We start from the raw sequence: 144,179 nt of genomic DNA, 5'->3' as shown, positions 1-144,179 counted from the left end.
CTACATCCATGTCCTCTTAGCGTTTCTTCTACTTCTTCCTTCCATTACAATGATCTTCTCCCATTTCAGCATAAGGAGGACATCACAACTATAACACACAGTAATTACTTTCTTAATTAACTTCTCAGTGTTGCAAACCACATGGCAAAAAATCATAAGGCAGATTCCACCAAACTTATACTAATTTGGGGTTCTTATTTGTAGCCTTGTTTGTGTTTCCTTTCTTCAAGGGGTCACATTGTCAATTGCTATGTCCAAAAGTTAAATAAGAAAAAAAGCACACAAGATTATTAAGCATTTATGCACCTCGACCTAAAACGTCACAATCGCTGCCCAGATATTTTGAAAAAAGCAACTCTAAGATTTATGTGACTTCCTATCATTTATGGCACATACATAGATACCAAGGTGACTTTTGGATTGTATCTGTCATGAACAATAGGATCTAAAAATCAAAACTTTGGCTTCCCATAGCTCTGGTTTCCCCTTGCAACTTTTTTTTCACTGTTCATCTTCAAACAGCACTTTCTTCCACTCTTTCCATAGTTTACCAATTAATGAATTTGGGTTATTAAGTGTGTTCCTTCAAATAAGGGAGTAAACAGATCCAGAGGTAATAGTAACCATTTCATGCACTCTCATGGCTGTTTCCTTTACCTGCTCAGGTCTTTTGGTGGGGGCTGGAGTGCGAGCAGTGTTTGCAATTCTTGTTTTCCCTTGTTCTGCTGCATTTATTTACACCCTAAAACCTCAGGGCACTTCACTCACCATGCCATGGCTCTGCAACACCCAGAGGATGGTTCTTGAAAAGCAGGGTGAGGGATCAAATTTTAAATCCCTCTAAGTCACATTCTGGAAGTGATGATAAACCCACTGCTCCAAGATGGACAGGCAAGTATGAGCTCTCTGTTTAAAGCAGCTGGTCTGTCACTCTCAAAAGAGGTCAAGTAAGGACATGGGTTAAAAAAAACCCAAACAACCCAGCAGTAAATGTCATGGTGTTATTTCCTGAAAGAGTCATGAAAATGTTATTTGTTGTGCCAAATACATCCCCAAAGCAGATGTCTTCCACAGCCTATTTTACTCAGCCACACCAAAACAAAACAGTTGCCGTTCCAGCCTTCTGGGCAGTATGACCATCCCAGTTCATCCCACCACAAAGAGGGCAAATCAGCTCATTCCTCTGTGCTGTCCCCCAGCCTTCTCTCAGCTGTACAATACACTTGGTCTATTGCAAAGCACGAACACCCAGCTCTTACATGAGACAACCCATCCTATCTGTAGAGTGTTTGTCACCCTAGATTCTCCTCTCAGCGGCACTCAGCCTAGTTCTGCCTTTCCCTTGGGTGTTGCAATCTCTGTGGCTCACAGGTCAGCTTTAGAGAATTCAGGGTTTGAGTTCAGGCCCAAAAGCTTCAGCATCAGGCATAGAAGTTCGTCAAAACAATGAGATCCTTCAAGTAAGTGTGATTTGTTTATCTGCCAAAGACATGACATCTAGCTATCAGGTTCATTTCGTTGAAAGTGGTTTCTTGCATCCCCCTGCCCCTCTGTAGATCTTAGGACAGAGATTTACACAATGTGAACATTTCTCGAGAGATGCCAGATTTGAGTGACAGAGCAGGCTGAAAAAGTTTTCAGTGAAATACCCCAGTTCCTTCAGGGGAATGTTCTGAGAGAACATTTTGAAAGGCATATAGATCTACAACTTCCCTTCAGTAAAGCTTAAAGAAAAAAAAAATTCTGAGCCAAGATGATACAAAACAAAACCACTCCGTGTTGGTTTTGTTTTAGGCAGAATCAGCTATTCAGTGTGGAATGAGGTCAACATCAGTCAGCATCTATTTGAACACACTGCTGCAGCGACAAACAACCTCAGCCCTGCTTCTCCTCTGCTGCCCAGACAGTTTGCACATTTCCTGTTCCCCCTCCTGAGCAAGTACAGGACAGAAGGGAGATGGTCACATCTATGGGGGACCTCCTGGGAGCTGAGGTCTAACTACTGAGACCAGCCTTTAGAGCTCAGATGAATATCGAATCCCTAATATTTTACATTTCAAGGTTGGCCAAAAGTTAGAAAATTAAAATAAAGCCCCTAAACTAGTCCATACCCAGGAAAGCAAGTCAACTTACAAATAGCTCTATTTAATAATAGTAACAATTAGTTATTTGAGAGAGGACCTCACTTACCAGAGCACACTACTGCCACATTGACCATTAATACTTTACAGTCTCTCAGATGCTAAAGTCTGCCTTCTTGACTGAAATCTGGCTGCTGCATACATCTACCACTGATTAACCTTTAAAATTAAAATCAGACCACACCACCAATAATAGGAAGAAGTTCATTCGTCCACACCTAAGAAGCTTCAATCTCGGTTGCACTCTCAGTACCCTGAGCTGAAATGTGCACCACTCGAGAACTCTTTACTCTGACTGAAGATCCTCCCAGCTAGTGATGTGCATCACTAGGAACAAAGTCCCTTTCAATCTGATCAGACTGCTTTACATTCTTTGCTCTACAAATGTCATCTCCTCCTCTCAATCTTGGTATTACTCCCTTCAGTTTTGCTTTAGCCCATTAGTTTATACTACAATTTCCAAAACAAAATACATCCTGGAGTTAGCTCCAAGGAAAGATCAATGCCTCCAGAGATGCTTTGAACCATACAAATGCACAGCATCAAGAAATGGAGCTTCTCACGTGGCTGTTGGCACTGCTGTTGTGGAGTGCAAATGGAGAGGAGACAGGAACAAAAGTTTCCCAGCTTTTTATCTACCAGCACCTCCAAGTCCTTCCCCACAGGGCTGCTCTCCATCCTTCATCCCCCAGCCTGTATTCATGCCAGGCATTGCTCTGACTCAGGTGCAGGACCTTCTTGGCCTTGTTGAACTTAATGAGTTTCACATGGGTCCACTTCTTGATCTAATCCAGGTTCCTCTGGATGGATCTTATGCCACAGGCATGCCAGCTGCATCACTCAGCTTGGTGTCCTCTGAAACTTGCTGAGGGTGTGCTTAATCCCATTGTTCATGTCACTGATGAAGATATTAAATAGCAATGGTCCCAGTACAGACTCCTCTATCCACACCTCATTTGCCTGCTGCAGCAACACTCCTTTACTATGCCCCTAATTCATCCCTACATCAGACAACTGCTGTGCACAGGCTGACGTGGCACTGTGCAGGGGAAAACGTCATGAGACAGGCAAGTAAGGGTTGTATTGTGAAGGACATAGGCTTGTAATAAATAAAAATGTAATTATTTGTTAATCATATGTGAGGACCCTGACTGTTCTCTGCTCACCCTTTCCTAGACAATCTGTTCAAGCCAAAATGTGAAATAGCCCCCTTATCACGTTTCCAAATCCCAGAGGGCTTCTCCCCACGCCAGTAAATACCTGTGGGGCCAGGGACAATAGGTGGTTATTACTGTCATCAGAGCAGGGGAAGAGCGCGTCACACCTTGTCTCCTCTATTCAGACCTCTGCTGATAGACAATGCCCAGGGCAGAGCTGTGGGGGAGCTGTAAACCTGACCCACAGCAGCAGAAACTGATGGCCCTGGGAGGTTGATATGGGCTGTGAATACAGCTGGGGAGACTCCAGATTGGGCAGATTGGATTTGTAAAGTCTGTTAGTGCTCTGACAAAGAGTTCCTCATCCTATCTGCTAAATCCAGCAGCCAGTGTTAAGGAGCAGGAAATCTGGGGCAATGAGTGTTTAACTGTGGGGTTCAGACATCAGGTCTCTGAATTTGGGTTGTTCGGCACTTCAACTAGTTCCTGTATCAGACAGACAAAAAGCTCAAGTTCAAATCACAGCAATAATGAAAGCAGCTGAGCTGGGATGTCTAAAAAGCCACTGAAACATGAAAAACAAGATTTAAGGAGTGGATACTAAATATGTAGCTGTTACATAATGTCTATCATATACATTGCTTCTCTCCTCATGGCAAGGAGAAGAGTTCCACTTCACCATTACCCTTGTACCAGGCCAGGAAAAATCTGCTGTGCCATAGCTAGTGGAGAGTTTCAAATTCCTTGACTTTAAAATGTAATGAACCACCTACTCTTTCACAACAATAATTGTTTTCCACATATTTCTTACCCATAAAATATGTATCTAATCCGAACTCTTTGTAATAAATAGAAATGGAATTATCTGTTAATCATATGATGTTAAGTTTAAATGATGTTAGATTAATAATTATCTTTTATAAAAGCTTAATAGTGGAATGTAGGTTGCTTTGCTTATTTGACCAAGACCTTGTACCTAAACTACAACAGACAGCTTTGTGTATCATAGGCAGCTTTGTGTATCTGTCAAAGTCCTGTATTCTAACATTCCTAAGCCGGATCCACGACTCCTTGCTGGATATCTACGCATATGCAGAATGATAAACTGGCTCCGAGTATGCAGAACAAGAGATAAGGAACTGAAACAATGCAAAGAGACTGAGCTGATGCTGAACTCCTACCCTATAAAAGGAGTCTATACGATATTGTCAGTTGCGAGCCGTTGAGGAACAGGAGATTCCCCCGGCTGCCCAGCGCTGGTTTTGCTCACTTACCAAATAAAACTTTAAATTTAACCACATAAAATTGGAGTGGTCATTTTTGTCAATTACAGGCTCACAGGTGAATTAAAGCAGCACCGCCATGCTTCCTTCTGGAAATACTTGCAGCAGGTTTGGCCATCAAAGCTGAACAGTACTGCTGTGGCTGCACACTTCAGGCACTGTCAACATGCAGCCACTTCACTGTTCCTGCTCTTCTCTGACTTGACTGTTTCTAGCTCTGGCAGAAATTCATCAGCTTCCCAACTCCAGAGTTCTTTTTTGCTCAAAGGGTAATCTGGGCTCTCTCATGACCTGCTCTTTACTGAGGAGCACAGATGATACCCAGAGAATTGTCTTGGCAGCACTCTGTTGCTTACAGGATTTTGCAAGATTATATGCAGTCATTTCTTGCCTCCCTCCCTATAAAGGTATTGATTTCTCCTCCCTCTCTTTCTCCGTAGGATCTGAGAGGACAATTTCTGAAAGGGCTAAGGCTAAGCTTCTCCATTTTTGTGAACACAGTTTACTTGAGAAAGAGATGAAACATCTGCCTGAGAAACCAGATGCAAATGAAAACAACAGTGTTTACACCCCTGACAAAAAAAGGAAAAGCTGGGACCACAGATTTTTCTGATAAAGAAGCGATCTAACTGAGCATTCACTCTGTGAAGCACAGCAAACATCAGGGGTAGGGTGATAGGGGAGAAAGACAGAATGAGGCCAGGATCAAGGAAAGGTTAAGTTGTGCATGAAGGGAGGAGTTGGCTACAGTAGACAGCCCTGGCAGGAGCTGAAAACAGGCTGAGGGTTAAACCAAGAAGCCAGTGCTGAGCTACACCTGAACAGAAGCAACGCCAGCCATAGCAAGGAAGAGCTCAAGACACATTGCTGCCCCAGAAGCAGCCCTACACCACCACAGTTCTACTAGGAAATGTCTTTTGTTTCCTCTTGGATGGGCACCCTATAGTAACCAAAACACAGGAAATGATATGTTTAGTTTCTGTTAGACTGCTCCCTCTAAACAAAGCAGGCTTTAACTACAATTGCCCAAGCCCTTATAACTGTAGGTTTTGGGGCAGTGAGGTGGGGATTACAGGCAAGGACAACAAACAGCAGCACACTCAACTATTTGAGCTCGTATTTGTTGGTCATTAAAAGCTGCAAATCAGCAGCTTCTAATGGCTGGAGCAGCCACTGTGCCCATGTCCCAGCTTGTGGCATGCAGAGCCTGTCCCCAGACACAGGGCAGGGAGGGAACTTCCTCTGGCCATAACAACACAGAAGGGAGATGTAACCAGCTCAAGAGCTATCACAGAGAGCCAAAAGCACCCATGGATATCCGTTCCTGAAGTGAGGGATGACCATCTTCATCATGGCCCCAACCACCATAGCAACCTAAGGACAGGTGACACAATGCCATTTTAAACAGCTTTAGAACTTTTTGCAAGCTTAATTCAGCCCTTGCAATAACTTGAAATACAACTAAAGCTTCTGTTCATGCCTTAAAAAACAAACAAACAAAAAAATCTAATCACACTACAGCAGTTCTCTCACACTGCTCTGATGATACATAATTCCCATCTCTTCAAACTGCATGCACTCATTTGATCCACTGAGTTTACAGTGATCTGTTTGGAAAGCTGATCTGAACTGACAGCAATTCCACTGCACAAATTGACAATGCTGTACTCCAACCTGTAACACACACACCTCTGAAAAGCATACACAATAAATACACACAGGGTCCTTCAGTTCAGCAGTCAATAAATACACAATATAAATGAAGAGTTGCAGTTCTGTTCCATTTACTGGACAAATACACAGAAAGATGAGGAGTGCATGATTATTGGGGGATGTGGTAAAGAACTGCTGGGTTTGCAGATCCTGCAGCCCTGTTTAGCCATAATGGAGGTAGTGAAGGGCTGATTGGAGCTCAGGCATTGCTAGATTGTCCATATGGCACTTCCCATTCTTCACTTTGGGAGAAACGTATGGATGGCCACATTAGCAGCAGCAGTGATTACACTGCTCTTTGGCACACCTTGTTTTAATGCATCACATTATCCTGAAATGCAGGCACTGCCACTTGCTTTTGTCCCAAACAGTCAAAGATCTGCCAGTAAGAAAACCAAACCAACCAACCAACCAAAAAAACAACCCCAAAAAAAGCAAGCCTCCCCAAAACCCATACCAAAAAAACCCCACACCCAAAAAAAAAAAAACCCCACGACAAAAAAAAAAAAAACAACCCACGACAAAAAAAAAAAAAAAAAAAAAAAAAAAAAAAAAAAAAAAAAAAAACCCACAACCAAAAAAAAAAAAACAAAAACACCACCAAAAACCCACAACCAAAAAAAAAAAACCAAAAAAAAACCCCACGACCAAAAAAAAGTGTAATAGCCTTTTAATCTCTGGGCACATTTAGGGGTAACACTGGTCAGTGTAGCAGTTTGTATTTGGCTGCATACATCAGCTATAAAAACCAAAAAGGATCAAAATCTACAGAGTGCAAAAGTTATGTTTACTCTAGAATTTAAATATGGCACTGATTCTACACTGCCTTTTTTTCCCAGATCAACGATTGTCACCATTTATTATAAAATAATATTAATATGAATTAAATTAAGGGAACTAGAAACATGAACATCAGAAAACAAACACTGCAAGAGCAGAAATCTCTCTCAAGGGACACCATGAAATCTTAATTCCTTTAATAGTGGGTTGGACAAGCCCTGGGAAGCCATTATGGGGACAGTAGGAGAATCCTGTAAGGGACCATGGGGAGGGATTGACATCATCTGTCTACACCTATCTTCACATCTTTAATTGAGGCAATTCTGTGGTGACCCTGTGGGCACCATTCCAGGTGTAAGTATATTGTTGGTACAGCTATAACTACAGAAACACTCTGCTCTGACATTTCTGGTCAGCTAGGTCTAAGTTCCTGCTGGGCTGCTTCCCTGCAACACTTGGCCAGATGATAACTGATCAGAAGTTAATTTATTGCCCACTGGAGTTCAGTGGGTGTGATCATCACTGAAAACGGCAGATGGACAATCAAGTCTTTGGGAAACAATAGAAACAGCAACATGTTTACACACACAGAGGGAGCTGACATCTTTTATAACTATGCAGATCACAAGGGCTGATGAGCTCAGGGCCCAGGACTGTCAACAAGTGGAATACAGAGACAGGCACCCCCCCAGTCCCACAGGCAGCTTGTTCCTCCTGTACACAATGAGCAAACCTGCTCCTGCTGAGAGAGGCTTAGACTGTCTACAATGCAGCCCAGTGTGGATTTAAACTACCCCTAACCCAACGAGCCAGTTATGCAGTCATCACATCATTGACTGCAAAACTTACACAGGCAGCTGAATAAATCCATCAGGAACTGGCCCAGGTGGCTGCAGCTCATTTACCACCAGCTCTAACTGAAGCATAAACCTATCTAAGCCTAGCTTTTGAGATGCACTTGTAAACTAAGAACTTCAGTCTGGGCTGATCTTCACAGTACCACATCAACTAGAGGAACCTGCAGTGGGCAAGAGATACCAAATGGCTTTGAAAATGGCTGCCAAGAGATGAAAGTCCTGGGGGTGCCAGCAATTTCTTCTCCTACCTTTGAGTCATTTGGGTTTTTCTGTACTTGGAGTTCTGAGTAAAACACATTCCCACTCCTGCTTTCAGAGGCTAATTTTGCTCAGTGAGCACTCTGTGGGTGAAGAGTGCTGTGTTGCTATTAAGTACGCAGTAGTAGTTGATTCAAACTTACCTGCCATAAGGAAAAATAAACTTGCATAAAAACTGCTATAGAGCTTTACAGTTCTCAAATGAACACAAGCTTTGAAGACAGAATCACTTACGAAACTACCTGGAAGACAGCAGACTGTTCAAGCCATGGTCTTCAGGTAATGCAACTAACTGGTGCTGTGGCCTCATCAAAAATTTACCAGGAGACAAACCCACTTCCTACTGACCCTTACTAAATCTTTAAACAAACATCTTTGCAATCTTTTCCAGCCATCTTCAGAGAAATTCATTCTTTTTGCTATTGCACCAGCTAAAATGAGTATAACCAAAGGCAAAATGTGTTCAACAAGACCCAAGCAATAACAGTGCAGCATACAGACAAGCCCAGAGCATGGCCCAGAAGCTATTAGCTAGCTTACAGGTTCCGTAAGAACAGTCTTGGTCTATATGAACACCCTAGAATTTAATAAAGGTAAGGCAAGCAACAGCACTTTCAGGTTTTTAAATATCTCAACAAAAAGTAGGCTCCAAAGACCACTTAAAGGTTTCTCCCCACTTGCTTCTGTTATAGAAAAAACCAAGCAGTAAAACAATTGAGATTCCTTAAGATACTAGGACAGCAAACCACCAAAAACGTCTTTAGACACTGAGAACCCTGCAGAGAGCTCTCACCAGCAGTATCTTATTTGATAGGAGCCTACACAAGACATAAGTCTCTCACAAACTGCAGCCCAGATCCAACAGGTATTCAAGCCAAAAGAGCATGGGCTGTTTTTTTAATACCAGTAAAACTAGCCTTGACTGTCCACAAGCAGAGGTGCTCTGACTATTCGCAGCAACATAAGTACCACTAGGGGAGGGGAAGACAGGGCCAGGCTACCACCAGAGCAGGCAGGACAAAACTAGGATCAAAAGCAGAGCTAAACATTTGAGGAGACCAACTTTTTGTCCATTGATTTTCAATTACCTTGTTTTTCTCACCCAACTTCTGCTACCAGCCTGTGTCTTCCTACACCTCTGTCAGCAGCAGCTGCTCTCACCAGGCCCCACACTGCCAAGTAGGCAGCACCCTCCATTTTGCCTACACCTACAAACAGGGGAAGGCACAAACAGAAGCACAGAGAGACTGCTGTTGGAAGGAAATAAACTGAATAAAGGAGTCAGAAGAATTAAGGACAGCAAGGAGAAAATGGAATGGAAACTCTAAGCTCTACCCCCTTTGGGCAATTAGGCAGCAGGCCACTTATTCTCAGGCCTCAGCAACTAAAAAGCCACATTAGCAAACTCTTAGCATCTGAGAGAGAAGAACTCAAGAGACAGCACTCCTTCTGCTCCAGTAACATCACTATGCAATTGCCTGTCCCAGGAGACAGAGCACCTCACAGCACTCACAAGATCAAGAAAAAGGGAATTTTGATTACAAGAACAAACTGACATGCAACAGCAGCTATCTCCAAAGCATAGAAACAGCAAAGAAACACAAACGCTGCCCAGCACTTTCCTCAGTTCAAGTTGCAGCAGTTGAACAGTCCTTCCAGCTTTCTAAGAGAGCTCACCAGCATCCACCCCTGAGCTTATAGGAGACCTGCAATGAGCTGAGCATGAGAAACAGGTGTGGACAATATGACACCCCAATCAGAGAAGGCAGGTTCTTGTTTTCACTGCTCTATGGGTAGCTGGTCACTTTTATTCATTGCAGCTGAGGGCTGAAGATAACCCTTCTCTGCCCCCCACCCCAGCTTGTACTCTGTCCTCCCTGTCTCCACAGGAGATGTGATGTGTTATTTGCCTGAGTTTTTCTTTTCCTGATACTGATCTGAGAGTACTTTTGCATTTGTCTCTCCAGAGCCCTGAGAGGAGATTTTCTTGCAATTTAAATATATATTGCTTTTGCTTTTAATGATTTTTTGGGAGATACAGGTTTTCTTCTGCAGCCTCTAAGTTATTCTGCTCTACTTTCTAACTAAGATTTTTAACAGGGTATGAGATGGTTTTTACTTGCCTTATGCAAATTGCACATTCCAACTTGAGCAGCAGACATCACTTGGCAGGCAAAGCAGGGCCACAAGGTCAGTGTTCTGACAGAGCACTGTAAAGAAGACAGATAAAACAAACTCAAAAGAAAAACCACAGAACTGATGGTTAATCTTGGCAGGAGAACTTAAAATGCTGACCAAACACAGCAGAATAAAATTGGGATCACATAGTCAAGACTTGGTTTAGATCCTCAAGTCCCCACAGGAATTGTACAAATGCTTTTGGGGTCAATAAGTGTTACCCATTTCAACAAAAGCTGTGAAAAGGGGCCAAGATACAGATTTTATGGACCAAATCTCCATGGTTTTACACTGCTTTCAAGGAGAAAGTTCCCATACTTGCAGGCAGTTAAGTCACAGTTTTATTTCATGTGAATGTAGTGAAGCCAGTGAGTTCAAAGGATAGAACAGGATCTCTGCATGGTGACTCACTTGCTCCTTTTCTGGATGAAGCTGCAGAAGAACTGAGATTGAGAGGTATATTCAGATCCTTCACAGTTTTGTCTTCTAGGGAAACATTTACATCTCTGCAAAGAGGCTTCAAAGATCCTGCTGGAGCAGTGCAACTGTTTTATACAAACTTCATGCACAGGCATCTGAACATCTGTCACACTCAGAAATAAGAAATGGGGCTATTGCACATCTCAGCCAGGCACAACGCTCAGAGGGCTGGAACCCCTCTGCTGTGAGGACAGGCTGAGAGCTGGGGTTGTTCATCCCAGAGAAGAGAAGGCTCCAGGGAGACTTTTTTTGTGGCCGTTCACTGCCTAAAGGAGGCCTACAAGAAAAACAGGGAGGGACTTTATCAGACAGGGCAAGGGGGAACAGTTTTAAACTGAAAGAGGGTAGATGTAGATTAGATGTAAGGCAGAAATTCTTCACTGTGAGGGTGGTGAGGCACCAGAACACCTTGTGCAGAGAGGTTGTGAATGCCACATCTCTGGAAGTGCTGAAGGCCAGCAAGCAGATAGGCTAATCCTGCTGAATCATTTGCATCACACTACTGCTGCCCCCAGAGCAGAAGGTTCTCAAGGACACTGAGATGTGTGCACAATGACCATGATGTGATGCAAAGCAAAAATCCTTTCACTGGCCATTAAAAATTCTCAACATTCAGGCATTTTTCCTCACATGTAGTAAGTATATCTACTAATGCATAGGGATTTCACACTTATTTAAGTCTTTCAGTATTTGATTACTGTCTTTATGCAAATAAAACCTGAGATAACCCATTTTGATCAGGTCCAGTTGGCAGCACTGGAGAAGACAATTGTACTTACAAAAGAGTAAGTAGGCTACAATGCTGCCACACCTGCCTCCAAGCCCGGTTCATGCGTGCTCACAAAGGCTGCACTAGAGATGGTGTTCACTGTTGAGCTGAACTTGCTGTAAAAGGCACCCCACAAGCTGCCTCCAAAACGAGTCCTCTCTCAGAACTGCAGCACCTACACTCACACTAGCTGTTCTTCCCATGCAGACAAATGTAGAAATCTCCATCCAGTCTTTAACCCTTAACTGCACATCTAGAGCCCATTATCGTGGGGCCGATGGAAAACTCCTGCACATCACTTCCCATGTGTCTGAATTCTGACATTTCCCATGATGGCAGGAACAACTGCACATTTCTAGTACCAGGACACATTGTTAAGACAACCTCATTGAGTATCAGATAGACTTTTTATTTATGAATAGCTCCTGAATCCCTCACTTTGCTTTGATGTGAAGAGCCCATAAATTATGCTAAAGTCACCCCACCTGTAAGAAACACTCAGATTCATCAGCCTCAGTCTCTGTGCTTGGTGAATCAGGATATGTTCACAAGGCACTGGAGCTGGTAAGGTGAAGCTTTATGTTAGGTACCTTAGGTGCTCAGAGCAGGCTGTAAAATGCTCCTGAGAAGCAAAGCAATCCCAGGTAGAACTCCTTGCAGCCACTGTCAGATTTCTTGGTTCTCTCTGTGGGATGGCATTTTGCAGTGTAGAGGTTCCTGCAGTTTCACAAAGAATGCTCCCATGTGCTGGCCCCAGGCTTTGTCTGTGTTCTGCTAGCTGCAGACTCCTCTGTGAACACTCTTCTCCTCTATAAAACCCAGCACTGCCCTGGCTGGATGCTCCTCAGCTCTCATATCAACTCCTCACCTCTTTACCTGCCCCTCCTCTGCACACTGCCAAGAGCTTTAATCACAGTGTGCTTCTCTCTTTGCAGGTGGCATTGCCATGATAAATTGGCTACATGCAGAAAGCCACAACTCCACGTGTTAATATCTCATCCGTAGCTCCTTAACTGAGGTAAGATTTTTGGTTTCCCATATAATGAATGGGAAGAGGCACAAGCTGAAATCTGTAACACAGGAAATCATGATCTAGTCTGAAAATGTGCTTCTGCCTGTACTTCACCATGTAGAACAAAGAAGAGTTTACTGTCTGTCCACGCTCTTTTGATGAGATTTTCACACACCACCTCCTAAGTCTGAACCTCTGTACAAAGATCTGGGACATCTAGACATACTATGCTAACCATGGTTGCCCATCCTGACCTGAGCAGAACTTCCTTGACATGGAGCAGAGCTGACTGCTGTTGTCAGTCACACACCCATTACAGCAGAGCTGCCCTGCTCCATCCCTCTGTACCCTGGAAGCGTCATCCCTGTGAGCAGCCTCATCTGCAGGGAATACCTCCTCACTATTCAAAGTCACAGGTGTAATGGTTCCTGCCTGTGGATGCCACGAACTAGGGAAGCAGAGGATCTTTTGTGGTCTTTAATAGCCCTGTTTTCACTAGCTACTCTGAGCTTTGAATTATTTATGTACAACCCAAAATAATTTAAGGAACACGCAGTTATAATTGAACTGCTTTTATCACCTTGGGGGAATAACACAAAGAACCTCCACATAAATGCATTGTTTGTTTCAGGGGCCACCATTCAGCACAGGTAAAATTTTAAAGCCAGCTATGAACCTTTAGAAAGGTATTATTCTTAAGAGATTATATTCTCTGCTTGTATTTATCAACATTGAAAAATAAGACATCAACGTGAGGTTACTTCCTGTCTACCCACAAAATCTCCCATTGTAGAAAAACTGTTAATTTACTTTCATTCAAGACATTCCTCCCCCCTTTCAGTTATCCCCAGAACTCCCCAGGAGGGAAATAATGCTTCAGTTCTATCTTTTTAACTTGCCTGATTTACATAACTCTAATGATATTTAAGTGCCTTTGGCTGCACTTTCCCTTCTCTGTTTCTTTACTCCCAAACTCTCAAGGCAGATGAAGTAACAGTTGGCAGTGTCTTGCTCATTGCAGCGTTGCCTGTGCTGCTCTCAAATCACAACCCTGTGGCTGCAGCTGGCTGAGAGGATCTCCATTCCTCCCATGAATTCCAGGAATTCGGGAAGCCCTAAGTATCCTCCCCAAATGGGGAAAAAGAGCTCTTTCTTGGAGTCACACTGCTCTCTCTCAGGATCAAGGACTGGAGATGAGCTGAGAAGTGCAACAGATCAGGCCAGCTGTGGTTCAAGTCCAATCTCTCCTCTTAAACAAGTGATGGGGACATGTCCTGTGAGCCTTTCTGCACCATCCATGCCAGGTATGAGAAAACACTGACATCATCCTGCTCAACAAGGCCAAGGAAGAGGAAAATTAGAACAAAGCCTGATAAAAACTAACAGGACTAAAGAGATGTGGAACAGGACAGATTTGGATCTGCGGATTGGATTTGTAAGTTAGGGATGGGCAGAAGTAGAAATGAAGAATCGATGAAAGGAATCTCAGTAAATCTGTCTGACCCTCAGCTATGCTCATCTCCCTCATTCCCCAGGGCAAAGAGTGGGGCAGCGACCCCAGAATCACGGACACATACTTCACAGTCATCAGCTGATACCTGACCTTGCTCACTGTTCAGCTCTGCTTTCTGTTCCTGTTTGGCACAGGGTAACTTTCCATTTTCTTTTCTCTCTGTACACAAATGAAATTGAAGGATGAGAAACAGCAGTGACTGTTTTTCTTCACTGCTTCCCTGACAGCCCATGTAGGGAAGGAAGAAGCAGAAAGCTGTTTTGTCAGTCCCAGTATGCTGTGCCAGCAGCCACACAGCTAGACAGTTTCTGCTCTTTCTGAGAAGGGACTGCAGCCCTCACCACACAGGCAGGAGATGAGCCCCACCAGCCCTTGTGATGTCTCCAAAGTGATGCTTTCCAAACGAGCATGCGGACCACTACTGATTTTGAAACTGCTTAGAGTGCCATGCAAAACACCCTTAACAGTGCCTAAAAATCTCTTTCAATCCATGCTGCCTTCTCTTCCTTTTGGCTACAACCGCCACATGCCACCTTCTGCACTGATGCCTGGCACAGTGCTGAGAGCTTCTGCTGTCACCACGATATAGCGCAATTCTTCCCATGATGAGAATCCAAGAACGTTGCATCCAGAAACATCAGTACTATTCAACTTCTTTTGCTTCACACAGAACAGGTGTAAGAGGCTCAAACTCGCAGCAGCTCTCAACCAGGGTTTTGTTAAACAACAATGCCATTGAAACAGAAAGCCACCAGGAACAGTGACATTCCCGTGATGATGTCCTATCACAGATATTCCATCTATTGCTTTTAACAGCTCCTCCCCCTTTTGTTTAACCTGGACTCACCAAGAAACATTTAGCATTTTGCCAAAAGCATACAAAATTTCCCAGTTCCACTGCTTTCAAACGGGTCATAAAAATGCCACCTTCTAGCAGAGGGTGACAGTCTTTCATGAAAGAGAAAAAAAAAAGACACAGACTAATATATTCCTTTTACAGATCACAATAGCATCTCCTAAACATCTGTGGGGACTGGACTACTTTGCGTAATTACATTTAGCCACTACAACCATTTGAAAGAGACATCCATCTCTTCTCTCTCAGAAGTTTAGCTGCAGCAGGACACTGCAGAGTATTCTCCACATTACCTGTTTGGCCAGTGTGAATTTACAGTTTAGTTTTGAACAGACTGCTGTGGACACACTGGAGACTCTTCTTTTTCCATGTTAGAGGAAAGAAGTCAGGCACCAGTGTCCACTTGGCACTAATAAAGACAGAATGATCATGTAACCAGCCCCATATATTAGGGTGTGACCTTGAAGCCACAACAAAGGTACCACCAGAGCCATCAGTCACACCATGTGCTATGGCATGGCCTACTGATCATCTCTTCCCATGGTGAAAAGATGCAGCCCTTTGGTTGAACAATCTTTGCACTGCTGCATGTTCCCAGACCAAGAGGAACCTGAAATCGAGGCCTGAGGTACAAAAACTGTCTTGTTTTGCTCTGGTGTGCTTGGTTGTTGTAAAAATATGGAACTCTTAACAGACAACAACTACACACACATCCTTGGTTATCCCTGGATCACCTACACTGTCATCTCCACAGCTCACATTTTAAAACAGACACATTTTCTCTGTTCCTGTCTCCCAAATCAATCCCCTTCCTGTCACAGCAGATGGCAATATGCTGCCTGGGTGCAGACTCCACCAATTCCTGTGAGTGCATGAGCAATTTTACTGTCCAGAAGCATAACTAGGTCTAGGCAGAGCTTCCAATAGTAACCTGAATATAAATATCAAACGTCCTGCCACCTCAGAGTTCCTCACACCTTCTATTGAGAGTTAATATGAGCCAGCTTGACACCTCTCAAGCAATTCTAAAGCCTCCATCTGGCTGTCAAAGCCATTGCGCAGCCTCCTCAGTGCAGCATGCTGTCAGCACCATCTTGTCTGACCTCACACCCATCTCCTTGCTGACTTGGCACAGAGAGAAGGGTTTATGGCCCACGACAACATTTCAGCACCTATAGATCATAAAGGTAGAAAGGCAGACAAAAGGGCTGGATCTCTGTGGGCTTTACAAATATACTGCCCCAAATATACTTTTCACCTCCTCTAACAAGAAAGAGAGAGAACTATTACTCTGAAATCATTAAGAGCCAGTAATACATGCTTGCAAGGACAGTCTTACTGCTTCTCAAAATAAAACCTTAAAATCCTGTAGCTATTATTCCAGGAACTTTCTAAATCCATCATGTTCTACTACATTTTCACTTAAAGAGCTGTTTCTCCCTCACTTCCAATCCCCATTGTTTAAGCAGCTGCCATAGAACATAGCAGAAATTATGTCCACCCTTAAGGACAGGAAGCAAAGTCAGTTTAGTGAGAAGATCTTCAGACTCCTGTGGGGTCAATGTTACCATAGAACTGGGAGACACAAAGATATTTTTAACAACTCCTGTTTTGTAATTAGGGAGAAGGACTTTTTTTATTTCCTTTACTTCATTCTCATTGTCCCCTGTCGCTTTTGTTCCTGGAACTGCAGCATCACACAAGCCCAGCAGGACAAACTGTTCTTGTGAAAAACTGATTTATTCTCTCATCTCTGACAATCTAAGATGGAAGGATTAAGTGATGATCCTCTGATCTCCCTTCTCCCTTGTCTCCACACATACACTTTGCTCTTGCTGGCTTGCTGACCACTCTTCAAATATATTGCTTGAATGGCCCCATTCCATTAGGGAACTGACATCTCTCACTTCAGAGTGTTATTAATATCAGTCCTTGAAAGCATTTAACCAATGACAATCTAACATTAGCTCCCAATGGGATTTAAAGACATTATGGTTCATTAATTTATAGTTTAATGCTGGCTTCCTACAATCTGTTGTCCTTTCTCATTACAAACAGCAGAAAAACAAGCTATAAAGTCTGCAGTATCTGGCATAAACTGCTGTGTAAAGGCTTCATTTATTTATTGTTATGATTTAAACATAAAAATCCTCCCCCTCTTTTGCAAGTCAGTTGTCAAAGAATAACTGCTGGACTTCTGGCAAATACTATTTTTGCTTCACTTTTCCTCACCATTTTTCTTCCTGTACAGGCAATTTATGTATTCCGTTTTCCTCTCCCATTAAATCTCATTATAATATGAGAAATAAAATGCACATTTCAATCAAGCTGAACTGAATAAATGCAATAATATTATTTAAACCTTTTGAGAGGATATTCTTGATTAGGAGAATAGGTCAGAACTTACAACCCATTCAAGAAATGCAGAGAAAACAATGTTTTTTTCTGTCGTAGTCTTAGTTCTTTGCCAAATTGGCTCAATGTAATTCAGTTTTAATTGTTGAAAGAAAATAGAAGGAACAAAAATATGTCAAAATGTCTTGTTTGGAAATTGGAATAAAGTATTTCATGTCCTCATTTCATGATCTGGATCTCACAGCATGTTTCCTGGCAAGGTCCTGGGAGCCCCAGCGGACACCATGCTCAACAGCATGCTCTGCCAGCAATGGGAGCCAACAGCATCCCCAGCTGTTAGCAGCAGCACAGAGAGCAGATCACAAGAAGGGATGGCCTGCCTCTGCCAGGCACACACAGACCACATCTACAGTGCTGCCTCCAGTGCTGGCTTGCCATTAAACATGACTGAGTTCGGCAGAGGGCCATTGAGAAGATTGGGGGCTGCTTGTGAGGAAGCTGGGCTTGTCCAGCTGGAGATTGTGGTTTCTATCTTAGAAAAAAGTTCTTCACAGAAAGAGAGATTGTCCATTGGAATGGGCTGCCCAGCGAGATGGTGGGGTCAATGTCCCTGGTGGTGTTTAAGAAAAGACTGGATGAGGCACTTAGTGCCACAGTCTAGTTGATTATGGTTGGGTCATCAGTTGGACTTGATGATCTTGGAGGTCTCTTCCAACCTGGTTGATTCTGTGATTCTAGAGGCCAGCACCTCTAGGAGGTGATGGGAAAGACAGCCAGGCTCTTCATAGTGCTGCACACAGGGATGACAACAGGCATGAGCTGGAACATGAGAAGTTCAGACTGGATACAAGGCAACACCTTTCTGTGTGAGGGCAGCCTTGCAGCAAAGTGGGCTGCACTGAGAGAATGTGTGGCCTCTGTCTTTGGAGGAGGTCTTCAAGACTCAGCTGAGCTTCCCAGTCCAACACCATGGCTGACCCTGACCTGAGGAGGAGGCTGGACTAGAGACCTCGTGTGCTCCCTTCCAGTCTGAATTGTTCCGTCATTCTAGAAACATAGCTGACTTCTCTTCCTCATCCTGTCACATACGTTCCACCGATAAGACTCCAGAGAAGCAAGGCCTGGCACTAAGAATCAATTTCTCTGATAAATCAGCAAGATACTCTGGTGTTCCAAGATCAGAAAGAGGACATATCTATCCTTGATTTATCCTTGAATACAAAGTGTCCTTTTTTTCTCTTAATTTCTTCATTAAGTTTTGTGTGTAATTGCTGTATTAAAGCTTTGAGGAGCAAAACACTCTGCTTTTTCGTTGGGATTTTGGATTGGTTTTTTTTTTCCCCCCAATATTTGAACTCTGGAGTTAATATCTTTATATTTAAACGGTAACAAGGAACACCAGAGATTATTGTATAGCCTGACTTATGCCAGCTAAGATATTAGTATGCTAATGTAAGCATTAGCAATGTCAGCCATAGGCTCCAAGACAGAACACCTCCCTGAATTAAGATGCTTAAAGACAGCTAAGAGGTTTTTAACCTGATACTAAAGCACAGAATAATCAGAAAAAAATTAAAAATCAATGTTACTTATAAATAAGTTTAAAGTATGTCTTGTATTTAAATAAGGCCCTAAACTGATGTAACCAAATAAAGAAAACATTTTGATTGGAGGAATGAGGTTATTTAGCAAGGTTTACCTGTGAAACAAAAATATGAATGATAACGTGGATCACTGTGGTGTAACTCTGTACCATTTGTGGAGCGCATTCAGTTCATACTCAAACCTTCAGCTGCTCCCCAAGAGATCAGTAACGTGCACTGCTTAATGGAAATGCTTTTTTCTCATAAAAAGAAGCAGAATATGTTTGTGGGCAACCTGGGGCGGTCTCTTAGGTCTGCAGTACCTTAGCAGGAATGGACTCCCACATAGGTTCCATTGCCTTTATTGCTGTTTTTCTTGCTGTTTATTGTCTCCAGCACTGATTGTGATACACAGGTGTAATGAATAATTTATAGCATCATACATTTACTCTTCCAAAAGATGCAAATCGTAACTGTGTCTGTATTGGTGATAAAATGGGTAAGCAGATGCACTAAAAAGAGATATACAGCAAATGCTTGCAGAGCTTCACCAAAATTCCCTGCCATCCATCCTTCCTAACTGGCTGTACTGTTGTCACTGACCACTGATGCTTTGAGAGACAGAGATACCCAGATCCATCACTGCAAACACCATGACCAGGCCAATCTCCTTTCAAGACTCTGAACGCAGCAAAGGTGAGACTGTAAAATGGGTATTTTTATATTTCTTTTAGCAATTGCCTGTCTGCACAGAGAAGCCTGAGCACAGACTACACCTACAGTCCTCAGGAACAGGCTATTTTCCCTTCCTCCAATTTGTTTCTTTGTGGGCAACTCTGAAGACTGTTCTCTATGAGAAAGAGATGACCACAGAAGAACAAGAAGGAAAAATAAAACATGCTCTATACTTGTTCTAATTTAGAAAATACAGTCTTGCTGGAATCCTTGATACATCAAATGCATCACACTGAGTTAGCTCTTGTCAGAATTTCTGAAGGAAGTCAATGTAATGCTATTATCAAACATGCAAATAGGACCATTATCAAGGCTAGAAGACAAGGTAAGGTTCATTTCTGGAAATGAACAATTTCTGTACAGCTTTGAATTTATTAATTTATTTGTTCATTATCAGTTATTATCCTCTGATAAACTAGCAACACACAGCTAAAAGTCAGAGACACTGCTAATTCATACATGTGGGTAGCATCCTTCCTTATGTTGCTTACTTGCGAGAAACAGGCAATGAAAAAAGAATTCAAAATGATTGTACATAAAACGGGTTTATTCACTCTTTTTCCACCTGTCATGCACTATAATATATTATTGATAAAAATACTAATCTCTTTCTACATTCACTGTTCCCAGAGTTTTTTACTGATGATAGAACTGTAAGAGTTGAAAGGGACCCCAAGTATCATCTAGTTCCAACACCCCTGCCATGGGCAGGGACACTTTCCACTAGATCACGTTGCCCAGAGCCACATCCAGCCTGGCCTTGAAAACATCCAGGGATGGAGCTTCTACCACCTCCCTGGGCAACCTGTTCCAGTGTCTCACCACCCTCATGGGGAAGAACTTCTTCCTAACGTCTAATCCAAATCTCCCCTCCTCTAGCTTGGATCCATTCCCCCCAGTCCTATCACTACCTGACACCCTCAAAAGTCCCTCTCCAGCTTTCTTGCAGCCCCCTTCAGATACTGGAAGGCCACAATAAGGTCTCCTTGGAACCTTCTCTTCTCCAAACTGAACAACCCCAGCTCTGTCAGCCTGTCCTCATAAGAGAGATGCTCCACTTGTGAGCTTTTGTTCATTTCTAATACACAGATTTCATTAGGTTGGAAGGGACCCTCAAAGGTCATCTTGTCCAACCCCTCTGCAGTAAGCAGGGAACATCTCCAACTAGATCAGGCTGCCCAAGGCCACATCAAGTCTGACCTTTCATGTCTCCAGGGACAGGGCCTCAACCACATCCTAATGTGTCCAACCTAAATTGATTCTGCTCCAGTTTCAAACCATTGCTCCTTGTCTTGTCACTACAAGCCCTTCTAAACAGTCCTTCCCCAGCCTTCCTGTAGGCCCCCTTTAGATACTGAAATGCAGCTCTAAGGTCTCCCCAGAGACTTCTCTCCAGGACAGTCCAAATTCTTTCAGCCTGTCCTCATAGGAGAGGTACTCCAGCCTCTGATCATCTTTGTGGCCCTCCTCTGGACCCTCTCCAGCAGGCATTAGAACTTTTACAATCAGCTAAAGAAGAGTATTCAGCCAGTTGTGAATGTTCATTAACATTTTAAAAGTGCCTGGTGCTGTTTTGTATTGCTGATAGAGCTCCTGTGTGTATAGTTCAATAATTGCCTTTTAACTACATGTCATTAATAAATCAACAGACCACTTCCATCCCACTGGGCTTAAACTAATTGAAATGAGCAGTTCTTCCCTTAACAAACACATATAACATCATGCCACTGCATCACTGCATTCCCTCAGTCTCATTTCATATTGAAGACAGAAACAGCTTTTTCACTCAGTGTTCTCTTTCACTAGAATGCTTCTAGCCATTCTTTTTTTTTTTACAATGTATGAAATAAAACAAGGGAAAGGCTGAACCGTGCATGTGGAGGTTTATGACAAAATAACATGAATAAAATGTAAATGAAAACGAAGGCTCGATGACAACATTTTGGCATAATTCCTACCTAAAAAGCTCATCAAAGAGGAATAAAACTTCAAAAGGATTTCACTCACCAGCATGCATTTGGCCTGAAATACTTCACACTTTGCCTCCAGAGAATAAAACTTCAGTAACTTTGGTCATTGGCTGGTGGTTTGATGATGCAATCACATTGAGCATTACTGCTAGGGAGAACGGTCTCCTTCACTCCCAGTCATGGCCTCCTAGCTCTCCCACTTGCCAGCATGGATCACCTGATTGTCTCTGTAGAAAAGAGGAAATCTGAACTCTTCGATTTTTTTCTAATGAGTTTAGCTCCCTGAAGCAGCTCATTGTGGGGTATTGAGAGACTGAATAATGACCCTGAATGTTCCTCAAGAGGCCTGTAGGAACTAATCTAGTTCTGCCTCCAATTATTAATTCTATTTCTTAAAGTTTGAGAAACTTACTCAGTCCGTTCCTACTTCAAACATACCAGCTGAAATAATACTTCCCTTCTTTCTACAGACATGGGCAGACTGCAGTGACAATTTTGTTAAGGCTAAGTTTCAGATTAAACTTGACTACAGTTGTACGTAAAAGACTTCAGTGAATTGACATCAAATGTGTTGAAATGTGTTAGTACAATTTAAACAGTACACTCCAACTTACAATAATTGGACTGAAACTTGGGAATATTTAAGGGAAGAGATATGACTTGTTTAAACTGATGTTGCTTCCAATAATAACTCCTAAATTAAACCTTTCCCCCGAGTGTATTTTTTTGCTGCTGCTTCTTTCCATTTCAGAAGATGACAATCCTATTCCACAGATGCACATGACCCACTCTTCTAGCTACACGATAGCCACGTTTAAAGACTCTCTTCCTACTTGTAAGGTACTCAGAGACCATGGAAGTCTAGGGCCAACAGTTCTAACACACAAGAACAGCTCACTGCCAAATGGCAGTTTCACCCGTGCAGAAGTCAAAGGGTCTTTGGCAATCATCACAGGACTATGAAACCACCACCCAAAGACTAGAAGACTTACCACTGCCAGACACAGATCTGCAGCCTCCCTTCTCTCAGGATCACACATTATAAGATGTACATTTAAATAAGCAGGCCAGCTCTTCCCCTCTGAGAACAGAAACAAATTCACATGCATGACTTCCACTTCCCCAAAAAGGATTAGACAGAAGCGTCTGTGCCTCACAGTCCTGTTACCTAGCTTCACATGGAGGAGTATCAGCTTTGACTGGAGTGCTAACACCATGTTTAGAGCAGAACACATCACCATTCAAGTGAATTTTAGCTCTGGTCAAGGAAACATGCACAGAATGATTCACTTTGCTTTCAGAAAGTCACTGGTGCCGCAAAAAATACACCTCAGAGGAGTCAACTTGGTGTGTATTCTCAGACTAACAGGACAATTAGGGTTCAATTTCACCCTCATGAACAGTTTTCACTCATCTGATTAAAGGATCTGGTTTCAGCTGCATTTAAGCTGCACTTGATAAGCATTTTAAGGTTTAGTCAGCCACTGGGTAAATAACATTGAGGATTTTTCTCAGCTAAGGGGTATGCTCATAAAGAATTTGGTACACAAAGTCTGACTTAATTGGTCTTTATGGAAGGCTATACCTTTAGATCCAACCTTTAATCAGAGGATACAGAAATGTCATACAAGAGGACCTGAGAATTATTAACCACTGTCAACACTTGGAGCAGCTAAGGTGGGGAGGCTGTAGGGATTATTTCAATGTTGGTGGAGAAGCAGAGACTAATCAATGGTGTCCTGAAACTCAGGACACCTTGTATCAGCTGTTGTATTATATTGCTTTTCTGTTCCCTATGTGGTCTGCACCTTAGAACAAAATAAGGCATAAGGTATACAGTCACTTTGCTGGGGTCTAACAGGTTGCTGTGACTCAGCTGAGCCATACTGTGCATTTACCTTTATTTGGCTCTCAACATGAGGAAACCTGATTCCATTCAAGATGCCTTCACTGCTGACAAAACCAAGTCAAATTTGCTTTATGCTTGCCATGGGCTAAGAGTGAACTCACATACAATACAGCAAGTCAGACACAAGTAAAGCACAAGAACTTGGTTACAGGGATAAACCCTTATGTGGATGAAGTAAGACCTATAAAACCTTACCAAACCACTGCCACTACTTATATTGACTGATCTACCAGTGATCACTGTTTCCATCACTGATCTGTTGGCTGTCTAACGTGTGTATAATGTGCATACATAATTATGTATGTCATGCAGATACAGGTGTAATGTCCATTGTGCCCATCACCACATCACTGGATGTGGCATCCCAGGCTTTTTATGCCCTTGCAACTTGCAGCCTTACAGAACACAGAAGGTACGTATCAAAGGAGGACTCAAAAACACAGAGTTGAATCTTCACAATATTTATGTAGCAGACAAGGTGTAAAAGCAGATTTTAGCTCGTCTCCTCCTGCCTCCCTAATTCGCTCAACGCCACCTTCTGGAACTTGTTTTGCTTTTTGTGCTAAAGGACATCAAGAGCTATCTATTTTCTAGCTGGTCTATTTTCATCTGCAATAGAAAATGCCTGTTATCCACGGGGTCAGACTGTGGAGGACTCGCCACAGAGAATCAGCAGAAATACCGTTTCTTGAGCTCCAAACTGGACAAGGAACTAGAGTACATATTACTGTGGCTAAAGAGGATAGACTAAGTAGGATGCAGGCCTTTCTGTCCTCACACTTATAGCAGGATGATTTGGGTTATTCCAGTTACATGATGCCTTCTATGAGCAAACACAAACAGATGTCACAAGAAAACACATTTGGTACAGCACCAGCAGATGGAGGATGGTCGCAGAGCCTGCAAGGTAGGGCATGCATTTAATACTAGCTGATGCTTCCTGATCATGCCCAAACTTTCTTCACAGTATCACCTCATCTGCTGTTTCTCTTGCCTTGTTTTTTTTTTTTGGTTGGGGGTAGGGGGGTGGGGCTTGTTGTTTGTTTGGGGGTTTTTTTGTTGTTGTTGTTTGTGGGTTTCTTGTTTGGTTTTGTTATGTTTTGGGGGATTTTTTGTTTGTTTTTTTCTTGGAATCACAGAGCGTGAATATTTAAATGTGCTAATCTTCTAGAGCAAAACCACAGATGGAATACTTTCCCATTACTGTAATTAATGGACAGCACACTGTCTGGAGTCCCCCAACAGTCACAGTTTCTGTTTATTGGGAATCCTTTAACTCCGGGTGAGGAGGATCATTATCTGATAACTCTATATGTGAGGTGTCTGATGAGAAGAGCATGATTAATCAGAAAGTGTTCTGAACAGTGAGGCTCTGGGTGACAGGCCCATAATCAAAGAGGCAATAGGAATGTGCACCAGAGCAGTTTTGTGATTAACACAGACGTGATTCTGGCCACTGTTGCATGCAAAGCAAAGTGCTGAGGACAAATGGACAAAACGAACTAAATTTATTTCCATAATTTTTCAAATGAAACCTGAACTGAGCAAGAATAAAGCTATAATCACCTTCTGCTCTGGCCTATGAGATGAGTAGATGCACTACCTAGTAAGTAATAAATTCCCTTTTCCTAATTCCAAACCCACCGACACTCCTTATTCATTCCCTCACAGCTCAGAATGTCATGTAGTGAGATTTTAAAAAGAAGTTTTATATTTAGTTGCAAGAAAAGCTGGGCAAGGCATGGCAAACAGGCACTGATTAGTGCCAGCCTGCCAAAAAGGGTCTGCAAAGATCTCCTTGGAAAAAAAAAAAAATCACTGTGCTAACTTGATGATTTTTCTGTTACCTATTTTTCTCATCAGTTAATTAGGATGACAATTTGCCTTGCTGTCTTCCAGGCAGCCTAATGGAAAACCATGAGAGAGAAGTGATTCTACTTACCTGTCAGGGACACCTGGAAGATCTCCAGAAGGTAAATGTTACTGGCATGCTCACAGCCAAAAGCTTCTCTTATGTAAACGCTTGCTGAAGCACCACCTCAGAAGAGGCATCCTTTGAGACTCAGGCTCTCCAGTCTATCTTTACAACATGCCAAACAGAATGAAAGAATTTTCATCCTGGGAGCCCAGGTGGCAGAAAAGGAGCTGTCTGAGGACAAGGGGCTCCTCAAACAAGAATAAAGCAGGGAACCAAACCCTCAGAGTTTTGACTTCTTTTGGCTCACCGAACTTGTGTTCATCACTCTCTCTAAAACACTTGCTACAATACTGCAGCAAGTAAAAATATGCGATCACTAAGCTTACCAAAATACGTGAAGTTCTGAAGGAATTGTTGCAAAGCTAAGCAAAGGTATTCCTTTACACATTTTCACAGTAAATAAATTCCACTTCATAGCTTTTTCACCTCAGATAAGCTACCTCAGGATGTAGGCACACACACACAGGTAGCTTGCTGTGCAGTAGTGTCCTGCAAATTTGCACCTTAACTAACACCACCATAACTTTTCTGTGTGCCATACTCTAATAAGTGGAACTGTGGATGTATCTGTTACATGGATTAGCAGGTCTATGCCTACAGGCAGAATTATCTTCAACATTTCCTGAGACAGATCCGCGACAGCTGCAATCCTTGCACAGCCCTTCACACTGGCCTGGAGGGGGTGCAAGACACCGCAGCATGTTTCAGATGCTTTGTCTTCATTTTGCACAGGTGGGAATGATGGCAAAGGTGCAGAGCAATGGAGAATCTGGTACTTTATAAATATTAATTAGCAAAGAATCACACTGCCCCTTTGTGGTGCTAAGCATCATCATTCCCACTTTACAAATGGTGCTGCAGTCCCAGAACAAGGTTAATTTACCAGTTCACAATAGCACCAGATAATGACATATCCAGGAATAGAACACAGGCACCTCACAGCTACTTACTAATCCTGTGGAGCTGAGAGCTGTGTTTGCCTTTCTTACTGCTTCTGTTACCCAAACCAGCTGAAAAGACATCATCTTCATTTCTCTTTACCTGGGGAGAATATGTGCAGATTCCCTGCAGCAAAAAGCTGTCAGTGTCACAGCACAACACAATCAGCCAGCGATGGTAGTTTCCCCTGGGACAAGAGCCCATGACAGCCAACAAACAAAATCAGCAGCTCCAAGAGGGTTTTTGTTAACAAAAAGTTGGTTTTAAAATAAGTATTGTCATGTTGTGTTATTTCCATCGACTATCCAATACCGAAGGGCTTAAGAACACACCCTGCACGATCTAATGACTGAGATTTAGTATAAATTGAAGACAAATCTCAAAAGATTCAAAGGGTTGGTTTTGCACCTGGAAATCTTGGTATTTTGATGAATCTTGGGGGTTTGCAACCGGCAGTACAAAGCAAACTCTTCTGTGCTCTGGCCAGGTGGGGGTGAGGAATACACAAAAATAAAAGCAACATCACAGAATAAGAGGTGTTCTCTTAGTACTTGACAATACCTGTCACATCAAGGAATTCTTCTATAAAAGGGAGGCTGAAAACAAAAGGTTTAGGAACAAAATAAATCTGCACAACTATTCTTTAGACTGCTCCAAAGACCGAATCACGTTGCTGTTTTAGAGGGGGTTTGCGTAATTTGTTTCTTCATTTGAGCAGCCTGAAAACTACAGCATTGGAATTCCATCATCAGAAGTCTGCATAAGGAGAGGACAATGGTGGTTCCATGCTTTGTTCAGCAAAGCTCACAGCCACAGTTGATATTACTATATAGGTCATGCTATAGAACGTCACCCTGATGCAGAAACCTGTCTAACTAGTCTGATAGCCTTCTATGAAGTTATGACCAAGTGGGTAGATGAGGGAAGAGAAGTGGATGTCATATATCTTGACTTCAGTAAAGCTTTTGATAACTGTCTCCCATAACATCTCCATAGAAAAGCTCAGGAAATGTGGCATAGATGGCTGGTCAGTCAGGTGGATTGAAAACCGGCTCCACAACAGTTCAGAGGGTCATCATCAGTGGAACAGAGTCAACTTGGAGGCCTGTGGCAAGTGGTGTCCCCCAGGGATCGGTACTGGGACCAGTTTTGCTCAATATCTGTATCAACGACCTGGATAGGGCAGGGCATTGAGAATACCCTCAGCAAGTCTGCTGATGATACAAAACTGGGGGGTTTGGCTGACACCCCTCAGGCTGTGCTGACATCCAATGAGAGCTGGACAGGCTGGAGAGTGGGGTGCCAGCAAACCACATGAAGTTTAATAAAGACAAATCTGGGGAGAAATAACGACAGGCACCAGGACAGGTTAGGGGATGCCCTGCTGGAAAGCAGCTCCACAGAGAAAGATCTTAGAGTGCTGGTGGAAAGCAAGTTCTCCATGGAAAAACAATGTGCTCTTGTGGCCAAGAGAGCCAATGGGATCCTGGGATGTCTCAAGAAAGGTAAGTCCAGCAGGTCTAGGGAAGTTCTTCTACCTCTCTACTCTGCCCTGCTGAGACCACACCTGCAATACTGCATCCAGTTTTGGGCTCCCCAGTTCGAGAGAGACAGAGACCTGCTGGAGAGAATCCAACAGAGAGCCATGAGGATGCTTAGGGGACTTGAGCATCTCCCCTGTGAAGAGAGACTGAGATCCCTGGGGCTATTTAGTCTGGAGAAGAGAAGACTGAGTGGGGATCTCATAAACATGTATAAATATCTGAGGGGTGGGTGTCAAGTGGAGGGGGCCAGGCTCTTTTCAGTGGTTCACAGTGATAAGACAAGGAACAATGGGTTCAAACTTGAACATAGAAGATTTCACCTCAACATGAGGAGAAACTTCTTTACAGTGAGGGTGACAGAGCACTGGAACAGGCTGCCCAGGGGGGTTGTGGAGTCTCCTTCTCTGGAGACTTTCAAAACCCAACTGAATGCATTCCTGTGCAGACTACCTTAAGTGATCCTGCTCTGGCAGGGGGGTTGGACTTGATTATCTCTTGAGGTCCCTTCCAACCTCTGATATACTGTGATACCTTATCATTATGGGTCAAAACGAAATATCAGGGAATGTGTTTTATCAATCTATATCAATAATCCAAGAAGGGTGCAAAGGAGATAGAGCCAGGCTTATTTCAGTCATGCCCACTGATGGGATGAGAGGCAGTGAGCACAAACTGAAGCACAGGAGGTTATCTCTAAACAGCAGGAAACACTTTTTTACCATGGGGGTTACTGAGCAGTGGCACAGATTACGAAGTTGGTGGAGTCACCATCCTTGGAGATATTCAAAAGTCTTCTGGACTTGTTCCTGAGCAGCAGGCTTTAGATAGCCCTGCTTGAACAGGGAGGTTGGATCAGATGATGTCCAGAGGTCCCTTCCAAACTCAACCATTCTGCGACTCTGTGAAATATAAAAACGTAAGTCCTCCACTGCCTAGAGATAGCTGGGAACAAGAACCCAACTTTTAAATAAGGTGATCCCCCATCTGCTCTGACTTCTGTTAGGAACAGCCCTGCTTTCCAACCAGTCACAGACCTGGGAGACACTGATCTTTAATATTCTGTGCTGCAATCACCTTGAGCAGAATTTCTGCTGGCACAAAAGGCATAATGCAGCTGTCTGATACCACTGAAAATATTTTTCTTGACCTCAGCAGGCAGCAATCATGTACTAAAGTTCTGAAAGTGACATCTGGAAGACAGTAAAAGTAGTCAGATTTGGTGGATTCTTCATTCTACAGTTATGCATGTTGTTTAAACTACCCAGTTCAATTTGTCTAAACAAATAAGCAAACAGACAACGCACACTAATGCATTTCATCCCTGGTGTTATTTATTTGGGATCCCCAGGCAAGTCATTAGAAGAAATGTTTGGTTGTTTCATGACAACATTCAAAAGCTAAATGTCAGCTGAACTATTAAAATTTCGCTGTTGATCATTTAAGCAGTTTTAGAACATGATGGAAAATAGGGAATAATCCCCAGCATTGCTCTTACTTGTAAAATTCCTGTAATGAGTCAATAAACATTCATCTGAAAAGGAGTAGGGGGCACATTAAAGCTCCAACTAGACAGTTCATAAAATAAACAGCACCTGCAGCAGCAAAGATTAGGTTATCGCTGGGGGTGCAACTCAGAATAACACTCACAGAAAATACACTTCCCTGGCTTTTGTCTCAGGCATCCAGTGCTTGTTTCATCCAAGTGACTGAACACTCGATCTGCTATTTAATTTTTTCAGCTCTCACCTCAAGCAACCCTGGTGATGTCTCTCCTGGGTCCCCATTTGCTCCTCTGATCTGACAGTGTAAGAATGCAGTGGTGTTATCTGTGAAAGATCTTGCATACAAAATGTATCGCAAAGCTTCACTCAAACTTAGATTAAACATTCCCTGACAATGCAGAAGAAGATCTTGCACTGTTGATTCAATCTGAAAAGCAGCAAGAATAAGTGTATAGGGGACCTGAATGTTTACTGTGTCTCATTACCTGTTGAAAATGCTCAGCTCACCAACAGAAGTGCGCGTTATTCCCTGAGGTCACATGAATGGCCTGGAGCACGTGGCCTGAGAGGAGCATCTGAGGGAGCTGGGGTTGTTCAGTCCGGAGAAAAGGAGGATGAGGGGAGATCTCATTGGTCTCTACAGCTACCTGAAGGGGGTTGGAGCAACGAGGGTGCAGCCTCTTCTCCTTGATGACAAGTGACAGGACCAGAGGGTTACAAACCGTGCCAGGGGAAGTTCAGGCTGCATGCTAGGAAATGTTTCCTCACTGAAAGGGTCTGAAACATTGGAATGGTCTGCCTAGGGCAGTGGAGGAGTCACCATCCCTGGGGGTGTTCAAGCAGTGTGTGGATATGGTACTCATTGCTGTCTACAACTACCTGAAGGGAGGTTGTAGCCAAGAGGGGGTTGGTCTCTTCTCCCAGGTAACCAGCAGCAGAACAAGAGGACACAGTCTCAAGCTGCGCCAGGGGAGGTTTAGGCTGGAGGTGAGGATAAAGTTCTTCACAGAGAGAGTGGTTGGCCATTGGAATGGGCTGCCCAAGGAGGTGGTGGAGTCACCATCCCTGGAGGTGTTCAGGAGGGGATTGGATGTGGCACTTGGTGCCATGGTTTAGATAGTCATGAGGTTTAGGGTGACAGGTTGGACTTGATGATCTTTGAGGTCTCTTCCAACCTTCTTGATTCTATGATTCTATGGATGATCTTCAGGGTGTCTTCCAACCAGATATATTCTGTGATTCTGTGATACACATTCTGTAAATGCATCTGAAACTTGCACTGAACAATCTTTTCATATACATGGAACACCTCTGCATCACCAAATGAAAAACCAGAAGTGATGGGGATCTGGTATGGTTCTTTACTCATCTACTAGCTAGGATTCTGTTAGAAAAAAAAGAAAAGGTATTTTGATTAAGAATCAAGATCATGGCCTGAGACCTGTCAGATGTCAGAGTTGTGCTGTGCAATCAGAAGAGCAAACCAGCAGACTTTATGGATCCTACCTCAGAGCAGATCAGTGCAGTTCCCCACCCAAAGCTGCCTACACAGACAGGACTCCGCTCTTTGCAGCTAAAAAGCTATGGTGTGCATTGCTACTTTGGCCATTCCCTACTTACTAAGAACTTGTGGTTATATTCTGTGGTACCTGATTATCACTCCACAGCTATCTTAACCCTAATACCAGCCATAACTCTATTAATGATTCTTACTTTCCATCATTTATTCATTATTAAAAGATTAACACCTACTTAATGATGCCAATTTTTTTTATACTTTCATTCATGTTTCCTCTAATACTTGGGAGAGGCATTTTTTAAATGTCTGTAAAGTCTTCCCTAAATTCTCAATTTTTTTTTAAAGCCACAGAAATCTTCACTTGACTTCAGCTACTAACTCTTACATAGTCTGCTGCATCCTTTTCATATCCTGAACTTCCCTTCTCTTCACCACCCATCATTTTGTCATATTTAGTATGGCTCTTGTAATGGAGAAGACATTTGTCTTCTCAGCTTATCCTCTTCAGCAATATGATGACAAATATCAAAAAGAAAATGGCAAACTGCAGATTCTGTAAGAAGCAGATGATTCAAACTGCTCTAATATTATTAATATCATAAAAAACTAGCAAGATGGTTTGGAAAACAATAATCCGTGAAACTTCTAACCCAAATATAAGACCAGAAGGCATTTTATTTAATCACATTGTTTTGCTAACTTCCTGGGAGAAGTGGCAGGGCTTCCCGGTGTTTAATTTTGCAAGCTCCCTATTAGTATCCATCTCAAGAATGTTTGGTGTTGGGTTGTATCAAAAGGTGATGGTATTTTAGAGTAGACTGCATATGTCTCTGAGCTGATGACAGTCACTGATATTTTGACTTAGACAAACTCATTCTTGGTTGCTCTGAATCCTTCATAGTGCTCCTGCACAACATTAGAAAATAAACATTCAATATTAGAAAAACAAACATTCAACATTAGAAAATAAAAGTGGTTATGTTTTAAACCTCTGCAAGGAGAATGCAAATAGCCAGATAGAGAAGACTCAAGACACATTGTGTCACAAACTGCATGATGCCCTGTGCTGCAGGAGATACTACATGAGTGCCAGTGAATGATGCTTTGAGGGCAATACTCTTCTGCATAAAACCACACCAGCACATTCACAGGGCTGTAACACAGAGGACTCAGATGCTACAGACTCCTACTCTGGGCTTCAGGATTGAATGGTCTGACAGCTTTTCCAGTGTCACTACAGACAAAAACCTTCTAGGATAATTAGACATTTGATGCAGGCTCTTCCTTTAATAAAGATATTAAAACCCAAACATTAGCTGCAGATTCACTTCAGATTCCCTGAAGAAAAGACAGTCCTTACCTCCACCCAGGAGCAGAAAGAAGCAGATGGTGACCTCACTATTAATGGCTCATAGCAGGTAGAACTCCCATTGGCACAGAGGGGTCTGTGACATTGCAAAGAGCACATGGCATTTCAGAGAGCCAGTGCTGAGCACCACCACAGAATCCTTCCCAGTACACTTAGGGAAAACTCATCGGCCCAGGACAATGGGCTAGGTGCAACATCTTTGTCTTTCCCAGCTCACAAACCCATTTCTCCCTTCCTTGCTTCAGTGTGGCAATGCAGCCACATCCCTTTTTCTGCATACAAGTAACACACATTCGTAGCCTCAATGAATGCTTAGCAGTGAGAACATTGTAAGGTTGTGGCTGAACAGATCTACCTTAAGCCAGTATTTGACCCAAAGGCAAACTGAGAACTGTGGATTCAACACCACAGCCTAGCACTACACTGAAACTGAGTAACACAACAAGGAGTGATGATTAACTGCTACACAAACAATGCATACAACCATAAGCAATGCACTTTTGGAAATGTAGCACTGCTTCTCCACAAAGATGACCTTCCTTGACTGCAAATGCTGTTGATAAAAAGCACCCACCACTCAACAGAACATATATTTTCAATACTGAATTAGTAATGAGAGGACCTCCTTATCTCCCTGCTGACACAGCAAGGAAGGGAACAACAATGCTGTCATCCTGATTATTCATTCTTCAGCTTTGCATTACACTTCCTCTATATTCAAACACTATAAGCCTTTTCTGTCTCTTCTAAGTGTCATAACATCACTGTTGCTAGTACAATGTAAAAATGGTTATGGTTTTCTGAATTTAACCTATGGTGCTGGGGTTGCACAAGTATTGTGACTAAACTCAATGACAGACCATAAAGGAAGGAGCGGGAATTTTACTTCGGTCAAAACTAATTTCACTCCCTCACAAGGATTTATCTCATTAATTCTTTTATGATCATACTGAAGGAGTGATTAAGCACTGGAACAGGCTGCCCAGGGCGTGGTAGAGTCACCATCCCTGAAGGTGTTAAAAAATGTGGGTAGACATGTCACTGGGGGACATGGTTTAGTGAGTATGACGGTGGTGAGTTTATGGTTGGACTTGATATTATAGGTCTTTTCCAATCTTAATGATTCTGTGATTCTTTCATATCCACATAGCACTGAGTAATCTGGCCATGATGGACAAGGACAGTAGTTGTCAAGTCCTCAAAATGTCTTCCAGGTCCTTTTTACGCTGGAGATTGAGGCTTGGATATGCCTTTCATACCCTTGGCTTAAGGCTTTTCAACCTGAAGAATGACAATGACTGTGAAACACTTTATATTGTTCTACCTACCTGAATCAACAGGTAATACTAATGATTTACTCACTGTCTTCTGTCACCTTTTCTGGGTGTTTAAAGTTCTAATTCTCTCTCACTGCATTTTCTTTAGATGAGAAAAGCCCAGCAAGGATATATTGAAAGATGACAGGGCCCTTTTTGAAAGGTCCTGTGAACAACAGAGAACAAGGAACACTAACATGTGGCTTCAGCTTCAAGAATAGCCCATGACTGGAAACAAGTCAGGATGGAAGGATTCTGCCATTGCAACTCTGATTTGTTCAGAATAAAAGATGGCAGTTTTTATGCTCCCAAGCACTAGGGCCAGATGCACCGAACACTGGTAGTGCCAGCAACAGAACAGCAGTATCATTTGCTGAACATGGCAGGGGCACCTGCTGGTAAGATGCACTTCTGCATAACAAGTGACTATACCACATTCACTGAAGACCTACATAATGTCACAAGCTAAAAAACTACTATTAATGTTTCATCCAGATCGTCTCACCCGTGTGTGACTGTGAAAGTCTGTGAATGCTACTAGTGAGTGTGAGAAAGCCCAGACCTGGGCAGCAAGAACTGTAATGATCTGGGGGAAAAAAATCCACCTTAGTCTTAAGTGACAGGATGAATACTTCTCTAGCCCCACATATGGCCAAGAAATCTACCCTCAAGACCCTAGACTCCATTTCCTCTCATAATCTACACAACCCAGCAGATTTAATGAAGCAAAGGAAGAATTCTGCTGCCCAAAGCCGGTCAAAGTCAACTACATTGCTTAGGTCTCTTCCTACTTGCACCATAAGAGACAAAACCATGTATTTCAAACAAGCCAACTCCTCAAATGCTTTACAGACTTCAAGCACATAAGCAGAAGAGCTGCTAAGAAAAATACAGAGGTCAAAAAAGGAAACAAGATGCATTTTCCATGAGTCACCTGAAACCAGACACAACGTCAGTGTAGAAGGAAGCACTAAGATAGCAGAAGCTGCAGAGCAAAGGTTTCACTTTCAGGAAGTTATTCTTAGTTCCACTGCCATGCCAAAACCAACAAAAATCCCTGAAGATCAGCTGAGGGTGTCCTTTACAGACAGGAACTATGAAAGTCATAAATTCCCAGGAATGATTGATTTCTAGGAAGCTAGCATTGGTCAGAGATTTGATCTAGATCTGCCTAGACCTCTTTCTACAGAAAGATAAAGTAAGACAACAAAAGACTTTTAAACTGAAGAAGGAACATGTTATATAAAAAAAAAATAAGTAACCCAGCTTTTAAAGTGTAAAAAAATTCAAAGTGACCACATCAGACAGAACAAAAAGGGAACTGCTTCCTAAATGATTCTCCTCTCTGCTCATTTTATCCTTGGAGACAGGTCCTTGCTTGTAGGCTCAGCTCTGGATAGCTCAGTAGCTTTCTGAACCCCATCAACCTTTGCCAGCCCCCTGTGATTCCCAAAGGAGTTCAGTTGTCTCTCTCTGGGTGCTGCTGACAGCCCCTCTGAGCAGCTGCTGTCCCTGTGGGCTGCAGCCTCCCAGACTAATGGTAACTCTCTTTCAGCCAGCCTTGGCATCTTCTCCCCAGAACAGCCCCACAGCTCCCCAGAGCCACACCCAGTCCCTGCTGTCCTTTCCAAGGGCTCTCCTTTTCCAGCTGCTTCCTGCAGAGACACAGCATGGAACTGAGAGCACGCACATAAAACAAATACCATCTGTCACATTGGGGGATTTTAATTTGTGTATGCATTGACCTGAGACAAGCTCTGTAGGCGAGAACAGAGCCACATGTGATCTCTGGCTGAGCTGAGAGGAACAGTAATAAACTTGCTTCCTCTAAGCCACTTTCTTCAGCTCTCCTAGTAAATACAAGGAGCAAACAGTTCCTGTAAACTTTATACTCTGCAAGAGTGACATATTTTTGGAGCAAGCAAGCCACACAGGCTTTGATTGAAACACTTGGGGCCCGATCTCCTCATCCCTAGGTGAAGCTAGGCCACAATTACACTCCAAATATCAGCACAATCCACACATTGTGATGATCATGTAACAGGCACACATCTAACGGGACACTGAGTGTCCCAATGTCACAGCTTGACAACCAACCAGTCTTCTCATACAGCCAAATCTATACCTGAACTGTATCTGTAGGATGTCTGTCACTTCACCCACTGGTGTGACAGGCATGAGAGAGGCAGAGTGAGCAAGGCTACTGAGGAACAGGGTGACAAGGAATATGCTGCCAGTACAAGCTATTCTGCCTATGGCCCACTAGCTTCTGAGAAGGAAACTGGTGGGAGCAAGCTAGAATAACTGTTCTGGTATGACAGGTTTGGTCTGCATGACAGAAGCTTCTCACCTTGCCCTAAGGTGAGAATGAAAGTGCTATAACTTAGTTTTAATTCCCTGTGCTGCTATTCTATCACACCAGCTCCCCTTCAAGTGATGAATTCCATTAGAGGTAGCAAAGGGAGGAAAAAGTCCCAAATCACAGACAATCCTGAAAAGAAAGTAAACAAATCCACCAGATTCAGGAGTCAGATTCTTACAGCTTGGGAATAAATCTGTGCCCAAGGAACAAAAGATGCTGTCTTTTCTGGAGAGTTGAGATAAGGAAGTCAGTTCTTTTTTGGAAGCTGTAGCTGGGGGCACATCTACTTGTTTCATAAATTAGAAGACTAAACCTTTGTCACCCTTTATTCCAGCCTGTGGGCTATAATGACCTACTTCAATTTAAATGCTTTCATCTTCAGGTTGGCCAAATCACTGCAGGTCCCTCCCAACTAAAAGTTTCTAGTCTAAAATAGCTTTTGTTGGGAGTCACATCCCAATTTCACACTGTAGCACAGAATTATAAAGGGATAGTAACTTTTATTACCTGTCTGATTTCTGGGCACTGAGATATCTTTAGCAAACAATCTGGGTATTTTCATTTCCATCAAACCTTTTTTCAACTGGGATCTTCTTTAGCGAAAAAAAAAAAAAAAAAAAGGTAGCTGTAGTAAAATAAAAATTACAGGAATCATGCAAGAAAACTCCACAAAAGATCACACACAAATGGAACTCCAGGAGAAAAGCAAGGCCATTCCAGAAGTGTTGGTGAGGTAATGGTTCCAGTACATGATTTGCAAGTCTGGAGTATGAGAAAACTGCTGTGTTGACTTTGTGCTTTTAAAAAAAATCTATATGTTTTATATAGGTTAAAAAAATATTAGAAATATAAATATATGAAAAATATTTTAATCAATAGATGCAAAGAGGAACTGCAGCTTGAATTCAGAAGTTATTGTAATCTTCATTTCCTCCTGGAATCTCTACTGAGACAGCTGTCTACAATAGCACTTCTTTCCAATTACAGGTTTTTGCAGCATGATGTCTTGTGTGGTAGGTTGTAACTCTCCTCACATCATTCTACATAGAATATTCAGCAAGCCATCACATCTGTAAGTCAGAGGAAGTGAGGACCTGACTTCTAACCAGGGGATTTAGAGGTAAATTTGTCACATTTGTCATTCTCAGTACTTCAAACTGCTGTAAGATACTCTGAGGAGTCTCATTAACTATGCAGCAGAGAGGTTTCATCAGCTCCCTCTCCCCAAATATTTCTGTTTGAAAGTCTGTTCACCTCTGTCACCTGATAACTACTACATAAATTAGACTCAGACCTGGGTAGCTGCTGCCATCCCTGTTTCAGTAACAATCCTATAAACACTCAGCTCCTAGTTTGTCAAAGTATCCAAGACCAGCTCCCAGAGATAAGGCCTCTGCCTCAGACAAGCCTTTACTGTGATAGCTGCACGATGGTGCTGAGGCAGCCTGCACCTTGCAGCAGGACTGAAGATGGCTGATTCAACAGTCTGCCAAGCAGCACCAGAGGTATCATTCTTCACTATGGACTGCAAGCAGTTAGCATGACTCAGCAACTAGGGGAAATGTAAAAGGGCCCTTCCAACAACGACAGCACTATGAAGAGCTGAGCAAATGCATGAAGGGAACATAGTTCTTCCCTGGGAGGGAAATTAACAGTTTCATAGAATTTTAACAGAAACACTGTGGCAAAGTTGAGAAATAAGCACTGCTAAAATCTGCAAGACTTTTTAAGGTTGGTTTTTTTGTTGGTTTGGGTTTTTTGTTTGTTTTTGCAATGGAACCTCTTATGATAAAACCAGCTACTGCAGAGGAAGTGTTTTACTAGCATACCTCTTCAAATCAGGACAGCTCTATTAATTAAGAGCTCAGAAAACCAGTGAGAGAGAGAGATCAGTATTAATCACAATATGCTTTGTGTCCATTTTGCAATTAATTACGATTTTCTCTGATAATCTTTCTGACTCTTGCTCAGCAGCTGTGAACATAGAGCCACAATACTCCACAGCAAACCCACAATGCCTCCTCATTTAGATATGCATAATTTCCATGTCAGGTGACAAATGTGACAGCTACATTGATATTACAGCCAGAAGTGGTACAAGTGGCCCTGGAGCTAAGACTGCTTTTCTCTTGTTACCCTTTCTATTGAACAGGAAGCCAAGGAAAGTCTAAGACTCTGTCCATCTGGCAATGAAAAATTACAGACTCACTCAGCAATTTCTCACAGCTCCAGCACAGCATCAGTACGGAAAACAGGCAGGTGGCTTGGCTATCCAGTTCTCATTTATATGCCCTCTGGCATCTGTCAGTGCTCTGACAGAACTTTGTATTATGCTGTAATAAAGCCCTTCAAGACGTATTGAATGCGTAAGCAATTCTTCACTGAAGGACGTTTGTATGGCAGTCCCTAGACACCGGATCATTATTTCTTCCTTAAAGGTTTTTAAAAGAATATCTGGCGTCAGAAATGCAAGAGTAATATTTTGTCATCACTCAAGACTCATGTTATGAGATTTGTTTGGTCTTTAGAGGACAGTAAACAACACATACATTCCCATTTCAAAATGTAAATGAACCAACTCGTCTAGGTTATTATGCCTATGTTCATTCAGCTGCAAATTCCAAAGCCTTATAGAATCGTAGAATTGCCAAGGTTGGAAGGGACCTCAAAGATCATCTAGTTCCAACTCCCCCACCATGGCCAGGGACACCTCACACTACAGCAGGTTGCTCAGAGCCACATCCAGCCTGGCTGCAAAAACCTCCAGGCATGAGGCTTCTAACCACCTCCCTGGGCAACCTGTTCCAGTGTCGCACCACCCTCATGGTGAAGAACTTCTTCCTAACATCCAGTCTGAATCTACTCACTTCTAGTTTTGCTCCATTCCCCCTAGTCCTATAAAGTCCCTCACCAGCTTTCTTGTACGTCCCCTTCAGAGACTATTAACGAATAAGGAACAGGGTTTATTTAGACAGAAAAAGAAGCTAACTCCCTCAATTGAAACACCAAAGAATATATTCAGGGTAATGCTATTTTTCATTTCCATAACTGCTTCCTTATTAAACAGTAAAATGTTGATGAGGAGAAGGAGATGGTACGGAGATGCACTCCATGCAGGTGCTATTTTTTGCCCTGTTCTGGACTTCCCAACTCTAAGCAACACCTGTTTTTGTCCTCTTTCCATATCATTAACTGGGTCCTGCTAGAAGAGCCCTAACGGTATTGTTTAGAAGTGTTCCACTCCCATGATTTTCCTTATTAGATCCATTGCCCTCTGCAGAATTATCGGTGTGATTCTAATTAGCTCACAATGCCTTCAATTAGAGAACTCATAGTTGTCCCAGTTAAAAAACATCATGGATCTCATCACTTCAGAGATTAATCAAGTCTCAGTATTAATTCTCACTGTCTGCTGATTTCCAACATAAATTGTACTTGATGTGGAGAAAGGAGAAGCATGAAGCCACAAAAACTGTGCCAATTCAAGTGGCTGCAGCACACACAGATGAAGTGGCAGTTAAACAGCTCTGATAAATTTCAGTGTTTCAGAAAGGTCATCTGTTTTATTTCTGCTAGAGCACAAGCAGTTTGCCTGGCTTATGTAGTAGAGAAAAGGGAGGTTGTATTTTACAGTGTGGGAACCACCTAAAGAAAGGAACAACCATTTAGCACATATGCCAAGGAGAAACACCATAAGGAAACATTTCTATGAGCTATTTCATATATTTCTCTGCAATTATATTTTCTTTAACAGGTGCACTGCAAGACAGAAGTGTTCTGTCAATTCACTCTAGATTAAAATCAATAAATCAAGCGCACTGCAAATTCTCTTCTGCTTGCTTTGTACGTTTTAAGGAATTGCAGAAGTACAGCTGTGTCTCTTCTGCCTCTCTCTCAAACATGTTTTGTCATTTCTCACAAGTGAAAACTGTGAACACATTTTGTGCTTACCCAACAGGAGCATGTCAGGCTAGACCAAACCTGTCAGAAAGTTTATGGTGCAGAACTGCATCCTTTTAGCTTCACAACAGCTAAACAAAACAGTGTGTACCCTGCCCATCCCGATGCCCCTCAGGGCCTTGGGCCCTGTAGTCTAAAGACTACAACAATGGATACTGCTGCTGGCTTCCTTCTCTGTATTCTTCACCGTGAGATCTTTGAACAACTACTTTCTAGATGAATTTCTGTATTTCTCTTCTTTTTCCTCTACTAGAGATTCAAGGTGCTGCTGGCAGGGGGAAAAAAAAAAATCAATGAATGGCTGTTGTTATTCTTTTGTTTTTAAATACAATCCAAAGACTGAATGGGCCGAAGTACCTGTCCTCCTGGCTTCCACTCCTCTATACTGTAAGATGAAGTTTCTGAAGATATTCACTTTCCCATTTCTAGTTTCCCATTACTGTTAGTAAGCTCTGGATCCTATCCAGTCCTGTGAGGTTGATACTACTGGTTGATAGCTCAGAGTAAGCAGCGCTCAACTAAATCCGGAAATACTTGTTTATCAATGAGACATTCAAACCAAGTAGCATCCGACAAACTACTCAGAAGAAACTGGCTTTGGAATTGAGGGGAATTAAAAAAAAAGAAAAAAAAAAAACACAAAAAACCAAAACCAACAGCTATTCAGAGAGTGCTTGCTCTCACAGCTTCATAAAGCACACACCATCTGACATGTGGATGGACCTCCTAGAAGTTCACCATGCACTGTCTTGCTTTCCACCACTCAAGCTGCATTTCCAGGAACAGGTTCCTCCACATCCACACCTCGTATTATCTCCAGTACATCTGCCTCAGCTCCACCATTTCAGCTTTTCTCCTTAGTACACGGAATATTTATCCAATGTGGTACAAGGAATATTTATATTTATCCAGTATGAACTTGAAAAAACCATGGCCAAGTGTTATCTTTTAAGAACTGTCTGACAATGTGTCCCAAAAACACTACAGAGAAAAAGCTCTGAGAAACTGCACACATCACCCTGCTTTTAGATGACTTTTTACAATCTGTTTACCATAGCCATAATTATTTCCTTACTCCTTAACAAAACTCTCCCTGGGTAGAACAGTCCACTATTTCCATTTGTAACAACTGAGTTATAGAAATAATAAGAAAATGGGTCAGAGGAAAAGGTAAGCAGACATCGCCTAATCATTCTTTCACATCACATCAAGGTCCTTTCTTTATTATCACATTGCTCAATCTCTCATTTTTTTAAACTATGTGAAAAAACCATTTATATTATGAATTCTGGAAAGGGAAAGACTGAGTAAAACAAAAAAGAGAATATTGGTGACTGTCAAGACTGTTACCTTGAAAAGGTCAGAAATCTTTTGTCACTACCCCATTATCGTGGGTACTTACCAAAGCCTTTGTTAAAAAACCCAGGCTGCGCAAATCAACGTTGCTACTTTCCGACTTTTCTTCAACCCACTGGGAACTTCTAGTTTACTTCAGAAGACACCTGAACAGTTTTTTAACAAGAACAGAGAAGATGCATCAGGTATAGGTAGGTAATGATGTTTGTAGTACTACTGTTGGCTCTATACTTCATTAAACTTCTGCATTCATGGTGTCTCAGATGGAAGAGGAACAATTCAGACACAGACAAAAACTGGCTCCTGTTTTAGAGCTACTACAGATGCTTTATGTCCTCTAAAGATGAAAACAGCTGCTGTAGTTTAAATAACCTAGATGAAAGTGACATTTGCTTAGAGGCCACCTCTTTACTATGTTATGGATACAAAACCCAAGGAGATTAAAAAAAACAAAGGTTAGCATTGTAACGGTCAGTCTCACAAATGGCACATTAATAGCCAAGAAAATGGCACATTAATAGCCAAGAAAACCTAAAATCAGAAGATTAATCAGCCATGAGGTACCTAATCTTATGCATTATCTTTGATTACAAGATTCTTAGTAAAGAAAAGTAAATTACATTTATTTTTACTTAGAAGAATTTACCTAGCAAGGTTTATGTTCATTTCACATCAGGAGCAACTTTGCAAGCATCTTTGACAGCTTAATTGGGATATGTAGCAGAAAAAAATCCCTATTATCACCCCAAAGCAAATTGCTGAAAGGACATCCAGAGAAAGAACTGAAGTGAAAAGCTGGCTCACTCACCATATACCTGTTAATATTAATGAAGTCAGGATTTCACCCGCTGATACAACAGAATATAAAGTGTCTGCATATGACAGTGCCCAGGATTATCTCCTCTGTTATATGAGAGAATAGAGATGGAATAACATGGACAGAATATGGGCAGAATTTAACCAGTCTATTTGCATCTATCATTTGAAAGTATCTTCGATATCCTTAAGTGGAAGACACAAAGAAACACGGAGTGGAACACTGTTTACACAGGATATACGTTTGTAATTACATGTGCTTTGTGTGTGATACTGTTATGATGCATGCTCATTAAATAAAGTGGATTACATTTTAATCCAGTGAGGATGACCAAGGGGCAGAATATTAAATTGATCTTATTTAAAATGTTCTTTCTTCAAAATCTGTGGATTATGTGAGAATTGCTGGGAGTTTTTCTGGTCACCATTTATTCCTTCGAGAGAGAGTGCGTAAGGGCATTCTTACCATGTCACTAGTGTCCTGCTGTGACAATTACACTGGCTGGACAGGTCTGAACAGAGGAAGAAGGAATTATCCAGAACTGGGTTTAATCTGAATCACAAGTCATTGCAGAAGCAATGTGTCAGAAGCAGTTTATAAAAGTAGCATCAGGGAGGCTACCTAACAGCTGTTTATTTTCAGACAAGCTGACATTCTCAATTGTTGTGCTCTCCGCAGTCAAGCCAAGCATTTCTGTATAGAAATATACACACATAGATTGTGTATATTTTTTCATGTCATTAAGAAAGTAAATATAACATGTTTAAAATCATCATGTTTTTGTTTTGTCTGTATTTGCTTTTCTTACATGAACCATACTAATAGATTACTTCCTTGACAAGAGCAGACTTCGAAAACACAATTTTGTGACAGTGCTGTCTACAGTAGCTACAGGTAGAACCTGTAGAACATGTTGAGCTAGTATAGTCCATGTTCTTATTCCTCTTGAACTTCATTGCTCTATATAAGCATACACTTGTAGTCTAACCTACATCTACAGATCCTCTTCACAGAGTCTGCAAATGAACCTTGAGAACAAGATCCATACCGTCCTCTCTTCCACCTGAAAACTATACATGCAGCTTTGCCATGCAGCTTTGCAGCTTTACTCCACAACACACTGACACTCAAGTCCTAGGACTACTCCAGAATGTGCAAGTCAGTAGTAACAAATGACATGATGATTCTCAAAGGCACAGACGGCAGTTCTGTATTAATACCACTGTATTAGGAACATTAAAGAATAAAACTCTGAAAGAACAGATCCCTGCTTTTGCTGAGGATAAACCAAATTCTAATATAAAAGAATCAAGAATCAAGAAGGTTGGAAGAGACCTCAAGGATCATCGAGTCCAACCTGTCACCCTACACCTCATGCCTATCTAAACCATGGCACCAAGTGCCACGTCCAATCCCCTCTTGAACACCTCCAGGGATGGTGACTCCACCACCTCCCTGGGCAGCACATTCCAATGGCCAACCACTCTCTCTGTGAAGAACTTTCTCCTCACCTCCAGCCTAAACCTCCCCTGGTGCAGCTTGAGACTGTGTCCTCTTGTTCTGGTGCTGGTTGCCTGGGAGAAGAGACCAAACCCCTCCTGGCTACTTAGGAAGCTTTGCAAATACTTTGACCATTAGTGTACACCCTGTTGTTTGCTTTTGCACTGCCTTCTCATCCAGCCTCTTTCCTGTAGAGCTAAGTGTTGGTTCAGTAACACTGACCAAGATGCAGAGACAGCAGAGTTGGCATCACTAAAATGAGCACAGCCACGTATCAGTGTCTGCAAGTGCTAACTGCATGGCTGATTGGCCTGCCATACACATTTCTTGCTTATATTAGCAACTGGATCAGCAAGGTTTTTCATTCCACTGACCTACTTGCACATTTGACCTCTAACATGTCAAATCTTCTATTTCAGAATAAACCCAAAAAACCACACAGAATTTATCATCAATTACTCAACCTTCATAGCATGTCAAAATCAAGAGCTAAAAGTAACTTTGCCTTAATTAGTGCAAACAGCATATTATACCAAGCCTCTTCGTATTGCATGCTGTCCCTGCTTAGATCCCAGCAGGCATTTGGCAGCTGTCTTTCATTACTTATAGGTTCAACGTGATCAAACAGTAGGGAATCCTGAGTTTATCCATTGCTTTGCTGGCATTCTCTGCCTCACAAATATCAGCACCAACAACCAAACCTGAAGATTAAAGTGCCAGACACCACCACACTCTGTTCTTGCTCAGTGGCCACTGCCTGTCTTCAGAGAACTCTGGTGCCTTTCCAGCATGTCTCAGTGCTCTAAGCTTTGTAACTGTGGGTTAGTAGAAAAAAAATATGTATTTGAACATGCTCATGCAAGTATTTCATTGGATGTGTTTTCAAACGAACAGCAAAAATTTAACAGGTATATGGCTGTGTTTGTACATTTCTCTAATTTCCAACTAATGGCACTTATTATATTGATTAAAAACTTAGGATCCTGGTATTTATATAATGTCTCATTACTTGCAAATGTTTACAATAATAATGTACCCTTTTTCTTTAAATGTTCACTATCAGCTGTTTCTTTTACCTTAATTCTTAGTATTTCTTTCCTTGCCTCCAAACTTTTTCTCTAAACCCAAGAGGTTTCTCTTAGCCTGTCTACCTCTTCCTACATTTTCACTCTCCTTTGTGAAAATACTCTCTACACTTCTAAAACTGGAAAGGCAGCAAATGTTATGCAGAATGATATTCCTAGTGGCTTGGGTTAGCACATCTCTAGACTATTTTCCTTCTGGAAAGCAGTAAACCTTCCAACTGAACAGTGACTCTGTTTTGTTAAAATATATTATGGCTGTTATTTTCTTCATGCTGCCTCTTCCTTTAGAATTGGTATTCTAAGGACAGAGTAATACTCCATTTACATTATTGCTCCTTCTTCATGTTAAATGTTGCATTAAAAATAAAATCTTACAGAAAAAGTTCCTCATCAAGTTTTACTCTTTTCCCTTGTGTAAAAAGCTTATGTAGTAAACGATTCACAACTTTAAAATAACATGATTGTGTAATTCATAAATACACTCCAGTACAGAGATTCAAACTAAAAGAACAAAATTCACATCAGCAACTATGAAGATGGTGTACATGAACAAAGATTTTTCTACTAGAGTGAGAGGGACTGGTGTCTCCTGTGCTTGCTCGGATACAAGAGAAGGAAGTATGAACTCTTTTACCCATTAAACAGCGTCAGGAATAATGGATGTAATGTTGAGTCAGGTGATCGGTCATGAATCCACAAGATTTTGCTTCCACCATTGTGCCTTTCTGCTGTAGGTAGTCCTGAATGCTCCCAGCACACATTGTACTATCACAGCAGCCGCACAGATGTGTAGTCTCTATATTGAGTCATTTCTGGCAGCCCACAAAAATCTCTTTCAGAAATGTAAATGAAAGAAGGACAACAGTAATTTGTTACATTTTATAATACAATGAAAGTTTCAAAAGGTTTACAAAAGTCCTGTCTCTAGCTGCAGGTCTTTGACATTGACAACCTTCAAAGGCTGGTGAAAACAATAAGCTACTAAAGCTTTGAGAAAACAAACCCAATGGATTACAAAAACTTACATAATGGACAAGGTTAGGCAATCCAAAGAGAAAGCTCACTATCAACTCTCTGAATACTGATTCCTCGTTTCTTGTTTTGCTTCTTTCATAACTCAATTAGTGTTCATTTTTACTTTCTAGCTCATGAGGTCTATTCTTCTCTGGCAGTTAAAAAAATTGAAAGCCCTTTAGAAATCGCATCAGAATATGCTAAGCATCTGCTTACACAGTGAGAATAGAAAGAACTTGGGGTTTTCGGTCTGACACTTAAACATGACGCTTTAGGTCACTGTAACTCTCCAACAAAATTCTCTTTGCTCTGAAACTGTATTTTACACTTACTCATGGGTTTATTTCAGGTTTCTGTGAAGGAACTAAAAGCTTTTCAAAGCATTGACCTATTTTTGTTGCATTCAGACACTATTCCCAAACCCTGAAGGCAAGCTGCTAGCTGTTCTCACTATGGTAAATAACGGGCCTGTACTCAACAAGTTTTGTGAGTGCATAAGGATATCATACAAAGCCTTTTCCATTTTCCTTCAGTAGTCTTACAAATACCACCATCACCATTCATTAACACGTTGTTGCTTTAGTTATCCATTGAAAAGATCACTCTGCATTTTCTACTTATATTTCCTGGCAACTGCTCTAGAAACTACCATAGGAAAAAACAAGGGTATGTGAAGTTTTTCAAATTAAATCCCAAGTTGTATGCTTAAGCGAAAATGACTTAAACACTAAAATGCATGCTAAAGAGCTCCCTATTTCTTTTGCATGATCAGTTTTAGTTTTAGTTGAAAGCACACGGGGAGAAGCCAGTTAGTGCTGGAACATTTCCCCTGACTAGAATAGTGAGATGAGTGCATATGTTAATACCATTGAAGAAGCAAAATTTGTGAAGTGGAAGGAAAGAAGCAGCTCCATAAGTCTACAGAGAAGCTCCAGCTTTAGATAATGATTTAACAGCTTAAGAATTCTGGTTCAGAGAAGCAAAAAAATATGCTACAACAAATGTCAGAACTGCTTAAATCTCTTCTCTCAGATACCTTACATTCAGTACACAATGAAATTTAGGGCAATACTCTTGTGGTCAGGACTATCAGAAAGCGTAAAACCCACTACAGATCCACAGAGTAAGCAAGCTCGTCAGCTGCATCACATTCAGCTGAAAGCAGAAGCAACCTAATATGGAACTACGCAGTTAATGTGAGTGACCTGGAAAAGGCTGAGGTTCTCAATGACTTCTTTACCTCAGTCTTCACTGCAAGGGCCTTCGGCCACACTCCTGGAATAGTCATGAAAGCTAATGGCAGGGACCAGAAGGAAGAACTGCCCATCATAAGTGAAGATCAGGTTCGTGATCACCTGAAGAACCTGAAGGTGTTCAAGTCCATGGGACCCCTCTACTCAGCTCTGGTGAGACCCCACATGGAGTACTGCATCCAGGTCTGGAGCCCCTATTACAAGAGGGATATGGACATCCTGGAAGGTGTCCAGAGAAGGGCCACCAGGACGAGCAGAGGGCTGGAGCTCCTCTCTTGTGAGGACAGACTGAAAAGAGTTGGGGCTGTTCAGTCTAGAGAAAAGACGACTACGAGGTAACCTTATTGTGGCCTTCCAGTATCTGAAGGGGGCTACAAGAAAGCTGGGGAGGGACTTTTTAGGATATCAGGTAGTGATAGGACTAGGGGGAATGGAATAAAGCTGGAAATGGGGAGATTCAGGCTGGAAGTCAGGAAGTTCTTCACCATGAGAGTGGTGAGAGCCTGGAATGGGTTGTCCAGGGAGGTGGTTGAGGCCCCATCCCTGGAGGTGTTTAAGGCCAGGCTGGATGAGGCTCTGGCCAGCCTGATCTAGTGTGGGGTGTTCCTGCCCATGGCAGGGGGGTTGGAACTGGCTGATCCTTGTGGTCCCTTCCAACCCTGACTGATTCTATGATTCTACACAAACTACCAAACCCATCTGGATATACTGATTTTTTTCTGGAGTTGCCTGATGTCTTTCGGTGACCATGGACAGAGACTACAATTTTTACTATCTGATTATTTTTCAAGACTATACTAAGGACAAGTTTTTATCAGTGACAACTTCTTCTAGGCTGGCTGGCATTAAAAGGAGCTTCAGCAGCAAGGTACATCTCCTAAATGACACTATTGGAAACACAAGGGCTTACAAGGACTGCTATGTTTACAGAGCAGGAACAAGTCACCACTAGCATTTCTCTCACCAACAGTCCCATGAGGATTCAGCAAATTTTCCAGCCCCGTTTGGATGATCTTGAAGATTCTTATACCTTTACAGGCAGGCATCAATGCATGCCTTTTTGTTAAGGAAGATTAGTTGGTTTTTTTTTGCTTTAAAATACCCATGCTAGTATTTTTCTGTCATACTCAAAACACTGAGTGGCAAAGTGGAAAATAGCTTTTGTCTTAAAAGAAAAATTTTTAAAAGAGCAAAAGAGAAAGAGGAAAGAAAAAATAGAAAGAGGAAATAAAAAAGAAAAAAAGAAATGGGTAAAAAGAGGAAAAAAAACAAGAGAAAAGAAAGGGGTAAAAAGAGAAAAAAAATAGGAAAAAAGATGAAAAAGGGGAAGGGAAAAAATTAAATTTTAAAAATATTTCTTTCTATAGAGTTTTCAAGTAGCATCCAAACAACTAGAACCAGTGATAATGGAACATGCTGAAAAGTTTTATCTTACAAGGGATCCACAAACAAGGCATAACAGGTCAAAAATAGCAGGTAGCAAACAAAAAGAATACATTTTTTCACCTTTCATCCTTGAAAGAGTCACAGAAGAACGAAGTATAAACACGGAGAAAAATTCTACTCAGTCCAAAATAAAACATGAAATAGTCTTAATTCTTCCCTTAGAATGCATTGAGAGACCACTGCCACAAGTGAAAAGACTTGAGAAGCTTTCAGGTGTCCAACAAGAACATTGACTAAGGATCTCTTCACAGGAAGGACACAACGCTGCTTGCCAAGTTCATCTGCTAACATACTGGTTTTCTTTTCAGGAAAAAAAAAGCAAACAAAAGCCTCCCCCATGGTTATGATCTGTTAATTAGCCCATCATTTCTAGAATGTAATAGCTTGTCAGCAGAAAAGGCTAACATTGTGAACTGAGTTCAATAAGGTTTCCCATTCCAGATGATAAGTATCTTTAATTAGCATTTAAACACTCTTAGATCGCCAGATTTGGAAGGGCCAAACAGTTTTCAATAGGTTTGATAGCCATTAGGAGTTTAAAAAGTATCTCACATTCATCCTATTTTCCAAGACATATTCTCAAAACAGCAACTAGTGAACTCTTGAATGGATTCAGCTCAACAGGCTTTTTTATCAAGTGCATCTACCACTAGGACTTCAGTGTTGTGTACGTATGTTTCATCTGGGGTTGAACTGAATGAAGGCATAATTAGGCTATGACAAGTTTCATTTTAGGTATGGCTAAATTGCTGCTGTTACCCTTGCTGGTGTGTTTAAACTATCAGACATATATCTGAATATATTCCAGGATATACAGGAGCAGAGTCAGCAGCCCACTGAGCCACAGACATACACGATGATCAGGACTTCACTTCCAGCTCTTCTGGACTAAGGCACAATTAAAGCAAAACTCAATTAATTTATAATTACCCAGCAATAATGATTATGTTTTCTTTTTTCTCTGAACATCTGTCATTAAATGTTTTCATCTTCACTGAACATTAGTCAAACACCTGCTTCTCTGAGCTGTGACGCTGTGAGGAATCGTTCTCCAGCAGGGGTTTAATACATGCTGAAAGGGGAAGGAGTATCTGTGCCTTAATTAACAGGAGAAAATGTAGTAATATAGAAAACAACTAACACCTCTTGGAAGCTAAAACATAAACATAAGGTGTCTCTCAAAGTAAATGAGATGATCCACTTGAAGCCAATCCAAAATAAGGATCAAGAACCAATGAGAAAGGGTTTTACCTGAAATAAAGTCCACTGTCATTAACCTTCAGTTTCCAGAATTCTTTCTCCTCTTTTTACTTTTGACACATTTCATCTGCTCTAAAGTCAGGATACAAATCGATCAGAAGAGTTTAAATGCTTTTGGGGTTTTTTTTTGGTCATTGAGATGTGCAATTGAGTCTCGATTTCCTGTTCTCATTTCCAATACAGAAATATGACCTCACTTTTATAAGAAATTGAAAAAAATTACTCGGATTGAAGTCAGATTAAATGTAGATGACTGAACTTAGAAAATCTTAGTATTTTGTTTGATAAAAAAGTATAAAACAATTAATGTCAATAAGTTCTGGCAGTATGAAGGCAAACCTGAGTTTTTCAGATTTCATGTATTTTCAGGCTTGTATTACACACTTGTGGGCTGGAAGCTGAGAGTCTAAACCAAATCATGTCAGGGCAAAGGCTAACAGAGATCACCACCTGATGGCATTTTTATTTGTAACTTAGGTCAAACTGTATTAGCCTCTGCCCAGAATATTTATGTTCAAATTAGGATTATATCCTATCTGGTACAGCCTTATCAGTGTTAATTTCTAGACACCAGCACAGTTCCTGAAAATAGAGAAATAAAGAGATAACCTCAGCATGCATAAACGGTAATGCAGGTGAATAAATGATACTGAAAAAACAGTGCATCAATCTGAATATGACAGAGACTGTGACAAATTCCATCAAGAAATAACCAAGCTGCAATAGATGGTAATATCCAACTACAGTCAATCATATCTACAGTTCACACATACTTCAGATCATAAATCACACTTTATTTCAGAGATTTTATTCACTAAAAAATTAACAGCTTGCTGCAGTCACATGCATACTATCTTCATACTTAAAGGTCAGGATGCTTAAGCAACAGATCCCTGAGTCTCCCTCCCATTCCTTTATCCCCTTTCTTCACTTGAGTGAGTCTGTGTAACCCTAAATTTTTATGTAGACCTCTCAATACTACATGCAAAACCTCAAGGTTTTCACTAAACATACTGCTAGGCTTTAGCTACCACTTCAGATACTACACTGCCTAAGACTAGTCTTCCATCATGAGACTAACTCTGGCACCATGTATGCATATAACCATATGGAAAATGAGTATCTGGGATTTCTTCTCCAAGCACAACAATACATGGAGCTGTGCTGGATTTTGGGGGGGGAAAGAATTGGGAGGGACACGGGATGGGCATATTTCTTGCACAGTGAAGCAAACTGCTAGCTGAGTTGCATTTGGTCCATTCTCAGTGATATGACTACATTGCAACGACAACCATAGCTTGTACCTAGCTGAGACTGATGCAGACTGAATTCTGCAGTAGTGCAATTACTCAGGACAAAAACTGGTGCTAAACTTGATTTCTAGTCCAAAATCTTGAGACCTGCAATTCATGTCTCCTTAGTACCTCATGATAATGTTATTTGCTTTCAAGAAAATAACAGAGCAAGCTCCAAGTTCTGGCAAGATAAAAATATCAAGCTATGGGAATGTTGAAACAAAAAGAATCAGCTCTAAATGCAAACAAACACCCAGCACAGCCTAAAAATAAAACAGACAGGATGATAGATCAACTATGTGGATAAATAATCCAGGTGCAGTGATGCCTAAGAAAGAAAAATGTCCCATTGACTTTGGGAACTCTCTGTTTGGGGAAAAGTATTGCTAGTTATTCTACTTCTAGCCAATACTGAGAGGAGAAGAACTAACAGGGAAGTGGTCTGCTCTTCCTGCCCTAAACCCCCAGGAGCGGAAAGAGCTCTTTAAGTTCAAGGGTGGAGTGGCTGGTAACTAAAACATCCAAGACACCACATACTGAAGCGTAGAACTACATGCAAGACATCTACTGACAGAAGAGCAGATGCACAACTCTCTCGGTATCAAACCCTTAATAACTAAAAACCACATACCCATATGGGAGCTCATGTTTTCCAGCTGTATCGCTGCTGTGTGTGTTCCACTGGGACTGGGCATGTGTGCCTGCACCCAAAGTCAGAGAACTGAGACCCTTCAGTCCATAAGTAGACTTCAGGTACTTGCAGCATCAAGGAAACATTCTGCTCTTATTTCTCTTCCATTACAGACTTCTTGAGGCATAAAGAAATCTAAAGCAAAGGGGAAAGTTGGAAAAAAACATGGAATATAGATGGGAACAGCATGTTACAAAGGTAACCTGAGAGACAGAGGCAATTAAGTTTTCTCTTTCTTTATGTTTAATCCTGTTCGGTTATCTTTTTCTCCCAAATAATAAATGAATGAGGTACAACACTCAGTCCTTTTTCAGTGCTGATGAAAGGAATGATTTGATAGAAAACACACTCAGAACACTTGTCCAATATGCCCTGCAAAAAGTCTATGGAGAAGTCTGTTATTTTCTTGTGCTTGCCAATGAGCAATGCTGATGAAAACTGTTGCACATGATGGGATTACCCTGAGCACTAGTGTCTTTGAGCATTCAGAGCACTGCACTCTGCTGCCTACCTACTTTGAAAATTCCTGACACAAGCCAGAGAACTTGTCAGTCTCTCGAAAGACACAAATTTTGAAAAGCTTCACTCAAAACCAAGTGAAGTTGTGGGCCATTATGAACCAGAGCTGTGGGAATTTATTAGCATTTTTAGACCTTCAGAAGTCTGTTGTAGCAGTTTCGCTCTTGAAAAACATAGGTAGCGCAAGATGATGAACAAAGACAACACATGCAAGAAGCACATGGTGCTGGTAACATTTTATCAGTCTCAAAACAAAGGAGACTGCATTTAAAGAAGACTTTTCATTGCTGGCAAGTACATACAAAGTAACTCCTGAGAGTGGCCCAAAACTCACAAAGAATAACTGCAGCAATTAATATCAGTAGCTGCAATTAAAAACAAACAAACATACAAAGTCTTTATTTCCTCACCTAATTTTTCTTCATGGATTGTTTTCTTCCCTGGTATTCAGATTTTATTGAACATAGCCTATATAGGTCAGAAATGTATGCAAGAGCAATCTTACTAGCTACAGTTGAAAAAGGTTACCATATGAAACTAATACTTTTGACATCAGTTAAAAAAAATAATTCTTTTTCCAGAAAACTGGCAGAGAATTTGAACAACGCTGTGAACCAGGTTTGTCTTGTCTATGTAGAAATTACCAGCATAAAGTGCTCCACCTCATCTTTTGATAAGTCTCAGAAGCAAGAAAATTGTAAGGAATGCACTCATTAGCATACCTGACTTGGGAATCAAAAAAGTATTCTCAGGAAAACACAGATTCCAATAATCTCGGGGGGAAAAAAAGCTGCCCTTCAGGCAGCTATACGATAATACTGCTGAAAACAAGGATCACTCATGTGGGGAACATCCACCTGTGATTCAGGGGGAAAAAAATTTACCGCAACTGCAAGCACACAAGGTATTTAACTTCAGAACTGACACGGTGGTAACCTGAGCATGCATGCATATATCCATTCCAGAGCACGAGTAACAATGCATGCAGAAGGAAAAAGCATTTGGAAATGTGGAAAACTTGTTTGCTCCTGTAGCATACTGTAGTTGCACAGTCATATACAAATCGAATCCTGACAAATGTTAGGAATTCTTAAAAAGCACAAGATCAGAGTTGCAGAAAATGAACAGGTCTTCACACCAATAGCAAGCAAACATGGGCACAGCATATTGCTTTGATGCACACTTTCAAAACGGAATCTTTCCTTGACAAAAAGACTCCAGAAAAAAGATTTCTCTGAAACCAACATGATTTTTTAAAAAATCTAATAACTTTTTCTGTACTAAATTGCAGTTATCTGGGAAGTTTTCCCCAAGCAATTTGTTCAGTTGCTGGGTGCAACTCAACTAGTTATCATTTGAATCTGACTGCAACAGTAAAAGGTAGTTTATGTTCTTCATTCTTCAGCCACTGAGGGTGTGCCACAACGAACACCTGACAGGCCTCAGACCAAAGCAACACGGAAACCTGTGGTTAGTAACAGGTACTGCTCTTCAATATAAACATCCCAATTAAAATGGACATTGATTCCATAAATCATTTGTCAGCCACACTGCTGCGCAGTAGGTGGTGATACGCTTTGCCCGTCCTGTAACTGAAATTGGACTGATGAGTTAACAAGACACATTGCCAAATTGCCCTATGCATAGACAGCTGCTCTGCTCTCCTCAGACAGATGTACTTACAGCTCTGCCATCCATGTTGTACACCACCTACTAGTGGTTATCTGACAGCCTCAGGGTGTAAACATTAAATGCTTTAACAGATCGTGAAGGTAATTTTGTGTTCCAGTCAAAAATGTCTTTAGATGGAATTTTAGAGAGTTGCTCCGATAGGCAGTCAGCACATTGCTGAGCCTGTCCAGGTCAGCAGATACTAATTAATGTCCACACCTCACAGAAAAGCAGCAACTCAGCTTGTTAAACAAACAGGGGTGGGGAATTACAATCCTGTGTCTTACTCTGGCATTCAGAGTAATCTTCCATGCAGGAAATTAATGGGATTTACTTTTCATTATTTTTGTACTAGGCCTAAATGATCTACTGCTTTTGGAAAAGCTTTACTCCTTCCACGAACTTCTTTGTCTATTATTTATCGTTTCAGGTTTCAGAAGTCTGAACAAAGTAATTTTTTCAGAGAGAAATCAAAATTCAAAACTGTGATATACAGAAGATAGAATGTGATGAGAAAACCAGATGTGTTGATAATTTGACTGCATTTAATTTTCTGTTTTCTTTGCACATAGGAGGTTTTTTAGAGAACTGAAGACCAGTCTACTTTTAAGACAGAGACAGCGAGGAAATCAGCCGGAAACAAAGAAATTACGTTGGCACCACTGACAGAGAAGTGGCTGAAGAAGATACTGCATACATGGAGAGATTAATAAGCGTTGTTGTACCTTGCACTAGCAGCATGCTCAGAAAACTCATTTACAACTGCCTCTCAAGCACAGACCACACTATTGCCCTGCAACTGCAAGATAAATTTTAAACCAAAGTAAAGCTGGATAAAACAGATTTAGGCAAAAGTAGATAAGGTAGGCAGAAAAAACTATATCACGTAGAATTAGCTTAAAGTAGATTTTGTGGACTCCTTATGACTACTGCTGGGGGCATCACCACTCTTTCTCAGACAGCAGTAAGAGCCAGAAATACCTGCAGAGGCTTATAGCTTACTTTCAGCACCAAATTGCTGGCTACAGCCAACTATAGTAAGCTACTTGACACAGAAAAGTTGAAATCTACATTTTGGGTTTGCAGGTCAGTAAAGCAAATTACAGCTATGTCAGAAATAAAATATCAGACCCAAAGCAGCAAAGAATGGTACTGTGTTCCTTGTTTTTTCAAACATTACCCATGGCTTTATCAAAAGCAAATGTGTCAAGGGAAACCTTTACAAGAGACCAGCATCTCAGCTATATACTGCACTGAGAACATCCAGACCATTTTGCTAGAGGTGGCTGAGCAGAGCACCTGCAATAATGAGAGGCATCTTAGCGAAAAGATCAGCATGTTCTGGAACCAGTATCCACCAAGCACGTCTGTTAAATGAATCCTGAGGGGGCAGCCCAGGAAAAGGACAACCTCCAGGCAATCACATCGGCAGATAAAGCAAAAAACAGAACACCTTCACATCAAGCCAACTATTACCTTGGCTGCATCCTCACCTTCCAGAACTTTCTTCAGGCTCTTCCACAGATTTGACCCCTATAAAGGATGCATAACTATGGTGTATGCACTTGTCTCTCCATAGCACTTTCCTGCAATGCGTTACCTTGAGAACAAGAAAGGGCATCAGCAAGTTCTAGCCAGTTCAACAAAACGTGACAAAAGCATATTATTCCAATAGTTCTTACACTTATGCTCCTACATTCCCTTTTAAAAGCACAGAAATGAAGGATGTACATTCATGTTTACTCCCAAAACCTTCATTGACTCATACACACCAACCCAACCAGCAGTAGCATAGAGATGAACATGTTTCAATTCCCATTGAACAGATCTAGCATACATGTGGTCAGTCACTGGGTCCCAGAAGAAATGAAAGCAAACAAAGCACAGAAGGTAATTCCTTAAACCACTATACTGCTTCAGAACCAAACATACAAATATATCATCAATAAGTAAAGGTCACTAGCATGCAATAAGGAGCTGAGAGTATTTCCTGAGCCTAACTTTTCCAATATTTGGGTTTGGGGATTTTTTAAAGACTTGCTTTTCATACACACATGATGGCAAATAAGCCATGTATATAAATAAGCAAAACATCGATGGACCAAATAAATATAAATACTATGAAATCATATTGAATTTAGTATTATAGATGAAACATTTAACTATTTTATGACCACAATTACTATTCATATTACTGTATTGTCTAGGGATTCTACTGAATGATAAGAATTCTACCGTGACAAAAGTGGTGGAAACACCAAAAAAGGAGACTGCTGCATCATAAACCTTATAACCAAAACATCGGGCAAAGGGAGTGAGCAACACACTCAGAAATACGAGAACATGAGTTAGAATGAATCAGTGTAATAAAGAGGAGTCACAACACATCAGTAGCACTAGAGAAATACATTCTTAGCAGACAAATACAGCCTAACTATCATTTTTCAGTATTTAGAAAACATTTTTCCTGCTGTACATTAACAAAAGAAAAAATTAAGCAAATGAATCCATCAGTCCTACATCTGTCATGTGCAGACTCACTAATGCTAGCCTCCATATAAGCTACAGTGACACAGAGGTGAAAAGAATGGCCAAGTTAGCCTAACAAGATCTCTCTTTGCTGAATAACTGATGGTTAGTCATAAGCAAAAAGCATTTTAAGAAATGTTAATGCACAATGAATTCCATCTGAGGCAAGAAGAAACACTGTCAGTTTAATCCCACAAATCTGAACTTACTCTTGAGTAAAACAATTTTATTCTCAGTGAAAACAGAGTTCTCTAGATGTTACAAAGCGACCATAGATTTAAAATGATTACTCATCACAGTTCAATCTCCAGCAATAAGCTGAAGTAGTGAGGCAAACAGCTCCCAGCAACTAGTAAACCGTTTTCCGGTGTTGTGGCTGGGCACAACAGGCAGCCGACTCCTTCCCATTGACAAAGAAGGAAGTAAAATGTTGTGGGTTTTGGTCGTCTTCTCTTCTTCCAGGTTGCCAGTTTGGAAAGACATCAGCAAACATACTTGGCTTCTTTAAGAGATGGGTCCTTTGCAGACAGCCAACCCGGACAGCATGCTGTTCCTATGTTCAGTGGATTCTCAGGGATGTGGTATTCTTGTGGCTCTGCTGGTGGTACAGTAACTGAGAATGGTGCAGCTGCATCATACAGAAGAACTTGCCAAAGAGAGAGCAGGAACACTAGAACTAAGTTCATAAAAGATTCAAGACTTAAGAGAAGAAAGTGACCTGTCTCTTACAGTCTTGTAAAGGGACTGCCTTCAGACTTGCATAATAAGCTACAGGCATTAGTGTACAGTAATTGCCAAAAACGGATAGGGAATGCCCTGGGAATATATCTTTCATCTGGTTAAGAAACCTGCTGCAGGGTGAGCTGTCCGTCTTACTGGATAAGGAAACTTCCATGCTTTGCAAGCCTCCTAAACACTTACTAGACACATCTGACAATGGTGCTTTCTCATTAAATATTGACTATACCATTTGGTCTGTGAAGGTCCTACAACCATGGTAGATCAGCAGATACAGGCTCAAGTAGGCAGCGGAGCATAAAAATTGTCATACTCTTCAAATGTCAATCTAGATGATTCTATTCCTGTGACTGGAGAACATCTTTGAGACAATTAAAGCACAGGAGGTGAGGTCTGATACACTTCTTGAAGAAAACATAGGATAGGTGGGATTTTGTCTCACCATGCTCAAGAAAACTCCTCATAAATATACTAAAATAAGACCTTGAGATTGTATAAGGTTGAAAAATCATGCAGAATGGAAAGTAAAACCACTACATGTGTCTGTCAGTAGTACAATATAGCCCTGTGAAGACAGCTCCTTCCCTCAACAGAGTTTCCCCAGGAATTGGCTTTACCAGTGTGAAGTCATTTTTGAGCAAGAGCAAAGACATTTTGATGCGAACAACTGGCACACCTCTGCATGAATCCAAACCTGCTGGAACTGCAGGGCAGGACAATTCTGCTGACAGGCACGTGGAGTCAAAGAAAACAAGCATACAAACTGAAGGTTCATTCCACTGAAGAGCAAGCATCACCTTTGCTAGGTACTTGTACACAGCAACAAAAAGACCAGCAAAGACCTCAATGTAAGGGGTTCTCAGAGGCCTGCACTAATGCTCTGTCTTATGTAGTTTGATTCTGAAATACTCTTGTACATAGTGCAGCAGGCAAACAGACTAGCAACTTTTTGACAGGCTTGGAAATTTTATAGTATCCTCTTATTTGTACCATGCAGAGCCACATTTCAAGCTTTTCAGGAATAAACTGGATGCTATGAATTCTAACCCAGCCTGCAAGCAGTTGATATTTATGCATAACTCAAGTTTGCTTCAATCTTTTTCCCACTAAGTTTGCACTTACACAGAAGGGACTTTGACAAAACACTAAAGACCACCCAATTAGAGTTCTAGTGGTGCCTTAAGAAAATGGAATTTTTGTGAGTTTTAAATGCAACCTTAACTCAACACAGGAAGAAAAGCAAAGTTTGTGCCTTTTCATAGCCTGGTCCCAAGCCACCCAAATATGAACAAAACTGTAATGCAGTAACAGTAATGAGAACATGAACAGCATGATGTTTATACACATGACTGAGACTAGTATTATGCAAAATAAGAAGAGGGTTTGGAAATTGTCTGTATTTCTGGCAAAAAAACAGAATGGATTTGCTGGCCTTAAACCCAGAACAGAAAGATTTATTTGTGGCTTTACAAATTGATATAGCAACTTAAATTAAAAATACAGTATCACATCTTCTTATTAGACTCCTTCCTTCCCACCTCCCAAACTAAGCAAATTATTTTTACCTGGATTCTTCAGACAGTAGGAAGATTACGTTGCAAAGAAACTTAGGACCTGGAAGAACGAAAGTTCAATTCATAGTTTTGAAGAAGTTTCAAATGGTGCGTGCTTAGTCCACTGGCATGAAGGAATGTCTCTCTCCCCTTATCAAGAGTTTGTGATGAATATTTTCTAGTTTATATTCTACTGTGTTCCTAGCTTGGAAGATAAGACTCTTACTTTATAATTGCATACCAAAGACACATCAAACCCATTATGGAGGAAACTTTCACACTGTGAATCTCTCTCTGTAAGAAAGGTATCATCAATTCTCTTTTCTGAAAATGGTAAAGGAGAGAAATCTTTCTGGTAACTGGAAGTGTCCTTCAAGTTCAGTGGTAGAAGGGGTAGACAAAAGACTTCTCTGAAGCTTTAAAACTTTAAGATAAAACCTCATTCTTCCTGAGGTTTCTGTAATATGGTGCAGTTTACAGGGACAGGATGTGGTAGAGGGAAGCTGAGAATCCCATGCATCTGCCTATAGGCTGGAGGGAAAAATCAAGGACAGAATTCAAGTTATGGTCACTGCGGTGGTGGCAGCCCACTACTCTTGCTGACCCAGTCTCCAGGTGCACTGTTGGCACAGAGGACTAGTTAACTAAACTACTCAGACAAAATTGCTTAGTCCAGTTGGTAAGAAGCAAGTGGACAGTCTGTTTCCAGAGAGTACATTTACCTGGCAAATAAGTTATTACAGAGAATGTGACAATGACAATGCAAAAGACCAAAAGAGTACTGTTCATATTCTTTTTTTATGAACACCTGCACACACACACAAATGCTTCTTAAAGAAAAAATTTAATTAACCCTTAGCTTGTTTAAGAGGGATGGAGGGCTGTCTTTGCTTTATGGTGTCAGACATGGCGGTTTGGTATGAGGCAAGAATTACATGACTGGATTGTTGAGCTACAAGAAGAGAGGAAACGAGATGTGTCCTTGGTTGCTGGCATGCCTTCTGGTTTGTACCTTAATGAGTTCACAACTTGCAAAATATTCAGTTTGCTGTCAGGTATGTAACAGAATTCTAATTTTCAGTTGTTTCACTTTTCTGTGAGCTACAATAAAAATCTAGGCCTCTCATGTTCATTTACCCATGGATTCTTCCATACTAACTGGACTCCATTGCAACTGAGAAGCAACTCTCCGATATTAACAAACAAATTCAGTTATAACGTCCCACAGTCCCAGGATTTCAAGAGGTAACTAACTGGTAGTCTCAAAGAAAACAAATGCATGTAGTAAGCAGGCTACTGCTAGGTTTCCTCCTCTGAGAAGTACTGCATTACAAGCACTAGGGGACCACATGGGTCGTGGGCATGAAGCCATAGTATCTACATTAGCACATTTCTCCATTATTAACTTTGTCGTTTCATACCACTTTATGATCATTTTCTCAAAGATGATGAGCTAATTATTCATTATATACTTAAAATATGCAAGGAGGCACATGTACCTTGCCAATATTTTGTCAGAAACAGTCTGTTGAGGAACTGCCACGTTACACAGATCTGTCTTCTAGAAGATGAGTGTTCTCAGATCTTGCACTACTACATCAGAAGAGCTGCTCTTGCCTTTGGGCTCATCTCAGATGTTCTGTTATCTTCTTTAATGATATTTGTAACTGAGTTACCTGACTAGGAAGGAATTTTTGTATGTTAATTCATTAATGAATACTATTTCAGCACCCAACTATGAAATAAGCTGGAAATTATTAGCTCCAAAGCTATAAGAGCTTCAAAAATACATTTTCAAAATCTGTAATTATCAAATAGATAATGTAGTATTTCTAGAGAAATAATTAAATTGGTTTTCCCAAAGATAAAGTGCATCATTTGGACTTTTCTTCCAAGTTGAAAAGGAAAGCAGCAATAGTTTTATACACACATTTCAAATTTAAGTTTAAAAAGCACTACAATTTAGCCCACATTTGTGCCTTTGAAACACCACAAGTTTGCTAAGATAGTGAAACATGTATCAGATCTTCCACAGGAGCTCCAAAATACAGGAACACCAGTCAAGTCTAGCTATCTTTAGTCTCAAAAATTCATCCTAGTAATGTCAGAGAGAACTACTTTCTTAATTCCTCTCCACTCCCATCAAGTTCCATCTTACTCACCACTATTTCAATTGGAAGGCTGTTGCTGAACTTTACACTGCCAGAGACTTCCTTTTACTTTTCATCCTAAAATGTACTCATGGTCAAGTGCATTCATTTATTATGACAGCACTGTCCTTGGTCTGTTCACAAAGAAAATTAAATATCTTAACTTCTGCTTTGTTAAGGTCAACCAGTCATGCTATCTTAATCTCTGCCCATGTGGCATGCTCCCAGTGTCTGAAGAGCAAACATTTTCTGCATTTCCAGTATTCCAGACTGGATTGCACTAGAACTGTACAGTGCTATTAATATTCTCACTATTTGGAAACTATCTCTTGCAATCTTGGACATTATATATATACACACACACACACACACACAGAGACACACACACACACACAACCCCCAGATCTCCTAATTTGTTTGTAAAATTCTTTTGTAGATTATCTCATTTCTTAATAGAGAGCAGACTGGCAACAGACTTTGGAACACTAAGAATTACTAAAAGATTTGTCATACATAAAACTTCATCCTTGTGTGTATTTTCTTCAAACCTTCTAGTTTTGGAGTAAATTGTTCGAAATTTGTTTTCACAGTACTGTAGATTGATGTGTTTATAAATGGTGTAACCTGAAGTATTTTACATAAAAATAACTGTATGCAATGCTAAAATTACAAATAGCCATCTACAATACCTTAAAATGAGTATTTTCGGAAGAGACACAGAAGGCAAAAGAAGAGTGCTAGGGAGTACATGTAAGAAACTGAAGCCACTCTGCTGACACCCACTGCCCATAGAGCTGAGCAACACTGTGCCACTAAGCAGCTGCTATACTACACAACCAGTGTTTAACAATTCAATCAAACTCCAGCTACTTTTTCCTTTGTGCATTCTGTGGTTTGTTTTGGGGTTTGCTGGTTTTTTTTTCCATCAAAGGCAATGTGCAGAAACATTATTGATCGGTACTACAAAACATGCCCATGGCATCATCTTACAAAAGTTCCTAGCAGACAGTGACTGGTTCATTTTTGGATGTATCCTTTATTTCATTAATGATAAGAAGTAATCAATGGAATGCTAAAAATAAACTTGTAAAGGAATCTAGTCTGTGATCTGAACCTGTTGTCTGAAGCCAAGTTCAGTGGTCACGGAACACCAGTTAAAGACTGATTCTTGCCCACTGTGAGAGAGGCATGGCTCTTCTAAAAAGGTCACAAATTTTCCAAATATAGGCACCATGTTTTAAATTTTGCACATACAAAATATGTTCATGTCACTCAATTACACAATGTGGCAGTGCTGTTAAGTCTGAACATTATTGTCAATTAATGGCAGAGGAAAGAGCCCAAGCTCGGGTCAGACTAATGAGTGGGACAAATTCTGAAGAGAGACGAAAAGTATAAAACAACCATTTTCCTAGTGCGTGGGTTCATGTGTGCATGTGTGAGAGTGCATATAACAAAAAAATGGGTAAGTTCAGAGAATAGCCCATCCGTTGTTCTCAGTTTCTTATCCAGTTTCATCACTATAGGCTTTGATTCTAGCTGCATGTAAAAATGCAGATCAAATCCCATATAAACCGTTAAGTTAGTTAGCTGACTGGCTGACACCAATCAGAACTGACAATTACTGCCCAATGTCTTGCCTTTGCTCTACTTGTCAGCCTCAGGGTATGTAGGATACTTGACTGTCTCAATTTTCTCCTTAACCTTATAGGACGGGTACAGGCCTGTTCTTCCTAATTTCCTGTTGATGCCTTTTGAATAACCATCCCAGTGGTTTCCAGCCACTCCAATTACATCTCCAGGTTCCATAGGAATTTCCTCAGCAGTTCGTGGATGATGAGCATAAATAGCAATCTGGTTGTGGGCATTCTGTCCCCCAAAGTAGTAGATATCATCCAAAGAATGGAAATACGCTGAAGCATCTGGATGCAAAGTCTGCATAATCTCATAGGCAACTCGACAAACCTTAGAAATAAAAACAGAAGAGGAGGTATAAATATGGTGTGTACCTGCAATGTACCACAGAAGTCAACAACATAGGTCTAACAATTACATTTGGAATGTCTAGGTAACAACAACAAAAAATTCCTCCTTCAAACCCCAAAACCTGCATATTAACTAACAACAAAAAGAAGATTTTGCAGCATTTTAATGAGTACTTCACTGATCAGCTTTGATAAATAAAGAGATGAATAACTGTAACTGTCTACTTTTCACTAACATCTCACACTGCCTGAACACAAGCCATCCCGCTTGTTAAAATGAAGGTTGTGAAGCAAATCAAACATAAGCCCAAACCCCTTTTCCTCTTCTACCATCAACAAAAACTGCATTTTACTTCCCCTGGAAACTTTAGAGGTAACAGTTTCAACATTTATTATACAAGAATGAGGCTTTGCATTTACTTTTCCAAAGGAAGCTCCACTTTCACAATCAAGCAGTTTCAGAAAGCCCAAGTCTTTAAAACGTTGTTAATGTTAAAAGAATGACTGAATTGCGACTGTTGGCAGCTCGGAAGATAGATACACAAAAATGAATTCTAGCAAAACAATAATGATGACGATGGTGAGAAGAAAGATGCATTTTGAAGTGTCAGTTAATGAAGAGAATTTTCTTCAGACTGAAAAGAGTTCCCCACATTGGAATCATGTTTTATCTCTCAATAGCTGCCAGAAACACAAAAGATTGTTGGCTCTATTAAACAAAGCTCGTGTCAACAGTTGGCTAGAAAGCTCTTCTCTGTTAGGTATCTGATTTGGCTGCTCTGACCTTTCTAACTCCTCATCTACATTACTGCATCTTTCACTGATTCTGTGTAAGCTTGATAAAGCTGACAGTAACAATCTAGCAGTTCTCTTCAGTATGAAGAAGCATTTGAACTTTTTCATCATTTTCAGTATATGTAAATACAGTAAAGCTTGACTTTACTTTTCTTTTTTTCCCTCTGAAGATAAGGTGAATAGAACTTTGATCAGTCAAACTAGACATATTTGTATTTTCCCAGCTTCTTTGAGAGAGGCATTTGCTTTAAACATGTAATAATTTCCTTTTATCCCTCTCCATCTTTGAAATAACTCTTCAGAAGCAGCTTTCAGAAGATCAGGCTGCTGCTAATTATTTCGAAGTAGTTGTTATGTCCCAGAATACAGAAACAAATTTGATTTCTCATACATTGGCAAAAGGTTATTTATTTGATAGCCTCTGTGACTCTTTGTGATGTTTTCTCTCAGCATGTGTGCACATCCCAAGAGGAGGATACTCACATAGTCTGTAAAAGATTTTACATCTTTGCCGTAGAAATGCTTTTAGTGAGTACCCTGCATACCTGACAATAAAATACACATCTCCTCTCAGCAGCTGTTTCCTTTGGAGCACCAAACTTGGATACTTAAACTGTGAACTGTCAGGAGAAGCAGGTGAAGAATCCACATGCAGAATTCAGTTAAAGCCAGCCTCCCATTGTCTATTCACAGATTCAATTGTTTTGCAGCCTGAGGTCCTTTTTGAACTGAGGAGCCAAGAACTAGACACAATATTCCAGATGTAGCCTCACCATGGCAGAGTACAGGGGGAGGAGAACCTCTCTTGACCTACTAGCCACACCCCTTCTAATAAACCCCAGAATGGCATTAGACTTCTTGGCCACAAGAGCATATTGCTCGCTCACAGTCAACCTTCCATCCATTAGGACTCCCACGTCCTTTTCCCCTTTGCTGCTTTCCAACAGGTCAATTCCCAACCTATTGTGGTCCATGGGATTGTTCTTTCCCAGACTCTACACTTGCTCTTGTTGAATTTCCTTCAATTTCTCTCTGCCCAACTCTCCAGCCTAAGACTCACTGAATGGCAGCACAACCTCTGGTGTGTCAGCCACTCCATCCAGTTTTATGTCATCAGCAAACTTGCTGACAGTGCACTCTGTGCCCTCATCCAGGTTGTTGACGAATATACTGAATAGCAGTGGCCCCAGTACCTGACCCCTGAGAGAATGAGTAACTATATAATGAAGTATCTATACCTCAGCTTGTGTCAGTATTCATTTAGTTCTGAGAGCATAAATAAGAACTCACATAACTGACTACCTAAAGTGCCTGATTCTATTTATGCATAAGGTGTTTTTCTCTTAGTACTTTTGGAATAAAGTTTTGACTCTTTTGCGCAAGGAAAAGAAAGTGGAAAAGTCAGCATAAAATTGATTAATGTGAAAGTCATAAATCACACCGAAAATAAATTAGACTACCCCTTCTTATCCTTAATTTGTCTTCATACAGATTGGACAAAAAGATGGTCATTCACAGCCTGATTTGGTTACCTTCGATATCAAACTATCAAACTCTGTATTTCATTGAGGAAAGGACAGAGACAGTGGTTCAAATGTTAGAAGAGCAGAGGATCAAATTTTACATTCATTTGAACAGTGGGAAAACTTGCAGTAGGCCCTAGAAAGGTCCAATATATGAAAACACTGTAGAGATTCACATAGTTCCTGGCAAAACTGGTACTAAATTAATTCAGTTCCAGCTGTTGAGAGTAACAAATACAGGGTTTCCTAGACTTCAGTAGAATTTTCTCCAAGTCTGGAAAACCAAGTATATCATCCAGCAAACACGACTACTGTCAAATGCAGGGAGATGCAGAATGAGATCCAAAGGTACCAGACACCTCAAAGATACCAGGCACCTCAAAGTTACCCTCAAAGGAGATTGTACCAGAGAACCTTCCGAGGTCCCATCAACCTCTATCACCTTGACTATGCCAACGTATTTTAACCCATATTCTTCTTTTGAAATTACTCCAATACTTACAATTTGATTACAATGTATTCTGTACAGGCCATGTGTACCTACATTTAAACATGTTTCTTCTGTGTTTATACCCCGTGTTCTATTTAAAGCAAACATTTACCACTTTTAACACAGCTATAAGAATAAAAAACCCAAAATGTTACAGATTTCTTATTGTTTTTTATCCAAGAGTATGTCATTCATTCTTCCTTCAGAGTATGAACTGTTTCTGCCTGTCCTGTGCATGTGTGGCATTTAAAACACAGCCCTAGATCATAGCTGATGAACATGTTTTTCACTGTGATATGCATTCAGCTGAATAAAACATTGTTCTAAAGGTGGGTGGCTCCTCACAAGCTTTTTTGGTGAGGACTTTTACTTTAGAGTCTACTCATGTCTTAGTCTGAAGAACCCTGCATTAATATATGCTATAAAATGTCATTTTCTTCACAGGGTTTGGTGAACAATAAAAAGAACGTATCCATGAGTATGACTGAAGGATAAGAGATTTTTCTGTACTTCTTCTGGCTTTGCTGTCTTCTTGCTATGGTGATGTTATTATGAATTTTGGCTCTCAAGGTCAATATATCACTGTATTGATCATGTTATTAGTATTAATATGAGGCTTGGTACCTATCTAATTGGCATTACAATACAGAAGACCATTTACATTTGAGGCTGTGGAAAACCTTTCTTTTTAACTTTCAGTTTTGTGTCCACCACAATCTAACACTATAATCACGTGTGATCATCATCCATTTATTTATATAATAATATCCATCTATAGCTGAATGCTTTCCTAATCAGGAGTGTCACCTGAGAACATAGGTGATAACAGGAGGTAAAACATTCACTCTGATTTCAATCTTATTTTGCCATACTTGAATTAGGTCTGTAAGTGTATGAGTCACACAATATTGCCTCATGATCTTTTAAAATCTAATGATATAACAAATTAATACACAATATGACATAAAGAAGAAAATGCCAATGATTACAATTATATTATTGGATTTTTAACATACTCCAACTTGCCTTATCAGGCCACTCAAGAAAGGAAGTTGCCAGCATTTAATTATCCGCAACAAGAAGTCTCTATGGATTACAGTGGTCACAACTCAAATTTATTGTGCTGCTGCTGGAGTGCTAAAACATAATAGCCTGAAGAGAAATTAAATGTCTGCTCTCTTAATTCTCTGAAATTCTCAAATTCAGCTAAGGCAACAGCAGTCTGAACTGTAGCAGAGTGCAATGATGTGTAGAAGTGGACGGACACAAGTTACATAGTAACTTCACGCAATATTATTACGTGTTAGAAACAATTTTTACTCATTTAAAATGCCTTAATTAAGCTGCACAAAAATTCAAGTTATAGATTAACTTTATGAAATATTATTCCTTGCTTATTTCAAATGTCCAAATTAATCCAGTAACCTCAATTGAAGAGAAATAACCAGCCAGTGCTTACATTCCTCTAAATGTTCATTCAGCATTCCAAGTCTTTAATTCTTTCCTGAAATTTTCATGAGAGAGCACTGAGAACAAGAGAACAGGAGCATGAAGAAAAACAAGACTGAGAACTAGCACGTATGTTCTGTATTGTATTTGTACTGCATTTTACCTGGGAGGAGAACGTACAGACCAGAAAGTCTGCCTGAGACAAGAAGTGGATGTCCAGAATAACACCTCGCAGGGAGTTCTCAGTGTATCGGTTATGAAGCCCTGCTGACCAGGATATGGAGTTATCACTGATAAATTCATAATTGGGATACCTGGGAAAACACAACACTGTTAGTATTAAAGTCTTATTCCATTTCTTTTCCTTCGTTTTTAAGAAGCATCACCTTTGCTGCAAGAGAAGGTGGCTAATTTGTTTCCTGCTTTACAGGGAATGAATGACAATTTTGCTGAACACTCTAGAATGTTACTGCTGCATCCAAGCATGCCATCTCTTTATCTAGAATTAAAAAAATAAAGACACTGTTAGAACCTCCGAGATCTGACACTGTAAAAAAGTAAGAAAGTACCAGGAAGCATATGCCACATTCTGCTAATGCTACTAATTTTAGATTAAACATACTCAGATAACATCACTTTCTCTACTACTAAACAGCACATGGGACTGTGTCTTTTCTAGATGACATTTTGAGTACCATTGTATTAGATACTGAACATGACCCTGTGTAATAAAACCAGTCACCTGTTGAAGGGAAATATTGAATTGAAAAAAACCAAACAAGTCTTTCAGTTATTAGGGCCATGTGAACAAATCTTGCAACTGACTGGTCAGAAGGAAATAAAAGCAATGTAACATCTCATGTCAGTACACCTTTCTTGGCATACTATACACATGACAGTAACACTAACTGCAAATAATTTAAAATATAAACCCTTGATTTATAACATTTTAAAAATAAATGTTTTTAACATGTAACAATTACTTAGAAAGAAAACAAAACCCATTTGTAAAATGTTGAAAAAGAACGGTGTTTCTTAGAACACTTGTAACCTTTACCAGGGAAATGACATGGGAAGTAAACTAAAAAATGTAAATTTTCAGTCCTACTAAAAGTAAGTTTTATATGAAAAATTCAAGGTAGAGAGAACAAAGATGATAATTAACAGTGCTGTTACACAATAATTATACTTCAAACATGAAGTGCAACTCATGTAACTAGCCTGCCAGCTACAAAATTTCCACTACACAGGGCTAATTATGAAATAATTTACATAACATCTATTTTTCAAATTTACAACTTCATCACAAATCTGAAGCAAAATTTTACAGAAGACAGTAAGGCAGCTAATATTGCATCTGTAAGAATTCATCATTCCTATGCTGTTTAATAAAGGAGAACCTAGAGCAGGCCATAGTGCTGGAGCAGTAACTTAAGCCTGTAAATGGATGGTTCAACGCTTGACAGTTGTGTGCTGAACATGCAAGTAAGGTTCACACTCATGAGTTCTGGGAAGCAGTTAGCAGCACTTGTACACCACTATGCAGCACATGCAGATATTCCAGACATGATTATGACAACCCCTTGTGAGAGTATGCCTAATTTATTTCACTGTAATGTTAAGACACGGGAAAACTGTTCTCAGAAGTGAAATGGGCAAATACAGCAGGCTTCTCCAGCTACCATTGACTAGCTGTGACCACAAAATCTCACCTCAAGAACGAATCAAAAAGCTACATGCAAAACTTCTACATCTGAAGAGGAATCTTTATTCACTTTCACAGTGATTTCAATAGAAACACCCATTCTAACAAAAAATAATACACACATGGCACATTTCTGATAAATGGCAACTTGAAAGGGTGTATCTGATCATAATGTCATGTAATGCTCTTGGCACATTAGAAACAGGACAAAACAAAAACTGAAAAGGAAAAGAAGAGGGAAAAAAAGAAGAGAATGTAGAAACATCATTTGGAATAACTGGCAAGACCTCCTGTGAGCAATTGCAGAAGCATATGGATCAAGAAACCTTTTTTTCAACATGAACTCTATCACACTGATCTTTCCCTTTCTTACCTTCTCATACCTACCATTTTTGTCAATATTCAGCCAGCTCTCAACTGATGACAACAGTATTTGTGGATCTAATTCTGTTTCCATTGTGTGAAACACATAAGTATTTTGTAGCAGACAAAGTCATCACTACTGTGAAACCTAGCTGAGGAACACAGATGGGCACCTGTCTTACCGCAGTGACACAGCTCTGAGGGGAGCAACACAAAGAATGTTTAACAGAAGATGCCAGTTGTAGGGACAGTGAACATAGGGAAGGTCTTTGAACACCCCTTTGCAAGTTCTTGGCACCAGGAAAACTGATAAAAATTAATCACTTCCTTCAGACTTCAAAAATCAGAATCCACATGCCAAGCAAAGCCGAAGGGTCCTTTCTTGAGGAAATCTGATTTCTTATTAGCAAGAGATCAGACCAATAACAAAGCACACCAAAGAAAGCATCATATTGGATTTGGTAAAACAAAGTCAGAATTATTTACACATCTTACACATACATTTAAAATTCTCTGTTTTCTCCCTTTGTTCTGGAAACAGTCTCTGAGATGTTCTCAGGTCTGGTCTTCAACTTCATTTCATAAAGTTGATCCGCATTCACCTAACAACAGCTTTGGAACCCATTTCTTCAACTCAGTGATCCAAGTTCAGTGTTTATCTACTCAGCTGTCTAATTTTTCAAACAAGCACATTCATGTTAGTCACACACACAATGCTATCGTCACGCCTGGGAAAAGGGGTTTCTTTTAAATACTCTGAAATGTGAGTGCAATACCAGCCATCCTTTGTGTGAGAAAATAATCCTTTAGTCCAGCATCCCATCTCCAGCACAGGCTGAAAGGGGAGCACGAAAAACAACACAGCAAAAGCCAAGCCTGTACTCCTCTCTAGCTTAGCCCTGTGTGCCACTCTGCCTTCCTGCATCATGTGACAGTTAACTCTCCTTCCCACCCACTACAGTCCTTCAGGAAAAAAAACCTTCTAAAGCTCTATAGTTAGCTTTTGCTTCCTTCTAGTCCTCTTCCATCTGTACTTGTATGATTAATGTAATAGTTACATGGTCAGATTTTGGGGCATTTTGTTTCTTTTTAAGCAGAACTCAAGCATTATCCTATTACTAGGATTCCTGAAAGTGTGGTAAATGAACAATAAAGAGTAAGATGTCATATTCCTACTGACAGAATCACCTAAAATAAAGTATTTAGCAGGATCCCTCCTGGTTTTCCAAAGAAAATACCCACGCATTTTCTCCTCTCTAACAGGAAAGGATCAGACTGGGCAGATAAAACCCAAGACTGGAAACTGGCATAGCATGGGTTTCTTTGCATATATGTGGTACACCTCCTTCACATATCTAAAAATAGTATCTAATTCTTCTAAAGCTACTGAATAGATTCTAGAAACCTATATATGGGTCAGGATGGATTTTTATATTTTCTTTCCCTAGGAAAAGGAAGAAATCATAAGAAGGTGGGGAAGAGGCAGTTTAAAGCCTTTCCTTCCAGCAGCTGCCAGCCTCAGAGAAGGACACAAACCAAGCACAGTTTGGAGACTGTGAGCCCCAGGCTCTTGCCCTCAACTGACCTGGACTGGGGAAGTGTCCAGAGTGGGCAATGCAAGTTTTCTTCCCTCTGAAAGAAGAGCATGAGCATGTGTGCAAACAGATGGAGTAAATAAAATGTGTTCGTTCAGGTCTTGCTCTAAAAAGAATGGGCAATGTCTGAGCTGTTTATCAGACTCAAGAGTTCTGAAGCACTACGAATTCTATGTACCAGGCATACCATGACTCAAGGCAGGAGAGCTGCAACAGCTAAACCACAGATAGCACGCAGTGAGAAAAGACATTAACTTGCTGTTGTGTAAGTAAATAAATAGTGAAACAGGCTGGGGAAAAAGCTTTCAGAAGAGCTGAAAAAACAACAAACAAAATATCCCCACAACCCCCCCCCCCAAAAAAAAAACACCAAAAAAACTCAAAAGAGAGATGAATTACTGCCCAAAAAAGGAAAAGCAAAACAGAGATGATTTTACAGATAAACATCCTGAAACAAAGAATGTCTTTTACTGAATTTTAGTGCTCATATGCACGAGGAAGAGATTTAAGCAGATTCATATATAAAACAGAAAAACATTAGATATGGATGCTTAAGAATTTATGTACATATACAGCTGTGTTACTTTGAATATTCTGTCTTAAAAGAGAGAAGATGGTGTAAATATTATAGCCTAACAATACACATACTAGAGATTCACGGAAGTGTATTGAAAACTACTCAAAGAACAAGCAGTTTATGCCATCCTAACATATCACTTAGCTAAAACAAATACAAAGACCTCTGCTCACCAGAAGTTGCCAGGTGCATTAACCCCCTGATCAGTTATTCAACAGCTTATTCAACAGCTTATTCAACTCTCAGCCACACTCTTCTAATTGTGTTGATCTAGATCATCCTAATTCTGAAAATATATCACTTTCTTCCTTCTTTTGGAAATCAAAATGAACAAAAGCACTCTATAAACTGATAGTGACTCTACCATGTGTACTGCTGTACTTGCAGCTGGCAGACATCTGACTGCAAGGGAAGTTTCCAAAACATTTCTGTTTTCATGACTGAATAGTTTGAAACACTTCTCTTTACAGAAACAACAAGCTTATTCATGTGCACGCTGGCTCAATTTTCATGATTTAAATGCCAACACTCTTTGACAGCCAATCACTCTCACATGAAGAGAGATACAATACCTAGTACTTACTAACATTACTGCACCCAGTAATGGATGCAACATCAGTTACTACAATACACTGTGACACCTGCTTCTATCACAGCTTGGCAGCTCAGTGTGACTAGAACTTCTTTGACAGAAGTGTAAACTATTTTGTAGTTTTCTTCACAAGAGGAAGAAAATGTTCTTTATTCCCAAAACCTGCCTTCCATGAAATCACAGGAAGTGTTAAACTTCTTGTATTTGATTGTAAGTAGCAGCAGAGTGCAAGTAAAATAGGAAATTGTGTCTGAGCATAAACTATGATCCGAAAACTCAGCAGCAACAAATGAAACACCCTTCAATTTTTTCAGATTCTATGGCTTTTATTAAGAAAATGTACAAAAAGGATGCCATACTAATGAGCTGTATTGCATATGTTAGTCAAAGTGTGATTTGTAATGGACCTTGAACTGCCACAGAACCTGCAATGCTTAATAAAATTTAGTATTGTTTTCCTGAGCAAGTCACAATTTCACCATTAGGTTCTGTAGCTATTGAAAACTGGGGACGTTCTGTTTCCATAGGTAGTGATCTCATTAGTATTCATAAAGCTAAAGTGTACAGCACTAGGGACTGAAAGTTGAACATAAATAAAGAAAAAATACATAACTAAGATTGTCAGAGCCATAGTGAGTTCTGGTATGTTACAAAGAGCAATTAAAGTTCTTTAGGAAAACGTAAGAAATTAATTATAACCTCATTTTTGTATTACCTATTTTTTAATTGTTCAGATTTGCACTTCAAATGTTTTGTTATCATAACTGTTTCTGCTACAAATGTAAAAAAGCAACAACTAGATTGCCATTCTCTGGAGTTGTGCATGTTGGTTGAGTTTTTCACAAGTCCACGCATTTCTGTCCACAGCCCTTTATAGATATCAAAGGAAAACAGAAACAGTACAAGTGAAAAACACAGGTTTGCAATGTTACAGTAAATTCCTCCACTATAAAGTAATACTTTCTGCTTACCTCTGATTTGGAAAAAAAACCAAAAACAACCAACCAACCAAAAAAATCCCCTACACAAAACCAAACCAAACCAAACCAAAACCTGTAATCTAGTCTGTTAACTTACATTTTTTTCCAACCATGTCTACTAAGAATAAAGACTTCAAAAATGTACCACTTTTGAGTTACCTTGATATAAAAGTATTCATTTCCTTGCTTGGATGAAAAGAAACTGCATTCTTCTCCTCAAAGGAGGTACAGTTTGGAAACAGAAACAGGTGCTGTTCAGTAGACCAACAAATAAATAGTATTCTAAAGGAAAGCATGCCAACATGTATAGCAAATACACTTAAATTCAATGCATCTGAAATACTTATTCAACATTCTATAGCCGTAACCACTATAAACACCATAGCCCAAGAAAAATACAGTTGACTATGGAACATTATTCTAGCATAGACATCTGCTTTCTTTCATTAAGCAGAAGGTTTTGCTAGCTCTGTGACATCAGACAAAACACATAGCTGAACAATGGGTTTTGTCACGTCAGGATGAAGTAAATGCACAAATGAATGCATCCTGTGTATCCCCAGGGTGCAACACACTTAGAGCAGCTCTGGCTGGCTGGAATATCCTAGAGCTGCCATGTTCTGGAGAGCTGAAAGATGACAAAGACCAGAAAAGCGACAACATCACAGATCAAGAATCCCACATATATTTGAGGACAAACTAAAATTATTCCGCATGTAGGGTGAAAGGACTTAAAGTTGTCGATAATGAGATCTTTCTGAGAGAGTCATCAGAAGCTTCTCAACCAACTTTTAAAAATTACTCTGGCAACTATTCACAGAAAGGTATTCTTTGGATAGCTGAAACTTCTACATTAATTAGCTTTCACAGTATTTCTAGATAGTTTGAGTTTAATAACCTATGCTCTGGAAGAAGTTCGAAGTAGTTAGTATTTTTATTTTTTTGCTTCCCCTTCACAGCATTGATTTGGTTTTAAATATTCACAGGGATCTTGCTCAACTCTTCCGGATTTTGTAACATTAAGCTTTAAAAAACATACACGTGAAAAAAATCATCCCAGAAAGAGCATGTTTGAGAGAAAAATCAAAATCAGTGGAAGCTGAAATGCCATCTTAACTGTATAAATGATAACCAAAATATTGACATGAAGACCTGTGCACACAATAGTCAGAAACCATAAAGCTAAGCAGAAGGAAGAAGCTGTAACATAAACGTAATTCATCTTACTTGGATTTCGCTTCTTGCAACAAAGAAGGGTCATCTGTGGCCAAATACACTCTTTTTTTATCAACTTGCATTCTGCGAGCAAGAAGTTCAAAGCGCTCCTCAACGTGTACCATGTACTCTTCAATGGGATGAAATGCTGCCTCTGTTCCTACTTTGTCTGTCCTTCGAACGTGAACTCTGGAAGAAGGCAGAAACCAGGCATTCAATTTACAAATACCACAGCAACTGAAATTTCAACTTGTCATTTCATGCCTGTGCTTTTAGCATGCATATTAAATCCAGCCCCCACATAAACCAAGGAAGGATTAAAACTTATTTATGTCCACCAAGACACACTGACAACATGGAGCTGTCAGTCTGTTCTTGAAGGCAATAGAATAGTCTTGCAAGGAAGGCAAAGGGTAACTGAGAAAAAGGAGAACAAAGATGATCTCGTTATAGCACCTGCACCTCCTATTGTGCAGGTTAAGTTATCTGGTGTAGCTAGGCAATACTTGATCGATATAGGTCAAAAGCAAAAGATAAATACTTGCATCACAGACATACTGGGGCACCAAATACAGTACAGGCTCTGAATAGAGGTAGCTAAAAACACATCTTCCCCATCTGCTGGGAACCTAACAAGTGTTGCAGTACATCAGTGCTGAAGTGGCCTAAGGACTCCATGGCCAAAGTCAGCTAACGTCTGGGCAGGCCTAGTGTGCACTCCTACAAGAAGGGAGATTAAGGATTGAAGCAAAATTTTGGCTAAGGAATTAATATTTGCAGGTTCTAGTATGGCAGCTGCAAAATTTTTCATGTTGCATGAAAACTGAAACATGAAAAAAGTAAAACCTTTCTTCCACAAGCTGCTCTTTATTGCCCATTGGTGCTTTCCTTCCTTCTCTCTGTATTTCCCCAATACAGACCTTTCAGCTTACAGTTACTGCTAAGAAGCAATAGTGAGAACACATCAGCAGCAAAGGCGCACACTATGTTCAGGTGCAGCCAACAACAAAATTAGCTGTGGACTGTGGCATGTAAAATGTAGGCCTAGTGGTCAGGGTTTCAAAAAGAAGACCCAGACAGAAAGTGTTTGGAATGCAAGCTGTAAGGCAATTACACAAATTAAACTCTCTATCACCTTACTAGATATAAAAGGACATATAAAAAGACCTTCCACTGAGCTACCATTTACATGTCTGTACAACTGTAGGCAGGCAAGTATGCTGAAGTGCCTGTAATCAACCTCCACTATGCACAGTTGAAAAATGACAGCTTCACCTATAAAGCACCCCCTCTCCCCTCAAACACTGGAGGCTTTTGGATAGTCATCATGAAATGGTTTGTCCTAGACAGGGATCACTATAAATACATATTAAAGCACAGACAGCGAATAAAGGAAATCTAAATACCCACCCGATCACTGGATGTTTGAAACCAAGTTTCCTTGTGGCTTCCTCTATTTCTTTTTCTAACCAAGGCTGTGGACGGATCAAGTATTTCACAAACTGTGACACCCACCACACTGCAGGATCCCCATGCACACGAATTAGCCTATCGGCCAGGTCTTCAGGGACAGCCAGTGGTAAATAAGGTGGCCGTGGGTGTAAGCTGTCAACAATGGGAAGTTCCACCACCTGAACATCCTTATCATTAGCCTCACCTGTTCAAAATACATACGAGGATCAGTCAAGTCTGCCACTTTATTAATAAGCTTTATCATTGGCAAGTAACATCCCAAACACATCAGCCAAATTATATTTACAACTTCAAAAAGACCACCTAACTCCACTGTTTTTTCAAAACAACATTAAGAAAAATAATAAAAATCATAGTTATAGATTAGATTTCTGTACAAACTGTATCCAACAATCCACTCCAGTGGAACAAAGTTGAAGGTCCTCGCATTCTTAGCAGCTGGTAGTTTACAAGACATAAAAGGTTTTCCTTGCTTATATATTCATACCTTTTTATAAGCACCTACACCGTGACAGTGTGCTAAGGCTTAAAGGGACAGATTTGTTATCCAAAACACTTAAAATTCAGGTACTTGTTTAAGAAATAAGCAAAGAAATATTTCAAGGCATAAGAAACTGTTAAAATCATAACCTATAGCCCTGCTGCTCTTCTGAGTACACTTTAAGGCAGTAAATCGCCACATTTCAGACATCCATCATAACCACTGGGTTAGCTACTCTGACAGAAAAGACAGAGAAAGAGGTAATTCATGTCTGGAAGAAATTAACCATAATCAGCAAGTTAAATAGATAAAGAAAAAAGTACTGAGCACTATACAAGCATGTGTTTCACATACAAATGAGAATTTGTTACCTTTCAAATACTAACTGAAGGGAAAGACGCAGACATTTTAGATACGACTTCCATTCGAGGCTCAACAGCCACTAAGCATCTTAGAAGAGTTTTTACAAATTACACAAACATAAGTGTCACCACAATTGACAATTCCAAGCTATTTTCATATAGCACAGTACAAATCATTACATTTTGAAACACTGAACATTTCAGGTAAGGTTTTTAATGTGCTCACTTCCTCCTTCTCAGCAGGGTTTACTGGCAAAGACGGCTAGTACTGTTTAGTGCTCACTAGCCAGGAAAGAAAACAGTCTAAAATACAGGCAAACCAAACTCATGCAACTGCTCCTGAACAAGTAAACCAAATGGCTGAGAAAATCAATTTAGTGCAGGGATAACGAGCCTTACTTTAAGAATAGTTAGAAATCCCCAAAACCACTTTTGTACACACTAAAAATAATTTCAGTGTATTTGTGACAAAGTCTAATTTAAAGTATGACAACTGCATGATGAAGTCACACATTGCCAGAGTGCTCCATTAACACCAACAAGTCTACCAGTGAAACTGGTCAGAATTCAGCAGTAATTCTTTGAGATATGGTTCATCAAGTAAGGAAAGTTTGTTATGGCCAAAGATGTTTTCCATTCATTTTAATATATTTGGAAAAATGTGTCCTCATCAATCTATCTGTATGTCCAATACTTCATCACTGCACCCTGCAACACCATTGGCTGATGGCCCTTTCTAGAGTCTTCCAGAAGAACTTCCCATAAAATGTGTACTGCAGGTATACATGACACCTTTTCATTCAAGAAGCCAATTCGTATTTTTACTACCTATTATATCATCCTTACAGGAAAAGATTTAGTAGAAGTTCATTAATTTACTAAAAATGCAGAACATTTAAATTTTCTTATAAGAAGATGGAGAGTATTTTATCAGTATGTCTTTGGAAAGCTGCAATAAAGAAAAGCAGCCTGAAGCCAAGGCACTGCTAGATCTGGTGCAGGTGTCGTCAGAGGTATAGACAAGAAACGTTCCATTTGGTGATGGTCTGAAATAGCGCTAGATGTTCTCTCCTTTCTACCCTTTTTCCCCAGCTAAGAGCGGGGCAAGAAACAGGGAAATCTGCTGCAGCTCTTTTGAGGAGCATCTCTCTTTTGAGAGATGCTGAGGTGCATATAAAAAAGTGTGTTTTTATTAAGTGTGGTATACCTGACAAGTTTTTAAACTTCATTCTATCACTAAAAAAAAACCCCATGCTGTTGTGTAAAGACAGCCTTTTGGAAAGTCCTGCTATTGATAAAGCTGACTGAATGACCTGACCCACTCTGGCATTGTCCTGAAACCCACCCAAAACACTTCTCCACACCATTCAAAACGAAGAGTATGCTGCTGAAAATATCTCCACATGCTGTCTTAAAGCTTTGAGAAAAAACAGGCTCTCCAACAATAATTAGGAGAGTTCTCAGCATACAGCAACTTTGATTAAAAGATACAAAATTCACAAGAATATCAAAGCAGGGTGTGGAAAAAAAAACAACATAGTTCAGCTTTCAACTGTGTGTGATACATTGTTTGACTAGTAATGAAGTTGCAAGACCTGCCATGAATCCAAATCAGTAAGAAACAAAACCTATTTAATTAAGGCAAAACAAACAATTTGGTTGTGCAAAATTAACTCCTAGGTCAAGTGTGAATGAGTGCACTTTGAGATATGAAAAATCATTTTCCTCCTGGGTCAAGTGTTAATGAGTGCACTTTTGGATATGAAAAACTACTTTTTGATAAGAAACTGAAAATATCATACGGTTATTTCACAGAGAAGAGGAAGAGTTCCTTATTTTGTAAAATAACATGAGACCCAAAAAAATGTTGGAACTGTTACTTGACAGTATGGGTAACAAATGGAAAGCTATAAAATGAAATATTCAGATAAATACAAACCAAAGAATGTGGTGTTTACTGTAATTAGAAATTAGAAAATTTTTAATGGTTACAGAAGCCTCTGGTGCTTCACGACTTTTGCCATGTACTGACAAAATAGTTTTGACATGCACAGTGAAAAGATCATAGAATCATAGAATCAGTCAGGGTTGGAAGGGACCACAAGGATCATCCAGTTCCAACCCCCCTGCCATGGGCAGGGACACCTCACACTAGATCAGGCTGGCCAGAGCCTCATCCAGCCTGGCCTTAAACACCTCCAGGGATGGGGCCCCAACCACCTCCCTGGACAGCCCATTCCAGGCTCTCACCACTCTCATGGGGAAGAGCTTCTTCCTGACTTCCAGCCTGAATCTCCCCATTTCCAGCTTTATTCTACTCCCCCTAGTCCTATCACTACCTGATATCCTAAAAAGTTCCTTGCCAGCTTTCTTGTAGGCCCCCTTCAGATATTGAAAGGCCAAGATAATGCACTGTTTATTAAAAAATAATAATTAAAATCAAACTATTAATACGGTCATCATTGTTTTCAACAGCGTCCTGTTTTGTCAGTGGTTTGCATAATATCAGAAGTGGGCAGGGTGCATAAGTGCACTTAATCCACACATACAAGAGCACTGCCATCTAACATCGCTGCTCAAACATCTGTACAATCAAACACGAAGAGGGAAACAATTCTAGGAACTTTTCTGACAACCTCCTAGTTTTTATTACCCTTATTATCATTCTGAACCATGACACACACACCAAAAAAGCTTCCTATTAGTCTTCATTCACTTTACAAAGTATGAGATTGCTGATGTGCAAACAGTAAAACTTATAGCAAGTGTTTGCTTTTGTCCTGGACAAAACCAGTGGAGTAATTCTTCAGTAACCTGTGGGAGTAAACAGCTCTGCAACACAACTATAGGCAAGCAACAGGTGTCTTATCACACTGACTTGTTCTTTTGTGGGTTTTTTTCCCCCCAGTGTTGAGTGGAAGGTTCTGACAATTTTATACTATTTTCAATATACAGTTTAAAAAACTGTCATGGAAATTTTGGGTACCAGGATACTGGTTCAGCTGACTCAGAAATAAGCTGCAATCACAGTCAATGACACAGTAAGCTAAACAGAACTCAGTCAGATTGATGGGCGGGCATGGACAGAATGAAAACATGAAGTCAGAGTTTTGACTGATACGAATTGTAGCTGTTCAGCTGAAGAAAGTGATGTTATGTTAAAAATACAGAAGGATCTTTTCCTCCACACATCTCTTCAGTTTTTAGCTAGCTGTTCTCTGAATTCTAAAATATTTCTGTTCTTCCACTTTCAGCCTTGTTTAGTTAAATAAGGGATAAGCCGTAAAAGGTAATAACCCCTTATACTTCCTCTCATGTTGGTAATTCAAATCACAATACTATCAGATCAAATTCCCTGCTTGGTGTAGGGTCCAGCTTTCATGTTTGATAACAGAATTATCTAGCTCGGAAGATACTTCTGGACTTGCTAGAGGTCATTTAAAGTTGAGTGGGTATGTAATAGTCAAAGTATTGCAACACTGGTAACTCTTGCATTTTACCATAACAATATCCTCTGGAGGAAAATCACAGACTGTACAGAAATTGATTTGTATTTAGACGCCAATTGCATCACCTAGTTCTGATTTATCACCAGCTTTTGGATATGTCTAACAGAGTTTGGTAACAGAGTTTCAATTTCCAGGAGTCCCACTGACTGCTTTTTAAACATCAACGTGAGCCATGTGTATTATAAAAAGCATAACTTTGCTTCCCTGCAGTATCCTAATGTGCCTTAATCATTTACTTTGTATCTCCATAAGGTTTATATAATTTTTTGTATTGGGCATAATCTTACTGCCTACTTCTTAGATTTAATCTTTTTCCTCCTAATTCAAAGCCCATTTGGAAACTGTTACTGTTTATATACTTCATATCAACTTCTCTGAAGCCTGACAAATGTTGGTTTGGCTCAGAACGACCTCTGGAATTTGTCACAGCTCTACTGAACTAAGATCTCCAACCTGAATAACTCACTGCCCCACCTGAGTGGACACTTCTGACCTCACACACACAAGAGCCCTCAGTGCCAGAAATGCTGTTAGATTAGTACAGGCAATAGGGACAGGCTGAATTCTCACCAGGCTCCTCACCACCTTGCTGGTGAGTGTTCTGTACTGCAAAGACAGCAGGTTTGTGGTTCATCAGTTTCCATGCTCTTCTTTGCAGAGCAGTCAAAGCATGGACACTATGCAAAGACATGGTGTGTGGTACTACTTATGAACTGCCAACTAGCCCAAAAGTACCTTTTATCTGTTCTGTGCTGCACACTACATCTCTGGGCCTTTGCAAACATTGCTAGAGTCACTCAGTAGGTGCTTTGTACATTTTCAACACAAAGTTTTTGAACTTGGTTGCTGATTATTTTCTCACTAGTGTTCCACTACACACTTTTTAAATTCTTTTATCTTTTCAAACCTTTTAAGGCAGGCAAGTATTGATTAAATTTGGTGCAACTCAGTTTTAAAGAAACAATACTGTTGGTTTCTTTTTCAGGTTTTATATGCAATATGGGCAGTATTGTCCCATCTGGATCCCAAAAGGTTGATCCTCGACAGCTTCGGCTGGAAATAAATCAAAATATTTTCAAACATCCCAACATATCTTTTATTACTTTTCTCAGCCCAGCACACCCAGGGCTTATTTCCTGCATCCTCCCCTCTTCTCTCTTGCACAACTCTTGCAACTAACCTCAGGTACTCCCATGTCTCCTGATGCTGCCTGCACTGTCTGCCTGTTGGAAGTGGCACCTGCTTCTGTGCCTGAACCCTGACTTCACAAGCTGTATACATCTATCAGGCTGTTTTGAGAACTTGATATTTTATCAAGACCTACCTCATTTGGCCAAAATTCATCCAATATTCAGAACTTGTACTAAGTTAGGATAAAAAAAAAAAAAAAGGTACAGCATGACAGCAAAACTTTTGCTCTCACTTGGCTAAAATAATTTTCTGTCAAAAGTACTGTTTTATCATCTTCCACCCAAAAATCAGGATTTGGGTGGCACTCTTATTTCTAGGTTCCACCGATTTTCACTAGCATTGATTTTCCCCTGTCACCATGGTTCTCTGCACATCAAAACCACAACATAAAGACAAACAGTGCTCTTACTGTCCTAATAAAAACCAAGATTCCAGTGAATGTGCTCCTCCCTCCTGGGCCTAGTGAAAGCATGAACTGAGTGTATCAACTTCTCCATGTCTCTGACAAAATTAAAGCAGCAGCATCTACTGATGCCTTCAGGGCTTCCATCCCCTTTTTAGTGAGCCTAGGTGAGCTGAATTGTAAAGACCTCCATTTCTGTTTCAGTTCTCGTGGCTTATTAGAGGCTTTTTACAACAACTGTCACATGACTTTGAGTGAACATTAAAAAGTAAAGATTTTTCCCTTCCTCAGTTGTTTAGACGGCCAGCATGCCAGCTGGGAAGTTTACAGATGAAGTGTGCGGCTGCACAAATTGACTTCATCTAGCAGTCAGCAAAGGCATTTTCAGCAGACTGCCAAACTAAGTAGAAACCAAGATGCTTACTAGTAATTAATTTTTCCTTTTATCTCTCTGTATTCAAACTGCTTTTGAACAAGGCCCTATTCCTTCTAAACATCCTGTATGAAAGGGGTACCTGCCTCTGAAGAAATGCAGCTTCCTGATTAGCAGAAAATACCACAAAATGTATTTACAAAGGCAAATTTAATTCTATAAATGCAAAGGGTTTTTCCATGTTACCCAGATTTAGCCATTCATGAAAACGAGTCAGAGTTGATGATTTAAATGTAAGACCTTACATAAGGATTGCTGAGATAACTTAGGAGAACATACAGAAAAAAAAAAAAACATTACAGCAATATTGAAGAAAAACTAATTTTTTTATTTGATTTGAAACAACTCCACTAAAACTTAGTCTCTATTTCAGCTTAATTACTATATACCTGAAAATACTTCCAAATACTTGTTCTGAACATTAGGTTGTCTTTTCTGGAACAGAAGATAAACAGATTACTGTTTATAATAACCCTTCAACAGCTGCAGGAACTGATCTGCAGGGATTGATCTCTGACTTGCATATGCTAACTGGAAACAGGACATGCATATAAGCCTGTAACAAGCTTGTATAAGCATGCAAAAAATAAGACAGCCTCAAGATGGTATTTTAGGAGACTAAAAGTTCCCAACAGGTCATGAGAATGGAGCTAAATATTTGGAGATGGCTATCCAGGTGTCTAGTATAGAAGGGTTCCCATTTTAGAGAAGGCATTTACTGTGGTTTTGAGTTAGTGAATTTTAACTTGAGCTCCCAATCTTATCTTGACCTAATTTGAACACTTGAAAGACTCTTCTTTCAATGAATTAGTAAAAATACCCTCATATGTAAGTCCAGATGGAACACAGCCCTCAAGGTGCATGTAGACAAAAAGGTATTTTAGTTGGCCATAAATAAAACAGCAAAGAGTAAAATTGCTACGCTGTTGGAAATTCATGGAATACCAGGTTGAAAGAGACCTCAAGGATCAAATTCAAAGCAAATTCAAAGAAAGTATGCTTCACCTTAACAGTGCATCTGAAAGAAACAGAGAAACAGGGAGGCATTCCACTTCATACATTCTACTAACATAAGAAGAAGAAAAAACAAGAAGATAACCCTGCAGTCATGGAAAAAAAAAATTCTCATCTTCAGTCACTCCTCTGTCACCCCCTCCAACTGTCCTTCCTAAAGAGCTTGTATCCTCCCATTCCAATACTCCAGTCACAGGAGCACCACATCTCTGCGATGCTAGTAAGATCACAGCCCTTGAGGCATGCACATGCCTCTAGCTCCTCTTTTTATTCACCACCCTACCAGGAAGGTAGACTTCAAGTATCCTAAAATATCACCTTGAATTATTGGCTGGAGTGGCTGGTACTCCTCTGTGGAGCTCTCCAAGTGCCCTTCTGCTAACCTGAGAGCCTCCCCGTTCACCACATTCCCACTCTGCTGAAAGCCCTTGCCTTGAAGCTGACCACCTCAGCAATGTGCACCTACAGCCCAGAAAGCCAACTGTATTCTCATTGCAAATCAGCTAAGCCACCAGTTTCTTTAGTAGAACCACTTAAATAGGCACTCTAGTACTCATGCCAAACTACTGAACAGCAAACATTTGCCACACTAACTGTAAGCACAAGATTGTAGGCAAACACATTACTATGGTACACTGATCACTGGATGTGCATTCACACTTCCTAAATAGCCAATACACAGTCAGATCTCACCACTGAACATGTAACTGTGGCTTGGTTCTTCCCCATTACCTGCTCTCATCAACACAGATTTGTACCTGCTGTTGCACTTCACAGTCACTTAATATACTGCAGGAGCCTTCTGTAATTGTTCACAAAGAATTCTCACTTTCACTAAACCAAATACCTCATTATCAGCAGAAATCTTGCCAGCTCACATTGCCAGATGATACATGAATATGTTGAAGCGTGAAGTTCACACTCGCACTCTGTTGGTGACTTACACCTCTAATGAATATTAATCACTAATTTCTACCCTTTCTCTGAAGTTACCTTTAACCCAGTTTCAGATACATTTTCTGTCTCACAGTACTTTACATCTGAGGAAACCTTCCAAATGGTTTCTTGAAGTACAAAATATTAAATCAACTCAACTCTTCCATGCCCATGTATTTGTTGCCTTTTCAAACAAATCTACTACGTTTATGAGACATTACGTCCTTCTATAAAACTCCTGTTTACTCTTCTCCACTGAACATTTTTCTGTGTATTCCCTAAACTGATACATTTTTCTCCTGTCAGTTTGTCCAATACATAATCTGTCATGTGCTGGAGCCCTTTTTGAAAACTAGTATTCCTTCACTGACCATCCACTGCTCTGTAGAACACAACTATAAACAAACACAATTATAAAATAAGAGCAATTGTAAACTAATTGGTTTGTTGTAAAATGCTTTCAATGGCACTTTTTTGGAAAACAGCATCCAAGGTGTGCCCTGTGAAGAAAGTTTCAGGAATGAGAGCCTCCCTAAGCTCTTCCATAATGAGCATGGATAAGTATTTTTACATTTCACACTATGGTCTCTTTCCAGAGCTCTTTTCATCCCTTGATCATCAGCAGGCCCTCTGGACTTTCCTTTTTCTGATGAGTTAGAAAACGGATTTACGATCAGTTTTTTTGCCTTTAGCAAGCTTCTCTTCAAAATATTCTCTGGCCTGCCTTAATTTGTATTTGGATGTAATGTGCTAGTAGAAATTGTATTCTTTCCTAGTTTTCTCATTTGTATAAAATTTGTTTGGGTTTTCATAGGATTTTTTTTTTAAATGCCTTTTAACAACATCAAGCAACTTCATCAAGTTTATCTTTTAAAAGCAGGTTTTTTTTGACAGGTGGTATGAGTTTGGTTCCTGGGATTTTTATGTAATACCCATACTGCTTATAAGCGTTTAGTTCCTGTTTATAGGCAGAGTCTGTTTTTTTTTTTTCACCCATCTCCATTTTTTTAAAGGAAACACTGTAGCAGACTGTGTAGATTCACTTTATTTACTGTTATTTATTTGCAAATTTAAGTAGATACGGCTATACCTTTGCTGCATGACACCACCTGCTCTCCTCACATAAATTTCAGTGAGTACTGAAACATTCCCTAAGTTTCTAATACACTGCTCTGCCTGTTAACACCCACTTAAAACAAGGAATTCCAGCTTCCCATTTGATTTGCAGACTTCTGTTTCTTCTGGTGCCTTCTTATCCTAGCAGAAAATGTTGCTCCTCAAGATAATCAGAACTGCAAGCTGAAGACAGCTCTATGATATCCTTGAAAACTTCAGTGATGTTTCTCTCCCCTGGAAGAGAGAACTGTTTCTGAGCCCTATGAGATAAAGCCTTATATATTTAAAACATATATACCCTTACAAGTGATATATAGCCTTATAGGTGATACATATTGTCCTACACCTAGAAATTCCTCACCCCACTCTTCTTCCCCAGACAGACTAAACTTCATTTACATGAAGTTTGCTTTCTAAAATAATTTTTATTTTTCTTTCTTAGATAAGCAGATGGTCACCTCAGATTTGTTTTCCTCTACCTAATTCACTTATATGGTTTCTCTTGTTTAGCCTCCCTGCTAAACTAAATTTCTACTATTGCTACAAAATGTTGAACAGTGGTATACAACAGAGAACTACACAATGTACAAGGAAATTTGTATACAAAATGTCTGAGCACATTCCCACTGGAACATGTCAGCTATTGACAAGATACTGTATGCAAATGCATGAGAAAAAAAAAAAATCAAGACTGAAATAGCTACAATCTGCATAACCTCTTTAAAGCACATATTAAACTAATTTATCTTTTTTTAAGGTAACAGCAGCTGGTTTTCATGCCCAACAGTGGGGAAAAATAAATCTGAAATGCTAATTGGAATGCAGACTATTAAATACAAACTTTAAGGTGGGTTGCAAGAGGTCATGACTGACACAGCACTAACCTCCAAACCACAAGTCTTTCTGAAGAGTTCTTTGTAGTTCTCAGTCTCTGAACAGAATACTATTATTTTTCAAAACCTGCTCCTGTAATTCATTACTTGATGCTACTTCCCACCAGCTGTAGAAACTACTTTCCAAGGATTTTCATTTCTCTGCTATGCCTGCAGTGAATGCTAGGCTACTGAACAATAGGGCAGGATTTTAACTAGGAATAACTTTGCTGCATGCTATACTTAAAAATTAAGCTAAGAGTTAAATGCCTTCATGTGGATGTCACTAAATACAAAAATTTTTACCATACTAATATCTTCTGCTTTATCTATCTTACTGGTCCTAATTCTGACAGCAAAATTTTACAATCTGTAATACTATATCCCTGGAAAGTACTTGTCACAACAAGACTGTTAGGAGCTGCTATAACAGAAACAGTTACTACAGATTCCTGTTTTCCATTTTCAGACAATGACCTGTATTATATAAAGGCAGCTATCACAATAATATATTGTTAAAATTCACTCTAAACACTTTTCCTGATTTTGAACAGCCACATTTTTGTATCAATCACAAAACTGTAGCAAAAATTGAAACATATTTTAAATAAGTAAAGGTAACTTTGGGGCTATGCTTTAACTTATTTTAGGAAGCCTGGGATCTTCTCTTTCACTGCAGAAGACAAAAACACATGTAAATATGCCCTTCCTAAAAAAGGACAAAAGAGGAAAAAAAATGAATATACATAAGCATTTTCTTTTTCCTACACATGGGTGTTGGAACTGAATTCAGTTACATTACTGAGTATCTTCTGAATACAACTCTCTACATTATTCTGAAGATTTTTTTGAACGTATGTAAGAAGTCATTTTTCCAGAAACTATTTTCTGTGTGAATAGAAGTTAATAAGAACCAGTTCATAGCAGCAAAAACTACAAACTTCTCTATCCAGGGTTCAAACCAGGATCACAAATCATCTTTTAAATGACTTGTAAAGCTACACCAAGGTACAGTGTTCAGAGATCCAGAAAGCATCGCTTGTATTTATACAGGATGCACATTTCAGCAAAAACAGCACTATTCATTGCTGCACTCATACTGGGTTTGCAATGATAAAAAGTGTTATGTGCCTAATTCTTAACATCAGAAGTGTCAAAACTGAAAAAGCCTTGAAGCATTTTGACCTGGTTTGCTGGTTATAACATCATCATAAACATAGGTCAATAATAAAAAAAGAAACAACAAACCTATTTCTTCTACTTACATCTCATGACATCAAAGTCCTATCAGGGAAGAATGTAATTGCTTTTGAAATATACTGAAATTTTTGCCTCATTACCCATGTGTGATTTTGAATTTACAACTATCAGTTTCATTTTCTTTCTGAATATTATATACCCAGAATATTTCTGACTCAAAGACTTCTAATCAGAAGTGGATTTAAAAATGTTCCAAAGCACCTTAACTGTAAAGTCAGTTTTCAACCATTAGAAATGATTTTTCCAGAATTTATAACCATCTCTCACTCCTGATAGATCTGCAATGACATTATGTATAATAAAGTAGGCTCACCAACAAATCAAACTCCCTCCCTTCTCTGTCCCATCTCTCTCTATATAAAGTGATATATCTTCACTATATCTTCACTGTAAGATCAGCTGGTTAAATGAATTTGACTTCCATTTCTCTCAAAGACTTGGATGGAGTTCTGTTAATAAAGTTAAGTGCTGATGCGGTATTTGAAAGTGAAAAGGATTGCCATCTGCTCAAAGACAACATCTAACTCTGGAGCTATACATTGTGTTTCTTTCTGTGGACTGACTCACCTTGCTCACAGTTTAAAAAACATGTGAACTTATTTTTCCTTCTGTTTTTCTGCTGTTGCAGTCTCCTGAGCAGCAGCTGGTACAATACTGTTTAAAATAAATGACTTCCCTGGTGCCTGTCCACTCCACTGCTGCTAACTCCACTGCCAATGCTCCATCCAGCCTTCCTCATCTCTGCCTCTTCACTGCCTACCAGTCAACAGTGTCAGGTGGGTCCCTTAATCACAGCAACATTCTTTGATCTGTAAAGCAGATTTCTCTGGCCTCTTGGGAAGAATCCTTTCCTATTTATCAACACCCATTCTGAAGGCCAGGTAACAAAACCATGCAGTGTGCTGGAGCCTGGCCATGGCTCTGGAAAGCAGAAAACAACTTCTTGCTACCATTCTATAACCCCCCATATAGACACAGCCAGAATCACACTTTGCCACTGCACTCATCTGAAAACTCAGACCAACTTCACTACAGCTCTATGGTCCTTCCACTTCTGAAATACTTGTACATGTTTACATATAGAAATGTCTTCACCTAGTGCATCTTACAAAGAACCTTCACAACAGAAAGATCTATGCTGTGTCAGAAGCTTGAAGAACTGACACACAGGGAAAATACAAGACAGACTGCTCTTCTCTCAAATCTTCACTCCCCTCTATGCCTCACAGTAAATCTGTTTGAATGTTTAAAATGTAAATAATGAAAGTCAGTGTACAAAAAGATATTAAGAATTATACATGGATTGAGTGAGATAAAGGGAGTAAAGCATAATTCACACAACTGCAAGTTATGCAAGTTAGAGTGTTTTTTAGGCTAATACTAAATATTCCTCCAATTTCAGCACAGGAACTACTGTCAAGGAACATCTAGTGCATGGAATGTAATTTTTTTACTTGTTGCTATTAATTCTGCAGAACTTGTTCATTTAGTCCTTTTGATTACAGTTGCCTGATTGGCTTTAATGAATTAAAAATTCATCCCATGTATCCACTGTATCCTCTTTATTGAATTATACATATAAACACATTAGTTAATTCATATTTTAAGATTATAGTTCAATGAACAGTTAAAACTGGCACTACCATCAAATGAAGAGCTCTGCCATTTTCTTCCCCTCTGGGTATCCCTGCCTTGAAAACATCCACTTGTCAAGCCACAGCTAGAGGCAGCAAAGACAATATTTAAAAGTAACTGCAGGAAACTGCGTTCCGAGTTTCCTTTTTCAAGTTCTCTTTGCAGGCCTTCTAGGAAGCAGAAAATGCTGTTACTTACGACATGCAAAGGGCTTCCTCACCTCCACATATTTCCATTCCCCATCATGTAATGTAGGTAGGATTTCTAACCATATAATTCATCTGTCCATCCTTTTTATCTGTTCTTTCCCCAGTTATTGTATAGGGGTTAGATTAACTGCTTGTTTTTTATCTTGTTCTTCTAATGTATTAAAATTTCTCCTTCAATGGGAAATGCCACCAGGACATGATAAAACAAGTAAAAAAATGATAGGAAGAGGCCTACCCTGGTTTAGCTGTTGCAACGATAACATTATGATCTGGTAAAGAATAATACTAATGCTCAATATAACTAACTTCTAAAAAGAAAAATAATGAAAAAATTAAAGAAAATACGTCTTCACAAGTTTTCTATACTTTGGCTCTTATTACTAGGAAGTCATACATGCTTCTTGTAACAGCTCCTGCCTGCATTATTCGTAACGGTTTGGCCAAAGATACCAAAGAAGCATGAACCACAAGTCAGTGACAATTGCAGGCAGGGTGCAATTTTGAAATTAAAAAGAACAGGTATACAACCATCTCTTATTAAGTATCTTATTAAGATACTTTTCTCTCTAGAATGACATTATGAAAGTGAGTTAAACAAAGGAAAATGAAAAATCATGCCACAGTGTAAAGTAACTGCCATAGAAGTCTAAATCTTTTAACATATTTAAGGTAGAAAACCTGATCTGCAGGAACACCCTGTGTGTCAGAACAACTCCTGCCTGAGATGATGAGTGATGAGATGACCCCAAATCTCTGCACAGAGCAGAACATGCCTTATTTGCCTTTTGCTATCAGACTAACCTCAGCTTGCTTACTGAAGTTCATCCTACTCCCCACATTCCAAAAACATGCTCATTTCATCTGACCCAGCCACGTTTAGCTTTTATGCCTAGTCAAGAGAGGACTGAACAAATAATGATTTCAATATATACATATTCTCAGCTCATATAAGCCTCCTAATTCTTTGTAGAAGAGATTATTATCTGAGCTGTTCTGCTGAAGATAAACTTCAGAAACGTCAACACTTTGTTCCTAATAGAACTAAAAGTGTCAAGCAGAGGAAATTTAATTAAGATGAAGAAAGATAAAAAAAAATCTGTAATTTAAACAACTTTGTCATGAAGCAAAGTTTATTCAATTATTACCTGTGCAAGTCGCCAAATTACATGGAGTTAATCTTTAGGATGATACACAATCTTCTGATTTTTGGGTCTACTGCTATAATTTACATTGATATCCTGCTGCAAATGTTCATTTGTGTGAGTATTTTTGAAATATGATTAAGAAACAACTTTATTACTAAAAACCCATATAAGCAGCACATTAAATATGCTACAGAGGAGAAACATTTTGTTTATGAGAAAAGGAAATTTACACCTGCGCATTCTTGTTAGTTTTAATTTGAAAATCTAGAAAATCCCATGCTGATTTCAGAAGTTAGAAAGCAAAAAAAAAAAAATCAAAGGTGTGGTTTGCAACCAAACTCTATTCAACTACAGTCAAGAATTTCAGACTTATTTGTCCCTGTAAAGGTACAGGGATTTAAAAAAAAACAAACTATAAACTTAGAAAGATATAAAATAGAAGACAGCAAGACAGAATGCCTTTTAAATTTACTGGCAATTGAGTAACCAGTGAAGATTGCTACTGAAGCTAGTAGCAGAAATCAGCTGTCAGGGTCATTCTCCTTCAGTGATGACAGCACCACAGAGGACTGGCATTTAACCCCACGCACGCTAATGAGAGACTCTTTCACACCTGAAAGCCTGCTATCTCTAGAATATCAAAACCCACATTAGTGGCACTCATTAAGTTTAAAAACATTTGATCCCATAGAGTGATGTGACACATTCAGCCTTCAAACTGATTTGAAAAAACCACCACAGGGAGTGATTCCTTTAGGGAACGTTATTTGTACTTCATCAGCAAGAGCCCACATGCCAGGAATCACCATCTATTGGAACCTAATTTCATGACAACATACACTCTTTTTAGGCCATGTGTGCCTACGTGCTCCAGAACACTGTTTTACAGCTTATTATGCTAAATGCAAGGCTCACCATACTGCCTGTGACTAGATTCTGGTGCTACACAGAGTAGCCTGCCCAGAACCATGCCCAGATGGTGGTTTCATTTGTTAACTTAGGCTAACATGAATAAAACTTCATTTAAAGTTTTCAATGTAAGTTTTCCATTTCTACATTTCTAAGAATGATTTCTGAACTGGTGAGTGGATCCAGCAATTCTCCCTTGGAGACATTAGCCCAGGGCACAGTTCCTCACTAAACTGCTCATCAGCCAGGTAACAAAGATCTCCAAGTCCTACTGGATCCAACATGAATAAGAAACATTACTGATTCTCTGGAAAAACACAAATAAAACACAACACCACCAGACTGCTCTCAAAAAAACAGCAAACTGTAGCATCCAACACAACTCAACAATTTTTAGTAGGGAGTAAAGTAACTATAAAGCCATCATTCCAAGTAGTACAACTAAAGATTCAAACACTCCATTGTATGTAACTAGAAATCCCTGCAAGGCATCAGTTCTGCCCAGACAAGGCTTGAGCACTACAGAATTTAAGAAACTATGAGAGGTACAGTCACTCTAGAAGAGCTGAAACCTGAGACCCATGTCACAACAATTTGTCCCTATCTGGAAGTAGAATGGGACATGGCCACATGTACCACCATTTCAAAAAAAGAAAGACAGATAAAGTGAAGGAACAAACATTTACATTTTTCTTCTCAACAGTTTGTTGTGTTCTTCTTCATCAACTGTATCTTCCATGCAATTATTTCAATACTTATAAACTTTCACTGCAATTCCAGTCCGACTCAGAAAAAATAAGCAAGTCTAACCACAGGAAAGTCAATAAAGTCTGCTTTTAAAAGCTGGCAATTGTACACATAAAATTATCTAAGCTGAAATTCAGTTTAAAAAAATTAAGTCTTCCTACAGTTATAATAACTTGACAGCAAATAAAGTTATCACATGGCCAGCCATTCCCAATGTTGCTGTATAACTACTCAGTTTCGGCAAATACCTGAAAAATGTTTTAAACGTATAGCAAAACCTATGAGCCCATGCAGATGTTAGCAACTCCTCAAGATGCTGGTGGTGAGAACTTCATTAAATGAATGCTGTTTACTGTGAGACAAAGCTGCCTGATCCTCCAAACACAGATACCTATCTAGTTATCCTAGCAGGACTGCCAGGCCCAGTGTAAGAAGTGATCGACTGACTGACATACAAATAAAATGCTGTTTAATATTCCCACTGCTTTTACAGCCTGAACTTTGAGTCAGCTCAGTTTACATTAAAATTGTTTCAATGATCGAATTTTTTATCAGGTGGTGAATGACTACTGGATACCATTTCCTTTGAGTTTCTTTTGCTCTGTATTTGAAACATGCTTCACTGTTTTTGAAGTTTATCCACATTCAAAACTCTCTTCCAATAAAAACTGGGTTCCTGTCTAGCACATAACACACAGCAGTGGCTGACTGCTGAAGGATTATAACTTAAATTTGAAATGCAAACAAATCTCTGTCAAAGCACAGAGATACCTTAATAAGGGTTGCAATTTTTTTCAATTCAACATACAAATAAGATGGAACAAATGCTTATGTACAGAACTGCAGTCATAATTACTAGGCTCCACATAACATTAAAGAGGTATCAAAACAGGTCGGTGTGATTGAATCTATGAAAGCAAAGAGAAAATTTTGAGCCATGAAGCCTCACCTGACCAGTGCCCAGTGGTGGTACCTGACCTGTCAGTACATGTCTCGCTGACAGGCCTGAATACGGTCTCCCAGCCACCGGTGGCGTACCGCCAGTTCTGAGACTCCAGGATGAGCGTCCGCTGTGTGCCGTAGGCAATCATGAAGCAGTAGACTACATGATGAAGCTGGCAGCCATAGCCACAGCCTTTGTTGATATTACAGACTAGTTTCTTGGCTTTACTGCAGTCCTTTGGGTTCTGCAAGAATGGATGAAAAAGTGAACCTGAAGAGATCTACACAAAGGCACACTTTCCTCTGAAAAGTTGACAAATGTCATAAATCACGCAAGCTATCCTGCTACAACACATCACACGTTAAAATGGATGAGCAAGCTCCAGCTCCATGAAAATTTGATGTGAAATCTTCCCTGTGACCATGAACAGTTATTGAGCATACTTCACTGTCCTAACGTAAAATAGAATACCTTCAAGATGTTAAATTACTTTCTCATTTGTAAGTCTGTCAGAATAAGCTAATGTTTAGACTCAGAGTTCACATTTCATCAACGTGATTCAGTGTTGGAACGCTTTCTCCTTTGGCATCTTCCCAAGTCTGTTAGTTCTCTTCCACTGCACATGCATATGAACCAGCTAAAGACACCTGCCACCTGCCTACAGGACAGAAAACAAAACAAATGCTTGTTCATGGGCTACTTCCTAGATCAAGTGACCATGTACCCAGTACAGCACAGAAACCACCTTTCCTGAGCAGACTGGTAAAGACTGTATTTTAATCAGCATGCCACAATCCCAGAGGTGACAACAAAGGAAGCAAATGTCTACACCATGTCAACGCTATGTTTAGATGTACAAACTATAAACTATTTTTAGCTATGTGGATGACGCAACAGAGTTTTTCTTTCTGTTAAACATAGCACTGCGCTGTATACATCCACACACACATGCCCCTAGACAAACTTCTGCATTCCAAAAACTTCTTTACAAAAACTCTAGATGAAAAGTCAGTTTTCATTTCAGCTGTGAGAATACTGCTATTTGTGCATCAATATAAACTCTGCTCCTCGCACATCTAACCATTTTTAAATCAAATTTCTGCAAATTGGCAGTGAGTCAGGTCTTTCCAAAGACCAACAGTCACCATCTGGAGAACTGAGATCTCAACTTCAAGTGATATTCTGAATATTGTAAGTCAGACAATATACTTTTATTGAGACATTTTACATGTCTTGCTTGTAAAGAAAGCACACAAACAGGAACAACAAAGGTCAAGGAGGCCATTAAGCTTGTTACTAAGAGCATCTTCGCATTTTTTTCCACAAAGAGTGTCTTCGCATTTTTTTTCCACATGGCAAAAATTGTTATTGAAACTATTTCATCTGTACCTGTTCTGAAATGGATTGTCTCCGAGCATCTTTAGAAAATAATGACAGCTAACATTTTCTGTGCTTTCTATAACCTTCAAATCACCATGTTCTCTGGAAATGAAAGCATTGAATTGCTGACATGTTTGAAATTGTTACACTTTGGGCTAAGGTCTGCCCTTTTAAACTGGCAAGTTTCACATAGAAGCTTATTGCCAATATTATGAAAATCAAGTGGGATGTACTTTGATACTCTGACTGCTTCCTGATATTAATACAATGCACCTGCTCTGGTTTTACCATTCCTTGGGGAATTAACTAGAAAGTGCATATTACAATATTAGCTTGTGACTTAAACAGAAAGCTAGTTAAATTCATTTCTTTATGACTGGGTGATTGGGGCTTTTTTCACATTGGTATACTCACATTTTAAGACAAGGATGTATTTGAGCTTAAATGATTTATTAAGAACTTTAAAAGGAGAGATACTTAGATCTATTGCAGTTCCAACTGAGATTTCCTGAAAAAGGTGGAATTAACAACCCATCAAGGAGGAAGAAGAATGACTACAACATTGCATGCACCAGAATAGTTTGTGTGATCCTAACACCAAAACTGCCAACCAAAACAAACTATGAACAAATGCCGTTCATAATGGATAACAAGAATCAATTTCAAAGCCAGTGAAGGCTGACACATTTTTCCTCAAGGCTTCAAGTCACAAAAAAAGTATTATGAACCTCTGATTCTACGAAGCAGTACTCTCTGTTCTCATCCCTAGCTATGCTGCTCATCAGACTCATAGCCAATGGAGTCGCCTACATAATCAAGAGGGTTGGCAGGGATCTCCAGGATTGTCAAGACCTGTAACACAATGGCCATACAACTGCATTAAAAATCGACCAACCAAACAAAAAGCACACAAACAGCAACAAAAAATCCCAACCAAGCACACAAGACATACTTCAATATGTGGAAAAATTAGAATTCTGCCTATAAATGCTGCAACTGAAAATAACAACTTTTCACAACTGTAAGATGGTTAAAATTATCCATTTCTGTGGAAGAAAATGTAGCATGTCATGCAAAAGAAAAGCGGATTTTTATAATTTTCTAAATGGATTCATGGTCTTTCATCATGAATAACTTGGGCATATGCTGTGGCTCTCACAAAATTCATTGTTTCCACTGAACTGATACAGTTAGACTCTTGACTAAAGGCAATATAACTTGTCAGAACTGGAAGATCCCAGCTCCTGCTTCCCTCAAGAAGTTTTACAGTCCTTCAGGCTGCAAACAACCTCTTCCACCCAGGTTACAGAATAAGTAGTACGTCCAGGTCTTCTCTGCATCTCCCTTGCTCTCCTGTATTAGGTGACAACCTGTGTAATGAGGTGTGCAGACCACATGAGTGTAGCAGAGCTATCAAAGTCTGGCTGACACCTCCTTTACTAGTGGAGCTGGAAATCACCTGTTGCACTGCAGACCTATAAAATTTCACCAGAGATGAGAAAAACAGCAGTGTTTAGCATTGGCTTTAATTAACATTTGTCGCTTTGTTTGTTTGAAGGAACGCCCTTGGTTGGCTTCTTTCAAATAATTGACTTTCTCTCCCTTAGACATATAAAGTTGTTCCCCTGCATCCATTTAAAAACTATTTTAACTGAGACACACCAAACAGGGACCACTGGCCTTTAAATACAATTATTTAGAAGTTATTTTTTGTACCTATGTTTCACCAAAGAAATGCTGCCACTATAAATCTAGAAGAAGCCTAACAAGATTGAAGCATGTTCTGTCCTATTATGACTGACAGCCCCAAACACTCGAGTTTTGTTAAATTCAACCTTATGATTAATTCTACATAAGCAGCACAGCATGAGTGGTATACTGAAGTGTCTCTTCTCCAGGAAAGACCAGACTGTCATTCCCTATTCAAGTTCTCTGGAAGACTCAAGGTTCTGTAAAGATTTGTGTACCACATCCCTTTCTTAGTAGACTGAAATCTTCACCTGTAGACTTTAGTTTAAGAGACAAAAGACTCAGGTATCTGAAGATCCTCCCCATGACTTTCCTCTTCATGTTTTACACTTTTATGATATCCTTTCTGACCCTAAGGGACTAGAACTGTTTGTCATTGAGGCACATACATGCTTCAAATACTGTTGAGCACTGAAACAGTATTTTCACAGAATTAGCTGTGGTAACTCCAAGAACTTGTTTCTTAGTGCTATTAGTGGACTGCACGTGTGCACATGCATTAAAGGCTGTCTTCCCCATGTACATAAGCAAAATTCAGTGCAGATGAGTATCAAAGATAACACGATGTGTACAAACTAATAGTGTAAAATTCTTGTCATATATTCTATAATAAAACACAAACAAAAAAAAAATCAGCCAAAAAAAACCCCAAAACCCACACCTTAAAGTATTTGCTTGAAATACTATCACTCCTACATACATAGAAAATACTGATTGCAAAAAAAAAAAAAAAACACCAACAAAAAAACCCCCAACACAATCTAATTGCTTTTGTATGTGATTTGTCCATACACAAACATTCACTTAAAACTGTCAGGTAATTATTCTGTTACAAGGATACATCCAAGTGATACATAAAAGTTTACCTTGATGTAAAAGCTCTACTCTTACCTGCAGGTAAGTTATTCTCCTCTGTACCAAATCTGTTAGATCTTTGGCCTCTTTTTCTCGCCAATCTCCTGCTCCATCTGTTTGACTGAGGTAGTACAAGTCGGTCATTATCGACCTGTAAACAACAGAAGAGAGTCTTAAAATAAGGGAAACAATCTTACTAAACCAGAGGATTAGATTAAATCAAAGACAAGATCTCAATCATAGCCTCAAAAGCAATTTCTTCATGCGACTTCCTACCTCACAATCTGAATAGCAGCCAAGAAAGACTGACTGTGTTCTCCATTTTATCCATGAGTAATGACACTATTAAACTAGAGATGGGTTAGCAAACCTCTTAGGCCTCCTAGAAAGCCTTTGTTCCTGGTATGTGCTAAAGGAAAATGAGGAATAGTTCCAAGCTAGACCAAGTAGCCACAGATGAACTCATTCCTATAGAAGCTCCTGTTAGAATGCACTGTTAATGTAGCCTCCTACAAGCACCTTACTAAGCTTATAGAGATTACAATAGTGTAACTGTCCTTAGCACAGGCACAACAGTAACCCTTCTATTAGTTAACAATAACTACAGAATTTTATCACACAGTTTACTAAACATTATTTTCTATGGCATGGAGCTACTTCTGACTCTGGAAGATCTGCAAGTTCTGCTTGCTTAGAATGGATGCATGCTACTAGTAGCCAAATGGGGGGGAAAGAATTAAAAATGCCAAAGAGAATCATGGCCACTTTACAAGCTTAAATGTGAAAATGTGAATTTTGAGGAACTATCAACTATTAATTGAGATTATCCAAATCGCTGAGAGATCCTGTTCCTAGGGTTATCACATTTTGGTGGCCAAATAAGAGGACAAGAATACTTGACACAAGAAGAAAAATGCTGTATAAAATCTATTTGCCAAAATTAGCCCCCAATTTTGTGAAAAACAACCCAAGCTGTACCACTCAGGACAATATATTTTAAAAACCTGTGGGTTGTGGGAAGAAATACAAAACTAGATGTAAATTGTTCAAAACATTTGCAAAACATTAATAACTACTCTACAAGTAACAAGTAGCCCAATTCAGAACCAGTAATTTCACGGTTGGCTTTGTAGGTTGAGAATCTTTAAAGCTGCTAAACACTTCTCCATAACAAAGCTAAACTTTTAGGTTTGAACCACTTTTCTTAATTCCTTCATCTGAACTTCAGATGTTGCAATTCATTGTCTGAAATTCTTGACAAGCTACAAGTTTGATCACTGGGAAGAGAAGCAACAGAACAAAGGCAGAAAAATGTATGGGATGACAAAAAGGAGCATGAACAGAAGAGGAGAGTATCTCCTATGAACCTTTGAAGTGGTCTTGTCAGTGAAGTAACACAAGGCACTGCTGTTGGCAGCACTTGTTAGTACTGGAGCCACAAACATACTTAGCTAAGGCTATCCCTGGTAAATAAGGCTAGCAAGTGAAAGAAGCAGATAACATATCTCTAGTAGGTAACTATTTCCAATGACACAGTATTTAAGCAGTAAATCTTGAGATAAATCAAATCAGGGCAGAGCTATCTTTATCAGCAGAGCTATTGGACAGCCTTCTCACTAACAAGTGGATTTATGGATCTGTGTCTTTCCATTCCCACACTCTCATTCTAGTGGGTAACAGTGACACACAACTCACTCTATCATTTACTGTTGCTATCTTAAACATTCCAACCAAACTGTCCAGCAGCAGTCTGTTTCATCTTCTGTTCAATCGATTTGAAGTATCATATTTACATTCTAATCTCTAACTATATAAACCGTATTTTCTTTTACAAGGTAACTGAGCTTGAAACACTCTACTCTGGTTTGTATGAAAAATAAGCAATGTAATGTATCATGAGGTAATGACTTTCAAATCACTAACTATTAAAGACATAACACTTAAAAGTAACGTGCAATCACAGTTTAGGGACAATCAGAACAGAATTAATGATGCACTAGATCTAATACAATGGATTCTATACAAACAGATGAACAGATAAAGAGCCTTCTCTTACTAAAGCAGCGTTTTTCCTATTTATAGACAGCATTACAGGCTAGTAGTGCCTACCCAGCCAGCACTAAACACCTCACAGCGGCTGGTTCACCCCTACCCCCGCTGGAGTGGGGAGAGGAAAACACAACAAAGGGCTCCAGGGTGTAGACAAAGGGAAGGGAGGGCTCAGCCACCCCTTATGGCCACGGGCAATAGACAGGCTCGGCTTGGGGAAACGGAATCAGTTTCATTTAAACAACATCACCACCATTTTACCAACTGTATCAACTGACCAGCGCAGCCACCTGCCCTGGCCCGGAGCTCTCCCTGGGCTGAAGGGGAAGGGCTGCTCCGCTGTGCCTGCCCCCAACACTTCCTTGCTGACCTCCGTGTCCCCATGTATTCTCTGTGTCACTCCCTCTGCTCTCCAAATCAAAAGAGCCACCAAAGCAGAAGAACCCGCCCAGCAGTTTCTCCCTTCTACACATTATTTACACATTATTGCAGAGGCCCAGATCGGCCAACGGCAAGGCCGCCTTAGAGCCCGGGGAGCTTCTCGAAGCTTCTCACAGGAGCCTGCCAAAACCCAACACAGCGCATTACAAAAAGGCACCCATGCATTTTAGGGGGAGTTTAAAATGTATTTTTCCCCTTATTCAGGATGAAACCATGTTGTATGTTTAAAGAAGGACGATAAAATTCAGGTCTGCACACTAAAAATTAATTTTTACAAAATCCTTCTCTATCATTAAAAGCAGCTGGCCAACCATAACTGCACTAAGCAATTTTCAAATGCTTTCACTGGCACTGAAAAAGTCTTACTTGTTCTTGTGATGAAATTCATCAGTACACTCTAATTTATAGAAATACATTTCTGTTCAAATATTGGCACAAGTGAAAATGCAAAGCTTACCAAAAAAATTAAAAAACAAAAAAACCCTGTTTGGGGTTTTGGTTGGTTTTGTTTGTTTTCCTATTAAAAAAAATTAAATCTGTTGTCCAGATTTTGGGGCTTATGTTACTGACAATGGTGACCATGACAAAGCAAAGGCAGTAGGTAGTGGAACACTGGAATAGGTTGCCCAGGGAGGTGGTTATGGCCCCATCCCTGGAGCTATCCAAGGTGAAGCTCAACAGGGCTCTGGACAACCTGATGTGGTTGAAGATGCCCCTGCTCACTGCTGGACTAGATGACATTTGGAGGTCCCATCCAACCCAGACCATTCTATGATAACCATCCTTATAAACTAAATATAATTTACCATTATTTTTGAGAAAAGAGGAATGATGAGGGAGCCCTGGTACAGCCTAGGGAGAGGCAGCTTTGCTCACTACAAACCATATAGATCATTATCAAATAACGGGTGGAAGATTTTATGAATTCCTGAAAGAGTTTGCTAAAAGTGTCCACAATATTTTTAAAACTAACTAACTAAATAAATACTCTTGTATAACAGTGTTGTAAACTAGGAACTGAAAAATTCATGGAAATTATAATAAGGTATAAGGCAATGTTAACACAATTTCAGTCACAGAGACCTTCTTTCTTTGGTCGCTACTGCTGGGAAATGTACATTTTTCAGGTTTCCATCTGCTAGGTTCTCTTCAGTGTGACAGACCATCATAATGGTTTATTAATACAGATTTAGGAGGAACACTGCCTAATTAACAGCAAAGACCAAACTCAAGCTCCATGTGAGAGGTAAGAAGTAGATGGACTGGTGATCCACAAGCCCAAGACAACAAAATGCAGACAGAAGATGAGCCTGCCTAGGAGTACTGGAGGCTACTGTGGGTGATGAAATGGCAGAAAGAACTTCAGACTGTGGCACTGCAGACATTTAGTACATGAAACCTCATCTTTCATTGTGTTACTAACCAGCAATATCAATTTGTGGTTGTTATTTTTGTTTCATATCTTAAAAGCACTTTGCTCCTGGAAAGCAGATGGGAGTACAGAATCCGGCTGTAAGTTTAATATGCATTTGATTGTCACAAAAAAATGGGGAAGGGCAGGCATTTTTAACACATTTTTGAAGATCAGTCTAGACACTAATTCCAGCAATATGTCCAAATTACATTTAAAGTTCATAGAAACTTAACAGAAAAAAAAAAAAAAAAGAAAACCAAAATTGCTGAATGTTCCACCAAATTCAAAGGAAATAATGTGAAAATATGCCCGAATACTAAGCACCAAACCTTGGCCAGCTACCACAAAAGCTCTGAGGACAGCTGCTCCCCAGGAGAAGACTGACACTACCTCAGTAACATCCACTTGCAAAACCCGTAATGCCCACATAGGAAACAACTGTGACCACGAGGGGGTTGATCAGTACTTTTTTGATAACTATCAAAAAGCATTTCCACTGTTAAAATTAAGTTTTCTCAATAACCTTCTTCCCAATGGCAGCTACAAGAATACAATTACATATTCCACAATGCAGGAAACTGCATTGGGGCACATTGTTTCTTAAACAGAATCAATAGTGAAGTACCTGACATAAACACCTGCCAAGACTGGCATTCTGAGAGAAAATCAGCACAACTCCTAGGACACAGCCAAGAAATAGTGACTAAGGCAAGTGAATAGTGACAAGAGAAGCACTATCGTATCAGTAATATCAGCACTAAGATTTGAAAAGAACCCTCTAATTCTACTTATCCAGAGGTACAGAAACTGTCTTTAGGTTTATAATCTCTTTAAAAGCAACACAATAAGCTTTCCTCACAAACAACCAAAAATCAAACAAAGCATCACCACTTTCCTTACATAGCTATCTCATCATTTGATTGCCACCCACCCACCTTTGTCTGCTTTCCTACATAAGGGCATCACAAACTTCTTTAAGTACTTATAATTAGCACTAATCTTTCTAATCCAAATATTACTTTTAATATATGTTAAAATATTAAAAAATGCTTGTCTCTATATATAAATCACTAATACCAGCTTCACATGCAGTATTCCATTTCTCTAAAATACATAAATAATGTTTTTAAAGACAACAAAAGGGCATTTGACAACTTAAACCCCTTTATGAAAAAAAAAAAACAACAAACAAAATAAAAAACCACACCAGAAGACCCACAACAAAACACACCAAGAAGTTGTGATTCTCAGAGTGAAAAACGGCATCTGATTTGCTCACTCTGAACTTCTTTTACAAGGTAACTGAGTGTTGTGTTTGTTTCAGGAGAAGATAGACTATGTAGAGGGAAAAGGAGACTGCTGTCTCCCTGGGAAACTCCTGTGCATCCCAAGGGAAAAGAGCACCCTGGATACAGCAGTTCACCAGGGGCCAAAGGGTGTACATGCAAGAAGGTGGGAGTTTTCCTCCAACTCACACAGCTAGCCTGAGAGATTAAAGGGAAAGGACAGCCTGACCTCAAGGTGAAAAAACAAATTTCCTCAGGACTAGAGAAAAAAGAAGAGCATTCTGGCAACACAAGATAAATTTATTGCCCAAAGCCAATGCTGCAATATACCAAGGACAAAAGCTGAATATTGTAGAAACATTTTTGTATCTGTTTTCTGTTATGCAATCACTTTGAATTTCTATCTGTGGAAAAAAAAATCTGGGTTTTTTTCATTTTATTTTAACAAAACCTTGTTTCTGGCTGTTTGGTTTTAGCTTAAACTACTGCAGTCTTCTTTGGGGACCTCACTACACAGGAAGGTCTACTCAGATCTACTACCAAGGCACAACAGGACATTCTGCTTTTGAAAACCACTGTGTCAGTCGATAGATTACTTTTATTCAACAATGAATTTTTAAGTAAAGAAAGTAAGAAGAGCAGCTGTGATTTCCAGCATCATATACATACCTCTTTCTAATACCACAGTGGTTTCAGACTTCCACAGTGGGATTCATGAACATGAGGAAAACCTTTACTTTAAGGGTGAAAGAGCACTGGAAAAGGCTGCTCAGAGAGGTTGGGGCATCTCCTTCTCTAGAGCATTCCTATGTGAGCTGCCCGAGGTGATCCTGCTTTGGCAAGTGTGTTGGATTCGAGACGTCACTTCTAACCACTACCATTCTATGACTCTCGTAACTTCATAGGCATACAGCGTAGACTTCTATTATTCAAAGCAAAAGAGTGAGCAATTCTAGCATGGGTTTCACCTCATTCTGAAGCACAGAGAGATGCAAAGATACGGCTTCATCCTGGGAGGCAGGGACATCAAAACCTTCTGGCATCATATACACGTTATCCAAAGTCCCACTGTGGCCAGTGCCTGATGTGATCCTGGCTGTACAGAGCTGGAATGTGCACACAAGTGGGTTTATTCCCATGACAGACATCACAAAATCTGGCATTAGACTACTTACTCCAGTTTTGGCACAGGGAATTTAAAAGGTACATCAGGAATCCATGTCCTGGAGTCCAAGAAACCCAAACTGAAGTAACTTCTCTGGAGAACAAGTATTTCTGAGTGGAGGTTACTACTAAAACTAACTGTCCAGGGAAGTGGCAGCTTCTCTGTCACTTGACTGCCTAGCTGAAGATCTCAAGTCTTTTGGAAAATTCTGTCTTGGCGAGGCACTACTTTCATGTCAGTCAACATCCATAATTGTACTAGGTAGAGAAATAATTGGATGAAATGTAACGGCTTATTTTTAAAAGATAGCAGCTCTAAATAATTGAATAGTCCTTTCTCACTTTAAACCACATCAATCTGAGAAACTGGGTTATGAAATAGTGGGATATGAAATTACACAATTTTATTAACTATATTATTTGCCCGCATTAATATTATTTTTATTTTTATAGTATTTTGATAGTATTATTTTTAAACTAGGTTTTAAATAGTGTTTACATTGTTTCCAAAGAACTGAAAACTCCCTTCTTTCCTTTTACTGTAGTATTAAGTTTCAGGGGCTCATGATTTACTCCTGATGTTCACACATGCAGATCTCAGCTTTTGTCAGAAAAAGATATTTGTTAAAGGTAGTACATTTAGTTAGTTCAACTATTTTCTTATGTCTGTTTACTAAGGAGACACAAATTGCTATTGCAATCTTGTTGGGAACAGAGTTATAAATAGAATAAGCTTACGACAGATTTTACTGAATGTTTAATATTTCCTGAATCATTTCTGTCAGCATGAACAAAACTCATAGAGTATTTCAGTGCATTACAAAAGGAACTTCAACAATGGGGAGGCCAAAAGATCAACAACTGAAAACGCAATTCCAATGCTCCTCTGAACAACATCATAATGACAGTGGAATTAAAGGTCATTTCCATATGAAATATTCAGTTAAATTCTAATTACAAAAGAAGTGACTTTTCAGAATGACAGTCCTGAAATGAAGATATTACCCAATTTTAAAGGAATTCCACTTACACAACATCCCAACAGTCAACATAACTTATATCCTAGTATTTATTAAAGACACAGTGAGATAAATAAAGTTTTAATGTTTTTTTAATGGTTTTGTTCTATGTACAAATATGCACATACATGCAGATATAGACAGATGTAGCTGAAAGCAACAACTGGCACCCAGAAGCCAGGTCTTCTGATAAAAAAAAATTGAAAGAAGATTTATCAAGTTAAAGGGTGATACTCTAAGCTGTAGTGACATAAGACAGATATATACTTTATGTCCCATAAAATAATCATAGAATCAGTCAGAGTTGGAAGAGACCACAAGTATCATCTAGTTCCAATCCCCCTGCCATGGGCAGGGACACCTCACACTAGATCAGGCTGGCCAGAGCCTCATCCAGCCTGGATTTTTGTTTAAAAGGAGGTCATGTAACATGGAGGAGACACCTGAGTGCTGCTTTGAAGGACCACATTACCCTTCTCTCACAATTTCTGTAAAGGCTGAAGAGGACTTTTAAACAATATTGGTCACTGGTTGCAAGCATTTTCATGGTTCACTAAAAGCAGTCAGCAGCAGAATCTCTTGATCACACCAAGGACTGTGGAAAAGTAATAATTTCACATTCATGCCGCAGACATGGTATTTTAGCCACAACAATTTATCCTAAGAGACTCTTAAGTAGCGTATCAGTAGTTTACACAAATCAATCCATAACCCTTACAGCTTATATTTAGAAGGAATTAATACAATTACCTTTCCTGATGACCCAGATCAGACAGAAATTCATCAATGCGTCTTTGCAGTTCACTTCCTTCTAGATTTTTCAACTTCTTCAGTTCACTCTGGAGGAAAAACCAAAGTTCCTTAGCCCCATTTTCAATCCTCCTCCTCAATATTTCATGGTCTTTTCCAAGGCCTCCTATTAAAATAGATAAATAGATAAATAAATAAATGATGCATGAAAGTATCAGCACCTGTAGTTGAATTATTTGCTAAGAAATCAAGACATTTGTGATATGGAATAACGAGACTTGTTTTAGAAGCAAAAGAAAATTTATCTACCAACCATCTCCTGTCCGCTTCTTATAGTTTTCTATCTGTTCTTTGGCCTTTAAGAGTTGCTCCTCTAAAGCATGCACCTTTCCTGCAGCTGGCCCCTGATCAATGGGACCATCTGGTATCCTAGGATATAAAAAATAAAGAAATTTTATGATCTACAAATATAATCATTATTTGATCAATTATTTGCATTAACAGTTCAGCTCTCCTCTCGTTTTTATTCCGTATTGTTGTGCTGATAAGCCTTCTTGGCATTTTCTTAAAACCAAAACAAAATCAAACATATTAACAGAAACAAAGATTTAAAACCTCGATCCCATAGGAGAAAACACAGCATGTAACACCAGCAGCACACAAGTTGTTCGATTTGGTTGTTTACAGGAGTTCTACTCACTGGGAAAACCAATCTGAGGCTCTGCTGGTGAAAATCGTACTTGCAGCAGTTTAATACAGGCCATTTAATGGACTGACTGGCACGCAAGCAAAGCTCAGTCAAGGGATGTGCCTTCATGAGTCTCAAGTTCTTGCTACATGTTATATTCCCACATGAAATACACTCTGGTCTTGAATGTTCGCCATGTATTCTTAGATGAGCAGAGCTCCAGCACTGGAACTCCACTATTGATGCAAGTCTTCCTACATATGGGCACAAGATGATTTCAGTGTATTTTCTGGACTCAGAACAAAATCCTAGCTATGAACTTTTTTAATGGTAACTCCAGTATTACAAATTGCTGGTCACTTAAAACAACACCAGCAACTGCAACAACACCCAGTTGTGAAATCTGTGTTATGTGAAAAGTATGGAAATATGTATCCTGAAATCCAGGAGCCATCAATCAGCCCTGCGGGGATTACTGAGATTTCCTCATCATCTCAACTGTAATCCACATATTCATAAACAGAAGTTATTAAAAAGTACTGAAATTAGATACTATCTTATATTTGCCTCACAAATTAAAAATTAACGCACAGGAAATAAAATCCTCTTTCATCTCTATAGAAATGACATTTCTGGTAGATTCACGGGTTAATAACAACTCCATCTTTTATAAGACTTTTGTAAGAGCTTGCCCTGAGGGGGAGGGAAAAAAAAAAAAAGAGGAAGCAGATGTGTAATAAAAAGTCTGGAGAACTGTAAAGAATACAGAATTCTTCATTAGCAATGGAACAGGAGCATAAAAATAAAGGGATATTCTCTTCACGCACACATACTCAAAGTTACAAGGCGCCACAGGGGAAGGACCCCTGCCAGGTGAAAGATGCCTCTAGTGTAGAGAAAACAGTGGTTAGAGGCAGTATCTTAAGCCTGACCCAGAAATGACAGCATTCTAAACAGCTTATTTTACTTTAGCTCTACATTAATTTTACTATCTTTCAGATCTGGATAATTAAATACCAATAAAAATTTAGGAACTGATGAACAGTCCATTTTTTCGGGAACATCTGAAGGGAATAAATACCAACTGTAAGCACCAGAAAGGTGTATCAGATAGTATTTAAGCCCTTTTTTCAGAGGTGATGGGGAGAGGTGGAAGAGGAAGCTACATAGCCTGACAGAGTTTAGTGAAAAATTAAGCACTCTTAAAGCTCCCTATTGAAAGCAAATGAAGGACAGTAAATGATTGCTATCATGGTAAATAAAAAAATAATTATCAATAGCTTCTCATAGATCTGCTTTTTTATGCACCAAGGGAAGAAGTATGACCAAACTGAGGAAAAATATAAACTGAACCATGGGTACTCCGTAAATATCCTCCCTTTGTATGGACAATCCATTTGTGAATTTGATTCTACCACAAATGTATAGTATGATTCCATACTGAGATCGAGTATGATGCTGCCATGTACAAGACCATACAAATAAACCTTTAAAAAGCATACTGAAACACATTTAAGCTTCTGCACTTGTTTAAAACAAGAATATTGAAGTAAATTTGATATCGCAAACATGCAGAACTGAGGAAGACATTCCCATCTTAAACATGGGCACTCTCTCAATATCCTCTCTCAATGATGTAGAATGTGACAGACTGGCTAAACACAGAATGACCAGGAAAAATGGCTGATATCTGAGGGGATGAAGGAGCACTGGAACAGGCTGCCCAGAGAGGTTGTGGAATCTCCTTCTCTAGAGATTTTCAAAACCCACCTGGATGCATTCCTATGCAGACTGCCCTTAGGAGATCCTGCTTTTGGCAGGGGGGTTGGACTGGATGATCTCTGGAGGTCCTTTCCAACTTCTAATGTACTGTGATACTGTGATATTGTATAAGTCATGTTCCCTAATGGTAGAAATTGTGAAGAGCAATAAAGTAAAAGGATACAAAATACTGCCATGAGAAATCTTCAGGTTGCAAACACATCTTCTGAACATTGAGGGAAGTCTGTTAAGGGAGCAGTTACATAGTCCTACGGAAGGATGATTGTAAATGATAAAAAGAAGCACAACAATTCTGACCATTGGATATAATCAAGATTTTTAAAAGAAAAGTACATGCCATTAACATTCAACTTGCTTCAGCATACTGCAATGAAAACCTTTACTATACTTTGGTTTTTAGGTAAAAGGAGCTGAGATGGGGAGGGGGCATTCTCCTAAGCTAGTTGCTTGGACTTTAGAAGAATGTATTATTTTAGGTTAAAATTGAAATAATTATTTCTTTTTGCAATTTTGTCTCTACAGCTATTACCTCATCAGACTTGCAATTGCTGTCTTCTTCACATTCATCCAGTCTCAAAATTAAGGAAAAGATTCTTTACTGCAACCAGCACAGCTTGTTCATTACTGCACTCTATATATCAACTGAGTTGGAGATAAGGCAACGTTTGAGGGCAAATGTTGGAATTAAATCCTTATCTACACTCCTGACATCATCTATGTAAGTAACTTCTAGTGCAGTATACTCTAGGAATAACGCATACTTATGAATAAGAATTCCTGTTGGAAAACATATACATAACTTTTCTTACCAAACTATGTCCTGACAACTGGCTTGCTCCTTGAAATCTGAGAAGTGAATCTAAAGTTTCTCTAAATTGTGATGATTCTAATCAACAATAAAAGAATACATCAGTATCTAGCACAGAATAGCAGTGTTGTACTGCCATGACAACACTGTAAAATTAAGTCATAAATACAAAATAAATGAAATTATAATCCACTTACATGGGCAGCCATGATAACGCACCAAATAGTGATTTGTTTGAATTCTTCTTCTCAACGCTTACAAGGTGCAGTTTGTTTCCTACTATTTTGTAGTAAGTATAGATTATCTTTTCCATAATGAATTTATATCGATACAGGTATTACTGTATAACTTTAAAGATCAAAAAGATTATGTTGTAGATATAACCCATTTCTGCTCTGTCCCTCATTTAGCAATTCATCTGAACTTAAAGACATAAAAAATAACTCAATCTACATCATCAATATCACGGAGGCCATTTTTTCATCAACTTCAGGTAACATAGAAGCAATGGCAAAGCAGTGTTCTCTAATCTAAATCTCAGAAGACAAAAAGAACCCCTCAAAAATTAAAAGGAGGGACATTCAATTTAGCTGGAAGAACTGCAATACCATATAAAATATTTGTGAAAAAAGAAATCTAAAAACAATAAATAAATTACAGAAACTATTCTAATATTTTCCTGTTTATAAGGTATTTTAAAAGTTACATTAATGTATGAGCAAAAGGAAAAACATCACATTTCACGAGTTCGTCCTCAAATATTTTTTCCTTTCCGTTTGTATCTGAATTTTTTGTGTGAAGCAGGACATCTGATAACTAACCAAAGCCTCGTTATGATTAGCTTTTCATCTTCCATTTTTTTCTTCTCCTCAAGAAGAAAATTATGCTTAATTATTAAGGACCACTAAAACACACACACAAACATAATAATTAAGTTGTCACTTCACCTTTCCAAGATAAAACCTCCTCAGTAAATAAAACTGAAAGATAATACTCAGTGTTACCTGAAGAGCGAGCAGCATCCCTTATCGATTCCAACCAGCACAGCCCTGACCAGTGCTGATACACATGCCCTGAAGATGTGTCCCTTCCCCTGATTCAAAATCGCCGCTCTGACTATAATGTTCTTTCAAAACTAAAATCCTGCCATCTCCTTCTGAAGCTACACTCAAAACTATGAGAATGACGTCTAGAAATACTTGGGGGATTTGGGTTTATTTGTGTGATTACATTTTGCCCTTTTCTCACTCCTGTTCTACTTTATAACACACAATCCTGTTCAGATTAAGAAACAGGTTATCATAGTTATTTAAAAAATTGCGGGTTCTCCAAAATGTCGTATTTAATAGACTATACGGAATGTGATATATATGCAATATGAACACAATGTAAACACACTGAACAAGATTCTCTATTTTCACTAAGAGATCTCTGACGTTGCCAGACCTATACTGCCAGGCATGTCTTCCAGGAAAAGGTATCACTAATACACCATAAAAGATAAAGGTTTGGCTATCACCCAGCAGGACACAAAGCAGCAGAAATACTATTAACCATCCACATACTACAAAACCAGAAGTCTAGGAACCAGCTGAAGCCACACACACACAACTTCTCCAGTTTCCATCTAAGAAAACCAGTAATTTTAAGCTATCATCATCATCTTGATGATACAGTGACAGCCTTTAGCAGCGAAAAAGCAATCCCATTAGGAAATAAAATTTTCAGGTAAAGCTACATTATGGGCAAACAATGAAACATGATGTAATCCTTTCAGTATTATCCCCTATTGAGTTTCCCTTTAAAAAAAAGGTAGTAAAGATTTCCCTTTTGGCAAGACCTACATCATCTGTAAGAAGCCTTCTTGAAAGGTCTCTTCCATTTCTACTGGATATAGAACAGTAAAATAACGATCTATAAAAAGCTTTGCACAAATGGGGTCCAGGCTGCTTCCAGTATCAGCCCAGATTTGCTCTCACATTATTGTTCATAAAAACGTAAGGACTGTGGTTAACTCTCCAAATCGCATTATGCCACAATATCCATGCATATAATTTCTAGAACTCAGGCAATACAAACCACCTTTAATTCCATTTATCTTCTGCATCACTAATATACATCTGCGCCCCTCTTTTATAGCCCACAAGGCAGGTTTTTACAAAGCATCATAATGGCAAAAAGAAAAAGCTACAGAACTTCTCACCCAAAGCTTTTCAAATGCACTGTAAAAACCAAGTGGTGCCTGAAGTCATTTCCAGTCATCAGAAGAGCACCACAAAAGTGTACTCAGTTCCTAAAGGAGTATTTTTATTTCAGGCAATTTTCGAAGAGATGTAGTAATAACTATCCGAAAAAAACCTCACTAAAAATCCTTACAAAATATAAACTATTCCTAGCAAATATGGGTAATAAAGTACAAATATTAAAAGTCACAAGGACATGATGAAGCTTGTGAAAGCAAACATACAAACGTTGGGGGGAAAGACAAAAACAAAATCAAAGAAAAAAAAGGGGTGGGTGTGGGGGAATAAAAGAAAGAAAACACCCATACAACAAACCACAGAACCACAACAAAACCTCTTCCTGCCCTAAAACCTTAATTCTGCTTCTCAAATATCCTGTGTGAAAACAAGCGACCAGGGGAGCAATTCCAAGATCAAACATGATTTAAGTATCGTACAGCAAAAAAAGGGCTAAGCAGAATGTTACAAAGCTTTGTCATAGACACAACACTGCTCTGTTTTAGAATGGTTGATTTTGCATGCACATAAGGTCTGGTTTTCTTCTTGATGTTGTCTTTGGGGCTAAGGAGCTGCTACAGGAGCTGGTAGGAAAAGAGCATCCAGATCTTGGAGAGGGAATGTCACTTCTTGTCACTGTAAACTGGCATACACAGATGGCTGTGTGGGACTAAGCAAAGCCCAGCTCCTATTTGCACCCATCCCAGAAGACTAACACTTTGATCAGTTAAGTCAGAGAAGTCACAAGAACCCTTTCTGGTGGGCAATGCTAAGCCACTGAAGCCACATGTTGTACTGAAATGTATTTTACCATACAACTAGGGTCCCAGTGCAATTAAAGATGAAATCCCAGTTTTCTCTAACTGCAAAATGGAAACCATTACAACAACCTGTACTTTTATTAACCTACTGAAGTCTTGTAACCACACCTATTTTTCCCTCTCTCCCTGTGCAAACTACCTATTATTTAAGGCACAGCTAGATAATCATGGTGATTTCCTAACATTCAAAAATCTTCTTAGTCCACCAAGATAAAGTGTGTTAACTTGGAGGTTATTACCATCTTGTGGTAGTTTTAGGCTGTGCCTAGGAAATTTTCCATGGATCTTGAACAGAAAGTGGTAGAATGCAAATAAATTACCATTGGATGTAAAGGGAAAATAATGATAAGGTCTAAATAATTCCATTGTAGTTGTGTACACTCTTTCTTTTTTACTTTCTTTGCTCTAGCAGAGACTAACTGGTGCTTCTGCTAGCTTGCTGACCTTGACTGCGTTCTTTGTTGTTGTTAAGTACTAACAAGCATCCATCTGCTCTTGTCCAGGGGGAGGGGGGGGAAGAGAGGGAAGCTGTTGGTAATCCCCTGGTTTTGTCCAGGGGGGTTCTTGTGCTGTTTATAAATTGTAAATATATGTAAATATTGTATATTTTGTACATATTCATTGCATTTCATATTTCTAGATTGTAGTTTTGCTTGTAAATACAGCTTCATTTGCTTTCAACTGAGCTGGTCTGGCAATTTTATGTTGGGGGGGAATTTCAACCCACCACACATCTGAAAACTTTAGCTAATTATGTAAAAACACTTTAACTAGTGTAGTTAATCTGATGCCTGGTTTTTGTTACAATTTCCCAGGTAGGCACTCGCACTCTTGCTTAAACTTCTTCCAAAGTAACCTTAACTTAGAGTTAATATGGACATATGCTTAAATTCATGCACTAGCTTAACCCTGTTGTGTGCCAAAATATAATCTGTATCTTCACTGCAAAAAATGGGCTTTTTTCTGTTGGAATAAAAAAATCCTCTGGTTCTCTAGATTCTAGCTACAAATTCTTAGTGGAGAAGGGCAGCAAAATCAAGTTTTTACCTCAATTAAACAAAATCCAACTTGGCCACAGCTTTCATGTTTAAGAGCTACACTGATGTAAAGACTGTCATCTTAACCACCCGGATTTCACTGCCAGTATCAGTAATTAGAATTTTCAGTACAAAACCAAAAAAATTCTAGCAATTAAATCATATTCAGCCTTTCCATCTTTGATCAGTAAAGCTTGAAAAGAAATGTCTTCACTTTAAGATGTTAACTGGAAAAAAAGTAATCTTTTCTGTCTAATTCCAATTCAATTTCCAAAGCTAAGTGGTGTTTTGTTTCTTTAATGCATGTTCCTAGCAGCAGTGATCTCATGGAAAATCAGCAGCAGTATAAGCTATTATTTAAAACTTGGCCACTGAAAATGTTGTATTTATCTGAATACAGGCATCTCCTGTTTCTACCACCTCCTTTTTGAGAGGAAAAGAGTACTATGTCAGCAGCAAAATAAGCAACATTAGTCCCTTCTAGTCACTCTGTAATTTGAACTGGTTGTATTTCAATGGGCTACATCCATTGCCAAGTCAGCCAAACATGGAGGGGCTGAAAGTGTGGAGGGTAGTAAATCATTACATTCAAGGCCAAATATTTCCCTCCTTTGAGGCAAGAAACCCTAAAGTTGACTATTACTGTCTAATAATAAAAGAATGTAGAGATACAGTGTGTATTGAAATACACGTTCTTGTTCTAAGTTTCTCCACAGCAGCACACTCTAGATTACATCATTTGGTCAACAAAAATATATTAAGCTTTCTGCCAATGCAATTATTACTTTGTATGAATAACTTGAGCTTAGAAAGCTACAGCCCACTTGGCCACTGATGGCCATATTACTCAAGGTGAAGATTATCTCTGCTAGTGTAGAGGGCACTTGGGTCATTATCTTCCCCCACCTCTGTGCAGCACCTGGGGAATGCCGAGGTACTTCTTCAGGGCTCACATATTCAGAACTAAGACATGAGTTTTTCTCTGCTAAGAAGGCTGATGAGCATGCAGCCATATCTACAGTACACTCCAGAAAGCAGGAACGGAGTGCCATGACAAGACACTGCAGTCAGGCAGGGAAGTATACCCAGACTACCAGATCAATTAGCCCTGGCTGTGCATGAAAGGGAGAGGAGGCACCAGAAGTAACCTTAGAATAGGCTTCTATTGGAAATGAATACATTTCACTGCTACAAAGTCCCTATGTCTGATTTCATTCAAATGAAGTTTTCATTCAATGAATTGACTGAAAGATTAGGTAACAAGAAAAAGACTAGAATCGTAAAACACTCCAGTAAGGGGGGAAAAAAAGAGATTTGTGCAATTCTGTCACTTTTCCTATGGTTTATAAAGCACCGTAAAAAGGAAGAAGATCCAAAATAGCATCTGCTCCCGAAGGATATTAAAAGGAGAGTCCAAAGTCAGTTTCTCCTTGCCATGCAAGAACCATACAAGAGATATGATGAAGAGTCAACTGCCAGTGCCCCTTACTGTTCGTGTTCCACACAAGTGATCCTGGCCATGACTCTGCTACACATGTCCTGGTCCCTGTGAGTGTGTAGCTGTGAAAGAGACAGCCAATGAATTCAGAGGAGGTTTTAGAAATAAACACCACTCTCCCACATTCTGCAAAATCTAGTACTGAGCTCTGTCTTCCTACAACACATGAAGCATCAGTGTTTGTTCCCATGATCCATCAAGACTTTCAGGTTGTGTGAGGTGATGTTCACATACTTTTGTCCAGTCTGACTGTGGTACACATCCTGTCTAAACAGCTGTCCCCTGCAAGCTCTTAGGAAAGGAGATACCAGAAGCCTATGTTAAAAGCTATCTGAAAAGGTGAAAGAAAGCACTTTGTATTGTAATTGTACCCATCTATAATGTAACAAATTATAAAAAGGGAGATGATCCTACTATTTTACAAGTATTGCTACAAGTTTAGCAGCAGAGCAAGGAAAACAAAAATCTTAGTTAAAAGAATTCATATAATGCAGCAGTTGACTGCAGCTCATCTTCAGCAAGTCCTCATTTATCTTCAACAAGCTGTGCAAGTGTTTTCAGCACTTCTGAAACCAGATCTTCCAGTTACTGCATAGAGACATGTAAAAAGTCACCAGCAGTTCTAATTGGTTGGCACTGAGGAGTTAATCACCTACAGAACTCTTGTTATGGTGACAGTTACACTGGGACACCACTAAAGAACGACTGTGAAATAATTACTATATTAAAACAAAGCTAAATGTGCAATATTTGTATAAAGGTTTTGCATTATATTCTCACTTAGTTATAGCACTAATTAAAACACTTATCCTTTTAAACGTTAAACATTTTGCAAAAAAAATAAAAAAAAAAAACCACCACCAAAAACCAAAACCAAACCTCAAAGAACACTCTGAATTTGTTTTCCGGCATTGCATATTTGAAACATTCTCTGGAAAGCTGTAGGTTTAGACTCTACCTGAGAGACTCTGCCATCCGTCTTAAGTCTTCATTTTGCTGCTTTAACCGTTCAAGTTTAGCAAGTATCTTGGATAATTCACGACTAGAGTGATCTGGGTGCTCACTGTCTCGTACCAGGTGTCCACCAATATAAAAGAGCAAAGTTCCCCAAGCAAACAGGATGAGCATAATCCAACGCCAGGAACCAGTCCATGGCCGCATTTTCAGAAGTTCAATTCACTCCAGAACTGCTTTTGCTCACAAAATAACAAACATTTTAAGTCCTTGGCCTGTACAAAAGTGGACAATTTCAGCTCCTCTGCTTCACCACATAGTACCGGAGAAAAGCAATTTTTTGTGTTTTATCTTACTGCAACTCCTTCCAGAAGATCCTTGTGGAGCTGTACATAGAAAGCATTAATATTGCATCATTCTTCATTTACATTCTGTGAAAAGAAAAAAAAAATACCTGGAATTATATTTCTGATAACTATATGGGATTGTAATTAAGCTAAATGCATTGACATGAATATTGAGGAATGGTGAAAAAAAATGTTACTACTTTCTATCAGGCAGAAAAAGAAAAACCTTCCACAAAAAATAGGCTGAGTTGAAGAACAAGCCACATAAACAATATGCAATTAATTCTGGGTTTGAAATGGCCAGAAGAAAAGCTAGGGTTTATAGGAGAGACATGTACCGGTTTATGTGTCATTTCACATGTTAAAATAGTTCCAATATCTTTCTGTGGTAGACTCACTAAGCACCTTTTCTATGAGAGAACAGCTTGTATTCAATTACAAATTTATTTTCATTTTTTCACTTTTACAAACTCCTCTCCATTCTTACAATGATTACCACCCTCTAACAGAAGGGTTACAGCCATTCTAATTATACATTCTGCTATTTGCACATCGATTGGCCCAGTAGCAGCTATAATACCAAGTAAGGGCTGAATAATTAAGAGGTAGAAAAGAGGGGGATTTCCAGTAGAACCCATGTGGCACTGTTTCATTCACATACTTAAAAAATCAAGCAAGGCATTTAAGAAACCTGATTTCTGGAAGCGTTCTTCTCCTGCTTTAAAACTATGAAACATTACTAAAATTAAAAAATGCAAAAAAACATTCTCAAGGGAATGCCTTCTCTCACCTAAAACACTGCACCATTTTAAAAAACACAGAATCACCTCAAGTCATTTTCTGCTTGGCAAAACCTCATTCAGTGAGATTAGGAATTTCTTCTATATCTAGAACAGACTTTAAAGATGTAAGTGATCAGTATTTTCAAAACTTGCTTAACTACATCTCACCTCTTTTCCTCCTTCCCTGCAATGTAGCAATTCCACCTTTTTAAAAGGTATGTTTAGACCAAATTTCCAAAATAACCTCTATTTCCCATTCTCAAATCTCTGTATCCACTGTATTTCCTCTGAGATGCTATCTACATCCACCTTCTCTAAAATTACTCTTCGCTGTTTAATCCTTCTTTCACCTCAACTTCTATTTAATTTGGAGTTTTTATTCTGTTTCAAGTTTAGCTAAAAGACTTCCCAACTTGCAATAACTTCTAAACTTACCCAGTCTTGGAGATACACCTCGAGCATGCACTTCCAGGTGTAAAAATTCTCAGAGAGTATTAAAAATGCTGGGAAATTTCACTAGTTACCCTGCAGAAGGACTTTTGTTTGCATACTTTTGAAAGAAGCAGAAAAAAAGCCCCACTGAATACTAGTAAGATGGTATACAAGATAAACTATTTGAAAATTGATTACTAATGAAATTTAGCACCTCTCTAGGGCTTTTCCATCTAATGCATCTGTGACAAGGCGAATTATAAGCAGATCAGTTTTCTTTCAAAGTAATGTCAGAATCCCACAGTAGAAGCATGTCATTTTCTACAGATATCTAAGAATGCTTTAAATAGCTTTTGCTGTAGCTGGGCAAAGTGTGAGACTGCCTTCAGGAAGATAATGGTTTCTTACACAAGCTTTACAGATCACAGCAGAAACAAAAAAGAACCCACATGATATGAAACAGAATAGGCCATACCCAATCCACAGAGGACTGCTCCTGAGGGTGAAGCAAGCAAGGTTACTTGCAGCAATGATTAATATAAAATCCCAATGGACTGACATTTAAGGTTTAAGTAGGAAAGTGTATTCTTACATCTACACTACCAATCACCCAGAAAATGGCTGACTGTGACTGCAACACAGTAAGGGAAATAATAGTCTGTGAGGGTAGAGGAAAGGAAAAATAACAGGAGACTTGGCTAAGTATTATGCTGGGAATTGTGATGAGAATAAACAGATGCTACTGACACCATGAAGTTACTACTTAAGAGAAAAGCTACCCTTGGCTTAATTATAAGCAGTCTGCAGAACTTACATCAAAAAGGTTCTGCTAGAGGACCACTTGATAGCAGTCTGCATAATATACTCAGATCTCATCTCCTTCTGGGAGCAACAAAGTAAAGAAATTCACTACAGCTATGATTAATTTCCAGAGGAGGAATTGTTTTAAAAGAGAAGTGGAGTCCATGCCACCTACAAAAATATAGTCTTAATTAAAGCAGCAGGTAAGATGACTATTATAATTAGCAAAGAAAGAACCCTTTTAAAAAGGTACAAGCATGATCAAATGATCAGATAGGTAAGATTGTAAATTCTGGTACATTAAAGACATAAAAATTAATATTAAACCTTTTAGCCCAAGCAGATAGCTTACTTGAGACTCTATCCAAAAATAATGAGACTATATAAGAATTTTTCAGAGGACTTTGCAAGAAAAATACTTAGCCTTTTTTCAGTCTATTTTTCATAACACAGGAGTTTAAGCAGACTCACAAATCAGGTACCTTCTTCATAAAAGGAAGTGTTTATCCTGTCTCAAACAGTGTTAAAGGAACAGGCTATCAAACAAATCCACAAAATTAATACAAGTAGTCAGGAGCAGATGATATTCCTTCAACAGTGCTAAAAAAGTCAAAGAATGCAAGCATTGAATTATTCCCATTAGTATGTAACCTCTCACTTAGTATATCACCTCGTAGCAAATGAATGGAAAATGAACACACTAAACTAAATTCCTTGTTAGGGCTACTGCAGGGATCCTGCAACTTCAGGCCAGAAGAAAAAAAAATATTCATGTCAGGGAAACCATCCGAAATAATAAGATGAAACAAAAACGCAGATCTAAGTATGAATGTAATCAAAGAGAAAAAGTACTAACACAGCTTTTGGAAAGAGAGATCATGCCTCATGAATTTATTGAAGTTCTTTCAAAGATGTAAACCAATACACAGGAGAGAGAGAACCAGTTCTAATTGTTCCTCTGCTGATCTGGTTAGTGTGGATTTCCAAACAGCATTCATCAAGAAGGTCCTCAAAACGTTTCAGGGAGACTAAGCTGCATGGAAGAAGAAAGTTCATCATGTGAGTCAGCACCTCATTAAGAGCAGAAACTGGCAGTAAGACCAGGCAATCAGTTTAAGTGGAAAGAATGATCAGGGACCTCACTGGGACTTCATACAGTTTATACACTCATAAGTGATTTGGAAAACAAGGTAAAAAGAGAGGTAATTAAGTCTGCACATAGAGTACAAAAGCTGATAGCAATGAAGGGCATCAAGACATTGTCTAATGAAGAAATTAAATGAAAGATGAAAAAAACAGTTTCTATCAGTTCATAGAGATGTGTATAATGACCTTTGAATCATTATCCATTAGAAATTAACTTTAGCTGTGGTAGGTAATTCTATATAATACCAGTTCAGCATGGGGCAAAAAGCAACCAAGGCCTCACAGGCTTAAAACAAAAACAAACAAAAACCCACAACAACAAAAAGCCCACAACCATACCTGCACGAATCCCCAAAATAAACCCCACCAGAAATCATCATGTCACTGTGTGCAAACACTGTGCCAGGTGCAGAGGAGTGTCACAAAACATGCAGAGAGAACAGCCTTCATGAACCACAGGTGGCTAAAGGGATGAGTGGAAGAGACAGCTCAGGAATTAACATGATAAACCTTTAAAAATCATGTAAGCAAGTAAACAGTGTGTAATTGTTACTTCTGGTGCAAGGGGGTGAGTAAAACTTTCTGGTTTCAAGAAATTCAGAAGAAAAGAAGGTATTCATCAAATCATGCAACTTCAGTGTGAAACTCATTTTGATCAAATGCTGTACATATTAGAAGCTTACATTTCAAAGGTCATTAGACCATTTCAAGGAAGATTAAAACTCTCTGAGGCTACCCACAAAGATAGCATCCAATCCTCTCAGAATCCCTGGTCACATATTGCTGGAGACAAGAACATACACCAGGGAGCATCACCACAATATCCAGGTCCTTGCAGATTTCCCTCTACATCCACCACACACCAATGTCAGAGATCCATCAGGCCACATAAGCCTTTGTTCTGATGCAGTGCACGTACTTTAACAACAATATTTAAAACTTTGAACAAACAATATTTTAAATGTTATTAAAGGTTTTGTGTTCTCAAACACAAAAAGACCATATTTTTAAAGGGCTAACTATCCTACATTTACTTTATGAAAACAGATTTTAGAACTCGTTATTAATAAAAAAGGAGCTTCTTCAACATTTGGTTTAAAAGGAGAAATAGCAGCTCAGACAAGAGAAATATCAGATGAGCTTCCTGAAAAAGGAAATGGAACGGTAACTTCATCCAGTACTTCTCTGTTGTTCTGAGGACAAGATTGGTCAAGTACTTGTGGTCAAGTACTTCAAGAGCCTATGAAATTTTCAAGAGTATATGGTGGAAATATAACTAATACCATTTTTTTCCCATGACTGGACATCTCAAACAATTAACAGTGTACAGTAAATATTTTCAAGTACACTGTTCTTGTAGCACCTTTGCATTGCTTTTATATGGTGATTTTAAAGTAGGGATAACTGAAATTTAACTTTCTTTAACACTGAGTTGGATTTTACCTCCCAAAAATAAATAAAATCCTATCTAAAACAATTAATGGGCTTAACATTTTAAGCAACAGAGTTCTGCAACCATGCTTAAACACTTTACATAACATGCAAAAGACAACATGTTTTATCTGCTTCCTATGAATCTCTGATGATGTCACCATTCTTTTTATAAGCTAGGTCACCATGCAGTTAAATATAAAATGAAGATGCCAAACTATCAGAATAAATAGGAAGAACATTCTGAACTAACATTAAACAGTCTGTATCTCAAATGTGGCATATCTAATTATACATGAGTTCCAACTACTCTTAGCTATTGGCTTTGTACTCTGATGTACCTTTCTCTTCTGGGTTTTTTTTTTCTGTTTTTTTCCATACTGTTTTGGAAATACAAAACATCAAAAGTATTTCAACATCCATGCAAGACCTTTACATACATTTAAGTATTATTATTATTATAAAGACTGGCAGAAATTAAAGAACAAATAAGGAAAGGAAAAGGAAAAACAATCAGGTTTTTAAACTGTCCAATTTCTACAGCATGTATCAGGTTTCTGAAAGACCTCCAGCTGCAGACTTATCCCACAGCTACCTGTCTGACAAAAAGTCAAGACGTAATGTCAATATTTATCTTTCTGTAATTTTATATAGCTGTATCTGAGTTTTCATACTATAAACTAAGCTCAGGACTGCCAAGACTCAGTGCATGAGCCTGAAGTCAGAGAAAACTCAGCCCACACACCCAGTAATTCAAACTGAAATGAATCATAACATACATGGTCATTAACATCATCTAATACTAAACATCCAAATAAGAACTCACCAAACGTAAAAGGTGTGGGAGAGCCATACTAATAAATATATTTTATGAACCAGAAAGCAGGAAAATATGTAAGCAACAAAGCGTAGTGTTATTATTAAATTTTGTTATTATTAAATTTTTGTTACTGAATAGTGAAGATCTTTACCTAAGAGTATCATGTTACATTTCTTTTACCAGAACAAGCCTTGTACTCTAATTTACCAGTTATCCCCTGGGATTTGTTATGGTTTCTTGTCTAACAGTTGATTGGATTTACCCATACCCTTGCATTTCCCAGTGCATAAGCATGTCAAAACATGGTATATTGACAATTAGTTGATTGGCATTTTCTTCCCTGCAGTTTTCTATTAGTTCTTTCCTCTCTTCTAGGGGATCCCGAGAATAGCTGACTACATTCTTATATCACCTTCCAAAATAATCTAGTAATATATCTCTTATCACTACATTCAGTTAAGAGGGTTCCAGTCTGATCTGTGGGGGACATCACCTCCCATTCATAGAATCATAGAATTGTTAGGGTTGGAAGGGACCTCAAGGATCATCTAGTTCCAACCCCCGTGCCATGGGCAGGGACACCTCATACTAGATCAGGTTGCTCAGAGCAGACATCCAGACTAAGAACCTAGCTACCATCCACAGAATCCCCAGCCATAGCACTGATGCAGGTGCCAGGTGTGGAGGAAGCTCAGCAGTTGCAGCACACAACAGCAGAGTAGCAAGAGGCTTTAATGCCAGTATGGGGGTGTGGCTAGAGATGCCAGCCCTGGTCCCTTTCAGTCATTCTTCACTATGCTTGTAAAGAAAGACAGGGATTTAGTTTTCACAAAATAAAGCAGTTCAGACTTACATAAACTGTGGAAACCCTTCCACATACGAATGCAAACGTACAATGTGTATGATCTTTGATACAAATGGCAGTAAATATTTAAAGTTGATCATCTCATGACACATGTCAAGAACAGCTTACCCTCACCATGACAGCAGGAAAGAAACACAACTGTATCACGAGCCTGGAAATTAACAAGTAATTCCACTACTGCAGCAGCTGAAAATTAAGTGTTTAAAAGGAAAAAAAAATCGTTCCCTTCAATTTCACATCCAAACAAAAGGGTTTCACATCCAACGAGATCTTCCTTTTGCTTCACCTTTGTATTGTAACATTGAGAAGGAACCGAATTTTTCATCTTGTAAAATATCACATTTTCTACTTCTTATTTAACTAATTGTGGATTTTCCACAAAGATCGATTACTTAATCAGAATATTTTTAACTACCATCTTTCATTATACCTAGATTAGATAGAATATGATCTAGTAATCAAAGAATTAAATCAAAGAAAGTTTTAGCTCTGTATTGATTTAGCAACTCATACAAACCAGTCTCACAAGGTCCCAGTTTCCCTTGTTAATGCCAGCCCCAAAATGATGTTTGAAGTTGAATTCATTAGTATTTACAGAAACTAACAGTTTTACAGCTGAAAGATGTTCCAGATTTTGAATGCAAGATGTAAGTCTGCATAAGCAATGAAGTAACTCAGACATTTAGCAGTTCTGTCAAATAATTGTGTCCCCGTCTCTATATCTAAGCATTACTCTCTGTTCAAAGTATCAGTCAAAACTCTGTAACTGGGGAAAAGAAAAAAAAAAGGAATGGAATATTTATTTTTAACCCTAGTTTTTATTAAATGAACAGAAGACTATACATATTATTTCATAAAAAGTATAACTATGATAAGGAAACATTGTAAAGAAAAATAATTTTCTTATAATCAAAATATTAAAAGTCACTAGAATAATCACTTAATGCACAGTTGGAGAAATAACCAATCTGGAGATATAGAGAAATCAAAATTCAAGTAAATTTAATAGCCCTTTAAAAGAACTCCATAGCAAATAATACAGCTCCCAAAATGCAAAATAAAATAAATTGCTGCTATCTTGCAAAAAACATAAGCTCTTTTTTCTAACTTCTTAACCTAAAACCAGAGTTCAGCTCTCAGAACAGCATTCTTGGTTGATTTTCACATTTATTAGAAACAACACAGACACTGTTCCAACTCTAGCAGTCCTTTAGATCTATGTACACAGCTTCATGCTTTCTAGAAATGCCCTCCACTCCTCAAGCATTCTGTTTACTCATTCACAACCATTTGAATGCTGCTTTAAAGACGAGTGTGTCAGGGAAAGAGAGACAATCCTCATTCCTTGGAGGTATCCTGACTACGGTCAGGTCTGTGAGGTTCAAGAATCTGTACAAGATGACTCTTAAGAACATCCCAGCACAGCAGCTTGCAGCCCAGACAAAAGAGCTACAGTTAGGAGAAGAAGCAGGCTACTCGACCCTGCACATGACAGAAAAAAGGTCCATCAGAGCAGAGCACACAGAACACATCACTGTAACAAGGTGGAAGCCACAACACACAATAACAATGTGGGCAGAGAAAATGTGGTTTAAAAAAAAATTTCCTTTTCTTCTGTATTCATTGAGTCTTCAATACTAAAAATGTTAATTATTGTAACTGTTATTCTAATAAAACTTGGCACTTCTTTAATTAAAAAGCATATGGTCTCCTTTCAGGAGCTAATTATAAGGAGACAGGCTAGGCAGAACCCCAAAATTATGGTCAACTTAGTGTCCTGTGCCACTGTAGTTATAAAACACATTTTCATAAAATAAAAACCAGAAAGCAACAGAGAACAGAATATTACTACTAGTTCTACTCCAACTATATAGCATCTGGTCAGATATCAGAACAAACCAAAAAACCACCCAAACCAACAATTTAAGTAATTCTCCTATCACAGACCAAACTTTCTCCAAATGCTGCTGTACAAACAGCTCAGGTATCCCAATGGCAGCATTTCGGAGCCATGCCCACAGTACTCAGGGATTTAAGCTGGAGGTACATACGGAACCACTGACATTGAAATAGTTTAACAGCCATGAAGAACTAATCAGAAGTAAGAATTTTTTCAAGCTAGATAAAAGACTGACATTAACAGTAAAAACAAATCGTGTTTGAAAATATTAAGCACTCCTTTGTTTTAGATACTAACAAATACAAGTGCCTACAATTTCTGTGACATATTACATCTGAAAGTTTAAAATAAAGATGCAGTAATTTCTGGGTTTGTTTGCAGTTGATGGTATTTTAAACAAAAGAATTAATTATAATTTGAAAGAGCAGCTAACTTGTCAAACGCATGCAAGATTCTCTGCCAAACAGTCAGATAAACAGTAATTGGTGAATTTTCTCTTAGAAAGATAAAAGAGCCAATTGCAGAAACAACACAGTCCCCTCCAAAGAAATTATACATATGGACCTACTTTAATAAAGAATAGATAAAGCAGCCTTCAGTCTGACAGTCCCTTTAACCATTAAGATATTAACCGGAAACACAGCAAAATAAGAATTTACCTTTCTTCCTATCTCAACTACCCAAATGTCTTTGTAAGATAAAATATATAATTATCTTATGCATTTGCTATGATAAGAGCAAAGGTTTATTTGTTCTTGTTTTCCTACTGTATTGACTCCATTCGACCCTCATCTAACAGAGCCAGTCAAGAATTAATAAACATTTAAACATCAACTCCAACATCAAGTAGAGTTTAACCCAGAGAAATTCAGCTCATGAGGACAGGGGAAGGAGTTTCTAAACATGGAAGTGCCTAACAGATACAGGAACCAGCCAGTGAAACAGATTATGTAATGATGTAATAGGTGCTAATTTCCTTTAAATTGAAGCACCAAAGCTGCTTACAAAAAATATATTGTACTTCAATCAAGAGATTGAAAAGAACTAGAGTTTCTGCCCTGCGTTAGTCAGATGAGAGTTGAAAGAAACAGCCAATCCCTTTCTTAACAGAACTCAGAACTCATGTACTTAATAAGCACAGAACTGAATATCCCTAATACTGTGCAATCCCTAATACTGTTTACCAACCTCCAGAATAAAGAAAGCAAATGTTCTTAGCCCATCAAGCTGCATATCAAAATCTTAACATGGTCAATAGCCCCATGGCACAGCACATACCCCAAAAGATGAAGTGCTCAGAACCTCCCCTGAACAAGACTTGGTGGGACATCCTGCTGAACTGCACTGCTGTCAGCTGACTTCCTCCAGTAGCTGAGGATTTCTATTAACCAACAGCTCCCGTGTCAGTATGACCCACTACTGCTCACTCGATGTGCTTCTGAAACGTGAGCTGCAGTTAAATGGCATGCAAGCCACAGATTTGCTGCCACTTCTCCAGAAGAAAGGACCCCAAGGCACTCCAGCATGCCCTAGTTAAAACGTATTCCAACATGCTTACTGATCTGGCTAATCTTTCAGACAACCTTTGAGCCACAACAACCTAACTTTTGATTCTTTTTCAACAGCCACAGAAAGCCTGATTTTAAAAATTAGCTAATGCTCTCCAAATCTTATCAGAGGTTTCTTTTTAAGTCAAGCTTATTAAGTCAAGCTTCTCATTAGAACCTTAAAGCAGAAAACAGCTAATTTTCTGTCATCACTTTGAACACCCAACAGTAACGTAACATCTTTCATACTGCACGTGGTTTCCCAGCCAAGAAATTCACAAAACAATATTACCCACCCCGCCAAGATGTTGCTTTGTTTCATAGTTTTGTATTAGAATCCAAATTTATAAGAATCAGATAAACAAATGTTTAGCTTTCTGTTTCAGTGCTTTGCAGGGACCAAAGTACAGATGCCTCTCTCTCCTGCTTGGTGGAAGCAGAACTTCTTATCAGTGGCATCATCTAGATACCTTGGGGAAGGAGCAGAATGGGACAAAAAGATGGACAAAGTTTGATCTTTCCATTCTTGCTGGCGCAGAAGCTCTCCACAAAATCTTTTCCACCAGCTTGTCCAATCATTCCTCAATGGCTACAAACATCAGAAGCAAGATCAAAGGTAAGATCTTCCTTCTTCTGTCTGGCATCAAAGCAGCATGCAAAATCTAACAACCAAGAACCTTAACATCAGCTTGTTCACAACTCAGCTGGATGTTTCTAAGTCAAGACAAGAAATAGGCACCTGCTGAGTGGGGTCATGGTTACACAAAAACGCATGACACTGGCAGCCGTAAGTAGATGGGAGTGATGTTTGCAAACAGGAGGTTCTTCAAACTCAAAGCATAGTCAAGGCAATACAGTATTCCAAAATCCAGGAAGAAAAAAAAAAGTCATAGAAGTGAGTTAAAAGCCTTGTTACACATGGGAGGCCTGGTGCCTGGGTGATCTAACAACCTGGTAACAGAACACAATTCTGAGAAGGCTGCATCAGGGAAAGAATGTCTGAAGTGATATTCATTTAAATAATCAGACTTGCTTTGGATCACCATTTTCTAATTTACACTGACCTGTGTTTTCTGCAGTGCTGTTATCAGAACAAGACTTTTCACTGAAGGTTGCAAATACTAACATTGTCATATGATAAAGAAGTATTTGCCTTAATTCCACCACACCACAACATACGTATCTTAACCTGTAAACATTCTCCTTAGCATTCCAATTTTCTTTTAAACACTGCTCTATTTTCACAGATAAAAAGCCTTTTACTTCAGGACACAGAACTTTACATACTACAAAGCACAATGAAGAGATCTAATGAGCTAATTCAAGTACAGAAAGCTATTTATGTGCATCAGCATTTAGGTTCACGCTGTCTAATTTACACTGGTTTACAGCTTTCTCAGAGCTCCATGCCACCAAAAGTCGATTGCTTCCTGTCTGATCTTCACCATCACCACGGCTCAAGTGCACTGCTCATCTCAGATCTGCTCTTTTATTTAAAAGTGAAGGAACTGAAAAACTCAAAGTACTTTGTACAATAGTAAGGCTATGAATAAACAGGTCTGTGAAAGCTGCAAGTCAAAACGTCGCATAAAGCTGCCAACAACTTTTCCTCTCAACACTGGTGTGACATTATTAAGAAAAAATGACAGATGAGTTTAAAAGTTACTGAGTCTAAAAGGCCTTTGAAGATATTAGCTTTTTGTTTAACTCCTTTTATGTCAAGTATTAAGAGACCATTTTTATTTATAACATAACTATCACTAACTCATAATTTGCTGTCAAACTATGGAAGAGTGTCAGAAACTCTCAGCCTTAACTAGAGTGATGTTTTCTTTGGTATGCAAGATAGGGTGTCTGTGTGTTTGTATATTTATAACTTTTTAAACAGAAAAAAAAAAGAAAGTTGTTTGTCTTTTTTCTTACTTAACAAAGATTATTTTATTTTAAAAACAACATTCTAAAAATAAGACCAACTGATTTGTCCTAGAAAGTCTGTAATTATCAAAACAACACAAATACTGTATAATAAAAAAAGCACTTAAAAATCTGAATTAGCCTATTTTCTCAGATGCAATTCTTGCAAAATCCTATTCAGGTATTTCAGAGCGGCAACAAGGAATATAAAGCAGGGGTTGAAACAGCCTTTTTTAAAAGGTTAAGCACTAGGAAAAACTTGCAATTATCTGTTTTCTTACTGCTTCCTAGGCACGCCTACAAAACTATCCACAAAGCAAGCCCTTAAATTCATAAAATCACTGCCTACAGGCTCACTGTTTGGGAGAAAAGCAGTATCTCCTTTGTGGTGAACACTGTAAGAAGGATATGACTGTACCATGGCCAGCTGCTCCAATATTTAGCAGACTTCTAGTAGCATTTCACAATTTCTTCAACTTGCAAGTTTGGCTTTCCATATCTCTACTGTTTTATTCCAAACAGTATCTTCTTGTTGCTGCTTTCAGTTCAGGGCTTTTCAGCCCTTGCCTTCAACTTCTTTTAATCTGTAGAACTCAGCCTAACTTTAGCAACCACACCAAGAAGAAATAAACTATACCCAACAGGGCTGGAATTTGACAGAGCTCTTCGTGGTGCTGAGCCACCTCCCAGCAGTCATCTGCTCCAGGAGCACTTGCAGAAGAGTTTGGCTAAGACCTGTTTCAGCAAAGTGAGTCATGTGAGAGAACGTCCTAGAAAAGTAAAAGGGAACTGGATGGCATTAGAGTTCAGGTCCACAGGGAAGGAGAAAGATAAAAGATCTGTACCTCTACTTTTTGCATGATGCACAAAATAAAAAGCCACAGTGAATCAAAAAAACCCTTCAATTAAATCCACTGTGTTCTATACATTATTATCTACCTTCAGGTGCTCAGAATTGAAGTACTGGTTTTCGAAGTCAGCTTTGCTAAATCAGAAGATTTTTAGACAGAGATGTAAACTGAACAGACTATTAAGGACCTTCAGCAACCCCATCTCCAGGCTCATAGGTAAAGGGGCAACACAGAGAAAGAAAATTTGGAGACAAATAATTGCACGAATCTGACACTAGATGATAACAACATGGTTTTTACACGGAGGTTAACTTTGTGATGACAAAGACTCTAGAGGATAGAAGGCAGCGGGCTGTAAGGCATTAAAACATCACCCATGTAAGACAACAAGCTGTTTCACACCAGCGAGGGCTCTGTTGGTGACATGACTGCTAAGTGCAAGGATGGAGGATTGTATAACCAAAATACACAGCTGCTTAGCAAATGCTCAGAAGGAGCTGATGACTTCAAGTCCACACCCACTATCAGAAACAACACAGAAACAGCAGAAAAGAAGTTTTAAGCACAACTTAAGCTGCTTTGTAAGATTACAATTACCTAGGTTTTGCTCCCTGTGACACATAAACCAAGCAGAGAGATGATGTGAATTGGAAGCTACTAAATTGGGTAGGCCACAGAAAATTTGAAAGGCGAACTCTTATGTTCATAAAATCAGGGGGACTGTTTATGTTATAATCATTTCAAAAGTGACTATAAGGGAGCTGGCTAGAATAATGTATAGTGCATGCATATCCATTTGGAAGTAGGCATTATGAGTGGAATTCTGTAGATACACCACAAACCCACACTGCTGGAGGATTTATGGTCACTCTCAGCAAAATGAAGTCTTTGTGAGACAACTCTAACAGAGATCACAAGTTAGCAGAGAAAATTAATTTTACTTTAAGACCACCTTCTCTCACACTCTTTACAAAAAGCAGCAGCAAACCATAGAAAGAAAGAAGCCACAATGTCTGACCAATCATGAGAAACCAAAAACAAATAATGAGGGGATACCATACAGCCTAAGCAACTCTACAGAAGAAATGTCATTGGACGTTGTGACGATGGTAAAATAAAACATGAAACTCTTTACTTATAATGTATAAAATGGCCTGTTTATGAGTATTGGGGCTTACAGGAAACAAACTATTACAATACACATTTTGTCTGACAACTTTGTTCTGATCAGAGAGCTAGCCTTTCCTCATAGCAAATTGATTGGAAAATCCCCAAAATTAGTTTTGTAAATGCAGTTATTATTATGCTCTTCTATGAAATAATAGAGCATTAACCAGACAAAACCAGTTAAGGGCTCCAAAAAGCAGACTATTCAGGAAACAAGATCCAAGAAAATTCATAATTGTTTGTTTTTACATCCTTACACAGAAGCAATCTGAGAACAACATCAAGTACTACAGAAAAAAACAACTCTGGCAATGTAATATATACTGAATGTGTGAAACAAGGCTATTTCTTCCTCAACAGTTCCTGTAGTGCTTTAAAATGTCCTTTCTGCAGGCATGCTGTCTCTTGTAGATCAATCAGGTTGTTCTGATCATTGTAATAAAATCAGCACACCCACACAAAGCAATGCTGTGTTTGAGCAGGAAGGATGAATTAGTTGGCCTCCTGACTTACAAGAGGTGAATGTACTTTTCTGTGATTTGTATGTGCTACTGAAACCTGCACCTGTGAGCACTCTGTGTTCACATTTGAATTGACAAATCACTCCACTCTATGTGCACAATTACAATTAAAACCTAGGCAGAGTACACTCTTCAAAACAGTGTCATAAATAAAACTCTGCTCACAGGGCGTCAACATGTTGCTGCTGGCATAACTGGGTCCTCCTGTATTTCATGGACTGCTCTGCATCCCTGACTCAGCCCTGATCCTGCCACTGACATTCACAGAGGTACCCATACACATCCAAAGTGTCAGCTGCAATCAGTACACCAGAAGTCTCAGCAATAAACAAAAACAGAACCCCTGACTACCTACGTGAGTTCACACAGTTTAATTTTCCACAGCTGCTCCGAGTTATTTCTGAACTTTTCAGAATGACATTCTGTCATCAGCGCAGTGGAGAACTATTCATTTTTCCTTTTTATTTACATGCATTTGTGGAAGTCGTGTCAAATACTATTTACTAAATTGGCTCATTGAAGGGAAAAAACCCACAGACTACCAGCACTGCATTCTCTGTGCAATATACACATTATATAGAGTAAAACAGAGATTGCCAAAGCATTAAAACCCACAGGTTTCATTTAAAATTTAAGTAATCATAAAGCATTACATCTAAACTCAGGGAGGAAAAAACATGGATTAAGATGACCAAGTCTGGGACTACATCCGGATCCAGCCACCCCTAGACTCCTCTCTGAGGAGCTCAGAAAGCAATGGGGTCCACTCTGAACACTGTGACTTAACACGAGGGTCCCCCTTACCTTTTTGCACCTCCAATCTCAGTGCAAATCATTGCAAATCAATTCTAATTTGATTGTCCATTGTATGTTTCTTCCATGCAGTACCAGAGTGAATCTTGGCAGTGAAACCTGTTAAGTCAGACTTTTACAAATTCCTGTTAAAGTCACTTTTGTGGATACCTTTGACAGTGATTCTGTAAGTGATATGAAACACTCCATCTGCAACATCTCCCCACTCTCCAGCCATCACCACTCTTTTAACACAACACTACCAACACAAGCACTGGAATTCTTTCTCCATAAAGGACCCACCACAACTCCTTATGCTCATTTGACCTTTCCAGATACACCAGCTCTCCAACAGCTTCTGCCTTCTGCTAGGACGCATACTTTAACAAAATCAAACAGCCACCACAATTCTGACTGAATCTTATTTTACAGTCTCCTTGTTTTCAACCTGCATCATTTGTGAACACCAACTTGTGAAGATACCAAAATCAAAGTATCTAAGCATATCATTACAGTATGTCTGATGCAATTCTAACTCAGACTCTTCTGCTCATAGTTTATTCAAACTTGAATAAACTTGGGTGTACGTCTGCTGTTTTCAGATCTTTCATGAAGGCATCGACTTGAAATGAAATGTGGTACTAATTGCAACACACTGGTAAGATCTGATCCAGTTTTTAAGATGCTGAGCAATAACAATTTCACCTGTAGCTGAAAATGATGTGATAATTAGTTCCTCTAAAGAACAGTTTTATGGTTTCTTAAACCACCTCTTCAGGTGCTGATTAATACCAGCTGTTAGTAGCTGCCACTGCATCTATAGCAAATAGAGACTTAGCCTTTCCCTGCATGTGGTTGAACAGGTTGCATGGCAAAGGAACACTCACACAGAATTTCTCTCAGAAGATGTGCCTCAATTTTGTGATAACATTTCTTCTTTTTAAATCCAGAACAAATAAAAAAGTGCTACTCCCTTTCATTAAAGTGTAACACCTAGGTTAAATGTGAACATAGCTTTGCCATTTTTACCTAGGATGGCATTGCTAGTCACTTCTGTTATCACTATCCTACCTTTCAGTATCACAATACATGCTCAGTACAAGTGAAATCTTATTGCTATGGTCACTATAACACTCTTTAAAGTATCTCCAGGACTGGTGGCAAGAAATTCTACTTCACACTATGATCATCAGTCTTCCTAAGCATGAGTGATGATGAACATAGCAGGAGGTCAAAACTGATGTAAGCTTTCTTAAATATAGAGCTTCAAAAAGGAGTTACCTTATATGACAGGCAAATTAATTTTGTTCTCTGTTTACTAAATACATATCACATCACTATTAAAGACAGCAACACTAAAGGAAAGAGTGAAGAGGAATGTAGCTAGGCACGTACAAAACACATTCATGCAGTATGAAGACACTGCACCTACTGTCATAATGCAGGGTATTTTTATTAGCTAATGATTTTTTTCAAATACCAGATATTTGGTACAGTTTTGCAGATTTTTTTTTCCTTTAGAAAAAAAGTGGTAGGCATAGAATTCATGACAGCAAACTGTCACTGGCGATTTCACAGAAACAGTTATTACAAAAAACTACTTTAATGGACATGTACAAGAATAAGGACTTCCTACTTTGGTATACAACCATTTATAAATGGTGCAACTATTTACTAACAGATTTATTAAGATTTCTCAAGGAAAATCTCTGTGCCGCAATGGATGGAAGAAAAATCACATACACTGAGTTTACATCACTGTGATTTGCCTCTGTGGCTCCAGAGAGAAAACAAGATGTCAGATCCAGTTTTCATTAACACACAACAAAAAACAACAACAACAAAAAAAACCACCCACCCATGAATTTGGGGATGTTTATTAATTTCAGTCTTACACAAGTTATCTTTTAAAAGCAGATATGCAATGGAAGATGCATTTTAAATATCCCAGTGTACCTTACTGGAATACTGGCATTAGGTGATCAAAAATTCAACCTGGATGTTTTTAAAAGCCCCACTGTCCTGATTTGCTTTTAATAGATCTCTTAATGTTCTCCAAAGCACTGAGGGGATTTCTGATGCTACTGACAACCAGATCTACAAACAAACTGAATGGTTCCATTTGTTTCAGATTATCAAGTAATAGTAAGCTTTTAAAGACACTCAGGTGTGCATAAGTATAAAAACACTGCTGTATTGTCAAGAGCCAGAACGGGCTTTAAAAAAATAACATTAGAATATTCGTATCACAAGAGGCCAAAAGAAATTTTATGTGTAATAAACAACAACCACTTCCAGACAAAAAGGTGCTTCGCAATTCTTATTCTTAAGCAATGCATATTAAGATCATAAGCAAGCAAATGAGAACATTCAAGGCCATTGTTTTGAATTATACCTTCAATGCAATGAGCTGAATTTAATTCCATCTAAAAACTCACCCAAAATCTTAGTTTTCCTTGAACCAGAAATGAACTTAATAAAGTATTTTAACATTTGTTAGGCCAAAACCAGAACAAATTGAACTCAAGTGAAAAATTTAAGTGCACATGAGAGTTATCAAATTCAAAACGGGGAGGAGTGTTTGTAACAGCTCCTTTAGTACCCAATCCAGCTTTCTGTTTACGGAGTGTAAAATAATGCTCTTAGCCTTTTCACACAGCATTCCAACAGCCTTTCACATACCACACTGAGGAACTCTAACAGCCGTATCTTCATGAAATGCTACATGAACAGGTTCACTACGTGCCATTCAGGTATCTTGTATTCCTTAGCTGACCGGAGGAAGACCTCTTCCCTGATCTCAGTATGCACTCACCTTTACCTTTCTTCACTCCTGATCTATGTTGGAGAAGTGCTCAAAAAAGCTACACTTTAAATGAAAACATTATGTCAATATTATTTGCAATCACATACAATGCTGAAGCTTCCTACACTGATTCTATGTGTAAAACCCAGACTGCTTTCTGGGTAATTTATTCTTACAATGAACTATCCACAATGCTGCACAGTTCCTTAGTAGGATGAGATGAATCCTTGCATTATACTGCTTCTATTATGAAAACTACCCATGTAGTCCCATTTTTTTATTCCCTTATGAAGTTTCAGACTCACAAAAAGACTGCTACTCTTTTTCCAGCACTTTCATTTTTCTAAAAGTGACCACTGAACAGCCTTGCCAAAACCAGGCAATTTAATCAGAGCTTATTGATCAGCTCTCCTCTACGCTGGCTCTTCTTCAACGTGCCACATGTAAATAAATAGCCAGTAACTCTTTTGTCACACTTTCTCCAGATTTGCTTGGCATGAAAGTTAAACTTACAGATCTTTCACCTCAGAGACCAGCTTTGCAATTCTTATAAAATCAGGTTCTATTAAATATGCCACGTTCTATTTTTCTAGTACAGAAACCAACAGGAACAAGTTACAGGGCAAAGTCAATACTATATATACACATGAATAGGATTTGTTCCTAGTATAGTACTAAAGCCAACTAAGATAAAGCTCTGTCCTGTGAAGAAAGCACATTACCAAGCAGCAGGGTGAGCCATCACTTCAGTTTTTCACAGGAAGCTTTCCCACACGCCACACAGACTTTTGCAACTGTTTGGCATAAGCTTTTTTTCTTAGTTTCTTTTTGTTAGTTTGCTTGTTTGAGGCATTTTATTTGTTTAAGAATTATGCTTTCTCTTCTCTCCTGCCCCATTCTCTCCGATTTTTTTTCTGCTTGACCAACAAGTGTATTATAGACCCAAACCACTAAATGTTAGGATATAAATAGAAAGGCACAAAGCCAAGTAAATTGTACAATCACACATCATTGAAAAATTCTTTATATGTTCACAGTTCTGATGAATTTAGAAATCAAGTTCATTTTCAAATGTTCAGGAGAACATTATCAAAATAATAAAATTAAGTGTAGGGAAAGTCAAACTTATTCTGACAAACAAGAAAGAAAAACACTAGGTTACTCCAAATATTTTGCACTGCAACCAGCTCCACCAAAATGATCCCAAAATAATCCTCAAATTTGACATTAAAAAAAAAAAAAGCTTTAGCAATGACCTACTTTTAGTTTGTTATAAAATTACTTGGCTTCCTTGCTTGGTTTCCTTGCTGGCTTAGGAAAAATATGGTTTTTACAGTTAATTCCTAATCTTGTTTAATTAAATGAAAGGCAGGGAAAGAATGAACAAAAAAATAACCCCAAAAAGCAAAAACAAGCAAACAAAAAGCCCCACCATGCACACACACCAGAAAAACCTAGAACCCTTTCTGCAATTTATCTGCATGAACTGGTCCAGAGGAACAGTGGGACTTCTTGCCTTGAAGAACTCTGAACAAGCAGTCACACTGAGCAATGCAGCTGCTGAAGAAAGATAGTCAATTCATAAAGACAACAATCTTTCCAGATGAAAGAAACATTTGATTACTTACATCATAAGAGGCCAGGAATTAGACTAAAATCAAAAGAAGTTACAGAACTGAGCAGAGCAACAGCAAAAATACTGAAGGTGTGTACAAAAAAGGAATAAACATCTGTTTATACTATGCTGCTAAAAAGAATATAGACCAAAGCCCCATCCCTCGATGTTTTAAGGCCAGCCTCTTGGCAACCTGATCAAGGGGAGGGTGTCCCTGCCCATGGCAGCGGGGTTGGAACTAGATGATCCTTGGGGTCCCTTCCAACCCTGACAATTCTGTGATTATGTAAATCTGGGGGGATGAAACAAAAACAAACACTACCACCAAACCCCTTCCTGCATGCATGTGGGCACAGAACAGGATTAAGATCCTGTTAAAATACAAGACAGTAACAGAAGTAGAAGTCTAGAGGGAAATGAGATATGGAAGAAGTATGTATGTATGAAAGCACTAAATTGCAACCAAGTTCTGATTATTTTCTGTATGAAATTATCAATTAATTCTTCTGATGCTCCTTTCTGGCCTCATCTGAGCCTCAGCATATACAGAGCTGGAGAAAATCTACAGATTAAGAAATCACACAAAACCTACCCCAAATAGCTAGCAGGCACTAAAAGATCTCACATTCTCAGCCATCAACTCCATGTATGGGTGACAGATTTACAACATTTACAAAATTATAAAAAAGTTGATTCAAAGGCATAAACGAAGCACAGGCAGTAACCTATCCTCCAAAACAAGGCAAATGGGAAAAACCCTTCAGTACTGCCAAATCTGAGGATTTTCACAGGTAAAGAAGGAAAGCTCACTGCTCCAAAAAGGCACACAAGTAAAAAGAGCAGAGAGAGGGGTGGAGAGTGTAGGTTATTAAGGCACACTCTGAAGCCATCAGAACGAATGAACTACAGTCCACTATTTCTGAACAGAGCTGAAGTTTTCTTATCCCTTGACCTTGCTTCGTGCTATGCTCCCTGGTCTAGAGAGGCATCGAAATAAAAATCCACTCTAACACATGTTGCTGTAAAATACTCCCAAAATCAGAGATTATTTTTCACTGGTCACATCCTAGCAACATTCCCTGGAACATCACTGTTTTTCTGAACAGCCGAAATTAAACATAAGCTGCTAGCTGAAAAATCTAGGGATCAGTTGAATAGTCCTGATTTAGTGACTCTATAATATGTTGAGAGTTATTTTTGACCTAAAGCTTGTGCTTCAGAAGAGGCATCTTTCAGAAATGCTCCATTTCCAATGCATCATGAAGCAGTGAAATAAAATGAATCTTCCATTTTCAGTTCTTGCAAAATAACTTTGTGAGCATCAGCATTAATCAACTTTTCCCCTCCCACAGAGCCAAATAATTCAGGTTCATCATACAAATCATTTTATATCAAAAGACACTTTAAGAATTATCTATTAGTGGCAACAGTTCTGAACTGAAAAATAGAGATTCTAGATACAGATAAGTTATTATTCTGGAATATCCAAGAGGAAAATAAAAGGACATAGCATGACAAAACATGGAGATTAGCAGACTAAAAATAGCTAAATGAATTGTTTGAACAGAACTAGTGGGACAAAATTAGTGTAAGCATCTTTATTCTGGATAGTAACTTAAAATAAAAGTGGTTTACTAACAGAAATACAAACATCATAAAATATTCTGGGCAAAATACCTTCAGAATCTATTCTAACAGCATCGTTACACTAGAAAAAGATTCATTCCTGAAAGCATCGATGTCATACTGCTGCACAGCACAGTCCACACACAGGTGTTTTGTAAACATCCTGGCTCTTGTTCGCAGACCCATGTAACCACAGAAGGGTGCACATCACTGCCAAAGAGATGATTAATGGCTTGGCTTACAGCACTCTGTGGGATGCTAATCACAGCACTCATGAAATTACGAAAACTCAAAGTCCACTTCCCACACCTCTGTTTGTGGATTTTATGGTCCCCTGTTTAACTGGGTCTCACCACTACAGTTTTCATCCTGCCACCCTCCAAAAGAAAGATGAATTCTTCTCAGAGCAGTGCAAACACATAGAACAACAGCAGATGTTATTTCTCCATATTCGCTTGACTTCAACAGCTACCAAATCACAGTGAATTGAAGGCAAGATAATCAAGGAGAAAGGATGCATGATACAGATGGTGCACAAAGATTACCAACTACTGCAAGCACCCATGGACCACCAGCAGGCTGCTTAGTGCTGCTTTGGGGTCTGTGAAAATAGCTGTTCTCAACACTACTGCCACGTAACACCACTGACAACAAAATCCACAACACTTAAAACAGGGCAAGACGGAACACCTTCAGAAGACTGCTATTCCTATTTCCAGCGTACATCCCAAACCTCACTTAAAAAGCAGTTTGTTTGGCTAAACAATTACTATTTTGCTTAAAAAGTGCATTTCAGATTTCCAGCGTACGTTCACAGAATCATAGAATGGCTTAGGTAGAAGAGACCTTAGAGATCATCTACTTCAACCTCCCTGCCATAGGCAGGGATGCCTCTCAGCTACACTTGGCTGCTCAAGGCCTCATCTAACCTGGCCTTAAAAATTCCCAGGGAGGAGGCATCCACAACCTCCCTGGGCAGCCTATTCAAGAGTTCCACCACCCTCACACTCAAAAACTTCTTCCTAAGATCCAGTCTAAACCTAGTATCCCTTAGCTTAAAACCATTCTCCCTTGTGCTGTGTCACCTGACACCCTTACAAAAAGTCCCTCTCCAGTCATCCTGCAGGATCACTTCAGGTACTGGAAGGCAGCTGTAAGATGCCACTGGCGTCTTCTCTCCAGGCTGAACAACCCCAGCTTCCTCATCCTATCCTCATAGCAGAAATGCTCCAGCCCTTGGATCATCCTTGCGACCCTCCTCTGGACTCACTCCAAAAGGTCTGTGTCCTTCTAATGGGGACACCAGAAACGGTGCTATTCAAGGTGGGGTCTCACAAGAACAGAGTGAAAGGGCAGGATCCCTTCTCTTCACCTACTGGCTGCACTCCTCTTGATGTAGCACAGGACATGGCTTCCTTCTGGGCTGCATGAGAGTACTGCTGGATCATGTTGAGCTTCTCATCAATCAATACACTCAAGTCCCTTTCTTCAGAGCAACTCTCAACCCACTCTGCACCCAGCATGTATTTGTGTGTGGGACAGGCCCAGACCAGATGCAGGACCTTGCACTTTGACTTGTTGAATCTCATGCAGTTAGCACTGGTCCACTTCTCAAGCCTTTTCTCATTTACAAAACAATTTTGTTTAAAGATTAAATTTGGCATTAGCAGCAGCAGCTAAATTTTGAAGCCAAGACACTCCAAAGTCAGTGTTATTCCTATAAGCCAAAGAGAAGTATCACTAGGAGCAATTTCAAATGAGGTACCCTATAATTAACAAATGATCTGATCAGGTGTTTTTCTACATACTGGCAAGGCATCTGTTTTTTCTTTCTCATTCCCTTTAGACTTGGGATATTTCAACATATGCTTAAAACCAAGAGATGTCACCAAAAAAATCCCCAAGACTGAAGTGCAAACACAAGTAAATGAAGATTTTCCTATGCTGACAGGTTCTGCCACTTTCTTAAGTGTTTATTAGCCACCATTTAACATAATCCAAACAGACACAGTAAAGAAAGAGAATTATCAGTGTAGTATGATTACATCATTAAAAAATAGAAGGAGCAAAGACACAACTGCAGAATACTTCCATATTGAAGATATAACCTTGGTATTTAAACACATGCTGCTGTTCTCTCCATGACTACAATTTCTTATGAAAAACAACAAAAACCGTGCAAGACAAACACCTCCCATCTATCATTTTATCTAAAATGACGTTATGTAAAATCCGTAACTCAGCCAATTCTGATGGAAGTATCTCAACTTTCCATTTCATAATAAATTAAAAAACCCCAAACCTGTAACAGTGCCTCACTTATTTAACTGAAGGAACCTGTGAAGCAGGAAACACATTCCAGACAAAATACTCACTGCTGTTTCCTCTGATCTTGTCAACACTTAGTTCAGTATAACAGCCTAATCTCAAGACATTTACAATGGTATAGACTATCAGTGATACTCAAAATTAAAATCTTCAGGCACTAGGAAAATACTATTTAGCTACAAATTAGTAATTATCCACCAGGATACCATCTCTAATTCTGCCAAATTTACAGCCAGTGATTTAGATTTGGACTATTAAATTTTTAAATTAGATGCATTTGAGATCATAAGTTACTTGTCCATTGGAAGAAAACATTTAAGCTAGAAATAATTTTAAAATAAAAACCTTACTGTAACATGCAGAAAGAGATTCTAAGCTGGGCATCTCTTGCAAAAAAGCTGTTCTTCCCATGCTCTGCTCATAAAAGATATACTCAATTAAGAAAACTAAACAAAAACAGCCAACCAGCTAGAACCTCGACATTAAAATGTACAATGCACCAAGGTCACCAGAAAGTTATCAGACCACTCCTCCAAGATGAGATCACACATGCTCATGTCTTGCTGCTTTTTATGAACTTCCAAAGACAGACATATACTTTTCCCAGTCCAGTCCATTGCTGTGCTTTGCACACTGCATTAATCTCCCCTTGTTTTGTGGATTTTTTTCAACCTCCCCTCATAGCTCTTGCATCAGGTGTTCTGATTGTCAGTATTACTGCCTTCTGGACTCACCAGCTTGGCAAGAGAATTTTGGGTTGTTCTCACATATTAAGTGCATGGCTCAAACCTGGACAAACTGAACCAGTTGAGTCCATTTCTACCTGAAGTTGAGCAGAAGGATTTACACAGTGTTTTATGACAGTCCTTCCCTTTATTTTTTCTGATATGATGATACATTTTCAGAACTTCTTTTGTGCCTGATACTGTTGGCTTAAGGCCAGCTCTTCACCTTCAATCTCTTTCAGAACTCTCAGTCATTCCTTACTCTGTACATGCCTATTTTATTTCTCTTGCATTTAAAGGGTGAGCTCAAAATACTGGTGTGATGTTTGTATCCAGTTTATCCCAGATCCTTCTAATCTGTTGGTTCCTGCTAAATTCTAATCCGATCAACCAACTTCTCTGCAGTCTCTTTGCCCAGGACCATTTTCCACTGCAGTAAACATACAAGTCAATGGATACAAGAACATACCTCTCTCCCCAAGCAAGAAAAATACATGAAAGAGTGTTGTTTGTGCTATTGCATCAGAACTGATTTATCTAGAACACACTGTTAATAAAGAATACATTTCACAGAGCCAGCCAAGCAAAAAGCCATCTTTCAAACAAGAATCCATGCTAAACGACTACCAGAATAAAACAGTGAACTGAAGCCAAAAGGTGGAACAAGAAACAGACCTTGCTTTTTCCAGCTGACAAAGTTTTATCAACATAAGGGCTGTTTAACTAGCACCAGTCTTCAGCTAGTTCGTTTACATCCAGTTTTTCTCCCAGTGGAGACAACATCACAGAGAAAGACAGCAGTACTTACCCACAATAATTACTGTTCAAATCAATGCTTTTGGACACTCTTCTTCTTCACTTTCATTTTGAAGCCCCAGGTAATTCTCTGAAAATAGGAGAGGAAAAGAAGATTATTTGGTTTCATTCTTTTTTACCTTTACCCATGTTTTCATCCTTTGACTGAGGTGCCAGCATTGAAGAGATGCATGCAATCACTTATTATTAAAAACATTGCTCACAATCTTGTACGACAACTTGTAACAAGACTTTTACGGAAACAGAAATCTATAGGAACAACCTCTACGTATACCAAAGTCCAAAAAAATAGAAACTGTCTGCTTTGTTGCCAAAAAAAACCCAGCAAAAGTTAAGTATAAACCCTCAAGCAACTGTGGAAATGAACTACAAAAGCCAGGGAAATAAAGCAGTGGAGTCTTTCCTGGGACATATATAGCCAGGCTTCAGGAACAAAATACTGAGAAAAATTACAGGATCCAGATCCAAAAACCAGAGGCCAAAAATTAAAATAGTAAACTTCAAGCTGAAATAGTTGCCACATAGAAAAGAATAAGCTTCTACTTTAAAACAGGCAGAAGCAAGTTAATTTGGTTTGTACCACATGCTTATGACTGTACAAACCATACATAAAAGGCCATATATAAGATGGTAGATGGTTTTAAACAAAACATTACTTTTGGGTTATCCAGGCATGGAGTTGCTATATTTTAGAACAATGGTCTCACTAACTCAAAATGGTTGTTTACTGCTGAACTAAGTGTTGATTCTCAGCCATTTAACAGAAAAATAATCAAAAGCTGCACATACCAGATTCGGAAAGAGCAACAAATTGAGTGTTGAAAAAGCCAATTTGGGAACCTGACTTCAAGGAAACAGATAAAACTAGGAAAGAAAAATAAAGAGGAAACCAATTAAAGCAACAATAGTACCAGGAGCACGAGTGAAAAGAAAATGATAAATGCTTGAGATAATTGTCTTTCAGTGCAATGAGTTCTGCAAAATTAGCCTTAGTTGGGAATGAAGATTAAGTGAATTTCTATTTCAAAGAGCAGCTTCAGCAGCTGTCCTGTTGAATGAACAAGGTGAACTGGCTACTCCAAGAATCTCAAAAGCATCAACACTGACACAAATTAAGAAAAGACTGAATTCTGTGTTTTCTTCTTCATGCAAGTATTTAAAATAATCAGCTCTAATAAGGTCAGAACTTCCAGAACTGGAAAGAGTGAGATGGCCTGTTTCCATTTCCACGTGAGATGGATGGTTTGACCATGCTTCAGCTAAGGCAGCTGTCAATAACAAAGTCATAGCTTATTCTGTTACAAAAGATTGCAGAAATCCAAACAAAAAAACCTGTGGAAAACTACTGCAAGAGTGTGCAGGCAATTTTTAAAAGAGCTCTATATGTATGGTAAATAAGTTCTCATTTTGAAAAGTTCTCTTTATGTAATATACCATCTTCTTTTTTTGTTCTTTTCCTGTACATTACCTTGATGGTTTAATTTTCATGTAGTTCTTTAAGTTTTTAGGACTTTTTTGGTATTAGTACAATCAAGGAGTTTATTTTAGGGATATTATAGAGTGCTGTTTTGGGTTTTGTGTTTACAAATGTTTTAAGATAAGGATCATAAGAATATGAACAAGTTAGGGTTAGGATAAACTGGGAAACTCAGCTCTGCAAACATCTCAGCTGACCATGCAGAAGTCAATGCACAGGCAGATCACCACAGCCAGAAGAAGGCTGTTAACCGTGCTGAAAATCAGCTAACCACTAAGACTGGTCACAGTGCCTGTTTAACTGAGATCAGAAGCGTTAATCCAAAGCTTATTGCATGAGTGTCCCCCGAGGAAACCTCTCATTTGGGGCTAAATATCTCAATGCCTTAATGTCGTATAATTAGGGAATATGTTCATGTGGATTTATATGTTGACTCACCAGAATAATGTCAAATGATTACTAAGGAAAGACTTTTTGGGGATTTTAAAGTTGTTGTGGACTAAAATTTAAAAGTGACATTCCCTTTATTATGTTTTGCATATTAAGAGCCACACGACCCTTCCTGGGTTTCTGGTGGAAGGGAACACAAAAGCAGGTGCACTTGTATTGGGCACAGCAATGAGACCTACTCTAAATATTAGACAACAAGTTATAGCTTCCCATCAATTTTTTCATCAAGGCTATTGTGCCCTGAAGTGCCAGTTTCATTTGTCTAGTCCAGCATATCCCTCATTATTATGGGACCAACCCTAGGGGGTTGCAGGCCCTCCAGGTCTGGCAAACAGATGTCACTCATATTGATGAATTTGGCAGCTTAAAATTTGTTCATGTAACTATTCATACATTTTCCTCAGTCATCATTGCTACTGCTCATACAGGAGAAACTGCTAAAGATGTCATTTGCCATTGGCAGCGAGTTTTTTCCACTGCTGGAGTACCACAGCAGATAAAAACAGACAAAGGCCCAGCCTACTTATCTGGCAAAGTTAACTTGTTCTTGCAATTGTGGGGTGTCACTCGTGTTCCCGGTATTCCCCATTCCCCTACTGGTCAAGCCCTTGTTGAACACACACATGGCACAGTGGAACAGCTTTTGCAAAAACAAAGAGGGGGAATGGCGGGGGATTCTCCAGAGTCCCAGTTAAACAAAACTATGTATGTTTTACAAATTTTTTGCAGCTCTCTGACGATTTTCAGGAAGTCCACTGATACATCATTTCAACTCCTTGACCATCATCAGTGCAGCGCCTTCAGGTGTCAAAGTAGAAGTTCAGGATCTAGAAACAGGTCAATGGTCTGATCCCTATGAATTAATAACCTGGGGTAGAATATATGCTTGAGTCTCAACATGTTCTGGACTATGCTGGCTCCCAGCAAGAAGGGTTCGACCGGTGCTTTCATCATCCTTTGGATGATGACTGCAGTTAGCAGCTTTGCAGATCCCAAAGCAGCCACAGCAAAATGTGCGGGTCATGCCACGGGACAGGACACACTGTGCTTCTCGGTGTCAATGCCTGCCTTTTTGTCGGTCGTGCTCTTCTGGGGAATCATTTGCATGGAGAGGGAAGCCAGCTCCTCCTCCCCTTTATCCACATAACCCCATTGAGGATAATGAGTTTATTTTGTTGGCAAAATCTGTAAGTGAGGCCTTTAATTTAAGAAGCTGTTGGGTTTGTCGAGGGCCTATGGGCCTATCCCGCTGGCCTTGGACCTCTACACCCCTCACACCAGGACAAAGCATGAGTAATTACAGTGGGGATTAATGACACCACTTGGTAGCACAGTGAAACATCGCCTGTTAAATTCCCTGTTGTAGGGAAATTTTGTTTAAACTGTACCCAAGAGGGAGGGGTCAATGTAGGGAGGAGCCAGTGTCAGCAGACACTCACCTATAAGTTGATTAATAAAAGGTCTGATCTTGGTTAATAAAGCTAGGTGTAGTAGAAATTTTGGGGAATTTTGGTCAAACAACAAGGGATCCTTAATGAATTTGGCAGCAAAAGGTAAACTTTATTGTAACCATTAACAGTAATTAACAGTTAACAGGAACCGTGGAAACAACTTAATTGCAACAATTATTAAAATAACAGACGAGGCTGGTAACAAAAATAAGAATAGCAGCACAAAACAAGACACCTAACAGTGAATAAACTAACATTCTAAGTTGCCTCTGATTGGCCACCTCAACATCTTGGCGCGAAGTGACACGACGACCTACATGGGCTCTCCCCCTGAAAGCGGAGAAATAACAGAAAGGAAATAACCTTGATTTCTTTTGATCAAACAGTAGAAGAGGCTTTAGAGCCTTAACAGTACTACCTCACTGGTTGTTCCGAAGGATGAATGAGTACTCATTTAGGCCCTCTCCTTCCGGTGGCTGGTGGGGGCCTAGAAGCCTAACAGTGAGAAAACATTATAGCGTTATGGCCAAGTTAGGAAATTTTCCTTGTGGCTTCGTTATGGTATTGTAGGGGAGAAACGTTACCATTGGTGGACTTGCTGGCATCTGGGAGATCTCTGGAAATGGGTCTGGGATGGTCTCATCCCTGCTGGCGCTGGCCATCTCTTGCCACTCGAGTGGTTACACCTCATGACTCAGGTCTGAGAATGCGCACACACAATTCCATCCCATAGAAGATACCAGCAAGGAGTATGGGAGCTCACGCATGCGCAATGCCAGCCTTGCACAGGCACTATCACCTTCTATTGCTCA

The 144,179-nt window shown here is 39.3% G+C and overlaps 1 protein-coding gene across 3 annotated transcripts; it reads right to left on the bottom strand.

Moving 5' to 3' along the window:
* Nucleotides 1–61,945: 61,945 nt before the first annotated feature.
* On the bottom strand, nt 61,946–140,018 carry FUT8 (fucosyltransferase 8). 3 transcript variants are annotated; one of them, XM_054400040.1, is made up of 10 exons: nt 139,982–140,018; nt 114,762–115,188; nt 105,243–105,358; nt 104,930–105,095; nt 96,843–96,957; nt 92,829–93,066; nt 75,595–75,841; nt 74,197–74,373; nt 67,321–67,471; nt 61,946–62,880 (listed from the first exon to the last, which is right to left on the bottom strand). In XM_054400040.1, exons 2-10 carry the CDS (start codon nt 114,962–114,964, stop codon nt 62,563–62,565), a joined length of 1,731 nt encoding a protein of 576 aa, XP_054256015.1. In that variant the 5' UTR covers nt 114,965–115,188; nt 139,982–140,018; the 3' UTR covers nt 61,946–62,562. The 3 variants fall into 3 exon arrangements, with proteins under 3 accessions (XP_054256015.1, XP_054256017.1, XP_054256018.1); XM_054400042.1 differs by having other exon boundaries at nt 104,930–105,092; XM_054400043.1 differs by lacking the exons at nt 105,243–105,358; nt 139,982–140,018 and having other exon boundaries at nt 114,762–114,768.
* Between the last annotated feature and the right edge of the window lie 4,161 nt (nt 140,019–144,179).

Source organism: Indicator indicator, chromosome 4, assembly GCF_027791375.1.
Source record: "Indicator indicator isolate 239-I01 chromosome 4, UM_Iind_1.1, whole genome shotgun sequence".
NCBI lineage: Eukaryota > Metazoa > Chordata > Aves > Piciformes > Indicatoridae > Indicator > Indicator indicator.
The sequence above is the reverse complement of the archived record's forward strand: the minus strand, read 5'-3'. Positions and strand labels throughout refer to the sequence as shown.

Excerpts from the sequence above, each read along its gene's own strand:
- FUT8 (XM_054400040.1), bottom strand. The coding sequence starts at position 114,964 with ATGCGGCCATGGACTGGTTCCTGGCGTTGGATTATGCTCATCCTGTTT. Across the intron at positions 105,096-105,242 it reads TAAGAAGCGGACAGGAGATG|GAGGCCTTGGAAAAGACCAT; the intron begins GTTGGTAGATAA and ends CTATTTTAATAG. Across the intron at positions 74,374-75,594 it reads TTCAAACATCCAGTGATCGG|AGTTCACGTTCGAAGGACAG; the intron begins GTGGGTATTTAG and ends GCCTTCTTCCAG.